The sequence below is a fragment of the Neomonachus schauinslandi genome, chromosome 3 (assembly GCF_002201575.2).
Source record: "Neomonachus schauinslandi chromosome 3, ASM220157v2, whole genome shotgun sequence".
NCBI classification, from domain to species: Eukaryota; Metazoa; Chordata; class Mammalia; order Carnivora; family Phocidae; genus Neomonachus; species Neomonachus schauinslandi.
The window spans coordinates 61,757,182-61,901,162 of record NC_058405.1 but is presented as its reverse complement, the minus strand read 5'-3'; the positions used below and the strand labels follow the sequence as shown (position 1 = coordinate 61,901,162).

Here is a 143,981-nt window from a genome sequence, read left to right as displayed (position 1 = left end):
TAGCCTGTTCTCTGTGTGTGTGTGTCAAATGAATAAATAAAATCTTTAAAAAAAAAAAAACAACTTAGTGGCTTAAAACACTTTATTCTCTCTCACAGTTCTGTGGTTCAGTGGGCACAGCTGGGCGGTTCCCACTTAGGGTCTGTCATGTGGCTGCAGTCAATAGCAACTGATCTGGATCAGATGTCCCAGATGTTTTTCTCATTCACATATCTAACGGCACAGCCCGGATGGCTGGAAAAAGCAGGGCCTGGCTGAATAATATTCTCTCTCTCTCGCTCGCTCTCGCTATCTCTCCACATGGCCTCTGAAGCGTAGCAGAATATGCCACCCTAAAATATACCACTTTGGTAATAAAGATCATTTTGAGCTGTGGACATTTAAGATGCAAATACAAGGGGCGCCTGGGTGGCTCAGTCATTAGGCGTCTGCCTTCAGCTCAGGTCATGATCCAGGGTCCTGGGATCGAGCCCCCTCCCTGCTCAGCGGGAAGCCTGCTTCTCCCTCTCCCTCTGCCTGCCACTCCCCTTGCTTGTGCTCTCTCTCTCTAATAAATAAATAAAATCTTTAAAAAAATTTAAGATGCAAATACAAGTCGAGTTCTCTGCCCTCCCCCTATTTGCCTAAAAGCAGGACATAAATTTGTGAAGGTGTCTCCCTCCCTTCTCTATCAGGAAAGACAAGTTAAGCACTGGATACAACTCCAGACCCTCGTCAGCCCAGAGATGGCACTAAAGGAATCGACATAACCAACTTTCCTAACTAGCCCTTAGTTTACATCAGTTCCCCCATATATTTGCCTTTTTACAGTTTGCTGTCCTAGAAGCTGAAAATCCTTTGCCTTGGTCTTGTCACTTCCCTGAAAATTTACCACTGTTTTGTTCAGATGCTATATAAGCCCAAATTCTAACCACCCCTTTGAATTACTCATCTCTGAAAGCTCTCATGTGTCTGTGTGGTATATGCGTTAATAAACTTCTATTTGTTTTTCTCTTGTTAACCTGTCCTTTGTTCTGTCTAATTTACAGGGTCCCAGCCATTGAACCTAAGATGGGTAGAAGGAAAAGAGCCCTTTTTCCTCCCCTGCACCTCTCTATCTGGCTAGCTTGGGCTTCTTTACAGTGTGGCATCTTAAGAGTATTTGAATTTTTCACATAGATACCAGCTTACCTTATAGACTTATAGTGAGTGTTCCATGAGGTCCAGGCTAACGCTGCACAGCTTTTTAGGACCCAGCATTGGAAATCACAGAGTATCACTTCCGTGGCATTCCACTGGTGAAAAATGAGCCACAAGGCCAGCCCAGATCTAAGGAAGGGAACTATACCTCCCCTGGAATACTAGGAGGAGTGGGTCATTGGGACGACCTTTGGAGACTTGCTACCAACTCCTAGCAAACTTAATTTAATTAAGTCCGTTTACTGTATCAGCCACTCTGTTGTCCTGTTTTGTCTTTTTTTTTTAAATTTCCAACCATCTTGATGATAGTTTAAGAACTTCATATTTCAGTTTATATAAAATATTATAAAGAACTATCACATACCTTATTTAATTTGATCACTGTGATAACAACTGAGATAGGCAGGGCAAGGATTTTTATTTTTATTTTTTATTTCTTGAAGATTTTATTTATTTATTTGAGAAAGAGAGAGTGCACACAGAGGTAGAGGGAGAAGCAAACTCCCTGCTGAGCAGGGAGCCTGATGCAGGGCTCAATCCCAGGACCCTGAGATCATGACCTGAGCTGAAGGCAGATGCTTAACCAACTGAGCCACCCAGGAGCCCCAGGGCAAGGATTTTTATCCCCATTGTACTAATAAGAAAAATGAGCCTCAGAGAAGTTCGCTGAGTCACCCGAAGTCACATGACTAGTAAGTGCCAGCCCACAGCCTGCTGACTCCCAACCAGGGCTTTTCACTGGTTCTCATGCCTGCTCAATGGCATGTTTGTGTTTCATTGGCATCATTCCAGCCTGAATGTCGAAGTTCACTTGACAACATGCTTCTGAGATTAGTATGGTAAGACAAATTAAGAAAAGGAAAGAAAGCTTTAGGGAGCTATCCACTAGAGAGATCTTAATGAGACTGTATCTCAGATGAAGATTATAGGTATTTATTGTACTATTTAAAAGAAAGGGCTTCCTCAAACTGATTTTGATTTTGTAAAATATGAGATAACCCTTTTGAATAAAGTAGCAATAAATTTAGGGGTGCTTGGGTGGCTCAGTTGGTTAAGTGTCTGCCTTCAGCTCAGGTCATGATCTCAGCAACCTGGGATCAGGCACCCCCTCCTTCTCCCTCTGACCCTACCCCCGTTCGTGCTCTCTCCCTCTTTCTCTCTCTCTATCAAATAAATAAATAAAATCTTTTTTAAAAAAGTAGCAATTAGGGGCTCCTGGGTGGCTCAGTCGTTAGGTGTCTGTCTTTGGCTCAGGTCATGATCCCAGGGTCCTGGGATTGAGCCCCACATCGGACTCCCTGCTCGGCAGGAAGCCTGTTTCTCCCTCTCCCACTCCCCCTGCTTGTGTTCCTGCTCTCGCTATCTCTCTGTCAAATAAATAAATAAACTCTTTTTAAAAAAAAGTAGCAATTAATTTGCCATCATGCAATAATGTTAGAGATGATGCCAAGGTAACCGAAAACAATACAGACAAGTCATGAATGTTCAAAGGATCATGAAGAAAATATTCAGGTCTCAAATATTTATTTTTGTTTATTTATTTATTATTTATTTAGAGAGCAGGGGGAGGGGCAGAGGGAGCGGGAGCAGACTCCCCACTGAACGGAGAGCCAGACACAGGGCTTGATCCCAGGACCCTGAGATCATGACCTGAGCCAAAATCAAGAGTCGGGTGCTTAACCACTGAGTCACCCAGGCACCCCAGGTCTCAAATATTTATATTGATGACATTGTTTAGCATTCGTTCACAATGCCAAGCAGATGTCAAAGTCAACAAAAAAAGAAAGATAAGCTGCTACATGTTAGAGAGTCAACTACATGGGTCTCCTTACCACCTTGATACCTGGAGAAACACTGAGACAGGGCCCAGTACTATAAGGAGACAAAACTATTGGAAGTTTGCCATGTGACATAGACCACCCACAAAATTCATGTAATTAAAGAAAAATAAACTCTAACATATGTTTTTTAAACTATTTATAATTTTTCCAAGAAATTGGAAACAAAGAAATGAAGAATAAAACAATCACACTAAAACTCTATAGCTCAGGGGGCACCTGGCTGACTCAGTTGGTAGAGCACACAAGTCCTGATCTTGGGGTTGTAAGTTCGAGCCCCACATTGGGTGTCGAGATTACTTAAAAATAAAATCTTAAAAAACAACAACTCTGTAGCAGGTCTAATAGACACAGCAGAATGTGGTTGTTTTGGGATAGACCGAGTGATGGACCAGGCTCTGCCCAAGAAATCTTGGGCAAGTTTTCTTACCCTCTTTGGGTCTCAGATGCCTTATGTGTGGAAAGGGAATAATAATGGCACCTATCTTCAAGGTGGCTATGAGGATTAAGTGGGTTAAGATGTGTATAAGTGCTTAGAACAGTGCCTAGCACATAGTAAGCCCTATAGAAGTGTTCGCTACTCTTATAGTAAAAATTGAAAGGTGAGTGGTAATATCCTTTGAAAGTTTAAAAATCACAGAAGCTGTACAGAAGACAATTTTGTTTTTGTAGTGTTTAAATAATTGTAGACATACAGAAAAGTTGCAAAAGTAGTACAAATATTTCCCAGATTACCCAAATGTTAACATTTTATCACATTTGTTTTTATCATTTTCATTCTCTTACCTGTTATTTTTTCACAAAACACTTGAAAATAAGTTGCAGAAATCATTCCCTTTACCTCTAAATAATATGGGGTATATTTCCTTAAAAAGGGACATTCTCTTACATAAGTACGGTGCAATTATAAAATTAGGAAATTAACATCAATATAATACTATAATTCAATCTACAGACCTTATTCAAGTTCCACCAACTGTCACAGTGATGTGCTTTATAGCAAAAGCTAAAGAAACTCTTCCTCGTCCAGGACCTGATCAGAGATCACAGGTTGCTTTTAATTCCATGCCTCTTCATCTGCTTTAGCTCAGTTGAGTTCCTCAGTCCATCTTTGTCCTTCATGACCTTCGGGTTTTTTTTGTTTTTTTTAAGTTGAAGTATAGTTGACACACAATGTTACATTAGTTTCAGGTGTTTGACCTTGAGGTTTTTGAAGAGTTCAGGCCAGTTATTTTGTAGCACACCCTCACTTTTTTTCCCTGTTTCCTAGTGATTAGATTGAAGTTATTGGTTTTTTTACCGGGAGAACCACAGAAGTGAAGGTGTATTCTTCACTGTGCTCCATATCCAAAGGCATTGGTGTTCATCTGTCCCATTATTAGTAGTGTCAAAAACGAACTGCTAGACAAGCAAAATAAGTCAATCAGAGAAAGACAATTATATGATCTCGCTGATATGCAGAATTTAAGAAACAAGGCAGAGGATCATAGGGGAAGAGTGGAAACAATGAAACAAGATGAAACCCGAGAGGGAGACAAACCATAAGAGACTCTTAATCTCAGGAAACAAACTGGGGGTTGCTGGAGGGGAGGGGGATGGGAGGGATGGGGTGGCTGGGTGATGGACATTGGGAAGGGTATGTGATATAATGAGCACTGGGTGTTATATAAGACTGATGAATCACAGACCTGTCCCCCTGAAACAAATAATACATTATATGTTAATTAATTGAATTTAAATTTAAAAAAAGAAAAAAATGAACAGCTAGATTAAGAGGTACATCGGGCAAGGTCTAGAAGGGTTCTAGGCACAGGAGCTTCTGTCCCATTGACTTGGGCTTACCCATCCTCCTGGCACATAGATGTATTTGCCAAGTTTGAAGCTTCTGCAGAAAACCGTTTTGGTTGAGGATGTTAAACTATCTAGAAGGCTAGGAAGCACTGTCCTTTATAAGGATGTCTTCTGATTTCAAATGTAGCACTCCTAGAGAACACCAAAGCCAATTTTTTCAGCAGTTACTACGTCTGGACCTAACAGTGATCTTTCGTCAGTCAACTCTTACTAGATAGTCCGGAAGAGTGTATTGTTATTGTTAAGAATTTTTTAAAAAGATTTATTAATTTATTTGAGAGAGAGCACGAGCGCACACAGAGGGGCAGAGGGAGAGAGGCAGACACCCCACTGAGTGCAGAGCCCGACACAGGGCTCAACCCCAGGACCCTGAGAACATAACCTGAGCCAAAATCATGAGTCAGAGCTTAACCAACTGAGCCACCCAGGCACCCTTGTTGTTAAAAATTTTGATATATTTCTACATGCAGGGGCTGAAGAAAATGAAAGAAGTTTAAAAATTAAGGAGAACATTGTTTCTAGCCAATTCATGGTGCTGCAGATCTCTGGAATCTATGATTCAAAGACAGAAATCTAAAAGTAAAAATATTACTGATGTCACATTCAGTTGTATTTAAAGCAGCATATACATTTAGTATTGGATGTTGAGAAGAGTTTTTCAAATATTCTGAATTATAACACATCTTCGGACAAGGCCAGCCTGAGAGTTTAGGAAGGGTCATATCCTGAGCTATAGACAGGCATTCGTGGTTCTCTGCAATAGGATGGGCAGACAGGAAGGTCCAGGGTTGAGAACTGCACCTTGCTCAGGTGTCACAGTGATGCACAAGGGAAAGGATTGGCCCAGCTACCAGAATGCAGTATTTGAAGCCTTTGCTGACAGCTATCTAGAGTACAGTATAATTATATTTATTGGCCTAACACACATGCACACACACATCCAGTTATATATATATATATATATATATATATATATTACTCTGATTCCAAAGCACTCTATGAATAAATGATCATTTAAAATTTTTTCACTGAGTTAGAAGTGGGATTCAACGACTAGTGGCTTACTAAGCTGAAAAATGATGTTGGATGTACATTAATAATTATATAAAAATATTAAAAACAGGCAAAATTACACACAGTTACAGAATAGCAGCAAATATGTTAAAATAGCAGGTTAGCTTAATGGTAAAAGCAATTTCACTTCATCTTAACGCACTTCCCGTAATATTGAATCTACCCCACATTCATTTTGTACATTATTTAAACTACTATGCTGATTCGAAGAAACACCTTAGATCTAAGTAAACAATACATCTAGGGAAAAGTTAGAAATATTCCGCCAATCTGCCATTTGCCGCTGATCTATTCATACTAGTGGACACAACAGGGCAAATAGAGATGCCACGTCTCTCTGATGGCAGGTCAGTGGAGCACAAATGTCACCGCCCAGGTGAGTTTTGCAGGTTCTGTGGCTGCTTGCTTGTGCATTCATTGAAGTGTTTGCTGCTTGTTTTATTCCATTTTCCATCACACTTGCTCTGTCTATATTCACTTCATATACAACCACGTTTAATTTATATAATGAATTACTTTTCAGTCGCTAGCATCACCTGTATATGTGATTCATTTTCCAATAAATATGTTGCTTTGTTGTTTACTATATACCAGTATTTACTGATACCAATACATTTATTTTTAGCTATAGATTTTATATATATGTATATTTTAAAGGTTTTATTTATTTATTTATTTATTTTAGAAAGAGAGAGTATGAGCTGGGGAAGGAGGGGCAGAGGGAGAGGGAGAAGCAGACCCCCTGCTAAGCAGGGAGCCCGATGTAGGGCTTGATCCCAGGACCCTGGGATCATGACCTGAGCCAAAGGCAGATGCTTAACTGACTGAGCCACCCAGGCGCCCTAAGCCTCATTTCTTTTCAAATCTTTTTAAAGATTTACTTATGAGATAGAGAGAGATAGAGAGAGAGAGAGAGCAGGGGGAGGGGCAAAGGGAGAGGGAGCAGACTTCCCCTCTGAGCGAGGAGCTGGACACAGGGCTTGATCCTAGGACCCAGAGATCATGACCTGAGCTGAAATCAAGAGTCGGATGCTCAACCAAATGAACCACCCAGGCGCTCCCATAGATTTTATATTTTATCTTCAGATTTGGTTGACATTACTGAATATCCAGATTTTATGATTTCATATGTAAATAAAAGGAAGTTATTTTATGTGCAAAATAATTCCTTCCCTAAAATCAACTCTAAATTAACTTTCAGTGCTTTTGTGTAAAAGAGTGCATAAACTTTTTCCAACAAAACTGGGAGGTACCATATATACCTGCAACACAAAAATTAATTAGTGATAATGGGGCTCATGGGTGGCTCAGTCAGTTAAGTGTCTGACTCCTGATTTTGGCTCAGGGCATGATCTCAGTCGTGAGATCGAGCTCTACTTTGGACTTCATGCTTTGCATGGAGCCTGCTTAAGATTTTCTCTCTCCCTCTAACCCTCCCTCCCCATTCGTACACTCTCTCTCTCTCTCAGAAAAAAAAAATTAAATAAATAACTAATTAGTGACAGTAACAACACTAACTGCCACTCTTGAGTACTAAACAATCTATAGCGGCTATCTCATTTACTTTTCTGAATGACATCAGGATTATCCAATGCAAGGTCATTGCATGTCACGGTGGATGGATGACAGCATGTAAGAAGTCCAGGAACAGTCAATAGTTGGAAATCCAACTAGGCAGCCTGCCAGTGGCCTTGGTACGCTGAGGTTTGTTCTTTGTGAAATATGCCTGCAGCGTAAGTCCCCTTATCCAGCACTTTTAGCTAGTCATTTCTTTTTTTTTTTTAAAGATTTCATTTATTTTTATTTGAGAGAGAGAGAATGAGAGACAGAGAGCACGAGAGGGAAGAGGGCAGAGGGAGAAGCAGACCCCCTGCTGAGCAGGGAGCCCGATGTGGGACGCGATCCCGGGACTCCAGGATCATGACCTGAGCCGAAGGCAGTCGCTTAACCAACTGAGCCACCCAGGCGCCCCTTAGCTAGTCATTTCAATTTACTTGTGACCTCACCAGCAAAAGTATCAAATTATCATGCGTGTTCTTCCCCAGGCAATGCACTGGCTGAAGGAGGCACAGAGCAGAGGAATGAGGCTAGGCTAGCTGGGCTCACTTGGGGCCTAGTCTGGCACCAGGTTTCCTGATTTGGATGGGGGGTGGGGGTGTGTGGCAGAATGTCAGAGGTAATATTTCCCTCCCTTTTTCACAGGTGTCTCCACACCATCCACAACTGGAAATGTTTATCTTCCTCCATAGATATAGATGTATTTCCAGCTAATCTAGGCTATAAACCTAGTCCAACAAGAGTATCAAACAGCCTAAAATAGATGTAGATACCTGGAATTAGCATAAATATGTAACATGTATTATGTGAAAATACAGTTTCGGTCCCCTTGGAATACAGAGATGAGTAAGACTTCATCCCTGCTTCTGGGGGGCTGGTGATCTGGTCGGGGTCACAGGTTAACAGGTGATGCAACAAGATATACAAGGCAATGTGGTCGAAGTGGCATGGTCACAGGCTCCTGTGGGGGCGCAGGTGGAGGAGCCTCCTGGATCCTAGGGTAGGCTCTGCACTAGGTCCCCAGCGCCCAGAGCCAAAGGGCAGCCTCAGGTGGGGGCGGGGGCGGGGGGGAAGAAGGCCTGCAGCAGCGGCCCATCTCTGGGCCGGAAGAGGAAGTGGCTTTGTGCCCTTCAGATCAGACCGTCTAGGTGCTCGCTTCTCTGCGTCAATGTTAAATGACTCATTCTCGGTAGATTTATATGTAAAATGGCTCTGGATTTTAAGTTTCTCAAAGAGCAGGATCACATCATTCTAACGTGTGTTGCACAGCCAAAGACACAGCAAATGATTTCTGGAGCTGATAGAGATGTTTCCAGGCAAAACTGTCCTCAGCCCAAATTCTCAAGTATCTGAAAGTTCCCTGGTCGCCCCACCCCCACCCCCTGCCTTTTCATACTCATGCTCTGCCCCTGGGGCCTGCCTCTTTGCCCTGGCCAGATCTTCTCTTGAAATTAGGCTTCTCCTCCCCTCACCTGCCTGTCAAACTGCCTCTCTCTCATCTATTCACCAGGAGGACGGCTGGATAATTCAACTAATTTACGCTAATGTGTGCGAAAGCCCAAATTGCTGGCTTATTTAACACTTATTTAACAAGCCATTGCAAGAAAATCTGATTTTTAAAAGAAGAGCTTTTAAATTCCAATAAGCAAAGACTGTAGCTCCAGTTGAGATTGTTTTGTTTTTGCTTTCCTGGCCCTCTCAAATGATGCCCTGGGGAAACTGCTTCTCTGCCTGAGTCAACGTGCTTTGCCCCTGGGATGTATTTGTAAGGCTCAAGTGCCCTCTGGAGGCAGAAATAATCCCATGTTACATAAAACACTTATACCATGATATGGGGGGGTGGTATGTGGTGCTCCTGTAGTGTGTGTGGGGGGTGTATGTGTGTGGTATGTATTATGTGGGGGGTTTGGGGGTATATGTATGGTGTGTGTGTGTGTAATAGGGTATGTGTGGTGTAGTGTGTGGTCTGTGTGTGTGTGTATGTGGTATGTAGGGTATGTGTGTGTGGTGTGTGTGTATGTGGTATGTAGTATATTTGTGGTGTGGTGTGCAGTATGTGTGTGTATGTGTGGTGTGTGTGTATGTGGTATGCAGTATATGTATGGTATAGTGTGTGTGTGGTGTGTGGTCTGTGTGTGTGTCTGTGGTGTGTGTGTATGTGGTATGTAGCATATGTGTAGCGTAGTGTGTGTGTGGTGTGTGTGTATGTGGTATGTAGTGTATGTGTGGTGTAGTGTGTGTGTGTGGTGTGTGGTCTGTGTGTGTGTGTGTGTGTCTGTGGTGTGTGTATGTAGTATGTAGGGTATGTGTGGTGTGATGTGTGGTATGTGTGTGTGTGCATGTGCATTCCTGCCAAAAGACAACAAATGATTGGGGGTTCCCTCATTCCTCCGCCTCTCATTCTAGACCCCCAGTCCAAGCCACCATTGTCCTAGGCTTTGACTATTTCAATGGTCAACTAACTGGCCCCCTTCCTGTCATTCCCACTCTCTTGCAATTTCTTCCCTACCCAACCACCAAAGCTCTCATTAATAACTTAATTCAGACCATCTTTTTTACCTGCTTAAAATCCTAAACTGGTTCCCCATTGCACTTCGAATTCTTCCCCCCAGAGAGTAAGATTTCATTTTATTGTTACATCAATCTCACAAATCAACACAGCCAGAAACACTGAGCAGGTAAAGCGCAGTGCAGAGGCCTGGCAACTGGAGAGAGGAATCCAGTCTGTCTCCAGGTCCCCAGCCTGGAAAGGTAATGCTATTATACAAGAGCAAGGGCAGCCGACAAACAAAGCAATCCACTCTGTAGACATTCTGAGCCGAGGAATAGAAAAACTTCCCAGGTGGGTTCTGTGCTGGACAAGGAAATGGACCTAGATGCCCTACATGCCCAGAGCTTGCCTATGGCTCCCACCTCCATGACACAGGTAGGATTATTCTCCCCTTTTTAAGATGAGGAATTTGGGGCTTAAAGAAGTCCACCATCACAAAGCCATCAAATGGTAGAGCCGGTCTTCAAGGACAGGACAGTCTGGCTCCAGAGTCCATGCTTTCAACCTCCTCTCTGTGCTACCTTTCCACCTGTCCACATTCATATCACAAAGAACATCTACTCACCAGCTCCCTACCACCCTCTGAATGAACTCAACACTCTTAGCAGGGCCTGTGGGACCCTGGAGGCCAGCCCTGCTCCTTGCTAGCCTCTTCTCCTATTACCCTTACCTTCTGTCCTGCACTGAACCATGGGGACTCCTAGACTGTCAAGTTTCTTTCTCCTTTCTTCTTGTGCAATTGCACGGTTTCCTCCTTTCCAACTCCCACTCACAACTCCTTCTCATACTTCAAGACTCAGCCATTACCTCCTCCAGCCCTTCCTGGTTCCTTGGGCTTAGTCTTGTGCCCTTTCCCTTTTGCTCCCCAGCATCCTGAACATGCTGCTGCAATACTCAGTGAACTCCTTCCCTTGCTGCAGTCCCAGCTATTTGAGTGATGAGGCTTTGCATTTCATCTCCAAAATTCCAGTATTTAGCACAAAGCTTGGAAAGGAGATGTTGACTAACTGCTTTGAATGATGGATATTCATTTGGGGATTGGCTGCATGCCATGTTTTAGTATTTTGCACACAGAGGGTAAAGAATCCTATTATAAAGAGAGGGTTAGAATGTGGCATGTGAAGTCTTCATTGGTGAGATCACCTGGGCATTGGGGGTAGTGGGGATGGGGATGGTACACAGAGCACCAGTTGGTAGAACCATATCTTTCCCTCATTCGCACCCCAGAAGACTTATTCTAATCACCCAGCTAGAAAAATAGATGCTGGGATTTTCCCCTCAAGCCATCTGACTCCAGAGCCTGCAATAATCTCTAGGCTGTGTTGCCTCAAATATATTGGACCTTCCAAAGAATGGATGCATCCCTCTATTCGTATACCCTTTCAGTGGTTGTATCTGTGTTTTTCCAAAATAATCAATTTTCTAAAAACACTTTTTAAATGTTAATAAATGGCTAAATGTCTCATGATGGGTGCACAGAAAGATTAAGTAATTTATCCAAGTTCACACGCTAGTAATAATAGAGCAATTTGCCTCTAGATCCTGTTCTCTTAACCAATAGACTATCTTGTCTTAAAAACAACTTGGTCACTCAATTACTCATTTTACGAATATTTATTGAGTGCCACAGCATGCAAGCTATTGTTCTAGATCAGCAGTGTTTGATAAAACTTTTAGTGAGGGGTGCCTGGATGGCTCCGTCAGTTAAGCATTGGGCTCTTGATCTCAGATCAGGTCTTGATCTCAGGGTTGTGAATTCAAGCCCTATATTGGGCTCCTGGAGCCTACTTAAAAACAAACAAAAAAAAAACTTTCAGTGATATTGAAATGTTCCATATCTGTCCTGCCCCATATGGGAGCCACTAGCCACATGTGGGTATTAAGTACTTAAATGTGTCTAGGGCAGCTGAAGCAATGAATTTTTTTTATTTCATTGTAAGTTCAAGTTAAGCAGCCACATGTAGTGATGAGCTACCAAAATGGACAGTATCATTCCAGACGCTAGGGAAACATCAATTAAAAGCAAAGATCCTTGATCTTGCCGAGTTTACGTTTTGGGATGAAGATAAAGGTGAGGGGAAAAGAGAAAGACAGTATATAAGAGACGTAATACGTAAGTAAATTACATAGCTTGTGATATGCTACAGAAAATTAAAAAGTACAGCACAGTCAATAGGGGCTGACTTGCATTTTAAAATAGAGTGGTCACACCAAGCTTAGAACTTTCTCATCCTTTGGTTAGGATAATTCGATCTCATCAATTCCAACTCCAGTTTCTCTCCTTCTCTTCTCCCTTTCCTCTTCTGAGTTCAGCTCCTCAAAGCTGGGGCAGGAAGGGGATAGGAAAGGCAGGCTTGCCTTTTGCATCGGCCTTGCTCTGGGTGCATCTGATGCTGGTGGTCTCTGCCCAGATGAGGGCTCTTCAGAGACTGTGCTGTGGGGTTCTCTAGGGCATAGTGTGCAGGTTGCCTTGACCCCCTTCATGGTGGAGCGCCCCCTCAGACAAGGGCAGTGGTTTCTGCTGCAGTTAGCCTACTCCCAAGGCCCTTTTCAGGTGATAGATCGTCTCCTTTGGCTCCTTGGGCAGCCCCCAGGCTCCTCCCCTTCCTGTAACGATATTTTCCTTCATGTGGCGCCATGGGAATGGCTGAGAGCCCTGATGTCCTTCACCAGGCCACTGTACCTTCAAACCAGCTGGTTAAGCCTCTCCACCTTCAGAAATCTCTCTATGAGAAATAGGCATCAGTCCTTAAGACACACACCAAGCCCTCCGGAGAGCCCCTTATCATGCTTGACTCTGCTTGGACAGTTACTGCAACGTGGAGGATGCAGTCTTGGCAGCTCACAATCTGCCAGCTGGGGAGAGAGCCAAACATATTCCCTTCAGTTTAAAAAATAATTTTTATTATCGAAGTGTAGTTGACATACAATGTTATATTAGTTCCAGGCATACAACATAGAGATTTGGCAATGTTATACATCACACAACACCTACCATGGTAAGTGTGGTCACTATCTGTCACCATACAACGTTTTTACCACATTATTGGCTATATTTCCTATGCTGTACTTTTCATGTCCGTGACTTATTTATTTTATAATACTGGAAGTCTGTACCTCTCAATCCCCTTCCCCTATTTCTCCCACCTGTCCTCTTCAATCTTTTGGTGACCCAAATGATTTTGTGAAGGGGAGGATAGGCATCTCGACAAGAGCCCTGCACCCTCCCTGCCTTTTACAGTCTGCCTAGGTCCAACGCAAACATGTCCCTGCCACCTAATCAACTTCTCTCCCACTGCATTCTGTGGTGGTGGAGCCTGGATAAGGAGGGCTGGGCTCATGGATGAGAAGGCAGCAGGTTGTGCTGCCTCTGTTTAACCCTACGAGGAGGTGTGGTTATCCACTCGTGGCAGCTCTGTCTGGAATGTATGGGGCTTACCACCCCTTCCCTTAAGCTTTGAGTCTTAGTGCCAGTTTAGGAAGAGAAGAATCAGCCTCCTCTTACACTTTCTGGTGTTAAATCACAAGTGTAATCGTTAACAGGAGCATCTGGGTGGCTCGGTCGATTAAGTGCCTGACTCTTGATCTCAGCTCAGGTCTTGATCTCAGGGCTGTGAGTTCAAGCCCCATGTTGGGCTCCATGCTGGGTGTGGAGCCTACTTTTAAAAAAAGCTTAAAAAATAAAAACAAGTGCAATTTTTAAAAAAAGATTTTATTTATTTGACAGAGAGAGACACAGCAAGAGAGGGAACACAAGCAGGGGGAGTGGGAGAGGGAGAAGCAGGCTTCCCGCCGAGCAGGGAGCCTGAGGCAGGCCTCGATCCCAGGACCCTGGGATCATGACCTGACCTGAAGGCAGTCGCTTAATGACTGAGCCACCCAGGCGCCCCGAAATATGTAATTTTTAAAACACATTTGGTAATGTGGATAAACATGGAGATGCACAGGCCAGCTGCCCATGGATGTGTCTGGCCTATATACTATTTTCCAAACTATAGAATTAGCTGGCAACATTAAAAAAAATCTAATGATTCAAATTTTTTTTTCTTAAAGATTTTCATTTATTTAGTTGTCAGAGAGAGAGAGCACAAGCAGGGGGAACAGCAGCAGAGACAGAAGCAGGCTTCCCGCCGAGCAGGGAGCCCGAGGCGGGGCTCGATCCCAGGATCCTGGGACCATGACCTGAGCTGAAGGCAGACGCTTAACGACTGAGCCACCCAGGCGCCCCAACAAGTGCAATTTTAAACCATATATTAAATGATCGGTCTACACCACATCCTTAGGGGTACAATATAAATACTTCCTTTTTTGATTGTCTTGTTTGGTTCACTAAAAGAGATCCTCCCCAAGAGGATAAACTTCAAATCTCCCACTGACCACAGTGACCAAAATATATGAGAAGAAGAAAGATCTAAGAACTGTAGGGTTGAGATGGTCTAGCATCATAGTTCCAAGACAACTGTTCTGCCACCATTTGTGTCACCTGACCTGCTGCTTCATAGTGATCAAAGGAGGAACCGTTCCTCCTGATTTTATGGAGAAGCTATACATTAAGTATCCCCTCCCCCAAATAGCAATCGTTCAAGCTGAATTAAGGGCTCATTGACTCTGAAAATTTGAAGGGATATATCTGATTGGTGTCAGATGTGAACGTAAGAAATGAAAAGAACCTGAAGGAGAAAATTTATTCATGTATTTCTGATAAGTTTGCACTTCTAAGAAAATAGGACCCATTATAAATAGATTTTGCAGCTTCTAATGAGCACAAAAGAAAAAAGAAGGCAAAGAGAACTGGCCTTTACAATTCCTATTTTTTTTTTTTAAAGATTTTATTTATTTATTTGAGAGAGAGAATGAGAGACAGAGAGCACGAGAGGGAAGAGGGTCAGAGGGAGAAGCAAACCCCCTGCTGAGCAGGGAGCCCGATGTGGGACTCGATCCCGGGACTCCAGGATCATGACCTGAGCCAAAGGCAGTCGCTTAACCAACTGAGCCACCCAGGTGCCCTACAATTCCTATTTTAAAAAATATTTATAAAATGCTTGTAATGCTTACTATGATGAATTTGGTAAGTGTAAAAGATCTGCAAGGTTGGTAATGCTTTTATTTGTTTTACCATTGGACAGATTATTGTTCATTCTGGCTCTCAAGCCATATTTTATAATGATTTTCAAAAATGGTTTTGATCTTGCATCTAAAGGGAAGCAACATCCAAGAATGGGGATGTGGCTCTAAGAATTAGTAACGGAATACTTTCATATCTAAAGCAAATTAGCCTTTAGAAAACTATCTGTTACAAATAGGCCCAGTTGTGGGGAAAGACCATAGACACCCACAACGTTCATACCCGTGAATTGTAAGACAACGATGCAATCCAACAAATTTATTGCAGTGACTCATTCTTTTTTACGATTTTATTTATTTATTTATTTGAGAGAGAGAGCACATGTGTACCAGAGTGGTGGGGTTGGAGCGGGGAGGCGGAGAGGGGCAGTAGGCAAGGGAAAGAATCTCAAGCAGACTCCATAGTGAGCACAGAGCCCGAAGCAGGGCTCCATCTCATGACCCTGAGATTATGACCTGAGCTGAAATTAAGAGTCGGACACTTAGCCAACTGAGCTACCCAGGGACCCCTCACAATGATTCATTTTGATAGCACCTAAAACCCACCATGGGCAAAGCTGGGGCCAGGGGAGGAGTAAATCATAGTTCTTATGCCTTAGCAGGATATACAGTGTAGATTCTATGACAGGGGCCCTGAAGGCTCAGCAGGTGGCTCCTCCCCCCCACCCAGCGGAATCTTCCAGCACTCCTGCTTTATTAACCCCCCTCCCCCCACTCCGCAGAGCCAGACAGCTACAGTTCCCTAAATGAGTTGTACCTTTGCACATGCAGTCTTCTCTGTTTAAAAAAAAAGCCCAAATTGGAACCATTTGCCCCCCACGACAACAAACCCAGACTTAATTACAGTTTCAACTTATTCCAGGAATGTGACCTTTTAACAGTCAATATGAAATTTCCTGGTCATCACTAGTGAGGTTATCACCATGATAAACCCTGCTGTTCTCTTTCCCCATAACAGAAGCTGACCTGGCCTGAAACAATCCTTTCTTTTCTTTTGCAAATAACTTCTTGTTCCATCCTCCTTCCTCTGAAAACTTTCTATTTTGCACAGCTCCTCTCAGCTTCCCTCTACTTACCAGATGGAATGCTGCCCGATTCATGAATTACTTAATAAAGCCAATTAGATCTTCAAATTCACTTGGTCGAATTTTGTTTTGTAAACACCCCTGATGGGAATGCTCAGCCTGCCTGGAGTGGACATGTGTCGTGTTTTCTGGCGGCTTGGCGTTGTTTTAAAGCCCTGCCTACATTTAGGGAGTTTCCTACCCAGTGATTCCTTCAAGACAAGCCAGAAATCTCACGTTCCCAGCCCCCTCTGCAGATCAGGGCACAGGCACATGACTCAGGCTCCTTCCATCAGCTGCCTCTATGTGATTTATCAATTTGGAAATGAGCAACACAAGGCAGTGGACATGGTGTGGCAGGGACTTCTCAGGCAAGGCTGGTAACGAAGGTGCTCAGCTTTGAAAGAGCAGCAGTTACGATGCAGAGGCCCTGGTATGAAAGGGACAGTGGTACATACTATAACATCTAGAAGCTCTGAAGGAGTTGCAGCATGGTTTCCATGGCTCAACAGTTCTGCAGTGGGCTTTGGGACCGTTGCAAGAAATGTCTCAGGGTGCTCCATCTCCTCATTCAGATCACCCAGCATCCTTGTAATCTTTTGTTTTTGTGCACTTTGCTTCTGTTGATTGCAACTAAGAGTTCTCAGGCTTTCCTCCTCTTAAGAAAGGGCCACTTGTCTTAGAAAACCCACCCTGATATGGGGGTCTCCTGGGGGCCTCCCCTAAAACTCGCTTTTCTGTCCTTTATTCATTCCCTTCTCTGGGATGCCACACTAACCACACCCCTCTTGCTGCAGGTCCTCACCAAATTTTAGTTATTTGTTTCTTCCTACTTAGACTGAAGTTTCTCTGAGGCTAGCCATTGTGTCTTTCATTTCTGTATTTCCAGCATTTAGTGTGGGTTAATGCAGAGCCGAACAGTGCTAAATGAAAGTTTGTTATTGATAGGAAGCAGTGAACAGACATGTTTAGGAGAACTGCGGATCGTGAAAGGGCTTTTGAGGGGCCTGTGTCTAATACAGGTCTTGGTAGATAGCAGGGGGATTTCAACAGGCAGAAATGGTTGGGACTGTCCAATTGCAGTCCATATTGACATGCAATCTGCTTTTTATTTTTTATTTTACTATTTTTAAAGGATTTTATTTATTTGAGAGAGAGAGCACAAGCAGGTGGAGGGGCAGAGGGAGAGGGAGAAGCAGACTCCCTGCTGAGCAGGAAGCCCGACATGGGGACAGAGCCAAAGGCAGATGCTTAACTGACTAAGCCACCCAGGCACCCTGTAATCTGCTTTTTAAAAATGATTTTATCCCTAAGCCTCTTCCCATATGCTTAATAGGCTGTAGGGGATGTTCCTGATTACCTAACAAAACCTTGCTTCCCCCACATCCCCCCTCCAGGTCTGCAGTGGTGATGTCTCAGGAAAGGTGGGTCTCTCCTACAGTCCCAAGGGGATAAGTCATCATTGGTCAAAACTAGGGGTCGATAAACCACAACCTGCTAGCCAGATCTGGCCTGCCATTTCTTTTTGTAATGGCCACGAGCCATACAAAATGTTTTTTGTTTTTTTTTTAAAGTTTGAGAAGTCTGAAAAAATAAAAATTAAAATAATATTTTGTGACAGGTAAAAATTATATGAAATTCAAATTTCAACACTCATAGTTTTTTTCTTAAGATTTTATTTATTTATTCGACAGATAGAGAGCATAAGTAGGCAGAGTGGCAGGCAGAGGGAGAGGGAGAAGCAGGCTCTCTGCTGAGCAGGGAGCTGGACGTGGGGCTCGATCCCAGGACCCCTGGATTATGACCTGAGCCAAAGGCAGCCGCTTAACCGACTGAGCACACAGGCGCCCCGTCATAGGTAAAAGTTTTATTGGAAAACAGCCACCTTACCTCTTTACTGTGTCTATGGCTGCTTTTGTTTACAATAGCAGAGCTGAGATGTGACAGAGATTGCATGCCCTGCAAAATATTTACTAAAATATTTACTAGCTGGTTGGTCTTTTTCAGGAGTTTGCTGACCCCTGTTCTACACCAAATATGGTAACTCCATTCTCTTCCCAGTGTTTATGTTTGGGCAAGCATGAGACTCAGTTCTGGGCTAGTGAAATACAAGGGGAAGCTTGACAGGGGGCTTCTGGGAAAGATTTTTTTGTGTGTGATAACTTCTTTTCTGGCCTTGGATGTTACGTGTGAGGATGTGATAGAGCTGTGGCAGCCACTTTGTGATCATGAGGGAAAAGTCAAGAGAATCATAGAGAAGCTGACCCAGATACTTTTGGGCTGTTAAATTAACCAACCCTGGAACTTCCTATTTCTAGATTTCTTTTTATATTCAAAATAAATATATTAATAGTTGTGAATCCTGTTATTTGCAGCCAAATATATCCTAAAGCATATGATTTAAAATGATTTTTAAAATTATGTCATAGTATTTCCTCTTATTGATGATCCATTAAATTTTATCCATTTGTGGGCATTTCTTCTAAGTCTTTGCTATTATAAATTATGTCTCTAAAAAATATATATATTACAAATTCAAATCTAAGGCTCATGAAATATACATCTCAGGTGATTTTCTTTTTCTTTTTCTTTTTTCTTGCTTGTACCATTAAAAAGCTGTCAAGGAAAAGACAAAAGAAAACGCCCCCCTTTAAAACATTGTCTTAACAACTTTTTCATGGGATACAAAATTCTTCCTTATTCCACATAGACAACAAAAATCCAAATGCATGTTTATTTCAAATACAAACTCTACCAGATTCCAAAAAAGATTTGAGAGTTTTCAATAAAGGTTACATCAGCAGCCAACAATATTCAATGTGAGTTGTGTAATCAAAGCATTTTTTTCTTCTTTCTAATTAATTAAAATTACCCTTGAATCAGAGATGATTTATTTTTGAATTATTTACAACTCCAATTAACACTTTGTTAAGACACATCCACATGGTATTAGGGCCAAAATACTTCAAGTGGTGTAATTATTTCTCCTTTTGGTATCATTAACTAGTGCATTGTGAAATACTGTTGAAGTAGCAAAGTCTCCCTTTTTCATGTAAACCACTCTGTCCCCCCCCCCCCCCGCCTCTGACCTACGTCACACCTGCCCCTTCATCACATAGTCAGCTGCACTAATGTCCCTGGATTGCATAGTCCCAAGTGTAACAAACAACTGCCTGGAGCAGAGGGGTCAGTGCATTGACTCGCTTGCTGTTTGGAACCCAGATCTGAAATGCCTTTGGGTTAACCCACCTATATTGAGAGCAGTAATGCAGGATTCTAAAGTCCTGTTCTCCAGGCCATTGGATACCTGGGGAATCACCCTTAGAACAAAGTTTGAGTGGATGCCAAGCAGGTGATTTTCCAATTAGTTCTCTGAGCTTCTGTGAGATGTTAAGCTTTTCAACATCTTATGTTTCTCTATTCCTAATGCAAAGATAACAGAAAGAGCCACTCCTGGGAGGGATTTTAAGCTGGTGAGGTGAATTTATACAATGTGAAGGGAGGTCTATTTCAGGAGAAAGAACTGGTTCCCCTAACCCTCTTGCTTTTAAAAGGAAGCCTTCTGGGAGGTTAGGGACATGAACTTCAGAACTGAACAGAGCTCTGTGGAGTTCCAGCTCTTTCATGAGTACCTATATAACTTTGGGCAGGTGATTTGGCCTCTGAGCCTCCGATCCTTTACCAGCATCATTGGTGCCAGCCAGGGTGCAAGGCACCAGGATGCAGCAAGCAAGCCAACAGGACAGAGGCCAATGGAGGAGAGGTTTTGCAAAAAAGGTAACTTTGTAAATTAGGGGTTAAAATTTGCACAAATGTTTCCTGGTTATTTCTGAGTTTATGAATAAACTGAGGCTGAGGCTGTTGAGGAGAGGTGAGGGAGAGAAGAAATGTAGCAGGAGTGGTGAGAGTCTGGAGCAGCCCTTGTGAGATAGGAGAAGAGGCTCAAGGGCGACAACACAAAGAAGGAGGTGGCTGGCCGCTGAGCGAGGGCACAACCGTGAACTGGAGTAGTGTCTGCCCTCACGGGGGTGGGTGGCCCTAGCTGGCTCCCAGAGCGGCAGTGGCCCACGTGGTGGATTGCCCCAGCAGGATCACGGACAGCAGAGGCTGTGATGCCATTGCATGAAGGCTGGGGTTTGAAAAGGTTAAATGGCTCACTAAAGGTCACCCAGAGTTTTACACAAGCATCCTGGCTCCAACTCCAGTACTCCTTCCAGTCTGTGACCGCAGACTGGGTCTGTCCTTAACGAGGTCTCTTTTGAGCCTCATGTTTCTAGCTTGCTAAAGCCACTGGACCAGGGGATATTGAAAGTCCTGTAGTCGCTAGGATGTTGTAACCGTAGGTTCTGCTCCTGAGTCTGCTTCCCACCAGCTGGGTCACAAGTCACCTTGGGCAAGTATTTCAAGCTCCCTGGCTTGTTTCTGTAATTAAGTTTCAGAAACTTGACATTTAAAGTGCTGAATCTGTGAAAAGGCAGTTTTGTGCTGTTTTGATGAATGTCCCCATTTATCAGGAGCTTTTTAATAAAATGCCAGAGAGGCATAGAAATAGCCTATAACTCATTAGGAACTAAAAGATCAGAGAAGCCAGATTTAGAGCCAGTTTTCATCGGTGGGTGTAACCTTCTCGAATGTCATGATTTCCTTGAGGTAGGCAAAATGGGGAATGTTTGTTTTGTGGGGTTTTTTCCTGGCAATAAGCGAATGCATTTTTCATCACTACGTCTCCAGTACTTTTGTAGTCTTAACATAAAATTGAGGCCTTGAGTCCCGGCAAAGATTCATCAGCCTAAAGACTTCCGCGAGTCCTCCTGACACCCCCAACCCCCTGCCCTGAGTTCTAACTGGGGTCGAGCCTCTCAGGAGTCCTCCGGGAACCTGGAAGAAGGGAACCAGCTCGGAGGCCCGGCCTCCCCGCGCCCCCGCTCCCCCGCTCCCGGGCCGGGGGTGGCGGGGCCTGCGCTAGCCGAGCGCGCCGCCTCAGCCGCGGACTTCCGCTTCCCCCCGCGCCGGCCCCGCGCGGCCCGCCCCCCGCCACAGGGGTGCTCTCTGGGCCCCCGGGGCCGCCCTTTGAGCTCCCGCGCGGGAGGGCGGGGCGGAGGGCCGGCCAGCGGCCGACGTGGGTGTTAAGCGGCCGCCCAGGCCGCGGAGGCAGAGCCGAGAGCCCGCGGCGGAGCCCGAGCAGGACGCGCGGCCAGCTGGCGCGGCGGTGAGCGCAGCCCCAGCCGGCGGTCCGGGCTGCAGGGAGCCCGCACGGGGGGCTGGGGAGAGCGGGTTGCGAGCAGCCGGCCGGGGTTCTGGGGTCCGCGGCCCGGCACGCCGTACACGTGCCCAGGGAGCTGCGGGCGCCGCCGGCGGGGGGGCGCCAGAGGCTCGCGGGCTCCGCGGCCTCCTTCCCGTAGTGTTCACCTGCTGGGAAGGTTGTCCTCTTTGCCCCCTCGGAGTGTCATCAGGCCTCTGGGCACCGCGCCGCCGCTGCCCGGGCCCGGGGCGGGGGCGTTTATGAATGGGAGACTCTTGCAGGTTGTTGGGATAGAGTCAGAGAACGTTAAAGCCAGGAAGAGAAAGTTGGAAGCAGTCTCCCTAGTAGCGGCCCCTGTGCTCACCAGGATCCGGAGCCCCGGAGCAGGAGCGCCTGGCCGGTGTCTTAGCGGCCAGACGGGCTGGCATCGCCGCGCCTTGTGTCCCGGCTCTAGTAATCGGCGGGCGGGAGGGCGGCCGCCTGCTGCGCCAGCTTGAGCCTGAAGCTGGAATCTTCCCGCAGTTCGCGTTACCAGGTGGAGAATGCGGCCTCAGAACGTTCTCCCGGTCGAGAAATTCATTTCCCTAGCAAACAGAAGGCTGCGTGGTTCGCGAGGTTGTCTGTCTGTCCTGGAGTCGGACCCACGTGTACTTGCAAGAGGGGTAAAGGGTCACTAAAAGGGTTCAGCTTTTCAACTGGCTCAGGAATGAGTTTTTAACTCCTGCTGACCAGTCTTGCCTCCTCCAAGCCATATGTGTTTTTCAAGACTTGTTGAAGCCGCCTTCTTAACCTACACAATAATTTGAATCAGTTGCCCACACGTTCTGAGTTCCCATCACTGTGTAGTATTCTAATAATTCTATGAGAGTTACTTGTGGGATTTGATGTGTTTAAGTTTGGCTTACCTGAAGGGGTTAAATTCACACTGATGGCAGTACGATCTATGCCTTTCATATAAACTAAGAAAAAAATATCCACACCTAAAGAACGCGTGGAGAAGCCACATTGGTTGGGCCCTAGGTGACTCTACCCACTTGCCTTCATTTTTCCTTTAAAAGGCAAGGTTGGATGTTTCTTTTCTTTTTGGTCAGGTTGGAATGCTCTGGAATTAAGTATTGGTTGGTAGGCACAGACTCAGAAGGCAAGACTTGAGTTGAATCCACTGACTACTTGTATGACCTTGGAGAAGCTCTTGCCTTCTGGCCTCAGTTTTCCATCTGGAAAAGGAGGAGATTGGATTAGGACCCTCATATCCTTCTCTAGGTACAGGATGGCCACGACCTTATCAACTGTAGTTATTGATACTGCCTCCCCAGTCCTATCAGTAACATAAAATGCATGTCTTTTCTGTTTAACTTAGTTGCTTTTTCAAGTCCAGTACTGTGCTTTTGTGGTTGCTGGTTTTACAATTTTTTTGTAAAGAAAGCAAGATTCTTGGTGTCTGCTCATTCACAACATGCATCAAGTGGTTAAAAAAGCTTCTTAGTGGATAAAATTATTTTCTGCTGACGTTTAGGTTGACATTGGCATTCATTAGTGATCCAGCTGGCCCACCACCCTCTGAGAGGTGGCCTGACTCGGGGCACAAAGGTCTTTAGTGTGATGAATAAAATTTTTTCCTTGTTATTCACAGATAAGTCACTTACATAGTTTGAAAACCACACAGAATTGGTTATCTTGATATTCTGTGTTAATGAACCACCTTTCCTTTTTTAAAATCTATATACAGTCCATTCCTCTGTAATAGTTGATTTTTGTCTGAAGGTAGAGGAGTAGACTCTAGTTTTCCCAAACTTTTTAGGCTCTAGCCCAAACATGCTGAATCAAGATCACTAAGGAGAGAGGCCTGGTTATTTGAATATTTAACAGGTGCCTCAGTGATTCTTATCAAACAAAATTAGGACACAGTGGACCAGGTGTTGCTTCTCAAAATGTGATTGGTGACCAGTCATTATGAGCCTCATCTGGAAGCTTGTCATGACTGGCAGGGTTTCTGGTCCCACCTGAGGCCTAGCACATCAGAATCTGTATTTTAACAAGGTCCCCAGGTGTTTTGTGTACACGGTTATGGTTGAGAAGGTCTGGTGATGACTTTGATGACAGTTACTAATGTTTGGTGCTGTGCTCCATAGTTCTAAGAGCATCTGTCCCACGTGGCTATTTGTGATTGCCTTTGTCTTATGATAATACTTCTGTTATTCACCTTTTATATGTGGGACTCCAGTTTTAGGGGCCCCAGGGCCCACCCTGCTGGTGACAGAGCAGGCACTCAGACCCACACATGTGTCACTTTGCAGAGCACCTAATCCATTCCTTTCCAGACCTACTGTTTTGTGACCTCCTCTTAGGGACTCAGCCCAGGCTGCTGTCTGAATTTAGAACTGAGCCTAGTTGACGGATAGTTCCACTCAGGCCTCTGAAAAACTAGTTTGATATGGCTTGGGTGTCGTGGTATTTGGCATTCCTTTGTAAGCTTTTCAGAAAAGTCGTTGAAATGCTCCCTACAAGGGCTGTAGCTTTCATACTCAGGGAAGGTTTTTGACTTGTGAGTTTTTTATGGGGAGATGGTGGGTGGGGAGAAGGGGAGGCCAATCGCTAAGCTGCATTGACACCTTGACCGCTCCCCCCCCTTTTTTTTTTTTTGGAGAACCGATCTCCCAGCTCCCAGAGGTCAAGGTCCCAGTAACCAGGCAGCAGTTCTAGAGAAAGGAAAGCTGCAGAGGCCTCACTGATGGTGAGCTCTTGTCTCCTTTCAGGGACATGAGACACCCGTCATAAGCTCAGAGAGTTGCCTTCCACGGAGACCAGCAGAGGAGTGGGCGAACATGAAGTCCAGTCCTGCTATCCAAGCTGCCATTGACCTCACAGCGGGAGCTGCAGGTAATTCCAGGGGAAACCCCATCCTGTATTCTTCAAGTACCTGCTACAAGTGAGATCCAGTGAAAGGATGGTGAAAATATCACCTTTGTCACTCCAGAAGCAACATGCTTTCACCTTGGAGTGAATATGTGTAATGGAAGTATAATACTGTCTTCCAAGAACAGCAGAAGGTAGAGTAGTTCCCTTATAGTAAAACTTAATGAGTCAGGGTGCAGGGTGGGAATGTCCTCAGTTTACAGCTGAAAAACCGCACAGCGCAGAGCTGAAGTCCCTTGTCCATTGTCACACAGCTGGGATGTGCAGGTGACGTGGGATTTTACTCCAAGCCTGGCAGTCTTCAGAGCCCTTGTAGTCCAGAATCACACTGTGCCATCTCTCCAGGGAAGTCCTATTTACTGTCCTTATCACTGCCAAGGCAAGAAAGGAGGACAGCCTTTAGTAAATGAGGCTGATACTTGATGGTTTCTAAAGCCCTAAAAGGGAAGGAGAGGCTCTGGGATTTGCCAGGGAATGGTGGGCTGGGCAGGGGCCGAGCCCCAGGGCAGACTGCAGCCTCACAGGCCACAAGTAAATCCTCCTGGGCAGTGCTTGCAACACACAGGTCACTCTTTGGAAAGATTACCTTTACTCAGCCTGAGGTCAGGAATTGGAAGTGTATGGGTGGTTGACTTGGTTCTCTAGGTTCCTGTGTTATTTTAGCGCCAGAGGAGTGCTGGAATGCTCCTGTTGCCCACATGAAAACCCTGGTTTACCCTTGCCCCGTACACTGATTCTTATAATGGGTTGCAGCTCCTGGGAGTGGAGAGGCCAGAGGGGTGAGTTGCCCATTGTCCTCTTATCCAGTGGGACCTCTTATCCAGATCAGGTGCAGCCACAGGGCCACCACCTGTCATCCTGTCATTCCCTTAATGGTGAAAAAGAAGTTGCAGTTTAGAGAACAAAGTATTTTCTCATGAACCAAAGGTCGACCAGGTAGGCTAATGAGAAAGGCTGCAGACGGGGCATTACAGATTGATAAGAAGTGCAGGCACCAGCTCCCAGGTGAGAGACCACAGGGGTGTCCTGGCATAGGAGGAGGGAAAACTAAGGGCTGCCTAGGTATTTCCCCACTGGCTTCTTGCCTGCTGAGTGCCCTGGGTCAGTCCCATCCCAGCTGCAGCCCCTAGGCCCCATGAACCACCCCCATGCCACATTGGGATGACACTGACCATGGGAACGGTGGACCCATTTGCTTGCCTCTGCAGTCCTGCGAATGCTCTGTGCTCCGTGTTTGTCTCTCCCATAGGATGGTATTTAACCATAGGAAAGAATCTCAGCTTTTGGAATTAAATGTCCATCAGTCAGTCTGCCAAAGATGTAGACTCTGTTGTGATAGAATTTTCTTTTTCCTCGAAAGGTATTTCTGTGTGGACAGGTATTTGGATGCCACATATGTGCTTTACAGTGAATTTTATTTTTTTTTAAAGATTTTATTTATTTGAGAGAGAGAATGAGATAGAGAGAGAGAGCATGAGAGGGGGGAGGGTCAGAGGGAGAAGCAGACTCCCCACCGAGCAGGGAGCCCGATGCGGGACTCGATCCCGGGACTCCAGGATCATGACCTGAGCCGAAGGCAGTTGCTTAACCAACTGAGCCACCCAGGCGCCCTGAATTTTAAAGATACAAATTGCAATTGTATTGTTGGGAGTCTGGTGTGTAGGGCATTTGCTGGTGGACATGCTTTTTTACAATAGTATTCACATGTTTTGGGCCCATCTACATATGGCATTTAATTCTCTTGATAACTAGTTAGGATTTCTTCCTGCACTGGTCACAGAGGGTCACCCCTCACTGATGTAGCATTGCCCTGCAGCGTCTAACTTTGGGGGATAACAGGCTCCTTTGCAGGGGTCCGTGCTTTAAGCCAGGCAAGGGGCTCCTCGGCTGGCAGAGGAGCCTCCTGTTAGTGACCTGAGAACTTCTCGGAGGTGCATGGAATGCAAACAGGAAGCCATAGCTCCACTTTGGATGGGTCTCAGTCTCCCAATGATGGAGCTAGAAGGGCCTTCAGAGACCTTTGGCTCTAACGCTCACTGTATATGTAGAAAGGAGACCCAGAGAGGGCGAGTGGATTTGCCCATGATTGCACGGCTAGATGGTGTCAAGACAGGGCTAGGCCATTGGTTACTTGGTTCCTTGACTGGCCCTGTTGTTGTCTCTGTTTTAATACTCCATAATGGGCCAACAGCACTCCTGGGGGTGGAGGTTAGTCTCAAGCCTCTGTTGCCACTGTCCGGATCGGGACATTGGGCCATCAAGGCCTGAGGTGATCTAGGTGTAGCACACATGTGTTCTTTTCCATGTTCCTCCTTTTCTTTGAAACAAACCTCCCCATCCAACAGGTTTGTGGTCCAGTTCATCTACTATAAAGTTCTGGGAAGCTGTCACTGCTTGTCTGCTAGTATAGGAGAAATTCCAGGAAAGAAATTCCAGAAATTCCAAGCAGCTAGGATGGGGGAGATTTTGCAGAAGATAGGTCATTGTATAATGTTGAAATGAGGCAGTGTGGAGCTCAGAAGATAAACTGCCTTCATGAGGAACCTTGGTCTCTCTTTAAGATACAGTAGTTTGACCACTATAACCCACTCCCTGCTTTGACTGCTCGGTTGCTCTATGCCTTAACTAGCCTAGCTTCTCAATGTGACCTAGACCATTTACCTTTATCCTCTCATGCCAAAATTCGTGTTTCTCTTGGCCATCTGGATGTCGTCTTTGGAAAAACGTCTATTCAGGTCATCTGCCCATTTTTTAATTAGAATGTTTGGGTTTTTTGGGGGGTTTTTTTGGTGTTGAGTTACAGAAGTTCTTTATATATTTTGAATATTAACCCCTTATCAGATACATCATTTGCAAATATCCTCTTTCATTCAGTAGGTTGTCTTTTTGTTTTGTTGATGGTTTCCTTCACTGTGCAAAAGCTTTTTATTTTAGTGTAGTCCCAATAGTTTATTTTTGTGTTTGTTTCCCTCACTTTAGGAGACCTATCTAGAAAATTGTTTCTAGGCCAGTGTCAAAGGGTTTACTGCCTATATGTTCTTCTAGCAGTTTTATGGTTTCAGATCTCACCTTTAGGTCTTCAATCCATTTTGAATTTATTTTTGTGTACGGTGAAAGAAAGTAGCCCAGTTTCATTCTTTTGCATGTAGCTGTCCAGTTTTCCCAGCACCATTGATAGAGGAGACTGTCTTTTCCCCATTGCATATGGCTGCCTTCTTTGTTGTGGAGTAATTGACTCTATAAGTGTGGGTCTATTTCTGGGCTCTTTATTCTGTTCTTTTGATCGGTGTCTCTTTTTGTGGCAGTACCATACTGTTTTGATTATGACAGCTTTGTAGTATCTTTTTTTTTAAAGGAAAAGGTTTAATATAAAAATTCAAGATTAACATCAATATAAATGATAAAATTACCCTTCTCTTGATAAGAGTCCAACTTTTGCCTTTTTCTTTTTAACTTCTCCTGCCATGTTCTTCCCTGTGTTTTTCTGTTACTTTCACCCCACCTCTTCCTGTCTATGGTTATATTGATCGATTCGCTCCCTCTCCCCAGTAGTTTATACTTGATCTTAGCCAAAATGCTGAGAAGTGATCCTCAGTAGTTTAGAAAGTATACTCCTACACAAATTATGATGATTAGCATTAATTTTAACACACCCTTTAACTTTACGAACATCTAGGTAGTATCTGTAACCTTCCTTTCGTCTATTCCCCAGGTACACTGTTAGCTGTTCATCTTCCTGGGTAGAAATGTGGCATTTTATTTTCTTGTTTTCCTTGTGGATTTTTTGGTTTGGGAGAAAGATAATCTATATGGTGTCTATGTGTTTATAGTCACCCTAGATTGCTAAAGTATATCCTCCAGTAATTCTTTCAAAGGGGGTATGCAAGAAATAAACTGTGAGTTCTTTGGTATCAAAAAATGTCTTTGTTTTACCTTCAAAATAAAATGCCGCTTTGGCTGGATGTAGGATTCTAGGTTTAAAACCTTTGCCTGCAGAACTTTTATGATACCTACCCCATTTACTTCTAGCATCCAGAGTATCCAATAAGTCTGCTGTCAGTCTGATTCTTATTCCTCTGTAGGTTCTCTCTCCTCTTTCTGGAAGACTTTGATTTTTTTTTTATCCTTGGAATTCCCAGATTTCTAGGAGTAAGTCTCTTTTCATCAGTCTTATTAGGTACTTGGTAAGCACTGATAATCTCAAGACCTGAATCTTTCTTTCGCTCTGGAAAGTTTTCTTCAATCATTTCCTTAATTATTTCCTCTGCTCCATTCCCTTGATTATCTTTTTCTGGAATTCCTGTCAAATGGATGTTGGAGTTTCTGGGTCTATCCTCTGTCTCTGGATCTTTCTTTATTATTTGTTTGGCCAATTGCATTGTATCCTTAGAGCATTCTTCAAGTTGATCTTCTAGATCATACCTTGTCTCTTCAAGTATGTCTCTTCTGCTATTCAGAGCATCTGTTGAGTTCTTTATTTATTTCCAAGACTTCTGGATGGTAATTTTTAATATTTCTAATCTCCTCTTGTATCTCTCTGAAGTTATTAATTACACTTCTTCTAAAGTTCTGTTTCTTACGTTGTCTGTTTCTTTAGATGTTGGCTCCTCTGTTTGCAGAGTTTTGTGTCTGTTTTTCTTAAAAATGTGGTGATTCCTGATGAACTACTGAAATTTGTATATAAATGCCTTTTCTGCTTACCAGAACTTACCTCTAGTGACTTTGAGGGATAGGCCAAACAGAAGGTCAGACAGACTATCCCAACTCCTTGATTTATGAGCATAGCTGTTTCTTCTTTATTCTGGGGTTTTTGTTCCATCCAAAGTTTCACCAATTTTTTCTTCTCAGAGTCCCAAGCCACATAATTACAGGCAATTTCTTTAAGTCCACTTGAGACCTCTCTTTTCTCAGTCTGGGAGGCAGTCTTTACATGTTCTATTTCGGAGTCCTCTCCTTCCTCCCACGATAAAACTACTTCCATTTCCCACTCTGAACTTTCTTCATCCTCTGGCTCAGAATCTTGCGCCTCTTCCCTCTTCTAGCTCTGAGGCCTTTTCCTCTTGAGGGTTTGTTTTTCCTTCCACTCTGAAGATTTCTTCCTCCTGAAGAAAGGAGGAAGAAATCTTCCTCTCTTAAGTTCTTCACCTTCTCTGGCTCAACAACCTTTACCTCTTTAACAAATAGCTCAAACCATCACTGGTTTCCTCCCCAGTTCCATGCTTTGAATCTACTAGTTTTATCTACTTTTTCTTGAATTTATATCTTCCTCCTTTCTTTTTTCATTTTGTGGGAGTGTATCTTTCAGTAATTCTTTCATAAATGATTTCTGGCTGCTAAATTTGATGAGGTTTTGCATATTTGAAAAGGTCCTTCATGCTTAATGCTTAAATGCTAATTTAACTTGGTATAGAAATTTAGGTTCAAAATCATTTTCCCTTAGAATGTTAAAGACATTATTCCATGGCTTACTAATGTTCAGTGTTGCTGATGAAAAGTCTGCTGCCAACCCGAGTATTGCTCCTTCATCCTCTCTGGAGGTTTGTAGAATGCTCGCTTTATTCTTTAAATTCAGGGGGATTTTTTCCTCTCTTCTTTCTTTGACCAGTTCATCCTCTGCAATCTCTCTGTTCTCTCCTGTTACTTCTATAGGATGCTGCATCTCTGCATCCATCAGTTGTATTGCTTATGGCTTCCTCCACACTTCCCATGACTTTGTGATTTTGTGATTCATCATGGGACAATTCCTTACTTTGGTTTGTATTGTACCCTTTAGCTTCATCTAATTTGCTAGTTATTTCTTTTCTTTTAAAAGTCAAATTTTCAATATCCTCAACTATTTTAGAGTGTGCTGCTTCTGTTTCTTTAATCCTATTTTTTGTGTGACTAAATCTTTTATTTATTGCCACTCCTACTGGAGTTCTTTGGATTTTTCATTACTTCTAAAATTTGCTTCAGGTCATTTTTTTTTTTTTTTTTTTTTAAAGATTTTAGATTATTTACTTGAGAGAGAGAATGAGCACAAGTGAGTACAAACAGCAGCGGAGAGGCAAGAGGGGTGGAGGGAGAGGGAGAAGAAGCCCCACTGAGCAGGGAGCCCTACTCGGGGCTCTATCCCAGGACCCTGAGATCACGACCTGAGCTGAAGACAGATGGTTAACTGACTGAGCCACTCAGGCGCCCCTCCTTCAAGTCATTTTTAAGAAATTTCCTTATCTCTTTAACCACTAAGTCCAGATTTTCCATCAAGCCTAACTTCATCACGGTAACTATTGACATGTCTTTGCCTTTTAAATATAATACCTGAGCCATCTTCTGGTCAGTTTCCAGCAACTGAATTCTTTCCCTATGGTGATATTTTCTTATTTCTTTGCAAAAGTCTAGTAATTTTTTTCTTATTAAAGATTTTATTTTTAAGTAATCTTTACACCCAATGTGGGGCTTGAACTCGCAACCCTGAGGTCAAGAGTTGCATGCTCTTCTGACAGCCAGCCAGGCATGCCAAGTCTAGCAGTTTCTGACTGTACACAAGACATTGTGGATATGTATTCAAAACGGGAGTGTTTTATTTTCCTGAGGAATTTTTGTTTTTGCAGGTCTGCTAGACTCTCCCAAACTAAAAAATCTTAAAAAAAAACAAAAAACAAAAAAACCACACACACACACACACACATAAATAATCCAGTGAGGGTGATTCACCTGGAAGGAAGTTCTCTGCAGAGCAGGATTTCGTCTTCTGCACAGCAGTGTCTCAGTGCCTGGACAAGGGATCCGGCCTGAGGACACACACACATGCAAAGAGCTTTGTAGTATATCTAGAAATCTGGGAGTGTAATAGCTCCAGCTTTGTTGTTTTTTCTCAAGATTACTCAGGGACGTTTGTGGTTCCATACAAATTTTAGGATTATTCTGGTTCTGTGAAAAATGCTGGTGGCATTTTGGTAGGGATTGCATTGAATCTGTTGATTTGCTTTGGGTACATGGACATTTTAACAATGTTTGTTCTTCCAATCCACGAGCATAGTACATTTTTCCATTTGTGTTGTCTTCAGTTTCTTCCTCATTGCTGTATAGTTTTCAGAGTACAAGTCTTTTACCTCCTTGGTTAAGTTTATTCCTAAGTATTTTATTCTTTTTGGTGCAATTATAAGTGGGATTGTTTTCTTAATTTCTCTTTCTGCTACTTTGTTATTAGTGTATAAGAAATGCAACAGATTTCTGTATATTTTGTATCCTACAAATTTACTTCATTTATCAGTTTTAATATTTTTTTTGGTGAAGTCTTTAAGGTTTTCTTTATTTTAAGTAGCCTCCACTCCCACTGTGGAGCATAATGCAGTGCTTGAACTCATGACCCTGAGATGAGATCAAGAGTTGGACGCTTAACCAACTGAGCTACCCAGGTGCCTCTAAGGTTTTCTATATGTACTATCATGTCCTGTGCAGTTAGTGACCGCATATCTTCTTCCTTACCAATTTGAATGCCTTTTATTTCTCATGTGATTGCTGTGGCTAGGACTTCTATTACTATGTTAACTAAGCACTGAGTGTGGACATCTCTGTCTTGTTCCTGATCATAGAGGAAAAGCGGTCAGCTTTTCACCATTGAAGATGATGTTAGCTCTGGGTTTTTCATAGATGGCCTTTATTATGTTGAGGTATGTTCTCTCTAAATCTACTTTGTTGAGAGTTTTTTTCGTGAATGGATGTTGTGTTTTGTCAAATGCTTCTCTGCATTTATTGAGATGATCATATGGTTTTTATCCTCTTGCTAATATGTATGGTGCATCCCATTGATTGATTTCAGAATATTGAAACCACCCTTGCATCCCTGGAATAAAGCCTACTTGATCTTGCTGAAGGATTATTTTTTCTGTATTGTTGAATGCTGTTAGCTTATATTTTGTTGAGGGGGATTTTTGCATCTATGTTTGTCAGGGGCATTAGCTTGTTGTTTTCTTTTTTGTAGTGTCTTTGTCTGCTTTTGATGTCAGGTAGTGCTGGCCTCCTAGAATGAATTTGGAAGTTTTCCTTTTCTATTTTTTGGAATATTTTGAGAAGGATAGGTATTCACCTTTGGATTCACCAAAATTCACCTTTGGATCCCTCTGGTCCTGGAATTTTGTTTGTTGGGAGGTTTTTTTTTTAATTACTGATTCAATGTCATTACTAGTAATTGGTCTGTTCAAACTTTTTCTTTTTTTTTTTTTTTTAAGATTTTATTTATTTACTTAGCACAAGCAGGGCTATCAGCAGGCAGAGGGAGAGGGAGAAGCAGGCTCCCTGCTGAGGGGCTCGATCCCAAGACCCTGGGATCATGACCTGAGTCACCCAGGTGCCCCTCTGTTCAAATTTTCTATTTGTGATTCTAGATATTTCTAGGCATTTATCCATTCCTTGGAGGTTGTCTAATTTGTTGTGATGTAATTTTTCATAATCTTATAATCCTTTGTATTTTTGTGATGTCCGCTTTTTCTTTTTTTATCTTTTATGGTTTTTTGTCTTTCATATGTCTGCTTTGATCTTTATTTCCTTCTACCTTTGGGCTTTGTTTTTTTTTTATAGCTCTATTTGGTATAAGGTTAAGTGGTTTGAGATTTTTCTTGTTTCTTAAGTTAGGCCTATATTGCTATAAATTTTCCTCTTGGAGATATAGCAAAAGTAGTTCTAAGATTTTGGGGCATTGTGTTTTGTTTTCATTTGTCTCCATGAATTTTTTGATTTCCCCTTTGATTTCTTGGTTGACCCATTTAGTGTTTCGTAGCATGTTATTTAACTTCCATGTATTTATGTTCTTTATGGTTTTTTTCTTGTGATTGATTTGTTTCATACTGTTGTCAAAAAGATGCTTCATATGATTTCAGTCTTCTTATATTAACTGAGATTTTTTTTGTGGCCTAACATATAGTATATTCTGGAGAATGTTCCATGTGCATTTGACATGAACGTGTAATCTGTTTTTGGATGGAATGTTCTATATGTATCTGTTATGTTCATCTGGTCTAATGTGTTGTTCAAATCCACTGTTTCCTTGTTAATTTTCTGTCTGGGTGATCTTTGATGTATGTGGGGTATTAAAGTCCCCTACTATTACTGTATTACTGTCAATTTTTCCCTTGGTGTCTGTTAATTGCTTTATGTATTTAGGTGCTCCTATGTTGGTGCATAGATATTTATAATATCCTCTTGTTTTCTGCTTGGATTGATCCCTTTATCATTATGTAGTGCCCTTCTTTGTCTCTTGCTAAAGTGTTTATTTTATGGTCTATTTTATGTAAGTATTGCCACCCCAGCTTTTTTTTTTTCCTTTGCATGTTAAATGTTTCTCCAGCCCTTCACTTTCAGTGCATGTGTGTTTAGATCTGAAGTGAATCTCTTGTGGGCAGCATATAGATAGGTTTTGCTTTCCTTTTTTTTTTTAATCCATTCAGTCACTGTGTCTTTTTCCTTTTTTTTTCTTTTCTTTTTCCTTTTCTTTCTCTTCTTTTTTCCCCCTTTTTTTTCTTTTCTTTTTAAATGCCATGCCCCATGTGAGGCTTGAACTCATGACCTGTAGATCAAGGGTTGTATTTTCTACTGACTGAGCCGGCCAGGCACCCCCCCCACCCCTTTATCTTTTGATTGGCGCATTTAGTCCATCAAGGGCCTTTTTTGATTGGAATATTTTGAAAATGATATGCCTCCCTGTGCTGTTAAACAGAACATTTATTGAGTGCCTCCATCGGGTTTGAGGTTCTCCATTTTGCATGGGTGGACAAGGTGATCCTGGACTTTCTGGTGAAGGGTCTGCTGCTTGGTCATTAGCTGTGCCCTCCCCATTTTCACCACTGACACTATCCCTGCCCTGATAGATTTCCTTAACACCTTGTCATTTTCTGACATAACTGTTTTGAGCATAGAAAACCCAAAACACTGGTCTTGGTAAAATGTAGAGTGCATCATGGTCTGAGCCCCTCTCCTGAAGAATAAAGTGCAGGGCCTTTTGGGACACCTATGAAAGACTGCAGAACGATTTCCATTTTTCGCTCAAGGAGAATGAGATGATCAGAGGTCTGTGCTCTAAGCAGGTGGAGAAATTCATAGTTACTCATAGCTTCATGGATACTTGATGTGTATCTGAGGACCTGCTAGGTCTCAGTGGCTGGTGCTGGTGTTCAGAATCGTCATCACCCACTTAAGGGGGGCCTGGACAGTATTGTCTATGATAAATTACATGGGAGTCAGTTACCTCCATAGATGAAAGGAGAGAATTGTAGTTAGCATTTGAAAATGCACTAGCCTCCTACCTTCTCTCTGTTGGAAATGTAACTGTTACAGCTATGCAACAAAGGCATATATTAACAACCGGTGATATCTGAACTATTCAAGATGATTGGGTTAAAATATGGAAAAGTTCCAGTTAAAATTGTAATGCTCTGAATGAAATGCTTTATTCAGTTTATCTGCATCTAGGTTACCTAAATTATGTACTCTCTTAAAAAATGTTGACATTCACCTCTTCTTTTGGAATGATTATTTTTATATAATGAGGGTCCTATTTTATTCCTATAAGTACCTGAGAGAGAATAACTATAATGTAGTAACATCTTATTGAATTATATTCCACTAATTCAGAACTGGGGATAATTTGGCAAGACAAAGTGGAAATGTATCATTACTTTCCTAGAAGAAATGAACTCTCCTAGAAGAAAGTAGGGATAGGATCCCAAATATACTTGTGATTGCTTAAAAGAAGAACTCAGTTTTCAGACTCCTTGAAAATGTCTGTTAATCTGCCAGTAATTATGTGGGAGTTACTCAAAACAGCCCCTCTTCTGTCTCTACTCTGCACGATTTAGTCAGAATAACTGTGTAATGTCAAAGTTATGAAATCGCATTTCTTAAATATTTATGTAAGCCTTCAACTTTTTTTTTTTTTTAAAGATTTTATTTGAGTGAGAGAGACAGGGTGTGAGCGGGACAGGACCAGGGGGTGAAGGACAAGCAGACTCCATGCTGCGCACAGAGCCCGACACAGGGCTCGATCTCACGACCTGGCGATCATGACCTGAGCCCAAATCAAGAGTCTGACGCTTGACCGACTGAGCCACCCAGGGGCCCCAGCCTTCTCTTCAATTTTGATGAATCTTTAAAAACCTAATCCAATGGTTAGATTTCCTGACACAGGCAGGGGACGTCTGAGATACAGTAATCTCTGAGGCCCAGGAAAGGTGGATGCGTTAACCAGTGGCATTTCCCAAATGCTGACGGAGTCCAGGGTCTGGGGATATGACAGGGTGGTTACAGTTCATTCTTTTCCTTATGTTCAGACTTTTTATGGGTCATCTACAGCAGTTCAGATTTTGCTGTTTTGTAAACTCTTGACAATATAAAAGCATAAAAATACATGATTGATGCTAAGCAAAGGTACGTTTCAGTGCCTTCTCTATTCAAATACAAATCATTAATTGGTAGAGTCCCAATGAAGATTTTCCGAAGGGTCAAATTTTGGCTCTTTAGGGATTAGCCAGGCTCTTTGTCGTGTTTATCTGTTGCCTCTTTCCCTGTTTTTCTGATAGTCATCTATACTGCTGGGCATTAGGCAGAGAGGAGGGATTCACTCCTGCCAGACTTCTCCCCCTCCTTTTGATATGGCTGCACAAACACAGAGTACCTGCTCTTCATGAGCCAATTCATGCAGCAGCTGTTATCTTAAGCCTCCTCATCCATTTTTATTTAATCCTCATGCTAACCGGATGAGGAACCGAGGCTCCAAAGTTAATATCGCTTGTCCAGAATCTCACAGCAGAGCCAGGCTTCAAGCCCGGGTCCATCTGACCCCATTGCCGACACGCCACACCTTTGCGTCCTGTGGTTTTGACTGTTGACCACATGTCTGTCTCTCCCACCAAGGGCGGGCTCCTTCAGGGCCGGAGCTGGGTGCCGGGCATGCTGGAGACGCTCTGTTGTTGATCGGACTGGGCTTGAAGGTTTGGGAGGGAGAGAGGTTGAAGTGAACTGCAACAGAAGCAAGCCCTGGGGGAGGCTGCTTATCTCTCATTTCCGCGGGTGTTTGATGCTGCGTTCTCAAACAGTACACTGGTGCTGGAGAAGACTTCTGTCCTGGTTTTAGGGGGCACAGCATGTGTACTGACCGGGCAGCCCTTTGACACCTTGAAAGTGAAGATGCAGACATTCCCCGACCTATACCGGGGCCTCACCGACTGCTGCCTGAAGACCTACTCCCAGGTGGGCTTCCGCGGCTTCTACAAGGGGACCAGCCCAGCACTGATCGCCAACATCGCCGAGAACTCTGTCCTCTTCATGTGCTACGGCTTCTGCCAACAGGTGGTGCGGAAAGTGGTTGGACTGGAAAAGCAGGCCAGGCTGAGGTGAGTGGTGGGCACTAACGCTTTTTCCGTTTGTTTCAAAAGACAACACTGTTGCATAGTCAAGATTTTTACGATATTCTCCCCCTTTATGGGAAGAATGTTTTCCTTTTTTAAAATAACCACTTTCTGTCTGATCGTGAAGTCGTATACTGTCATCATATAAAACTTGGCAAACAGGTATTCTGCAGAAGGATTGCCTGTAATGCACCATGGAGAATGAGCCACCCTTACGTGTTGGTATTCTCCAGGAAGATGCTTCTCAGATATTACTTCTCCTGTGGGCACAAGGGCTGGACTGGAGCCGTAGATGCAACTCGTGCGCCGAGTTTCGGGTTCCACTTCATCAGCAAAATGCAGAGAATCGGAAGAAGCTGCCTGAGCCAGATAGGTTTGAGAGAAACTTAGAATTTTAGGAAGAGTTGGAAGCATCTGTGAAGATGGAGATGAACCTACTCATTGGTCAAGTCTGCCCAAACATTAGACTTTGGCTTGTGCTTGGTCATCCCTTGGATGTTTATTTACACAGAGACTATAAAGAATTCGGGAACCACTGGGATGTGTAGCCTTTCCTTTTTTCAACATTGATTTATTTTAAATCATTTAAAATTGTATCAGCTTCATGGTTGCAAAGGGCAGATAGCCATATGGGTCGTTTGGAATTGGAATCCCTATTGTAACTCAGGAACCACCTGACTAAAGTAGGCCCCTTTTGTACAGCAATGTTCTCTGGAGGTACCTAGCAGTCTCAAAGATGTGCCCTTTTATAGGCAAGAGTTTTGTCTTCATGGATGGAACTTATTTTTTAGAGGCTTGGGACTGGATGAAGTCACCCAGGGAGATAGCATCTGTAGAGAGCTGCACACTGATTCTAGGACCTTCCAGCCCGGAAGGGTCACAAAGAAGAGGAGGAAGTAAATAAGCAGGAGACAAACTAGGAGAATGTGGGATCTCATGATAGAGACTGACAGAACACTGTAGCGACTGTCGCTCTCCCCCCGGGGGGGAGACTTTGGGAGGAGACCAGAGGTTTAGGTCCCCGGCAGCATTCCTAGAGGAGGATGCCTCGTGGAGAAGACAGAGACAGCAAGCAGCCACGTGAGGTCCTGGAGGAAGTCCTGCAGCCAAGAAGCCATCCTGTTTCATGTGGCCTCCCCGCACCTTCCTCGTTTTCGGTCTTGATGAGGTGGCAGGGGGCTGCATCTTCCTCCAGTGGAGCGGTGTTTGCTGATTACCTGGCAGGGAAATGCTACCTTAGAGTTTACAGAGCTGGGACACCCATGGCTTTCCTGTTTTGTTTAGCCCTCATCATGGTCCTGGGAGAACAGCAAAGCCTGTGCTGTTCTCTGTTTTAGAGAGGGGGACTCGGACCTGCAGATACTGGCTTAGGATCCTATTATTTGAGTTCACAGCCGAGAGTAGGACCCACAGCCATGTCTTCCGAGTCCCCGTCCAGTACTCTTTCCGTAAGACCAGAGTCGGGGCTCTGGACTATGTGGTGGGGGTCGGGTCTAGAGGAAAGCGTGGTAAGTAGAGGCAATGAAAGGAAAGCAGTGCTTGGAAGAACCTGCCGGGAATTTCAGCAGTAATACCGTAAATATTTGCCTGTCCTTGGTTTGAACACCACCCCGAGTAGGGTTCTTCTTTGACCTTTGGCCACGTGAGGTCTTAACACAGCAGGAGTGTTCAGGTACATGTTTGTTGAATGGGTGACAAGCAGTCGATTCTTCAAATCGTATCCTATGCCTCCTGCGTTTCAGTTCCAGGTCCAAACACCTCTACTGCAGGTGCAGCCTGGGGCCCCGCACACCTCATCGAGTGCCCTGGTAGAGGGGATTATTTATGAGAGAGCCAAAGTCCACTGCAAGTCTGATTTGGCCTTGTTGCACCAGAACAACATGCTTGTATTCATTCAGGCGGCCGACTCGTTACTGCATCTTAGGTTGAATAGATGTCCACATCGAGTGATGTCACCTTTGTTCAGCAAAGTTGGCAACTCTGGTTACTGACCCTAACTGTTGCTGGTCAGCGAGTTGATGGAGAGTCCCTGAGGGAGACAGAGTACAGATCTGCAGGCTGGCCGAAAGACCGCAGAAACCACTTTAAGCTTTGGTTTTGACAAACCACTACGTAGGTGTGAACTGTGTTGGACAGTTTCCATACACTAGAAGCTAAGTGCAAGTACAGTCGTATGTCTGGCTCTCGCCAGGTAACGGTCTGATACCTGATTCTCTAAAATGAAAAGCAAGTCCAGACTGCAAGCAGGCTCATCCCCCTGGAAGAAAGCCTCGCTCCCAGCCAACTCTTCTGGGACCTGAGTGTAGCAGGCCAAGGAGGCCTGGGCCCCTGCCTGCATCTGTCCGGTGGCACCGAGACCAGGTCACCAGGGAATAGAAGGTTGGGGCTTAGATTGGAGATGGCCCCTGATTTTATGCTCCTGTCTGACCTCAGTTTGTGTGACTGTTTAACGGAACTCTGCGACAGCTGAATATGCCAGGTCTATTAGGCTTTTGCTCACGGTTTGGGGAAAACCTGTGAGGGGATCCCACTACCCAGGGCAGCCAGGTGAGGGGGTTACCTCATGGGGCTGTGGCGGCCTGGTGGTTAGGTGACGGTGGGCTGCTGGCATTGAACGGGTGAGAGTCAGGGAGCCAGTCATCCTGTGAGCAGCTGGGTCCTTCCTGCCCCACCCCAGGTGCCTGCCAAGCTCCTGTGACAGAACACTGTCTGGGTTGGAAGGGATCTTATTTTCCGACCCTCGTGAACACTCAGAGAATTCCTGACAACTGATTTCTCAGACTTTCCCCTGTATTTTTGAACTCTGATGGGCCCTTACTTTCACAGCCCTGCTGGTGGCTGGTGGTACCAGACCCTTCTGAGGTGAGATGAATACTTCAGGTTTTTGTGTTTATGTGCATTTGTTCCTCCATTTAGATTTCCGACGTAGCCATTTTACCTCCAGCCATCGAGCTTGCTGACGGGCACTGCCTTCACCACCCCCTCAGCATCGCGCACTCCTGGTGCCCTCTGTGGCTGAGGTCAGGAGGTCGTCAGCAGAGCTGGGAATTCTTTCTGCAATGAGCAGCTTTTTGGTTAAAAATTTATCTGGGGCTTTCATCTACAACAACAGTTATGTTATACATGTGGTTGCTCCAGGTTGGATTTGGGGCACGCACGGATGGCTCCAGAACCTTGTTTTATGAAGCTTAGTGGCAGATACACTCAAGTATTGACGATTTGTGTCTTTGGGGTGGTGGGAGTTTGGATAATTTTTTCCTCCATCTCTCTTTTTTTTGTTTTGTTTTGTATATCCCTATGTCTTAGTTCAGGCTGCTCTAACAAAATACTGTCAGCTGGGTGGCCTAACGTTTGTTTCTCACAGTTTGGGAAACTGGAAAGTCCGAGGTCATGGTGCTGGTTGTTGGTGTCTGGTGAGGGCCCATTTGCTGGCTTACATAGGGACACCTCCTTGCTGTGTCCTCAAAGGGTGGAGAGAGATCGATGGTCTCTTAAGACAGTAATCCCATCATGGGGGAGTTCTACCCTCACGACCTCATCTAAACCTAATTACTTCCTACAGGTCCCCTCCAAATACCATCATTTTTTTGGGGGGGACTAAGGCTTCAGCATAGAGCTTTAGGGATGGGGGATACACTCTGTGCATAGCACTCTGACTAATAAAAGGGGCATGGATTTTGCTGTCAGGCAGACCCGGGTTTGAATCCTAACTACCACATAGTAGTGGTATGACTGGGTGCATTATGTATTCTATGTATTGTTTTTCCACATGAAAAATGGGGTGTTGGTGTTGGCCTCACACAGCTTTGGGATCCTTAGATGAAACAGTGTGTGCAAGTTCCCAGTGGGCACTCAGAAAAGTGTTCCTCTCCTTTGATCCTTGCTCTCCCTTACCAGCCGAGTGCTTTGCGTGGTGAGTGAATGAATGTGTAACCGGCCTCCTGTGCTGGTTCCCTTCCAGTGACCTGCAGAACGCGGCCGCGGGTTCCTTCGCCTCTGCCTTTGCTGCCCTGGTGCTCTGCCCCACCGAGCTTGTCAAGTGCCGGCTGCAGACCATGTATGAGATGGAGTCATCAGGAAAGATAGCCAGAAGCCAAAAGTAAGCACTGCTTGGGCACAAACGTTGGGGCTCTGTTGCCTTGGTGCACTGAGTATTTGTCAATTTTATATTATACTTAAAACTACGTGGCAGAGAAGGAGATTTATCTACTCCAAAATACTGTGTTTTTAGAACTCTTTCCCCTACCAGGCAGAGGATAGCTTTCTGCATGAACTTTCTGATGGTTGGATCCACCCCCGCTCACACAACAGAACACTGTATGCGGATATTCAATACCTGGGAAGCGGAGGGGGAGGGGGCGCGGGGGGCGGGGGGGAGCCTCCTATCACTCTTGGCTCGTTGAATGTGTGAGGCATGGTCCCCAGCTGTGTTGGAGGCACATAGCAGACAGCTTTGGAGCCGTGTCTGAGAGCTGGGCCTTCATAAGTGCCAATTTGGGTTCCAAGATGAATATTTGATGCCCGTTCCCAGATTTCATGTGGGCTGATCAGCCCAGATCCCAGGGTCACTTCCTTACCTCCCTCCCCGATCCTTCACATGTCCCCACAGAGGACCCAGGTTCTGAGAAAACTCCTGAGCCCTCGTGAGCTACTCTGTAACCATCAAAACACTCTCCCCCTCAGCCTTGAAAACAGATCCTAGTTACATGAGAGTGTGTCATATGCAGTATGATTTATTTGGATTGTGAAGCAATTTATTGTCTTTATTACTCTCAATACTTGCTTATTTATCTTAACATCTGGCCGACTAAAGCTCTTTGTCACTGTGGTTAACTCAAAGTCTGTAAATCTGATGGGAAAAATCAGATAAATTGACCATTTACAGAATTAGTCTCCTCCCGGTAAGGATGGGGTCTCTAATAGAGTTCTGTATCCTGCACCCTTGAGATTCATTACAACCAGTTTGAATCTATTATTTATAGTCTAGAGGTCCAAAAGCATAAGTCTTTAAAACTTTTTATTGAAATACAATGTACACACAGAAATCGTAAGTGGGGGTTCTAATAGTCATTAAACACTTTTGTAACCAGTGCCCAGATTAAGAGGTAGAACATGAACAGCACCCACAAAGTTGCTCTCATGTTCCTTAGAAGTAGGTGATGGGTATTAAAAAGGGCACGTGTTATACACAAACAGTGAATCATGGAACACTACATCAAAAACTGATGATGTAATGTATGGTGATTAACATAATAAAAGAAAAAAGGTAGTTTAAGGTATTTTTAAAAATTTTTTAATTTAAATTCAATTTAGTTAACATATAATGTATTATTAGTTCCAGGGGTAGAATTTAGTGATTCATCACTTACATACAACACCCAGTGCTCATTACATCAAGCACCCTCTTTAATGCCCATCACCCAGTTACCCCATCCCCCTACCCACCTCCCCTCCAGCAACCTTCAGTTTGTTTCCTAAGGTACTTTCACAGAAAGTAATTGTTGGCTCCAAAAACTTAAGCAAATGGACACCTTGCACAAAAGTAAATAATGGTTGACTATCTTTTAGGTGTGGCTGTGCCCACCCAGGGGTATATGGTAGCCTGGGGATAAGACTTGGGTCAGAAGGTAGGCTAATCGTGTTAAGTTGATTACTGTGTTACATTCCCATTATAGAATGGGAGCTGAGTTGCAAGAAGGACCTGGATAATGAGTGATGTGTGATGAAGCTTTCTGAAATGCTTTTGATTACCTGGGAGTTTGATTCTTCACTGGTCCAAGTGAGGTCACCTGCTGAGAGCAAAGTGAGGAGCAAGGGGTTCTCTAAACCACAATAAGGATGTGGTTTCTGGTGCTGTTTGTTTTTCTGACAGATAAAGCCTGCCATGGTGCACACCATCAGGAAGATGGGTCTACACAGAAAGTGTCCTGCATTCCAGCTGCTACAGGGCACTGATCATCCTGAAATAAAAATTCTTGCATACCTACTTTCTAAGAACTAAATTCTCGGTGCTTCTTGCCCTGTAGAATTTCTAAGAATTTCCTTTGTCTTGCCTTCAAGTAACATCTACTCCCTTGCTCATTCCCTGCACTAACACAAAACAAAATAAACCCTAAGCATGTGAACAGATTCCTTCAATACACACCAGTTCAAAAGAAAGATTGAGGAGGGTAGGCATTGAGGGAGGTAGAGGACTGAGCAAATACAAGGCCATTTTTTATTCTTGCTGAGCTTGGACAGCTCCTTCTTGTAATTTCTCTTATTCGTTGTTGGAAGGAAGTGGGTATTGGCTCTTTTACATCTTGGATAATGACATCTAGAATGTATGAATGCACTTTTTTTTTTTTTTCAAATGAACTGACAAAGGAATTTGTTTATTGAGGGCAAGAGGATGCAAGCAATATAAAAATCAAGAGCTTGTCTGGCTTTCCCTGACTTTTCTTTCTCTGCTTGTCAGATGGGGGTTGGATTTTATTTGTACATTTTCTGAGGGTCCCGATCTGCTCATGGAATCCTTTATACAGGGGGAAGCTGTGGGGCAGATTCCTGAAGACCCCTTCTCCCCCTGCCTTCGGGAGAACTGTCATCAGGCAGGAGTGTTGCTCGGTGCCACCTACTTCTTTCCCTTCTGTTTCATGTGTACCACAAAACAGACATTGCCTGCAGTGGTGAGCCGAGCAGTTAGCGAAAAGCAGCTCTGGGAGTCTGCTCTGCCATGTCGGCACTGGTCCAGGTCCTTCATTGTTTTGTCCACAGCCAGAGGAGGGCTTTCTGATTTTCCAAAAAGTCCAGGGACCTCCTTTTCCAGGAGTATTCCCAGGGCCTCCTTTGCTGAGTGGCACACTTGGGAAATGCGAACATGGTTCCATTTGAGATGGGGTTCTGGCGTGGTCTGCTGAAATCTTGGCCGGGGGCGCGGCAGGCACACGCAGCTCTGTATGAATGTGCACTTTAATAATGTGTCATCGCTGTCGGATAGTTCAGGTGAGAACAGCTGTCCTAAAATAATTGTATCTGTGCTTCTCTGAGATTTCTTCCCTGCAGAAGCCTCTTATTCTCAGAATTCGGGTCGCTCAGTTTCTAGAATCAGCTGTTCCCTGCCTGCCCAGGGCTGAGCCAGGCCTGCCACCAGGCTGGGAGCGCTGGCCTCACTGCCCCCCCCATTCCCCCCTCCCCTCACCGCCCTAAGCGCAGCTCCCTGTCTGTTTGCAGCACCGTCTGGTCTGTGGTGAAGAGCGTCCTCAGGAAGGACGGCCCCTTGGGCTTCTACCACGGCCTCTCCAGCACCTTACTCCGAGAGGTGCCCGGCTATTTCTTCTTCTTTGGCGGTTATGAACTGAGCAGGTCGTTTTTTGCCTCAGGGAGATCGAAGGATGAACTAGGTAAGCGTGCGCTGGGGTTTCTGGAGGCTGGAAAGGACCTTGGCATCTTCCTCAGGGTGCACTCATGTCCTCACCATGGGGCTGAAGCAGTGCATCCCAAACTTCTTCACTAGAATAACATTTTAGGGGAGAATGCAGAAATTACTTTCCTGTGGGAAATCTCCAATAACAGGGTAAATCGCCTGTAGAGCATTTTGCAATAAGCTTAAAACTTGGTAATAAATCTTGAGAGTGTTTCCAGAGCACTGAAAACTGTCGTTCTTTCTAGCTTGTCCTGTGTAGCTGCTTGGCACGGCCATGTCCATATTTGGCTTGCATGAATGATTGCTTTTTTCTTCTCAAACCCATCTCTTCAGTGTTTTGGACTTATTCTGGGGTTAGGCAAGCTCCCAGGCTTAAGTATCGTGTTTAATAAGACAACTTTGGTTTTCACGGTAAAGGAAGAATCAGGGCTGTGGGGCATTAAAATAATGAAAAACTTCAGACTGAGAGGGTTGGAAAAAATGTGACCTGTGTTTCATTGGGCACTGTTCTCCTTCCCCATGGCGGGGGGCGGGGGGGCACTGCCATGTTGCTGGGGGCCTGCTGGTTCTGTGTGGGCCAGCCCTCTGGAGGGCAGGCCAGGTGAGCCACAGCGTCACAGTGACCAGCACCAATGCGGTCCTACCGTGATGAGGGCAGCCCCAGAGTGCCACATAGGTCCTTGTGCCCGTGAGCAGGGACCCCGGAGTGGGCTTGATCCCTGAGGTCATGACCTGAGCTGAAGGCAGATGCCTTACTGACTGAGCCACCCAGGCGCCCCAAGCATCAGCATTTTTATTCCCGTCTACCTGCAGCCTCTCCTACACTGACTTCTGGAAATGCTGTTCTTGAGACAAAAACCGCTGTTTGCTCATGTCCTTGTCCAGGCCCTGTCCCTCTGATGTTAAGCGGTGGAGTTGGTGGAATCTGCCTCTGGCTTGCTGTTTACCCAGTGGATTGCGTCAAATCCAGAATTCAAGTTCTTTCTATGTCTGGAAAACAGGCAGGATTTATCGGAACCTTCATAAGCATTGTGAAAAATGAAGGTGAGTCTGCTCATTGCAGAAACGGAGTGGCTGTGTACAGACTGGTCATTTCACTGTAAGCCTCGTTGAGGTTGATCACGTGTGCGTGGTTGCTCTCTCCCCCCCCCCCCACCCCCCCCCCCCCGGTCTCCTGTCCCTTTTCTAGCACAGTTTCCCGCTTCCAAACCCCTTCTTTAGCTTCCTTCCATTCTCAAGAACGTTTGATGTTGTTGTTCCTCACTCCTGGGCCAGGATTCTTTGTTCTAAATAGGCTGGAGGGAACTTTAAAAATATAGACTGCCTAAGGGGACAAATGCTTTGAAGTCAGCTCCACTTGTTTTATATAATATGGATAGTATCAGAAAATGATCTCTAACAGAGCCACCAAGGGATTTAAAAGAACGTGCAAGTCCTTAATGCTAAGACTTCCTGAAGGTGATTGGCTCTGAATTTTGAGAGTTATGCAGGAGGATAAAGATTTTCTAGGTGATGTTTGTATAACGCCAGGATCGTGCCACTGGTGAGTAAAGACCTGTCCTTCCAGCATCCACTGTACATCTTTCACCTTGGGATGTGAACTTCTCGGGCTTGATTTTGAGAGCGAGCACAGTTGCAGGGTGTGGAAACCGTTTAGTTCATACCCCAAAGTTGCGTGACACTTCATAGTTTCACAGAGTACTTAGGCCTCCCTCGTCCACTTGGATCTTCATAACCACCTTGGGCAGTGCCAACAGTAGACACAGGATTCTGACTCTGCTTTTGGCCCGATGCCTCGTGGTCCTTGCCTTCCCAGGTGACCCTGCAAGGCTGCCGCCCCCTGTGGTCCTGGGGTTGCTTCTGTCTGCCCAGGTGAGGCCTCTGTTCTGCCCAGTCCACTTACCAGGAGTGAGCTGGGCCTGGGATTAGTGTGTGGTACCTGAGCATCACCCAGCCTTGCTGGAAGACCTGATGCCTGTCCTCGTTTCCATTTGTTCCCATTCATCCAGGGAAACCTGGAAAAAGTCCTCCCAGCACTTGTTGGCGTTCAGTGCGTTGTCTGGATTTGTAGGTGTCCAGCCCTGTGCTCTGAGGCTTCACGGGGTCTCTCTGAGGAGGGGCGTCTCAGTCTTTGATCACTTTTTGTCTTCTAGGAATAACGGCCTTATATTCTGGACTGAAACCTACTATGATTCGAGCATTCCCTGCCAATGGGGCGCTCTTTTTGGCCTATGAATATAGCAGGAAGCTGATGATGAGCCAGTTTGAAGCCTATTGAAGTGTCCTGGTGAACCGAGATCCAAGTCTAGGCGTTTGACGACTACAGTTCATCTCAGGGTTTCGTGGAGTACAAGACCAATGTGGAATTATTTTGGTTTTGTAGGAATTTTTTGTTTTGTTTGGTCTTCCCTTATTCTACCCTAAATCTTAAACTTTGTGGAAAGGGCCTCTATTTTATATCCTAAAATTTCTGCCCATATTTGTACTGAAGTAGAGAAGTTGCTGCTCTTGTCCTTGGTGGGACATTAAGGGTGAGCTGCCGGCCCTGCGCACAGTCTGAAAGGCTAAATATAGTTTTGTCGGGGCTTTGGCATAAACCTGTATGTGTCCATGCAGATTGGGTGGTCACCTGTTGAATTCTCAGATCTCACCAGAAAACCTCAGAGGTAACCATGTTTCATGAAGCTGGCTATGAACGATTCCTTATTCTAGATGTAGGCTCTCTTTTAAAATCTTAGTACCTGCACTACACTAAGTGGCTAAAGTTAAGTTTTTCTGTGGTGCTTGAAAACTAAAATATCCATGTAGATTTTGTAGAGGAGAACATACCTGCATACTGGTGTGGCTTCCACGTGAACGATTTAAGTTAGGAGTAAGCCTCTTGGATTTTCCCAAGATGTTCTACTGTTAAAATAGTGCCATTCATTTCCTTGGTGGGATCGTCTTCTGCACCTGATGCACTGTCAGGTGCAGTGGGAGTAGCACGCCCCTCACCTGCGCCAGCTTCCCTTCTCTCCCGAAGAACTCCCCCTCTGCTGGGCTTTAGCTTGAGGGAGAGGCTGAGGGGAGGGGGGCTCTGCTGCTGTGCTTTGTGAAGACCCGTGACTGACAACAGCCCTTAGCTGCTTCTGTCTCTGGGTCCTGGCCCGGGTGGGATTCCAGAGTATTTCTTTGGACCACTCACTTATTGCCTCCACCGTTCAGAAACCCTTCCCGGGAGCAGAGTGCCAAAGCCAAGAGAAGCCCTTATTCCCTGTCTGGTACCTGAAGGACAGTGCTCGTGGGCACAGTCCTCACTCTGCTGGAACTGGACAGAACCTAGTGCTTGTCCTCCACAGTGGGTGATGTCGGGGCTGACCTTTAAGTTTATCTTGGGATCCATGACTGCCATGTTTCTTACAGTGTTGGAGCCTTTTACATTTGGTACTGGCAGTCCCTGGCTTTTCATGATTGTATAAAGGGGCAGACTTTATAAAGTGATGAAACAAGCAAAGTAATTTTATTAAGCTATGCCATATGTATGCACTAACCACCACCATAAAACCCCAGGTCACCTGGTGTAAGAGGGTCCTTTCTTATCCCCACTTAGGCAAGCCCCCTCCTTCCGTGCTGCTCCAAGACCAGCACGGGCTCTCTCAGAAACAGGTGTTCTTAAGCAGCCTGTTAGGCTAGAAGCGAGCAGGCTGACCCTGCTAATGTCTGTCCCGTGTGCGTGTCTGTCCTTGTTGGCACACTGTAAGCCTTGCGTGAACCCTCCGGTTTCCTGAAGCTTTTTGTTCTCTGCAGAGCCTCTCTGCTAACTCTAGCCATGCGCCAGAAGCAAGAGGGTCAGGGAAGCGAGCTGCTGACCCCCAGGGGCTGCTGCAGACATTTGGGGAGGGGGGTGCTCGGGGTTGTGCCTCAGGGACTCCAGAGCAATGGCTGGTCTGCCATCTGCTTTTTCTTTGAAAGAAAATCATGTTTTCTACCTTTTCTCTCTGTTCTTAAATGGTCAGTAGCTACTGAGTGGTGCTTCATCTGGACAGGCCTGGACTGAAGCAAAAGAGAAAATGGGGGCTGGCTTCCAGCAGGAAGTGAACTACTTCAGAATCCATGAGCCCAGTCGAGTTAGGCCCGTCGGCAGTGGACCTTCTCACACGTTGTCCTTTAAAGATTTAACTGTCTGCAATAGCAACAGTCCGAGGCAAGTAAAAGTAGGAGTAAGGAATGAAACCTAAATCAGGGGAGTTTTTTTTTTCATTCTATCTGCTTAATTCGTGGTTTGGTATTTGGACACAGTTGGTACCATTTCAGCTCTGTACTCCAGACAAAAACAGTAACTTGAAATCATGTTTAAAGCAATTGTGTTCTATCATCATTAAATTATTTACCTAATATTTGAGTATATGATGAGTTGTTTTAAGTACTTTACATGCTAAGAGCCATTCTTGTGAGGAATGTTTGAGTTATGTAGAGTAATATTTCAAGGTGGTGGTTTTATTGCAATGAGGATTGTGTTTTGTCGGCAATATTCCTGATGTAAAATAATTTCACTCTAACTGACAAACATATGTGTTCTTTATATACACTGCAGTTGTGAAAGTTGGCCCGCTAGCATTATTCTCTGCCTGGTTATGCGTGTGATGAGACTGATGTGGCAGGATGCTATTCTACTTTTAAAAATAGTTAAACTTCCTATTAAATTTTGGGTAATTCTATTCCAGGGTAGTCAGTTCTATTTGATAAAACCACTATCATTCAGATGTATTATGGTGTAAAATTCTCAAGTTGTTCAAGGAAGTATTTACATCAGGTTCTAAGGAGGCAGCCCCCATAAATTCTCTTTATATGAGCAAAAAGCACAAGGGTGGAAACTCATAATGGCCAGGAATTTTGATGCATCGTGGAGGGTTAGGGAAGAGAAACCTTAACTATAATCTTCTTTTAAAAAGCAAGTCTTAAAAATTGGGGTTTCCTTCCTTCCTTATTGCCAGCTAAGTATCCCCCCGCCCCCCATACCTAAGCCTGCCCCCTGGTGTGCACCTAAGCTCTGTGACTTACGGCTGCGTGCATTTTCAAGGGAACAGTACATGCTGTTCAGCCACAACACGTGTTCCTGTAACACAGATTACAGCAAGTAATGTAGTCTGATCTTTTCCTAAAAAGCCTTTAGATGGGCTGTTGCACTGGCAGCTGGGACCCTTTGAGGGCTATTTGGAGGGGAAAAGAGCACCTGTATCCAGGCCATGTCCATAAGTAAGGACAAGTAAGATACAATGACGTGAAGGTACTTAGAATAAAATAGCATCCAGTACCAAAGAGAATAGGATTCCCTATGGACATAGGACTAACCAGTGTTTATAATGAAAAGATGATCTTTCTTCACAGAGTTCCCTACATTTAAATTAATTTGGCTGGGAGCAGGGTCAGGGAGGGGAGAGGGTTGGATTTTTAAATAATCTAGATTTCTCTAGGCAGACATTTCCTTTGACTTCACTGTGATGCTACAAAAAAAGATAAAGAATCTACAGTAATGTCTGCTTATGTTTACCAAGATTCTCTTGTCCTCCCCCAGGACAGTGTGTGTGATGAAGCTTGAACACAAGCACCAGTGGGAAGCAGTTCTCTGGGCTTAAAACAGGCTTTGGTGCCAATGTGATGTTTATTAAATAGCTTATAAATCAAGTAGAGGAAGAAAATAGAAATGACCTTTCTAATCTGAAATTACAAATGTGAAAGTAGGGAATACTTATCCAAAAATACATAATAAGCCTCACACAATATGGTGAGGAATCATTTTAAATGTTATTTTCAAGCTCTTAAATTTGGAACACAGTACCCAGAAACATAACTGCTTCAGAAAATAAAAAGCACCACTGACATTTTACTTTGTATATATTTAAGGTTTCTCAAAAACGTATGTACATAAATGTAAATATAAGCATACCAGCAAGGAAGTAGGTTTAGAAGACATAAATATGTGGCAGGGATTGTGAAGAACATGATTCTGTCCTAGAAAGGGAACTACACTTGATCAGGTATCAGCTACGACTTCATCAAAATACACCTCGACTGCAAACTCTGGACGGTAAATTTTCCATGTTTTTTGTTTATGGGGATTATCCAATTCATTTCTTGGAAGATAAAGCCTAGAAAAGAAGAAACATTGTTTCAAGCATGGAAGGTCAACCGAGGTTGGTCTCAGCCCCTCTCCTGCATCTCTGTTAGCTTCCCGGGAGCCAAGTCCCCCCCAACCTTGACTAGCGAACAGAATCTTAATCATCAATAACATGTCACTGATTCTTCTCACATTGCCTTTTATGGAATTAGAGACATTTGACTTTAGTAAAACAAATTGCCATATGAAATCAGACTGGATGTGTATTAAAACCAAGTACTAAAATACCAAGTGTCTCTTAAATGAGAACATTGGCATATTTGGCTAATTAACCACCTTGTAACGAATAAAACCGCTGTACCTAGTAGTAGGGAAACCTAGTAATCTATAAAAGTGAGGAGAAAAGTGATCTAATGTGTTGCCTCTCCAACACGATCATGGTGTTGTAAAGGAAAAATTGTGCCCCTTAGCAAGAACTACCCTGGAGCAGTAGCACCAAATGAAGTTCTACCCAGCTGTCTCCTGAGGGACTTTCTTCGTGTTATGAGTCAAAGTTTGTTTACACCCAGGGAAAAATTTTCCATCAAAAACCCAAAGTTCACTCCATTAAATATGTGTATTAGAAGTATGTAGACCAGATGTTCCATTTACTGTTGCCTTACTGGACTTGAGGTATGATGAGATGTTCAGATTTGAAGAAAAGGCTAGGATTATATGTAATGAGAACTGTCAGTTCATGCCATGTACAATCATAACTAAACTACTTCAAAACTTTTAAAAATATTTTTCCCTTTTTGTATTGGATGATGGTATGATGATATCAATACATCTCAGATTCTCAGCACTGAACAAATACTCCTTAAAGTACTAGAGAACTAGAATTCTAGAGAACTTCTAGACTCAGAAATGAATTTCCAGATAGGGAAGAAGTTTCCTTGGAATAGTAATCTTCAGTTAATTACTTTTTAAAAAAACTTTTTGCAATTTGGTCACTAGAAAATCATTATAAAAAAAAATGGAGACAATGATTTTTTTTAAAGCTGTCTTCATTGATGCTTACTGTGTCTTATAACTTCTGCCCTAGATCTAAGTATGTCAGTCACCTTAAGCTAGCTGAAGCCTTCCTCGAGGATGCCTTCCTTTTTGGCATAGAATTTGGTGGGTGGTCATCAGTAAATTAAAACATATGGAGGACTTGCCATAGGGTAACTGAGCAGACTCACACTAAAAACTTATGGGATTTATTACCACACTCAAGATCTGATTAGAATATGTTTTAACTTATGTGACATAGTCCTATGGCATGAACTTTTAGGATAATGCCACAGTGGTTCTCAAGAATAGCCCTATATTTCACATAACCTGATTAAGAGGTGGAAGGCAATGAAGAATGGGGGACTTGAGGATTTCTTGGTTTCTATAAATTGAGGTTAGGAGTGCCTCTCTGCCTTACACAGACCTTGGAGATTAAGCCGTTTCTACTGGATTATATCAGAGCCATACCTGTTATTTTGTATAAAAGATGTGTGGAACCAAAAGAAAAATGGGCAGTTGTCATAGTATTTAGGAAGATCCTAAAATTAAAAAAAAAAGTTATTTTTCATAATAAAAATACTAAAAACTAATTCCAAAGGGATTAAATTTCTTTCTATATTTGTCAAACAATTGGAGCCATTAAACACCCAGCACTTAAGAGTCTATATAACCTTTCACGACACAAAGGAGGAGGCTTTAAGAAATGGCTGTGTCTTTCTCTTGTTTCTATCCAAATTTCAGGAAATGTCATTTTTTCTATATTTATAAACCCAGACACTAGTCCTCTAATCTAGTTTCCATAGTGCTGACCAGAGCCCGATGCCAGTTTATGTCCAAAGACATTGTCCATTTCTACAAGCAGTTACGTGGATAATCAACTGTCAGTAGTAAGAATACCTACACGTGAAAGTGTTTCCGTCTCATGGCCCTTGAAAAATCACAAAGTTACCAACACTACCTGGGCCAGTACTTCCTGTACCAGTGCTTCTGCGCAGAGACCACTGATTGAGAGTTCAGACCGGCTTCAGGAATCAAAGGGTAGCCGTCTGGTAAGGGGACGATCCAGGTCACTTGCTTCCACCCAGATACCATTTCTCTATCAAACAGATCCTCCCACAACAGGGAGCAAGCAGGGGGTGAAGGAGAGCACAGGATACACACTCTAAATTGATCAAGATTGTTCATTGTTAGCAGTTCTGCTTGATGATTTTAATAGGAAAACAGAACTACTGAGTCTTAGAAATTTGTTTCCTACAGAATAACACTTGTACACTTTGTGACTGCTCAGAAATTACTCATGATATTCAGAGTAATGACCAAAGTAAATATCCTCATTTTTCATAAGGTAAATATTGGATTAAAAATACTATTTAAAATGAATTATATATCCATTCAAAGGAAAGTCAAATCTCCCTCATTTTAAAGTACTTTATAAATTATGGGGAGCAATGTGTTTTAAAGATACAAAACAAAAATGTGATCACTACTCTGCAGTAAACATACTTTGGTATTTTTTATTTGAAAATATATGCAAGTTGTACATCGTAAGTTTTTGATGTAGTGTTCAATGATTCATTAGTTGCATATAACACCCAGTGCTCATCACAACACGTGCCCTCTTAATGCCCATCACCTGGCTGTCCCCTCCCCCAGCCCCCCTCCCCTCTGAAAACCTTAGTTTGTTTCCCGGAGTCCAGAGTCTCTCATGGTTCCTCTCCCTCTCTGATTTGCAAGTTGTATAGAATTTAGAAAAAATAACTGAGCAAAAATCTCTTTACCTATGTTCCCTTTAAAAATTTTGTTACAGACCTGACTTGTTTTTCTCCCCCTTCCTGGCTAGGGGTTGACATCTCCTATCCTATTCCTTGCCAGGAATTGTAGTAAAGGAAAGCCAGAATCTAAGAATCATTCAAAAGGCCAGACAAGAACACTGGCGTAGATTGTTTCTTGATTACTCACCGAAGAAGAGAGAAACTGCACTTTCACATCATCATACAGAGGTGGGCAGTTGGATAGATGAATTATTATGCTGTCTGCTTCAACATCATGAAGAATCTGTGAATGAGCCCATGGAATTCAGAACTATAACCCCAGTCAGTGGGTGAATAAGAGTGAAGTTCAGTTTGCTTATCGAGCCTTCCTGGATTTATCAAGCACACTTGGTCTCATAGTGTAGTCATTACACATCTAAATAAATGTGAATTCTATACAGTTGCAATACTGTTTACATTTTTAAAAGGCCGACATGTTTGTGGAGATTATGGTACTGCACTGTTGAAAAGTGAAATACTCAGTTTTCTATTAGAATTTAAACATTACTGTTGAATGTGTGTCATTCGATTTTCATAAGCTAGGACACACTAAGAAGCTCAGTTTTAAAGCTGGCATTCACATTCAAAAAACAATACGTAATTGGTCACGTTTTATCAAAAAGGTGTTTGCTGATGGGATCATAGGCCTTGTCCATAGCCGACTACTGGATGGAGTGATCAAAGATCGGCCAAGTTTCTGGAATGAAGGACTTTGAAGCTATACTGAGTATTTCTTTGTTACTGATTTACCCTTGTATAATAGTGGCACCCGCAATGAGAAAGGTCTGTGCTAGTCCTTGTGCAAAATACAAAAAGAAGGTGCAGACTCAGGTGATGCTTCAGGGAGCTATAGACATAAGAAACAGTAGTAGAATGGCATAGATTACATGTCAGGCTGGATAATGAAGACTGTGTGTGGTTGTGTGCTCTGGGGAGGTTAATGAGAAGCACAGAGTAAGAAAGCTTCATAGAGGGGCGCCTGGGTGGCTCAGTCATTAAGCGTCTGCCTTCGGCTCAGGTCGTGATCCCAGGGTCCTGGGATGGAGCCCCATGCCCTGTGTCAGGCTCCCTGCTCAGCAGGAGGCCTGCTTCTCCCTCGCCCACTCCCCCTGCTTGTGTTACCTCTCTCGCTGTGTGTCACATAAATAAAATCGTGTAAAAAAAAAAATGCTTCACAGAGGAATGAAATGGAGTTGGGATTGGAAGGATCTGTATACATGAGGAGCACTGAAAAGAGAATCCTGTGCAGACAGGGTGGTGTGGGGGAGGGAGAGGAAAGACCACCAAACCTATGAAATAGAAATGAGAGTGTTGTGTTCCAAGGGCCAGAGGGTACCCAATCTACTTGGAATGGATTCTGCGGGTCAAGTTACTGATAGAAATAAGCTCAGGTCTCACGTATGATAGGGAAATATATTAAAGGTTCAAGAGCCAGGAAATAAGAAAAGTTGTTGAAGCATGTGTGTGTATGTTGGGGGGGTCATGTCCTATGTGATAACGTGGCCTATAGTTATCATTTAGTGATTATAGCTCACAAGGCAACTTCACATATATTATCTAATCGAATCCTCACAACACTTGAGATGTGATTTTTATTCTACAGATATACTGAGCCAAAGATATTAACTGGCTTTGACTACAAGCACATAGTGCGTTCTTCTCCTCTACTTACAGCTTTTCACAGTAGGAGCAGAGAAATACCTGCATATTGCAGATCTCTCTACACTGTATTATATGAGGAGAAGGAAAAGGTAGGGAGACCACTGTAGAGATCTGGGCATGAGCAAATGAGGTGCTGGACTAGGCGGTGGCAATGGGAACAGAAAGGAATGGAGAGAATGAAGAGAGATTTCAAAGGTATAATCAACAGGAATTGGTGACTGGATGTGGGCCCACGGCGAAGAGAGAATCAAAGATACTACATTTTAAGGCCTGAGTGAGAGAATTCTGGTGTCATTTGCAGAGGCAGAGGAAAAGCTCATCTGACAAATTTGGATTGACAAATGTGGTTACATTGTTGGGGCAGAGGCAAATGTGCTTACGTTGTTGTAGCTCCTGCACCTACCACATGGTGGATGCTCATAAACATGTGCAGAGTGGATGAAAGAAAAAAAAAAAAAGTTTAAAGCAGGGGAATGGATGAGCAGAACCAAGAGTAGAGTATGTGCAGAAATAAGAACAGAAAGTCGAGGATCAGGTCTGGGTGAGTGCCTTCCGTGGGGCAAAGGGGAAGGAGTGGTGTTGGAAAAGTAATAGGAGAAGAAAGACAAAACCCTGAGAGAGAATTTTGAGGGTTTATATTTCTTAGACCCAGGAAGGTTTCTTATTGCTTTAGAAAAGGTAGGTAGTCTAAGGCACTTCTTCAGCATTTAAGAAAACACACTATCAGGTCCCATTGCTTTGGGCAAAGAGATATATATGTTCCTCATCTGACCACTCTTGCGTTACTTCTCACAGTGCACTCCCATAGGACATCTGAGGTAGAGTCACTTGGGACATTGCTAACTCTAGAGATTCCTGGACCCCATTCCAGATTTCTTGAATCATACTTTTGGGGTACAGTCTAGGTATCTGCATCTTTACAGGCTTCTAGGTGATTCCCATGCACACTAAAATTTCAGAATCAGTGCCATATTATAAAATGACCAAGAAGACAATATGGCTAAAAAATGACCAGATAACATGAATTTAAAATTCTGATAGATTCCTGGGAACATGCTTGGCATGTATGGAAAAGTGAAAGGCAAAGCAACACTCTGAACTGAAAATATATTCTGGAAAATGCCCTAAAAAAACTATCTTGAATACAACATGCTGGTTTGACGTTGAGATTTGAAACAAACACCAGAATTTTCAGTTTACATGCTCTTACCCAACAGTTTTTGGAAGCAGAACAGAAAAAGACGATCTTGTGCTGCATTATTATTTGTACTTTTAGATCATTTCCATTGCCTTTTCCAACACCTGAAGGAAATAAAGTTAGGCTCATTAGAGCAAAGAGCAAAATGTCTCACCAATTAACATTATGGATTAAAGAGAAAATTATGACAGCTAACAGTGTGTCAATATTGAATCATTTGGGTCTTGCTTGGATTCCGTCTTCAAAAAACAAAGTTTTGAGCCCAACTTTGTCTCCTAAAGCACAATTTATAAGGCTGGAGGGGGAAAAAAGACATATAGTTCAGCTCCTAGGACTTAGAATTTCATCTCTTCACCTTTCTAGAAAAAAAAATTAGGGTAGGTAACTTGCAACCTTTCCTGCTAATGTGTTGCTTGCTTCAGACATCCGATGTTTCTTAAATAGTCTAAATTCCTCTTGCCCTCATCTAACTCCAGTTCCTCGGGCAGTCTCTAAGAAAATATTGGACAGCTGTATCCAAACATTTCTGTGGCATTCAGGACACATCTATAGACAAATGGTTTCTTGCTCTTTATTCCATTCAAATGACCCCCTTCTTTTAGTAGTTCTTAAAGGGCTGGTTTCTCAAACCTTCAATTAATTCTTACAGCTTTTCTTTTAACCATGAATGTCACAAATATGCACAGAAGTAAAGGTACAGAATTAAAAACATATTCTAACAAAGTCATATTAATCGTTCTTGATATTCATATTTGCATTGTTTTCACTAATACCATATTATTAATTTATATTAAGCACCATCATTTCTTAGGCTTACTTCCCCCATCCCATTCCAGTTGCAGAACTCCTTTCCACTGATGTCCACCAGAAATCAGTGAAATGTAGAACTAAATTCAAATACTTATCACATGACAGGAAAGGGCATTGATTTATAAGCTTAATTCCCTGACATTTAAAACTTTTAAAATAAAGCATATTTACACAATATAAAAGGTAAAAAAGACATGAGGTGAAGAGTTGGTCTCACCCAACCCCACCTGTTTATTTCTCCAGCTCCAAATGGATAACTAATATTTTTATGCACATATAATCAAATATGAAGTCTCCCAGAGATTTTTATATATGTATGCACAAATATGAATACATATTATTTCCCACTTGTTTTACAGAAATTGTGGAATACCCTAACACTGTCCTGTACCTTGCATTTTTTAAGTACATGTCAAAATTTTTATTTAACTCATTAATTAAAAAACAGTAAAATATTACAGCTGATTCAAAGTAAACTACAAGCCACTGAGAAAAACAGTATGGAGTTTCCTCACAAAATTAGAAATAGAATTACCATATGGTCCAGTAATTTTGCTACTAGGTATTTACCCAAAGAATATTAAAACACTAATTTGAAGAGATATATACACCCTTATGTTTACTGCAGCATTATTTATAATAGCCAATATATGGAGGCATTCCAAATGTGTATTGATAGATGAATAGATAAGGAAGATGTAGTGAAGATGTGTATACACACACACACACAATGGAATATTGCTCAGCTGTAAAAAAAAATATATATGAAATCTTGCCATTTGCAACAATGTGGATGGACCTAGAGGGTATAACGCTAAGTGAAATAAGTCAGAGAGAGAGACAAATATATGATTCCACTCATATGTGGAATTTTTTTAAAAAATGAAAAAAACCCCCAAAAATCAGACTCTTAAATACAGAGAACAAACTGGTGGTTGCCAAAAGGGAGGTGGGTGGCGGGATGGGTGAGATAAAGGGGAATAAAGAGTACACATTTTTTTAAAGATTTTTATGTATTTATTTGAGAGAGAGAGAGAAAGCACAAGCAGGGGGAGGGGCAGAGGGAGAAGTAGGCTCCCCGCAGGACTCTGGGATCACAACCTGAGCCAAAGGCAGACACTTAGACTGAGCCCCCCAGGCGCCCCATGAGAGTACAGTTATCTGGATGAACACTGAGTAATGTATAAAATTATTGAATCATTATATTGTAACCTGAAGCTAATATAAACTAATGTATGTTAGTTATACTTCAATTAGAAAAAGTACTGCACATCTATAGGGGGATAAAGGCTGATGACATGAGTTTACAAATAGATACAAAATGGCTCAATAATCGCTTTCCACTAGACACAACTAATTTGTATTTTTATGTATAAAAATTTATAGTATTATTAGTTTTCTACAACTTAATGAGTTATAAAGAGCTTAAAGACCATGAGAGGTAGAGATAATCCTGGAAGGGTGCACAAAACAAAATACTGCTCATTTCAAAGTCTTTCACCCTTTTTTCTGACAGTTTCCCCATCCCCCTTCTGTTTTGATCATAACAACCTCAAAGGAAGATTATTCTTATTCCAAAAGAAGGCTTGTGTCTCTAACACTGAGTCAGGAAGAAATAGGAAATCTGAACAGACCAATTACTAGAAATGAAACTGAATTGGTAATCAAACAACTCCCAACAAACTAAAGCTCAGGACCAGATGGAATCACAGGTGAATTCTACTAAACATCTAAAGAAGAGTTAATACCTATTCTCCTCAAACTATCCCAAAAAAATAGAAGGGGAAGGAAAACGTCCAAATATATTCTACAAGGCCAGCATTACCCATACCAAAACCAGATTAAAGTCACTCCAAAAAAAACCCCCAAAAAACAAAACTATAGGCCAGTATTTCCAATGAACATAGGTATAAAAATCCTCAACCAAATATTAGCAAACTACATTCAACAATACATTAAAAGGATCATTTACCACGATCAGTGGTAATTTATTTTGGGGATGCAAGGATGGTTCAATACTTTCAAATCAGTCAACATGGTACACCACATTAGCAAAAGGAGGATAAAAACTACATGATGGCTCTTTTTTGCTGCTGGGGAGATGGCAGAGTAGGAGGATCCTGAGCTCACCTGTCCCACAGACACACCAAGATAACAGCCACATCAGTGGAACTAACTCTGAAAAGGACCCAAAGACTGGCAGAACAGACTTTCCACAGTAGAATGGAGACCAGATCGAAAAGGGTAGGTGAGATGGAGACAGAGCTGAGAACCAAACCCTCGGTAAGACTAACCACAAACAGGAGGGAACCCTGAGCATGGAGAAGCAAGAGGCTCAGACCCCACAGCAGGCACAGGAGACCTGCACTGACAAGACAAATCCCCATAACATTCAGCTTTGAAAACTAGTGGGGCTTAATAGGTTTTTAGGACCAGCAGGGCTCAACTCCAGATACTTTATTTATTTGAGTATAATTAACTTAAGTGCTATATTAGTTTCAGGTGTACAATATAACAATCCAACAATTCTATACACTACTCAGTGCTCATCAAGGTCAGTGTACTATTAATCCTCTTTATCTGTTTCACCAATCCCTTACCCCACTTTCCCTCTGGCAACCACCAGTTTGTTCTCTGTATTTAAGAGTCTAATTTTTTGTCTTTTTCTTTGTTCTGTTTCTTAAATTACCGATATGAATGAAATCATATGGTATTTGTCTTTCTCTGATTGACTTACTGCACTTAACAATATACCCTCTAGGTCCATTCATGCTGTTCAAATGGCAAGATTTCATTCTTTTTTATGGTTGAATAATATTCCATTATACATACACGCACATATATATGCCAACTCTTCTTTATCCATTTACCTATTGATGGACACTTGAGTTGCTTCCATATATTGGCTATAGTAAATAATGCTGCAATAAACAAAGGGGTATCTATCTATCATCTATCTATATCTATCTACATATCTATCTATCTTTTCAAGTTAATGTTTTCATATTCTTTGGGTAAATACCCAGTAGTGGAATTACTGGATCATATGGTAATTCTATTTTTAATTTTGTGAGGAAACTCTCTACTGCAGGCAGTCCACAGTGCCTGCACCAATTTGCATTCCCACCAACAATGTACAAGGGTTTCTTTTTCTCCAATTCCTCAACACTTGTTTCTTGTATTCTTTATCCTAGCTATTCTGACAGGTGTAAAGTGATAGGTCATTATGGTTTTGATTCATATTTCCTTGATGATTAGTGATGTTGAGAATCTTCTCATATGTCTGTTGCCCATGTATATGCCTTTTTGTGAAAAATGTCTATTCAGGTCTTCTGCCCATTTTTTAATCTGATAGTTTTTTGGTGTTGAGTTGTATATGTTCTTTATATATTTTGGATATTAACCCTTTATCAGATATATCATTTACAAATATCCTCTCCCATTTAGTAGGTTGTATTTTTATTTGGTTCATGGTTTCCCTCATTGTGCAAAAGCTTTTTATTTTGGTGTGGTCCCAATAGTTTAATTTTGCTTTTTTTCCCCTCACCTTAGGAGATATATGTAGAAAGATGTTGCTATGGCCATGTTAAAGAAATTATGGTGTCTGGTCTCTTCTATCAATTTTATGGTTTTAGGTCTTACATTTAGGTCTTTAATCCACTCTGAGTTTGTGTGTAGAGTATAAGAAGTCCAGTTTCACTCCTTTGCATGTAGCTGCTCAGTTTTCCCAACATCACTTGTTAAAGAGACTATCTTTTTCCCATCGTATATTCTTGCCTCCTTTGTCATAGATTAATTGGCCATAAAAGCGTTGGTTCATTTTTGGGCTCATTATTCCAGTCCACTGATGTGTCTATTTTTGTGGTTACTACAACTTTGTAGTATATTTTGAAATCTGGGATTGTGATACCTCCAGCTTTGTTGTTATTTGTCAAGATTGCTTTGGCTATTTGGGGTCTTCTGTGGTTCCACACAAATTTTAGGATTATTCGTTCTATTTCTCCAAAAAATATTGTTGGTATTTTGATAGGGATTGCATTAAATCTGTGGATTGCTTTGGGTAGTATGAACATTTTAACAATTTAAAATTTTAACAATGGGATTGTTTTCTTAACTTCTCTTTCTGCTACTTCATTATTAGTGTATAGAAAGACAACAGATTTCTGTATGTTAATTTGGTGTCCTGTGACTTTACTGAATTATCAGTTATGGATGTTTTTGGTAAGGGATTTTTTTTTTAAGATTTTATTTTATTTATTTGAGAGAGAGAGAGGGAGTGCAGGGGGGCAGGAGCAGGGGGGGGAGGGGGGGGGGGGGGGAGAAGGAGGGAGAAGGAAAGGGAGAGAATCCCAAGCATATTCACACTGAGTGCAGAGCCCAACTCAGTGCTCGATCCCACAACCCTGAGATCATGACCTGAGCCTAAACCAAGAGTTGGATGCTTAACTGACTGAGCCACCCAGGTGCCCTGATGAAAGGTTTTCTATATATCATATCATAGCATCTGTCAATAGTGACAGTTTTACTTTTTCCTTACCAATTTGAATGCCTTTTATTTCTTTTTCTTGTCTGATTGTTATGGCCAAGACTTACAGCACTATGTTGAATAAAAGTAGTGAGAGTAGACATTCTTGTCTTATTCCTGATCTTAGAGGAAAAGTTCTCAGTTTTTCACCATTGAGGATGATGTTAGCTGTGAATTTTTTATGCATGGCCTTTATTATGTTAAGGTATGTTCTCTCCAATCTTCCTTTTTGAGAATTTTTATCATGAATGAATGTTGTACTTTGTCAAATGCTTTTTCTGCATCTACTGAAATGGTCATATGGTTTTTATCCTTTCTCTTGATTTATCATATTGATTGATTTGAAAATACTGAGCCACCCTTACATCCTTGGCATAAATTCCACTGGATCATGGTGAATTTTTTTTAACATATTGTTGGGTTCAATTTGCTAATATTTTTTGAGGATTTTTACATCTATGTTCATCAGAGATATTGGCCTGTAGTTTTCTTTTTTGGTAGTGTCTTTTTTTTTTTTTAAGATTTTATTTATCTGTTTGAGAGAACGCGTGCATGAGAGTGGGGAGAGTGGCAGAGGGAGAGAGAGGCAAGCTCCCTGCTGAGCAGGGACCCAGATGCAGGGCTTGACTCCAGGACCTCAGAATCTTGACCTGACCCAAAGGCAGACACTTAACTGATTGAGCCACCCAGGTGCCCTATATTTTGGTAGTATCTTATCTCATTTTGGTATCAAGAAAATGCTGGCCTCTTACAAAGATTTTGAAAGCTTTCCCTCCTCTTCTATTTTTTGAAATAGTTTGAGGAGAATAGGTATTAACCCTTTAACTGTTTGGTAGAATTCACCTGTGAAGCCATGTGGTCCTGGACTTTTGTTGGTTGGGAGTTATTTGATTACTGACTCAATTTCATTGCTAGTAATTGGCCCTTTCAAATTTTCTATTTCTTCCTGATTCAATTTTGGAAAACTACAGGTTGTGTAACATCGGTCTTAGCAACATTTTTCTAGTTATGTCTCCTCCAGTATGGGAAACAAAAGGAACAATAAGCCATTGGGACTATTCCAAAATAAGCTTTTGCACAGTGAAGGTTGAAACCCACTAACAAGTTGAAAAGGCAACCTCCTGAATAGAAGATATTTTTCAAATGATATATCTGATAAGGAGTTAATATCCAAAATATATAAAGAACTTATAAAACTCAACACCAAAAAAACAATCCAATTTAAAGGTCCTCTGCCCTGAATAAACATTTTCCAAAGAGGACATACAGATGGCTGACACATGAAAAGATGCTCAACATCACTAATCATGAGAGGAACATAAATCAAAACCATAATAATATATCACTTGACACCTGTCAGAATGGCAAAAATCAAAAACACAAGAAAAAACAAGTGTTGGCAAGGATGTGGAGAATGAGGAACACTTGCGCACTGTTGGTTAGAATGTAAATTGGAGTAGCTCCTGTGAAAAGCAGTATTGAGGTTCCTTAAGAAATGAAAAATAGAAATACCATATGATCCAGTAAATTAAACTACTGGGTATTTACCCAAAGAGGACAAAAACAGTAACTTGAAAAAGATATCCGCACCTCTATGTTTATTGCAGCATTATTTACAATAGTCAAAACTTGGAAGCGACTCAAGTGTCCATTGATAGATGAATAAAGAGGTGGTACACACACACACACACACACACACAGGAATATTATTCACCCATGGAAGAATGTGATTTTGCCATTTGTGACAGTGTGGATGGACCTACAGTGTATTATGCTAAATGAAATAAGCCAGACAAAAAAGGACAAATACCATGTGGTTTTGCTTATATGTGGAATCTAAAAAATAAAACAAAAAAATGAACAAACAAAAAGTAGAACCAGAACTGTAAATACAGAGAACAAACTGATGGTTACCAGAGGGAAGGCAGGTGGGGAGATGCACAAACTAGGTGAAGGAGAGCGGGAGATACAGGCTTCCAGTCATGGAATGAATAAGTCATGGGGATAAAAGGTGCAGCATAGGAAATATAGTGAGTGATACTGTAATAGTGTTGTATGGTGATGGACGGTAGCTACACTTGTGAGCATAACATAACGTATGGACTTGTCGAATCACTAGGTTATGTATCTAAAATGAATGTAATATTTTGTGTCAAGTATACTTCAATAAAGAAATAGTTTATAAAAATAAGGGGGAGACAACATGTAGAAGTCCAAGAATTGTTACTATAAAAGAATGGCAACCAAAAAAAAAAAAAATGAAGAAGAAAGCCACTGTTGCTGGCACTGATTTATGGATGGGCAGAGAGGTGGGGGATAAAATCAGAGAAATGGATGATGAGGGATAGACAGGGTGTGGTGAGACATGCCAGAGACATTTTAGTTCAAGTCAACTCAACAGAGATTTACTGAGCTCCAACTATGTGTCATGATCTAGGGGATTCAAAGATGAATGAATAATGGTCTCTGTCCTCATGCAATTCGCAATATAGAGTATATCACCTGACATAGACTAAGTAAATATAGTGTTATAAATACTACACCTCAATATAAGCAAATGGGTGATTACAGGTTGCGTTCTCCCAGAAGTAGACCCTGAGCCAACCCTTTGGGTGCTAGTGATTTATAAATGAAGTGCTCCTAGGAAGAATTCATAAGATCCAAGGAAGGGTGGGATTCAGCAGATTCAGCTTGATCCATGGAGAATTCTTGAGCGTAAATTATCCTGCAGAATTTGTCACACTTTGAAGCATTGGAGTTGTTTTTGTACAGCTGCTAGTCATTGTCTATGGGCTGCCCAACAGGGTGGTGTCACTCTCAGGGATTTTGGGTTCCATATAAGTGAGTTGGCTCCAGTGGTAATTCTCCAAAGATTATAGCAAAGGGGGTGGAGGCTGGGGGGTGGGATCACAGAGCTGGTGGAAGGGATCCAAGGGGATCTTGATGGGGCACCAAGAGTCTCCAACCCCAAGGGCTAACAGAACGTCTCAGCCTAGAGGGTACAGCTTGATGGACAAGCTAAAAAGGGGATAAGTGGATAATAAGTAAAATTAAAAAAGAAAGAAAGAAAGGAAATGGCTGGTGTCATTAGCTTTGGCCTGATTATTTACCTGGGTGCAAAAAGAATGGTAACTTACCATGCAACCCTTCTTAAATTGGCTCTGCAAGCCTGGGCCCACATGGTACTGAACAACTGCTAAGATTGCAACTTTGTCTGAAGTCTTCATGAGGAATCTCAAACTGGACTCTTATAATCTATTTTATGTTAGCCCGAGACTAGCAAACCAAACCCATGAAACTCTCTCCCAGTTTTCCCCTACAGTACTCGTCCATTTGGGTTAGCTCCTCTGTTCTCCACATCTGCACCTTACAGTCTTAACTAAACAATGTTTCTACAGAGTTTATATAAAATTTAAAATATTAACAGAGAAGTCACAGTCTTAGGATATAATATCAGACTGAGAAACATATGAAATTCTAGAACTTATTAAAAAAACATTTTAAAGCTTAGAATTTTGAGAAACAATTCCCATTCTCACTCTTCATGTTAGAAAAATATATTAAAATTCCACTGGACCAAATGCCTATTTGCCTGTCTGGAACAGTTAAATACTCACAGGGGTTTGTATAGATACTGTTGGTCCCATTGTTCACAAAGAGGAAATTGAACAGAGTATACACTCAGATACAGTATTGGCTCTCATGCCACTGAGTTGGTTTTATGGTTGGGTTTATATTTCTTGGTGGGAGAAACTGCTCCAGTGGCTGACTGTGTTTTTCCTGGTCTACAATAAAGTGGTCTACTCTTTTTGCAGGACCCCACTGAATGTGGAAAGGGAACAGGGCAAAACATTGCTGACCACTACCTTCTGACACCTGTTGGACAAGCCTGGCTCTGCCCTGGAGAAGTGTGACAGCAGCTAGAATTCTGAGTGAGGTCAGCCATTAGGACCCACGACAACCCTGTCCCTGCTAATTCACACACAGCTGATGATACAGTCATAATGGACTCTCTAGAGGACTTTGCAGTCTGCAAAGCCTTTTCACAAACAGTTGCTTACTTATACACACAGGCAGCCTTCGGCCAGAACAGACTGTATTTCAAGGGTCTGACTGCACAGTGCTTGTTTGGAAACCTAGACCAAAATTTCCCACAGAAACAATGCCCCTGGGTTGACATTTGTTTTCACAAGCCAGAAACCTATGCAATCTGTTTGTGGTAATCCATTAAAATTCCTCACCACCACCTATTGTGTGTGTGGTGGGGAAGAAGGGATATAAAAATAATTTGAAAAAGGCATTTCATATTTTAATTTTTTGATTATGCAGTTTATATATATATGTGTGTGTGTATATATATATATACATATATTTATTTATTTATTTAAAGGATTCTTCTATTTCTGAATAATTGGATGACATGTTAAAAAAATATATCTAGATCTTATTTTGTGTGACTCCCCAGAAGGCTAAAAACACTAGGCTGTCTGGATGGATACCAATGTCCTGGCACCATACCACCCACGAGAGACCCGGCACCTCTGCATGGTCCACAGTCTGACTTTGGGGAGTCAGAGCATCACTCCCTGCTGTGCCTCTGGCAGTGAGAGTGAGGCCCCAGCCCATCCCCATTGAGGTGGCCCTGCTCTGCCGCCTCCCCTGTGAGCTCTGCAGGAAGGGAGGTGGGTGATGGAGAATTAGAGACTTGAGGATGGTTCCATCTCTCTCCCTCCTCCTCCCCTCCCCTTCCATTTCCTTTCTCAAGTCCCAGAGATGGATGATCTAATTTTCCTGCCTCCCTGGGTGATGGTGGATCCCAGTCTCTCTCCTGACATTCTCGAAGCAGATGAACAGTCAGCTCTTTTAAAGTTTATAAGGATTTTTACTCCTGGTAATAACTAGTAAGAGCTAGGAGGCTGAAAGACACCCCCCCCCCCCCCCCCCGAGTCCAGATTTCTCCCAACCCCCTTTCTGTGTTCACGTAGATTCTGGTAGGGAAGACTGGGTGCTGTCCCCTAGGAAGCTGTCTTTGACCCCTCAGCTGGGCAGGGGCCAGTCTGTCTGGGCCCCAACACTGTGGTCAGCTCTTTATCTATGCGCACTCATTCCTCCCCTTCTTAAGGGCAGAGAAACACTAGCAAGGGGCTGGCCCAAAGCAGGCACTTGGTAGTTATTCGTAAAAAAAGAATTTGTGGCAGAAAATTCATTTGCTGTTTGGGTATTTAAGACATCTTTGTGTATTTAAGACGTCTTAAGACATCTTGAGTTGCTAGGGGTGAGGGGACTAAGGGTGGAGGAGGGAGTGGAGAGGAAGAGACCAGGGTGATGAGAGGAAAAAAGGGTTTCTGAAAGGGGCATGTGAGAAAATGATACAGGGCTGCCAAGATGAACCCTGAACTAGAGGTGGACATGAGGAAGAGGTGGTCTCCCGGGCGCATGAGCCCCTTCCTCTCTTTTCCATCAGAGGTGCTATTCTGAAAAGCCCACCTTGGGCTGAGGCCAAGGCAGCAAGGGAAGGGGATGGAGCCCCCCAGACTGGTGAAGAGAGGACATCTAAGGGCTGCTGGGCTCTTCCAGGGGGAGGGGTTCACACATGAGGATGCATAAAAGGACAGCCATGAGTTGGGATTGTCGGTAGAGACAGGAGCAACCGTCCCATACCTGAAGAGTCAGAACATTGACCTCCTGCCCAATTCTCCAATTACACATAAAGCACTTACCATGAATTGAATAAATAATGATTTTTTTAATCTTGAGTGTTTTTCTTGGAGGGAGAGTCATGTTGTAGATATTTTTCACATCTGCAAAATATCCAACATATCTATTCTGCAAAACAACAGAAGCCTCAATTTAAGTGGAGATGAAAAGTCTTCACTCAGCATTCCTCATTTTTTTTTTTCACATAGAATTTAGGGAGAATCATTAATTAAACATTTATTGAGTGCCATTATATAACTAGGCATGTTTATGTTTGTTGCCTCATGACTGAATATCTCCCTTAGAAGAAAAATACTGAACTCAGGGGCGCCTGGGTGGCTCAGTTGTTGGGCGTCTGCCTTCGGCTCAAGTCATGGTCCCAGGGTCCTGGGATCAAGCTTGGTGTCGGACTCCCTGCTCGGCGGGAAGCCTGCTTCTCCCTCTGCCCCTCGCCCCTGCTTGTGTTTCCTCTCTTTCTGTGTCTCTCTGTCAAATGAATAAATAAAATCTTTAAAAAAAAAAAATACTGAACTCAGTGCTGTGGGGAAGGAACAAGAAGGGGGCCAGGTGTTGTTTATAGGCTACTTTCGATTGAGAGGGCACCTAACCAGAACCAACGGAAAGAGCTACAACATTACATCAAGATGTAGTTAATGTAACTGTGGAAAAGCTCAGTCTGAGGGTGGAGGCTTAGCTGTGATTAGGTTAAAGGAAGATTTGTGGTTTGGCAGAGAGTAGCCTCCTAGTCATGAAAGGACTCGAGAAGACCTCCACACACCACTAGGTAGATAAATATGCTCTTATCCCTGTGGCCAGCTTGACTGTATTCTCTTTTCATTTCCCCAATTCTATTTTGGCAAGGAAGTCCTTCTCCTGTAGCAAGCTGCTTAGAAGGGCTCTCCTTGACTTTAAGGTTTTTTTTTTAAGTTTTAGGTAATCTCTATACCCACCTGGGGCTTGAACTTACAACCCTGAGATCAAGAGTCTCATGCTCTACCAACTGAGCCAGCCAGGCGACCCTCTCCTTGATTCTTCAGGAAGTGGAAGAGTTCTGGGGGTGCATGGGTGGCACAGTTGGTTAAGCATCTGACTCTTGGTTTTGGCTCAGGTTGTGATCTCAGGGTCATGCGATCGAAACTTTCTTTGGGTGTTCAGCACAGGGAGTCTGCTTAAGACTCTCTCTCCTTCTCCCTCTGCACAACCCCCCCCCCCCCCGTGCACTCTCTCTCTCAAATAAATAAATCTTAAAAAAAAAAAGAAGTGGAAGAGTTCTGGTACTGAATCAACTGGACTTTTTTCCCCCACCCAATGGGAAGTGTTAATAAAATTAACTGCCATACTTTCTATTTGAAAGGGCCAGTCAAAAGAAAGGCTCATGCAAGTTCTTAACTTGGGGATGGATGAAATGTGGTCCACAGAGCAGGCTACAAAGCACAATCAAAATATGACAGTATCTGCGATTTACCACCCCCCATGGAGGGAACTCTGTCCTGGGGCCTTGCCAACCCAGCACTCACACCTGAGGCCAAGTCCTTGTCTTGTTAGTCCAGTGAATCGGAAGAGAGTCCTTTGTAGCCTATGATGTACCAGTATGTACCAGTTCTGGGCTGGAGTTAGAGAAACTGCAGGGTGCAGAAGTGGTGGGGGGAGGGCAGATGTGCAGGGAGAATCCTTGAAGGAGTTCCATCTAACAGCCCCTCGGCTCCTGCCACAAGATTCTCTACTTTCCACTGAAGTCTTGTAACCCACCAGGGCCCTCAAGCTGCTTCTGCCCCCACTCTTCCTTCTCCTACAGCCTCAGACAACAAGGCTTTGGAGCAGAAGTTCGTACAACGAACGTGTGTCTAGTAAGCATTCCCTACACACAAAGGGGATACTGTGTGAGACACTTTGGGAGGCAAATGGTGCTAAGATGGGTAAGACATGGACCTTGGCTGCAAAAGGGGTAGAGAAGTCACCACTTCAAACAGCTAGAGAATTGTGAGAAGTAACTTAGTCCCCCCGAAAAACACGAAGTGCTGTAAGAACTGAAAAAGCGAGAGACACTCTATGTTCAGAGGGAAAGTGGCTCCTGGAGAGGGGCCTCCATGAGCAGCGGACAGGGTGGGAAACCCTAAACAGTCCAAATGTGTTGGTGTGTGGGACATGGGAGGCACATAGTGCAAGAAATGGTTGGAAAAGTCACGCTGTAGAAGACCTTGAGGGCCACCGGCTGTCAGAAACCAGTACGGGTCTTGAGCATGGAAAGGGCATGATTCCCTGACTAGGCTTCAGTAAGTTCGTTTATGACTTTTAGCCTATGTTCTTTGACTTTTTTTTCCTTCCTTTTTCGCTTGGGGGTGGCAGAAAAGTATCAGTGGATAAGGCTGCGTTCTTTTGTCCCAAACTAAACATCTAGCGTCAGCAGTTACCATGTGCTGCTAACAAAGGCCAAGGGTATCTAACTGGCTCCCAGCACTTAACTCCACAAACTTTCAGTCACAGCCACATCCATGTCTACTTAAGGGTTCCTAACCAGCTCTTACTTCAGCTTGAGGAGCAATACAGAAAAGGCAATGTAGAGAAGCTGTGCACAGGATGGGAAATAATGGGCTTCAGAGTCTGACAGAGCTGGATTTGAGTTCTTGGTTCAACAAGTTAGTTTCCCTGAACCTCACTTTCCCAACCTGTAAAATGGGAACTGTAATGGTGTCCACTCTGAGATTTTGAGAATATTAAATGAGATAATGAATATAATATCCCTAGCATGGTTTTTACAACAAAGTCTAGAATGTTGTGAACTCTATAAGATAAATATTCCAGTTTCTGGAATAACAAATTACAAGGAATAAAAGAGAGAGGTGGGAAACCTATCAACTAAAAGAGACTGAAGAGACCTAGCAACCAAATGAAATGTTTCGCCCTTGTTTGGATCCTGATTGAAACAAACTAAATTTTAGAAACATTTAAGGTAATGATGGAAATTGGATATTATTAAGATACCATTAAGGTATAATATTTTTATTTTTATTTATTTTTTAAAGATTTATTTATTTGTTTTAGAGGGAGGGAGGGGCAGAAGGAGAGGGAGAGAGAGAATCTCAAGCAGACTCCCCATTGAATGTAAAGCCCATTGCAGGGCTCGATCTCATGACCCTGAGATTATGACCCTGAGCTGAAATCAAGAGTCAGACGCTTAACCGACTGAGCCACCCAGGTGCCCCTTAAGATATAATATTTTTAAATATGATCAATGGTTTTAAGGTGTCCTCCTCCCCCACCAAGAGTCTATGTGAGATGTCACACTAAAATCCTTGTGAGATAAAATCATCTGTTGACTGGGATTTCCTCCACACTAGATGGTTCTGTGGAGAAGGGGTGTATGTGTATGAGGAGAATAGGGAGGGAATGAATGAAACATGATAAAATGATGGTTGAAGTGGTGTGAGGACTATAAGGGGACTCATTATAGGATTGTCTCAACTTTTTATGTTTGAAATTATTCATAAAACATTTTTAAAAGGATAAAATAGGGTAACTGCATGTATTTCACATGGATTTTCTGAGTATTAAATGAGATAATATATGTCAAAGTACAACAGTGTCTGGAATAGAATAGGTTTTTGAAAGATTTTAATTTCCCTTTTTTCTTTCAAAATACAGCAGCCCCCTCCTCTGTCTCTTTCTCTGACTCTGTCTCTCTCTCTCTCACACACACACGTGATGTCCTACAAGAGGTGAACTGTCCTAGTAGGGGCTTGTGAAAGACTCAGTTCCTCTCAGAGGGGAGTCAAAGGCCAGTGACTTTCCATAATCTTCGAGTCTGGAATCTTAGAAATTAGACCTTCCTACTTTGGGAAGGGAATCAACTCTTGAACTCTGTAAGCAGTGACCAATGTAAAACGGACAGCAGGATGCCCGGGGGGACTCAGAGGCGTGGCTCTTGGGTCCTGGGAGGGATCCAGCCAGTCACAGGCACCAGAGTGGAGCTGCCCCTTCACCAGAGGTCGAGAGTCCAAAATGAAACCAAATAATAGATGCCAAACTCCCCAAAGAACCCCCTTTTAAGAAAGACAACTTACCTGAGAAGGAGTTTCAACTCCCTGAAATTTAGTGCTGGTGCTTTTATCTGTTCGCCGTTCTCCAAAATAATAAAGGCTCTCCTACGGAAAAGGGGGCAATGCAATCATGGTTCATCTGCACTTTCTTTTTCCTGTGTAAGGCATTCTTAAAGGTTCTAAGGGCACATTATTTCCTTAAGTCCGCGGCCTTTGGGCAGAGGCTGCTCAAACTAAAATTAACAGCAAAAAAAGTCATTTCAAGGCTTTTTACACACACACACACACACACACACAACTGAAACCAAAGTTTCACAAAACAATACTGACCTTTTGATATTTTCTATTCTAATCTAGTACATTTTATTTTAAAAAACGCTAGTCACAACCCAATAAGTTGACTTTACAACTCACTGATAGATTGGACCCAGTTTGAAAAACACTGTATGAGAACATCCATTTTCCTAACCTGTGTGTTAAAAATTAGGAACAAAGCAGATGGTGGCACCAGAGGGTGGGGCACTGTAGACAACCCGAAGCTTCTCTTCTCAGACTGCAGGCCAAGTAGGGAGCAGAGCTGCTGGGCACGTCCGTTCAGTGGGAGCTTCTCAGCTCGATCATGGCAGAAAGAAGACTGAGAACCCCACTTTAAGAACTGGAAATAGCCTACCCTGTCTCTGCAGAAATTTTCAGAGAGCACAGCCTCCAACAGACCCCATAGATATTGACTACAAAAGGTTAATAACATCCAGTAACTTTGTTATGCATTGGAAAATGTACCTTTTATCTACCTAGTGCTTCTAAGGATGTTGGAGGTCCTTTGGAGAACTTACCAAACCAGTCTTGATATTATTCTTGTGAGGAAGGAGACCGTCCCCTATCTGGGGGCCTAAGAATGGGGCTGGGATGAAATGAGGTGTAAGAAGCATTATGACTGTGGAGTTGTTTTCCACTTGGACAGCTTGACCTTACCCCATTATAATCCTGTCCCTATTAGGCTCTATCTTCATTTAAAATGTTGGTATTACTGTAGACATCATGGATTTTTTTTGCATTAATTTTGATTTAAAAAAATACTGCATTAGATTATTTCTCTTAATTACTGAAAATTTTGGCATTCCCTTAAATTTTGTGCCTAAGGTGAGTGTCTCATGGACCTCACCCTAGTCCTGGCCTAGAGTAAGAAGCACCTAGGTTACTAACCAGTGCAAATTAAACAAGGAAATATGGTAGATTAACTAACTAGAATTTAAATAAAACTTTGAAAAAAAATAATGTATCAAAACCAGGCTTTCTAATAAGTGCATCTCCAATTACAACTTTTCTAAGTACCATGACTCAGAGAATCATCTTAACATCCTACCAGTGAGGTTTCAGAACTATCAAATTCAATCAGCACAAGATCGTCTGTAGTAACGTCTTTCATACCTCTGCAGTTATAAATATTTCACTGGCAATAAGGTAGGCACAAATCATAGTTCCAGTTCTTCCTGGAAAAGAAAAGAAGTTAGTCCATGAACCACTGTTCATGGCAGTACTTGGTATAAAGATGCTGTCAGAAATATTCAATGAGGGGCGCCTGGGTGTCTCAGTCGGTTAAGCGGCTGCCTTCGGCTCAGGTCATGATCCTGGGGTCCTGGGATCAAGCCCCACGTCCAGCTGCCTGCTCAGCGGAGAGCCTGCTTCTCCCTCTCCCTCTGCCTGCCACTCTGCCTACTTGTGCTCTCTATCTCTCTGTCAAATAAATAAATAAAATCTTAAAAAAAAAAAAAGAAATCTTCAAAGAGCTCATTTTGCATCGATTTTCTTTCACTCTGGAAGTGCTTGTTCAAAAGATTTTAATTCAGGACTAGCCAAAGCTGTTTCACTGCTCTGAGGTTGTACCTGGAATTCTGCCCTGTGGGCACGAAGACACAGGCGCACGTGTATATTGTTCTTGAATCACTACTGCTGGGGACCGCAGGAAGGAGGCGGTGAGGTCTACTCTAGGACTTTAGAGCGCAAGAGCTACTTACCAGTTAAGAACTAATTACACACCCTGTTTTACTAACTAACATAAATAAAAGTACCTATAAAAGATAAAATATGATCAGAACCCAAAACATGACACAGCATTTATAACACCCATTTTTCTTCTATTTTTGAGTCTTAGTGTGTTACAAAACATACATGAAGGTAAAGAGAACAGTATAACGAACCCCATATATGCTTCCCAGAGTATATTATATTGCTGTACTTGTTTCTCTCCTCTTCCCTCCCTCCGTTTTTCTTCCTGTCTTCTTCTACAGCATTTCATTTTTTAAACTTTTTTTTTTTGAGTAGGTTCCACACCCAGCACAGAGCCCAGTGCAGGACTTGAACCCATGACCCTGAGATCAAGATCTGAGCTGAGACCAAGAGTTGGACACTTAACCAACTGAGCCACCCAGGTGCCCCCTATAGCATTTTAAAAGCAAACCCTTGATTTCATGTCATTTCATCCTCAAAGTTTATGTCTTATTCTAATTTGTATTTTTGCCCTGCTATACAAAATTTGATTTAAAAAATATGGTGCTTCTTTTATTTCTACAGTTACCTGTAGCTTTTGTCTTAGCCTGTGTATGCTGAACTTACTTGGTGTAATTTCAAGCTTACCCTTTTAACTTCAGATACATTCTATCTTCTATGCTATCCCCTTTTTTTTTCAACAAACAACTAAACTTATTTTGCAACCCATAGTTTGAAAAACATTCTAAGCCAAGTACTTCCAAAAAAGACTTTTTACCACCTCAATCTGTGATATATAAAGGCTTCTTGCTAATGGAAATCATGACTATTAACAACCCAGCTCTCAGTGGTATAGACTGTTAACATTTCAATTCTGTCTGGAGGACATCTCTGGGTCTCTATAACTGGTACTTTCCCATCTGAAAAACATTTTTGCAGGTTTTCTGTCCTTGTGACTATATACAATCACAGACACAGTAGATGTCCTATCATCCAGTCAAGTCAGGTACAGCAGGGAATTATAAAAATGATAATACTTACCTTCAGTATTTTATCTTAAAACATAAATGTATACTTATTCACTAAATTTCTGATATTAGACAAAGGTTTTAACTTTTTAAGTGTGAGTCTCCCAGTTGGAGTTCTTTCTTAGAAAGGCCAGGTCCGTGGTATAAACCACTGCATCATCTATAATTTCTAGTTTCAGATTTTTTTTTTTTTAGAGCAATCTAGATGCAGAAACCTCTTAGATTTTACTACTGGGATTTTTCTCCCAGTGTTTTATATTAGTCTTCCTTGCATTTAATTCAGCTGCAATTTTGGTTGTAGCCACTCAACTTCTTTGAATCTTCTTGAAACATTCAACTAAGGGCTCATAAAATTTTAACATTCTGTTCACTCTGACATTTTACAAATCTATATAATATTTGATTATTTGACAGACACTGGTGGAAGCAGAAACACATAGGCACACTAAATTGAAGCTTACTAGCTGCAAGTTTTCAACATGCCAATGGACACCACAGGTGTGTTTATAGAGGGAATAGAGAACATCAGAATATTCACCCAGTTGGTTAGATGGAAGTCTGTAAGAGACCTTTTGTTATCCTGAAGTCAGAAGAAGCATCTTGCATCTCTAAATAAAATATAGTTCTGGATTTCATAATTATAACTAACACTTGGATAATACTTTGCAGATCTCATAGAATCTTTACAACAACTTCGTGAGGTAAATACCCTGCATAAAGAGGGAGAAACTGAGGTTCTATGGATTTAAGCAACTTTCACATCATCAAAGACATCTTTTTTTTTTTTTTAAGATTTTATTTATTTATTTGAGAGAGAGGATGAGAGGAGAGAGAGAGCACATGAGAGGGGGGAGGGTCAGAGGGAGAAGCAGACTCCCCGCCGAGCAGGGAGCCCGACACGGGACTCAATCCCGGGACTCCAGGATCATGACCTGAGCCGAAGGCAGTTGCTCAACCAACTGAGCCACCCAGGTGCCCCATCAAAGACATCTTAATGCCAGTTTATATGATCTTTTATATCAATCCTTAAACTTTATTATTTCTCAGGTGTGTCTATCATCCTCCCCACAATGCACAATCTATAGTCCAATTCTTGAATCTGTAAGCAGAGACTTAGGTAATTTTCCTGACATGAGAGTGGTAGTGTGTATACATGTGTGAGTGTGCATGAATGTTTGTCCCTTAGAGTTGCTTAAAGCACCTTAAATGTAACTAAAAGAGGGGAATTCCAGTCCAAGATGGTGACATAGGAAGATCCCAAACTCACCTCCTCCATGGAAACAACCCAATTCACACCTTCTTTGGCTCCAGACAACCTGCCAGAGAACCCCTGCATGGAGCACCCCAGGGTACTGACTTGCACCCTCTTCAGCTTCAACTGTCCTCTCAGGGCACCCTCTGGAGATCCCCAGGACTGCCCTGGTCTGCACACTCACTTCAGCTATAGCTGCCTGTTAGGGCATCCCCTGTGAAAACACCCCAGGACCCCCTGGCCTGCATGCCACCTTAAGTCCACCCACCCAACCAGGGTGCCCCTTATATGAAGTGCCCCGGGACCTTCAGCCTCTTCCTCAGCTCCAGCCACCCCATCAGGGCACCTTCTGTGGGGACAGTGCCAGGATCCCTCTAATTGCACCTACTTCAGCTTCAGCCATTCTGCAAAGCACCCTCTGCATGGAGAGCCCAGGGACTCCCTGGACGGTACTCATTTCAGCTTCAGCCATTCTGACAGGATGTCCTCTGTGCAGAGAGCCCAGGGGCCACCCTGGCCAGTGCCTACTACAGCTCTGGCCATCCTACCAGGAAAACCCAGCATGGAGTGTTCTGGGACCCACAGCCCAGGCCATCCACAGCTCCAGTCAGCCAAAGTCACCAGGTACACACTGTCTACACAGGGGATGACCACACACAAGACAATTCCTTCAAAGTTTAGAAGAAGTAGCTGATCTGCCTAATTCATGAAAACAAACACAGAAAGTCAAGTACAATAAGGAGACAGAGGAATATGCTCTACACAAAAGAGTAAGAAAAAACCTCAGAAAAAGAACTAAATGAAACAGAGATAAACAATATACCTGATAGAGAGTTTAAAGTCATGATCATAAAGATGCTTACTGGACTGGAGAGAAGAATGGAAGAACTCAGTGAGAACTTCAACAAACGGATAGAAAACATAAAAAAATACCAACTAGAGTTGAAGAACACAGTAACTGAAATGAAAACACACTAGAGGGAATCAACAGATTAGCAGATGCAGGAGAACAAATCATCAACTGAAAAGACATGGTAATGGAAAACACACAAGCTGAACAGCAAATAAAAGAACTAAAAAAAAAAGAGTAGGTTAAGGGATCCCTTCGACAACATCAAGAAAACAAATATTCCCATTATAGGGGTCCTAGGAAGAGAACAGAAAGGGGCAGAAAACTTATTTGAAGAAATAATAGGTGAAAACTTCCCTAACCTGAGGAAGGAAACAGACAACTAGGTTCGGGAAGCACAGAGAGTTCCAAACAAGATGAGCCCAAGGTGGTCCAAATCAAAATACATAATAATTAAAATGTCAAAGGTTAAAGATAGAGAATTTAAAAGTGGCAAGAAAGAAGCAAAAAGTTACATACAAGGAAACCCCCCTAAGACTATTGGCTGATTTTTCAGCAGGTCAGAAAGGAATGGCATGATACATTCAAAGAGCGGAGTGGAAAAAAACCTACAACCAAGAATATTCTACCCAGCAAGGCTATCACTCAGAGTTGAAGGAGAAATAGAGTTTCTCAGGCAAAGGTAAAGGAGTTCATCACCACTAAACCAGCCTTACAAGACATATTAAAGGGACTTCTTTAAGTGGAAAAGAAAAAAGCAATAATTAGAAGAAAACTATAAAAAGATGTAAATATGATAACATATACATAAAACATGGAAGGGGAGTGAAAACGTTCTTTTAGAATGTGTTTGAACTTAAGTGACCATCAGCTTAATACAGACTGTTACATACTTGGGATGTTATATACAAACCTCATGGCAACCAGGACCCCCCAAAACCTATAACAGATACACAAAAAATAAAGAGAAAGAAAGCTAAGCATAACACCAAAAAGTCATAATCACAAGGAAAGAGAACAAGAGAAGAAGAAAGGAACAGAGAAGTACTACAAAGATCAACCAGAAAATAATTTTTAAAATGGCAATAAGTTCACACCTATCAATAATTATTTAAAATTTTTTTAAAGATTTTATTTATTTATTTGAGAGAAAGAGTGAGAGAGAGAAAGCACATGAACAGGGGGAAAGGGAGAATCAGGCTCCCCACTGAGCAGGGAACCTGATGTGGGGCTCGATCCCAGGACCCTGAGATCATGACCTGAGCCGAAGGCAGACGCTTAACTGACTGAGCCACCCAGGCGCCCCTCAATAATTATTTTAAATATAAATGACTTAAATACTCCAATCAAAGACATAGGGTGACAGAATGAAAAAATAAGATCCATATCTATGCTTCCTACAAGAGACTCAGTTCGGACCTACATAGACATAAATTGGAAATCAAAGGATGGTAAAAGGTATTTCATGCAAATGGAAATTGAAAAAAACAACAACAACGCTGGAGTGGTAATACTTAAATCAGACAAAAGAGACATTAAAACAAACACTGTAACAAGACACACAAAAAAGGGCATTATTTAAGGATAAAAGGATCAATCCAACAAGAGCATATAACAATTGTAAATATCTATGCACCCAATATTGGAGCACCTGAATAGATAAACCAAATATAAACAGACATAAAGGGATAAACTAACAGTAATACAATACTAGTAGGAGACTTTTACACCCCAATTACATCAAAGGTGAGATTATCCAGGCAGAAAATGCATTAGAAAACTATCTTTGAATGACATATTAGACCAAATGGACACAACAGATATATATATAGACCATTCCATCCAAAAATCAACAGAATACATATTCTTTTCAAATACATATGGAAAATTCTCCAGGAAGACCACAAAATAAACCTCATTAAATTTAAGAAGACTGAAATCACATCATGCATCCTTGGACCACATTGTTACAAAACTAGAAATCAATCACAAGAAAAAGTGGAAAAAAACCAAACATATAGAGGCTAAATAACATGTTAGTAAACAACCAATGGGTCAATGAAGAAATCAAAAGGGAAATAAAAAAATTCATGGAGAGAGCAAAAGCTGTCTGAGGGAAGTTTATAGTAATACAAACACCTCCAGAAATAAGAAAAATCTAAAATAAACAACCTAACCTATGCCTTAAAAGAGTTAGAAAAAGAACAAACAAGCTTAAAGCTAGTAGAAGAAAGGAGGTAATAAAGATTAGAGCAAAAATAAATAGACACTAAAAATAAATAGAAAAGATCAATGAAACAGAGCTGGTTCTTTGAAAGGATAAACAAAATTGAGAAAACTTTAGCTAGACATATCAAGAAAAAAGAGATAGGACCCAAATAAATAAAATCAGAAGCAAAAGAGAAGTAACAACCAACACCACAGAGATACAAAGGATTATAAGAGAGTACTACAAAAAAATTATATGCCAACAAATTAATCAGTCTAGAAGAAATGGAAAAAATCCTAGAAACATACAATCTTCCAAAACTGAATGAGGAAGAAACAGAAAATCTGAACAGACCAATTATAAACAACAAAATTGAATTGGAAATCAAAAACTACCACCAAACTAAAGTTCAGAACCAGATGGATTCACAGGTGAATTCCACTAGCCATTTAAAGAAGAGTTAATACCTATTATCCTCGATCTATTAAAAAAAATAGTAGAGGAAGGAAACCTTCCAAATATATACTTCAAGGCAAGCATTACCCTGATACCAAAACCAGACAAACACTACAAAAAAAAAAAAAGAAAGAAAAGAAAACTACAGGCCAATATCTCTGATGAACTTGGATGCAAAGATCTTCAACAAAATATTAGCAAACCATATTCAACAATATATCAAAAAGATAATTCACCACAATCAAGTTGGATTTATTCTGGGGATGCAAGGATGGTTCAATACTTGCAAATCAACCAACATGATACACTACATCAGCAAAGAATGAAAATCATATGATCATCTCAATAGATGTAGAAAAAGCATTTGACAAAATTTAACATTCATTCATGATAAAAAATCTCAACAAAGTGGGTTTAGAGGAAACATACCTCAACATAATAAAGGCCATATCTGAACAACTCACAGCTGACATCATACTTAACAGTAAAAAAACTGAGAGTTTTTCTTCTAATAGGAACAAGACAAGGATGTCCACTCTTGCCACTTTTGTTCAGCATAGTACTGGAAGTCCTAGCCATAGCAATCAGACAGAATAGAGATAAAAGTTATCCAAATTGTTAAGAATGAAGTAAAACCGGGGCGCCTGGGTGGCTCAGTTGGTTAAGCGACTGCCTTCGGCTCAGGTCATGATCCTGGAGTCCCTGGATCGAGTCCCGCATCAGGCTCCCTGCTCGGCGGGGAGTCTGCTTCTCCCTCTGACCCTCCCCCCTCTCATGTGCTCTCTCTCATTCTCTCTCTCTCAAATAAATAAATAAAACCTTAAAAAAAAAAATCTTTAAAAAAAAAAAAAAAGAATGAAGTAAAACCGTCATTATTTGTAGATGACATGATACTATGTACAGAAAATCCTGAAGATTTCAAACTATTAGAGCTGGGGCACCTGGGTTGCTCAGCTGGTTAAGCAACCAACTCTTGATTTTGGCTCAGGTAATGGTCCTGGGGTTGTGAGACTGAGCCCTGCATGAGCTCCAAGCTTAGCGCAGAGTCGGCTTCAGATTCTTTCCTTCCCTCTACCCTTCTTCTCACTGCATGCAAGCGCTCGTGCTCTCTATTTCTGTCTCTCTCTCTCTCTCTAAACAAATAAAATCTTTAAAAAAAAACTATTAGAACTGATAAATTCAGTAAGGTCATGGGATACAAAATTAATACACAGAAATCGGTTGTGCTCGTATACAACAATAACAAAGTAGCAGAAAGAGAAATTAAGAAAACAATTTTATTTATAATTGCATCAAAAATAATAAAAAACCTAGGAATAAACTTTTTTTTTTTTTAAAGATTTTGTTTATTTATTTGACAGAGAGAGAGATAGCGAGAGCAGGAACACAAGCAGAGGGAGTGGGAGAGGGAGAAGCAGGCTTCCCGCCGAGCAGGGAGCCCGATGTGGGCCTCGATCCCAGGACCCTGGGATCATGACCTGAGCCGAAGGCAGATGCTTAATGACTGAGCCACCCAGGCACCCACCTAGGAATAAACTTAACCAAGGAGGTGAAAGATCTATACTCTGAAAACTATAAAATACTGATGAAAGAAATTGAAGACACCACAAATGGAAAGATATTCTATACTCATAGATTGGAAGAACTAATATTGTTAAAATGTCCATAGTATCCAAAGGAACCTACAGATTTAATGCAATCCCTATCCAAATACTAACAACATTTTTCACAGAACTAGAACAAAGAATTCTAAACTTGTATGGAACCAAATAACCTTAAATAGTCAAAGCAATCTTGAGAAAGGACAAAGCTGGAGTTATCACAATTTCAGATTTCAAGATATACTACAAAACTGTAACAATCAAGATAGTATGGTGGGCACCTGGGTGGCTCAGTTGGTTAAGCAACTGCCTTCAGCTCAGGTCATGATCCTGGAGTCCGGGGATCGAGTCCCGCATCGGGCTCCCTGCTCAGCGGGGAGTCTGCTTCTCCCTCTGACCCTCCCCCCTTCATGCTTTATCTCATTCTCTCTCTCTCAAATAAATAAATAAAATCTTTAAAAAACTTTATAAATCGGGGCGCCTGGGTGGCTCAGTTGGTTAAGCGACTGCCTTCGGCTCAGGTCATGATCCTGGAGTCCCCGGATCGAGTCCTGCATGGGGCTCCCTGCTTAGCGGGGAGTCTGCTTCTCCCTCTGACCCTCCCCCCCTCATGCTTTATCTCATTCTCTCTCTCTCAAATAAATAAATAAAATCTTTAAAAAAAAAAAAAAGATAGTATGGTACTGGCACAAAAGTGGAGACATAGATCAATAGAACAGATTAGAGAGCCCAGAAATAAACCCATGCTTATTGGTCAATTAATTAATGACAAAGGAGATAAAAATTATACAATGGGGAAAAGGCAATCTCTTCAATAAATGGTGCTGGGAAAACTGGATAGCTACATGCAAAAGAATGAAACTGAACCACTTACACCATACACAAAAATAAACTCAAAATGGATTAAAGACCTAAATGTGAGACCTGAAACCATAAAACTCCTAGAAGAAAACCTAGACAGTAAGCCCTTTGACATTACCCTTAGCAATATTTTTCTACATCTGTCTCCTAGGCAAGGGAAACAAAAGCAAAAATAAATTATTGGGACTAAACCAAAATAAAAAGGTTTTCCATAGTGAAGGAAACCATTAACAAATTGAAAACACAACCTACTGAACAGGAGAAGATACTTGCAAATGATATATCTGATAAGGAATTAATATCCAAAATACATTAAGAACTTACACAACTCAACACCAAAAAACCCCAAACAATCCAATGAAACAATGAGTAGAGGACCTGAATAGACATTTTTCCAAGACAACATACCAGATGGCCAACAGACAAATGAAAAGATGCTCAACATCACTAATCATCAAGGAGATGCAAATCAAAACTGCAATGAGATATCACCTGACACCTGTCAGAATGGCTAGAATAAAAAAGACAAGAAAATATATAACAAGTGTTGGCAAGAATGTGGAGAAAAAGGAATCCTTGTGCACTCTTGGTGAGAATGTAAGTTGGTGCATCCACTGTAAAAAACAGTATGGATGTTCCTCAAAAAATTAAAAATAGAATTATCATATGATCCAGTAATTCAAAATTTGAAAAAGTATCTGCTCCCCTGTGTTTATTGCAACATTATTTCCAAAAGCCAAGATATGGAAGCAACTCAAGTGTCCATCCATAGATAAATGGAAAAAGAGGTGGTAGTTACCTATGGAATTAAAAACAAATAGATTCAACCATATATGAACTGGCTTGCTGGTTCCCCTGGCTGATTTTGGCCATGCTGGCTAAAGGGAGAGAAAAGTGCAACCCAGATGATGCCCTTCGGTTTTTTTGTCCTTCCTCTAAGTAAAAGGAGAAAGGGCCCAAACATTCCTAAAGGTGAGCTTTGAGGGAGCCAAAAATGCTAAAAGTTCGCATTGTTCTTTCCTCCAAGTTGGAAGAAAAATGGTTAAATCAGTGCCCAGGGGAAGCAAATCTTTAGATAAACCAGAGGGGGAAAAAATTAAAGGGGAAAAACACTCTAAACCATTACTGAGCAATCATCTAGACTGGTGCTTCTCAAACTTCAATAATATACAGGGCATCTGAGAATCTTATTAAAGTGTGGATTCTAATTTAGTAGGTCTGAGGTGGATATGAAGATTTTGCTAGTCCCTGGGCCACAATTTGATTCTAGATCACAATCTCTGAACAAATTCAAAAATCAATAATATAAACATAGCTAAAACTCCTAAACACTGGGGAATTAAAAATAAAAATAATAATTAAACATTTAAATTTAATAAAATTAATAAAAAATAAAAATAAATAATTTTTAAATAATCTAGATGTTTAAAAACCACTTCTACATTATCTCTGCATTTAAAAACCAGAAGATTTTTAGGAGAATTAGTAGAATCATGAATTATTTAAAACTAAAAAACAAAAAAAAGCAGTACCTATAAAGCAACTGGAAGTCAGCTAAAGCAGTATTAACAGGAAAAGACACAGACTTTAAATGCATAGATCATACGGTTAAAAAGTTAAAAAAAAATTTAGGATTTTATCCATTAATTTGAGAGAGAGAGCACGCATGAGTGGGGGGAGGGGCAGAGGAAGAGGGAGAAGCAGGCTCCCTGCTGAGCAGGGGTCTGGACTCAGGGCTCCATCCCAGGACCCAAAGATCATGATCTGAGCCAAAGGCAGATGCCTAACCAACTGAGCCCCCCAGGTGCCCCCCAAAATTAAAATTTATTTAGCCAAGTTTTCAATTCAAGGAAGTAAAAGCAAATAAATATACTAAAATCAAGTAAAAAGTGAAATATTAAAACAGAAATGAAACAGAAAACAAAATAGACATGATTGATAACATTAAACACCAGTGCTTTTTTCCTCAAGAAACGAAGACACAAATCTCTTATAAAAGTGATTTTTAGGGGCGCCTGTGTGGCTTAGTTGGTTAAGTGTCTGCCTTTGGCTCAGGTCATGATCTCAGGGTCCTGGGATTGAGCCCCACATTGGGTTCCCTGCTCAGCGGGGAGCCTGCTTCTCCCTTTCCCTCTGCCATTCACCTGCTTGTACTCTCCCACTCTCTGTCAAATAAATAAAATCTTTAAAACAAAACAAAAACAAAACAAAACAAAAAAGCACCCGATTTTTAGAAAAGGAGAGGAGGGACAAATATTAGAAATAAAACAGGGGTCAAAATTACTATATAGCAGAAATTCAAAAACACTGTTAGAATAACTTTAATAAGTCAATCATTTAAAAAACTTAAATGAAAACAGGGGCACCTGAGTGATTCAGCTGGTGGAGCATATAACTCTTGATTTTGGCTCAGGTCATGATCTCAGGGTTGTGAAATGGAGACCCAGGTTAGGCTCCTTGCTCAGCGGGGAGTCTGCTGGAGATTCTCTCTCCCTCTCGGTCTGCCCCACCCCCCCACCCCCATGCTCTCTCCCGCTCTCTAAAATAAACCTTAAAAAAAACTTAAATGAAAATATCAATTAAAAAAATTGATTCAAAAAGGGAAAACCTGAATAAAACAACATCGCATTAAAAATTATATTTACAGTCTTTTTTTACCACCTCCCTCCAAAAGAACAAGATGACATTGTTACCAAATCTATAAGAAATATTTTCTTTTATAAATTCTTTTAGATAATGGTAAAAAAGAGAAAAATTTACAGCTCATTTACTAGCACTAATATAATAGATTCCCAAATTGCAAAAATATAATAAAAGATAACTTTATACCAATGTCACTTAGGAATATAGATGTTAAAACTTAAAGTATTTGCAAAGTGAATCCAGCAGTAGAAAAAATACATATCAATACCAAGTTCCATTTATCTCAGAAATGCAAGAATAATCTTATATCAGAAACCTGTATTAATGTAATATATCATATATACAGATTAAGAGAGACATACCTTGTAATCATCTCAATAAGTGCAGGAAAAAAACCATTTACTAAAATTCAGTATATATTCACAGTTTTAAGAGCCAAGTAAAACTAGGAACTTCTTTTTTTACTTATTTATTTTTTTTAGAGAGAGAGAGAGAAGGCACATGTGAGTGGGATGCAGAGGGGCAGAGGGAGAGAGAGAGAATCTTAAGTGGACTCCACACCCAGCTCAAAGCCTGACAGAGGGGTTCAAGCCCACAAACTTGAGATCATGACTTGCGCCAAAATCAAGAGTTGGACATTTAGCTCACTGAGCCACCCAGGCGCCCTGGAAACCTTTTTAACTTGATGAAGGGAATCTACCAAAATACCTACCAGATGTAAGTGTCCTCCATTTTTTCAAAAGTTTGCATTATGCCACTTCACTTTTATGAAAAACCCATGTCAGCACCTGTTTTTGCTAAGTGAAAGCAATCTGAAGAGGATTTTCACTTTTATGAAGAGAAGGAATAAAGCAAGAATACGGTTCAGCATTTATTTTGCAGTGAGTACTTACGGAGGCAGCACACACTCGGAGCAGTGCGAGTGATACCGGCAAGCTCCCACCCTGGGAAATACACTCAGCATCTAAGTATCAAGCCACTGTAGCTTTGAACTGTGTCTGTGAGCATCTGTGGTTTACCTTGATTTATTTTGTGCATCCATTAGCAAGATGTGTCCTAAGATACCGGAAAAGGCTAAGATGGGTTATTTTTTCAGGTCTGGGAATGCTCTAAACATTTTCCATATAAATTAATGGTAATTGCTTCTTTATTTCACACCATTCTGGCTTATGCAAATTTTCATAGGAATGCTCTACTTTCAGATAGCAGGAAACCTGTACATCATGTTAATGTTGAAATGTTGTTAGCACTCCCTTTAAAGCCAGGAACTAAATAAAATGTCTGTTATTCTCTGTTCCTATTTAACACCGTACTATAGGGCTTAGCCAGTGCAGTAAGAAAAAGAAATCAAATGTATAGGGAAAAAAACAGAAGAAACAAAACTTTCCTTACTTGCAGATTAGAAAAATCCAAGTAAATCTACAGGCTAGAACCTAAAATTAATGAGAGTTCAGGTACATTGCTCGATACAAAGCCAACATAAAAAAATCAATAGCTAAATGGAGGATGCAAGTTGAAATCTTTAGCATAATTGCTACAGGGGAGGAAGGAATTATATTGTAAAATTTCAATCAAACCAAAATAAAATGTCAGTAAGGATACAGAAGATTTGAATAAAACAATTTACAAATGACCTAACAGATACAGAGCACTGTTCACAACAATGCTTAATACACTTCCAATTGCACGGAAAAGATTTCATAAAATTGACTGAACTGTGGACCACAAGGCAAGTATAAACAAATTTCTAAGAACTAAAAAAAAATAGGTAATATATTCTCTGACCACAATGCAATACAAGCAGAAATCAACTCCTAAAAGATAATTACAAAATACTCATATGTTTAGAAATAAGAAAGTATACTTCTACATAATACCTGGGTCAAAGAAATAAGCACAATGGAAAATAGAAAACATTTTGAACTAAATATTGATAAAAATACTACATATAAAAATTTGTGGGATGAAGCTAAAAAATTCTTAGAGGGAAAATATAGCCTGAAATACCAAATAGAAAAGAAAAAGTTGAAAATCTATGAGTTAATCATTCCTTTAAAGAAGTTTTTTTAAAAAAAGAACAAATTAAACCAAAGAAAGTGGAAGAAAGGAAACACTAAATATAATAGTAATTAATGAACTAGGAAACAAACAAGAGAAACAATCAAGCCAAAAAAAACTTGGTACTTTAAAATGACTAATAAAATTGATAAATCTCTGATGAGACTAATCAAAAGAAAACAATAATGTAAGAATGAAAAAGGGACCACCATGATAGACATTAGAATACAATGATATTTTGAACAATGTGATGCCAAGACATTTGAAAATTTAGATAAAATGGACAAGTGCTTGGAAAAATACACCCTACCAAAAATGGGTAGAGTAAATAAAAACTGTAAATAATTCTATATCTAATAAAGAAACTGAACCACAATTTAAAAACTTCCCCACAAAGAAAATGTGGCCAAATCCCCACACTGAGGCCAATGTGGCTTCACTAGAGAACTCCACATTATATTTAAGGAAAAACATGTCAACTTATACAAGCTCATTGAGAAAATTTTAAAAAAGAGGAAACATAACCCAATTCTGCTTTATGAAGCCAAAATTTGAAAAGAGTATTATGAGAAAAGAAAAATTATAACCAATCATACTTATGACATGGATACAAAAATTCTTAAGGTTAAATTTTAATTAATTAAAATTAAATATCCAGCAATTTATGAAAAATAATAGAGCACAGCAAAATTGTGTCTATTCTAGGAATATAAGGATAATTCACCAATGCAATCAATCATATTAATAGAATAAAGGTAAAAATTATATCATCTTAAGGACTCAAAAACCTTCTGATAAAATTTAACATCCCATGATGATAAAAACTTAGCATTAATTAAAGAAATTTCTTAATCTGATAGTATCTAAAACACACAAGGGGTGCCTGGGTGGCTCAGTCAGTTGAGTGTCCAACTCTTTCTGCTCAAGTCATGATCTCAGGGTCGTGAGACTGAGCCCTGCATGGGGCTCTGCAGAGTCTGCTTGTCCCTCTCCTTCCCCCTCTAACCACCCCCCCCATTTGTGTGTATGCTCTCTTTGGCAAATAAACAAATAAATAAAACACACACATACACACACCCTAAAGTAATTGGTGAGAGACTTGAAAGCTTTTCTTTTTAAAGCAGGAACAGAACAAGGATGACTGCTATCACCATTTCTAATTCAACACTGGACCAAAGGTTTGAGCCAGTGCTAGGAAAAAAAAAAAATTGAAGCGGAAGAAATGCAATTGATTATTTTCACATGATGTAAGCATGTACCATAACATCCAAAAGAATTTACACATAAATTAGACTAAGAAAGTTTGGTGAGGTTGCTAATTGCAAGGTTAATAAAATGAATTGCATGCCAGAGCAACAATAAACATTTAGAAAATAAAAATTTTCAAGGGATATCATTTATAATAGTATCAAAAATATTTAGGAATAAATGTAACCAAAAATATATAAGCTTCCTTTTTTTTAAGTTTATTTTTTAGTAATCTCTATACCCAACATGGGGCTTGAAAAGAACCCCACAAACATAGTGATTCAAAGGGACACATGCACCCCAATGTTTATAGCAGCAATGTCCACAATAGTCAAAATATGGAAAGAGCCCAGATGTCCATCAACAGATGAATGGATAAAGACGATGTGGTATATATACACAATGGAATATTACTTAGTCATCAAAAAGTATGAAATCTTGCCATTTGCAACAATGTGGATGGAACTAGAGGGTATCATGCCAAGTGAAATAAGTCAATCAGAGAAGACAAATACCATATGATTTCACTCATATGTGGAATTGAAGAAACAAAGCAGATAAACATATGGGAAGGAAAAAAAAAAAGAGAGAGGAAAGCAAACCATGAGACTCTTTTTTTTTTTTTTTTAAAGATTTTATTTATTTATTTGACAGAGAGAGAGAGTGAGAGCAGAAACACAAGCAGGGGCAGTGGGGGAGGGAGAAGCAGGCTTCCTGCAGAACAGGGAGCCCAGTCTGGGGCTCAATCCCAGCACCCTGCTGAAGGCAGACACTTAATGACTGAACCACCCAGGTGCCCCCCATAAGAGACTCTTAAGAATAGAGAACTGAGGGGCGCCTGGGTGGCTCAGTTGGTTAAGCGACTGCCTTCGGCTCAGGTCATGATCCTGGAGTCCCGGGATCGAGTCCCGCATCGGGCTCCCTGCTCGGCAGGGAGTCTGCTTCTCCCTCTGACCCTCCTCCCTCTCCTGCTCTCTGTCTCTCATTCTCTCTCTCTCAAATAAATAAATAAAATCTTTAAAAAAAAAAAGAATAGAGAACTGAGGGTTGATGGAGGGAGGTAGGTGGGGGATGGGCTAAATGGGTGATGGGTATTAAGGAGGGTACTTGTTATGATGAACACTGGGAGTTATATGTAAGCGATGAGTCACAAAATTCTACTCCTAAAGCCAATATTACACTATATGTTAACTAACTAGAATTTAAATAAAATTTTGAGAAAAAACAAAAACCCAAATAATTGTGAAAAAGAACAAGACCAGAGGGCTCCTTTGACTGGAAATCAGGACTTATTAGAAAACTATGGTAAATAAGATAGTTGTGTGACAGGCACTCAGATAGATGAAAGATCAATGAACAGAATAGAAAGTTCAGAAACTGAACCATGCCCCTTGGCAGTAAAGAAATAAAAGTCTTTCCAATCAGTGTTCTGAAACAATTAGATAACCATACGGAAAAAGATGAAACTTGACCCTTGCATCACACACACACAAAAATCAATTCCAAATGGATATCATGGGAGAATGTCTTCTTAAACTCAGGGAAAGATTTCTTAATCAAGTTACAAAAACACTAACCTTATAAAGAGAAAGAATGATATACACTATGTTAGAGCTAAGAATGTCTGTTAACCAAAAGATACTCATAAAACACAACAAGGCAAAATACAGAGCAGAAAATGTTTCTTGCAATACATATAACAAATAACAGAGTTGAAATCCAGAATATGTAAAGAACTCCCACAACTCGATTGGGAAAAAACCCCAAAAATTCAGGAGAAAAAATGGGTCAGGAGAAAAATGGGCAAGGAAATTAAAGAGTTACTTCATAACAAAGGATCTCCAAGTGGCTAATAAACCTGTGATGAAAACTTTCCCAATTTTATTAGTAATAATAGAAATGCAAATTAAATCCATGATGAGATTCAACTATACACCCACACACACCCAGTGGCTAAAAATAAAAAGACTAAGAATTCTAATTGTTGGTAAAGATATGGAACACATGGAAATTTCAAACGATGCCAATGGAGTGTAAATTGGTACAACTGTTTTTGGACATCATCTATTCAAGTTTGAGATTCATTATCCTAAACACGAACATTATATTCCAAGGTACATACTCAATAGAAATGTGAGAACATGTGCAACAAGGAACATATATTTATAATAGAAACATTATCTATAGTAGTAAAAACTGGAAACAATCCAAATGTATATTAAAAACCAGCTTCCATTTGTAGCAGCAATATGTCTAGGAATGAATTTAACAAAGATATGCAAGACCATATGAAACATTGCGTGTCAACTATACTAAAAAAAATATGCACGACATTATGAAGGAAAGTATAAATTCTTATTGAAAAACAACAAAACACTTCCAAGAAAGATGGCAGAGTAGGATGATCCTAGGTTCAATTTGTCCCACAGATACACCTAGGTAACATTCACATCAGTGCAAATAAACCAGAAAATGACCTGAATACTGGTAGAGCAGACTCTTCACAGCTAAATGTAGAGAACAGTCCACATTGAAGAGGCTACAAAGGGAAGAGATGCAGTTGGGAGCCAAACTGACCCTCAGGACTGTCTGTGGGAGGATAGGACACCACTGGTGTGGACAGGACAGAGAAGGAGACCCCACAACAGGCACCCCAGGCATGGGGGATCTACACTGGGAAGATGAATCCCCATAACATTTGGCTTTGAAAACCAGAGGAGCCTAACTTCACTAATTCTTACAATCAGTGGGCTTAACTTCTGGAACTTTAAAAATCAGCTGGCCAGGCTCAGGGAAACCCTGAGGACTATAAGAAACTGAGTTCTCACCCTTAAAGAGACAGCACAACAGCCCAGCTGAGATACAGCATGGAAGCAGCAGTTTGAAAAACACTTGAGATATATGGGAGGGAGATTTGTTTACTAATCTTAGAGCCTGTGCTGGAGGGGCAGGGCTCTTCAGGAGGCTTTTCCAAGAACAAAAGAGCTGGCAGGTACTGTTTTGCTCCCCAGCCCCCCAGTCCAGATATACAACATCTGGGGAACCAGTGTAACACAAACACTCTCCATTTTGCTTACTAACAGTGCACCCCGCCCCGGAGCTCTTCTGCAGATCCACCCCTCCAGCCTGCCTTGAAAGGAAGTTTTGGGAGGCTATAGGTCCCCTCTAGCAGAGGGCTGACATGGACCTTGCTAGCATCACACGCCCCACCCTGCATTCTTCTGCAGACCCACCTCCTCCAACACACACTTGTTGGATGTCCATCCAAAGTGGTGTCACAGGGGCACCTGGGTGCCTCAGTCAGTTAAGCGTCTGCCTTAGGCTCAGGTCATGATCCCAGGGTCCTGGGATCAAGCCCTGTATCAGGCATCAGGCTCTCTGCTCAGCAGGGAGCCCGATGCGGGACTCGATCCCGGGACTCCAGGATCATGACCTGAGCCGAAGGCAGTCGCTTAACCAACTGAGCCACCCAGGCGCCCTGAAATAAATAAAATCTTAAGAAAAAAAAAAACTAAACAAACTAAAAACAACGTGGTGCCACAGCCATGGCAGTGGGCAAGCAGCCCTGACGGGGGCCAGCACCACTCCAAAGTGACTCCTGCCCCAGAGAGAGGGAAAGCAGACCCCATACACCAGCAGTTTGACTTAGCCCCAGCAGTGGGCTGGGGGCAGACAAGGGGTCTGACTTTTAGTACTGTCCACCAATACAAGCTTTTCAGGGGAAAACACAGGGTAAGTGCCTGCATTTTGGTGCTACTGCATCTCTGGTAAATGCCTGGTCTGACTAAAATCAAGTCCAAGGAGGCTCCAGACAGGCCCACTAACAACACAGGGACCCAAATCTGCCCACAACAGGCACAGGGACCCAAATCTGCCCACAACAGGTCACTTGTAGATGACCGGACTGAAGGAAAAAGTGGCAAAGACACAACCATAGGGCACACACAACACACATGGGAGACACCCCTGAAGTACCAGGTTCTGGTAAATAGGGGACATAGCACTTCAGGGTACTACAGGACCTCTTCTTCATAAGGCCACTACTTTCAAGAGCAAGAGACATAGCTAACTTTCTTAACACATAGAAACAGACAGATAAGAAGAAGAGACAGAAGAATATGTCCCAAATGAAAGAACAGGACAAAATCACAGCAAGAGAGCTAAATGAAACAGAGATAAGTAACATGTCCAATAGAAAATTTAAAGTAATGGCCATAAAGATACTGGACTTGCGAACAGAGTGTAGGAACTCAGTGAGACCCTCAACAAAGAGATAGGAAGCATAAAAAAGAACCAACCAGAGACGAGGAACTCAATAACTGAAATTAAAAATACATTAGATGGAATAAATAATATACTAGAGGAAGCAGAAGAATGGATCAGCAACCTGGAGGACTGAGTAATGGAAAGCAATCAAGCTGAACAGAATGAAGAAAAAGGACTAGTTAAAAAATGAGAGTATATTAAGGGAACTCAGCAATACCATCAAGCATAATAACATTCACATTATAGGGATGCCAGAAAGAAGAGAGAGAAAGGGGGGCAGAAAATTTGATGAAATAATAGCTGAGAAATTCCCTGATTCTGAAAAGGACACAGAAATCCAGGTCCAGGAGGCACAGAGAACCCCCAGAAAACTCAATCCAAGGATATCTATACCAAGATATACAATAATTAAAATGGCAAAAAGTAGTGATAAAGAGAGAATTTTAAAAGCAGCAAGAAAAAAGGAAACAGTTACATACAAGAGAACCCCCCCCCCCCCAAATATCAGCTGGTTTTTCAGCAGAAATGTTGCAGGACAGAAGAGAGTGGCATGATATATTTAAAGTGCTGGAAGGAAAAGACCCACAGCCAAGAATACTCTATCCAGTAAGGCTATCATTCAGACTAGAAGGAGAGATGAAGAGTTTTCCAGACAAATAAAAGATAAAGGAATTCATGACCAGTAAACCAGCCCTACAAGAAATGCTAAATGGAGGCGCCTGGGTGGCTCAGTCGGTTAAGCGACTGCCTTCGGCTCAGGTCATGATCCCAGAGTCCTGGGATCAAGTCCCACATCGGGCTCCCTGCTCTGCGGGGAGCCTGCTTCTCCCTCTCCCCCTCCCCCTGCTGGTGTTCCCTCTCTCGCTGTGTCTCTCTCTGTCAAATAAATAAATAAAATCTTTAAAAAAAAAAAAAGAAATGCTAAAGGGTACTCTTTGAGTGGAAAGGAAAGACCATAAGTAGGAGTAAGAAAAGTGGGAAGCACAAAAGCAGTAAAAAATAAGTGCATCTATAAAAATCACTCAAAGGATTCACAAAATAAAAGAATGTAGAGTATGATACAGTGTACCTAAATCATGAGAAGGGAGAGGAGTAAAAATTTAGTGCTTTTAGAATGACAAACTTAAGTGACCATAAACTTAATATAGACTGCTATATGCATAAAATGTTATATATGAATATAATGATAACCACAAATCAAAAACCAATAACAGATATGCAAAAAAATAAAGAGAAAGGAATCCAAGTATATCACTAAAGCAAGCAAACTAACCATGAGAGAAGAGAGTAACAGAATAAGGGAAAAGAGAACTTCAAAAACAACCAAAAAAAAAAAAAAAACCCCAAGTAACAAAATGGCAATAAATACACATCTATCAATAATTACTTTCAATTTAAATGGACTAAATGCTCTAATCAAAAGACATAGGGTGACAAAATGGATAAAAAAGCAAGGCCCATCTAGGTACTGCTTACAAGAGACTCACGTCAGAACTAAAAACATATGCACAATGAAAGTAAAGGGATGGGGAGGAGTCCAAGATGGCGGAGGAGTAGGAGACCTTAGTTTCATCTGGTCCCAGGAATTCAGTTAGATAGCTATCAAATCATTCTGAACACCTGGGAACTCAACCAGAGATCTAAAAAAAGAACAGCTGCAACTCTACAAACAGAAAAGCAACCACTTTCTGCAAGGTAGAACGTACAGAGAAGTGAATCCGAGGCAATAGATGGGAAGATAAACCGTGGGTGGGGGGAGCCTCTGTCAGCCATCAACCAGAAAGTGATATAGCAGCAGAGTGCAAAATCAGAACTTTTAGAAGTCTGCTCTGGTGAGGGACGCCCTGGCCTGAAAGGGACTCAAGTGGCTAAGTGGGGGCGGAACTCTAGGTGGGACAGTGAGGTCTCAGGACCCTCGGGGTCACAGGAAGACCGGGGGAGCCTGAGTGCCACAGAGCTCCCAGGCATCAGAGCGGGGAAGCTGGCTGCAATCAGCAAGCCCATGAGTGGACTCTCAGCCCCGGGATTGCCATAAACCACCAACAGAGGCACGGTCCAGTGACTGCTCTCTGAGCAGGGGCCCAAGATGTGGCAGAATCAGTGAAACCCTGGGAGGAGTGGCACAGGTGTGAGCCACAGGAATCTGCAAGGTTTGGAGACTCAAAACAGCAGCCTATGCCTGAGATAGAAATGCTCAGTCACGGGCTGGGCGAACATGGAGTGCAGACAGAGGCCAGGGAGACAGGAGTGATTGACTGCTTTTCCCTGAGGGTGCACTGAGTGGTGGGGCCATGAGCTCTTGGCTCTGGGCTGGAGATTGGGAGGCTGCCATTTTCATTCTCATCCTCTAAAGCTGCAGAGAGCCTTGAGGGAACAAAAGCCATAAAGAGCAAACTGGAGCAGATTATTTAGCCTGGCCCCCTAGCAATCCCTGGGGCAAAGACACTTGAGAATCTAAGCATCAAGCCCCTCCCCTAGAAGATCAGCAAGAACATCCAGCCAAGACCAAGTTCACCTATCAATGAGAACTGCAAAACTCCAGCGCTAGGGCAATACCATGACCAAGTAGGATTTATTCATGGGCTGCAAGGTTGGTTCAACATCCGCAAATCAATCAATGTGATATACTACATTAATAAAAGAAAGGACAAGAACCATATGATCCTCTCAATAAATGCAGAAAAAGCATTTGATAAAGTACAGCATCCTTTCTTGATTAAACCTCTTCAGAGTATAGGGATAGAGGGAACATACCTCAGTATAATAAAAGCCATCTACAAAAATCCCACATTGAACATCATTCTCAATGGAGAAAAACTGAGAGCTTTTCCCCTAAGATCAGGAACACAGCAGAGATATCCACTATCACCACTGCTGTTCAACATAGTACTAGAAGTCCTACCCTCAGCAATCAGACAACAAAAAGAAATCAAAGGCATCCGAATCGGCAAAGAAGAAGTCAAACTCTCATTCTTTGCATATGACATGATACTCTATGTGAAAAACCCAAAAGACTCTACCCCAAAATTGCTAGAACTCATACAGGAATTCAGCAATGTGGCAGGATATAAAATCAATGCACAGAAATCAGTTGCAATTCTATACACAAACAATGAGACAGAAGAAAGAGAAATTAAGGAGTTGATCCCATTTACAATTGCCTCTCAAACCATAAGATACCCAGGAATAAACCTCACCAAAGAGGCAAAGGATCTGTACTCAGAAAACTATAGAACACTCATGAAAGAAATTGAGGAAGACACAAAGAAATGGAAAAACATTCCATACTCATGGATTGGAAGAACAAATATTGTTAAAATGTCTATGCCACCTAGAGCAATCTACACATTCAATGCAATCCTTATCAAAATACCATCAACTTTTTCCACAGAGCTGGAACAAACAATCCTAAAATGTATATGGAACCAGAAAAGACCCCAAATAGCCAAAGGAATGTTCAAAAAGAAAACCAAAACTGGTGGCATCACAATTCCGGACTTTAAGGTCTATTACAAAGCTGTAATCATCAAGAAAGTATGGTACTGACACAAAAACAAACACATAGATCAATGGAACAGAACAGAGAACCCAGAAATGGACCCTCAACTCTATGGTCAACTAATCTTCGACAAAGCAGGTTGGGAAAATTGGACAGCCACATGCAGAAGAATGAAACTGGACTATTATACCATACACAAAAATAGACTCAAAATGGATGAAAGATCTAAATGTGAGACAGGAATCCATCAAAATCCTAGAGAAGAACACAGGCAGCAACCTCTTTGACCTCAGCCATAGCAACTTTCTTGCTAGACACATCTCCAAAGGCAAGGGAAACAAAGGCAAAAATGAAATATTGGGTCTTTTTCAAAATAAAAAGCTTTTGCACAGCAAAGGAAACAGTAGACAAAACCAAAAGACAACTGAGAGAATGGGAAAAGATCCTTGCAAATGACATGTCAGATAAAGGGCTAGTGTCCAAAATCTATAAAGAACTTATCAAACTCAACACCCAAAGAACAAACAATCCAATCAAGAAATGGGCAGAAGACATGAAAAGACACTTCTCCAAAGACAACGTACAAATGGCCAATAGACACATGAAAAAATGCTCAACATCACTCGGCATCAGGGAAATACAAATCAAGACCACAATGAGATACCACCTCACCAGTCAGAATGGCTAAAATTAACGTCAGGAAACAAGAGATGTTGGCAAGGTTGTGGAGAAAGGGGAACCCTCTTACACTGTTGGTGGGAATGCAAGCTGGTACAGCCATTCTGAAAAACAGTATGGAGCTTCCTCAAAAAGTTGAAAATAGAGCTATCCTACAACCCAGCAATTGCACTACTGGGTATTTACCCCAAAGATACAAATTAGTGATCTGAAGGGGCACCTGCACTCAATGGTTATAGCAGTAATGTCCACAATAGCCAAACTATGGAAAGAGCCCAGATGAATGGATAAAGAAGATGTGGTATATATATACGATGGAATATTACTCAACCATTAAAAAATGAAATCTTGCCATTTGCAACGACATGGATGGAACTAGAGGGTATTATGCTAAGTGAAATAAGTCAATCAGAAAAAGACAACTATCATATGATCTTGCTGATATGTGGAATTTAAGAAATAAGACAGGGGATCATAGGAGAAGAGAGGAAAAAATAAAACAAGATGAAACCAGAGAGGGAGACAAACCATAAGAGACTCTTTTTTTTTTATCATAGGAAACAAAATGAGGGTTGCTGGAGGGGAGCGAGGTGGGGGATGGGGTAACTGGGTGATAGACATTAAGGAGGGCACATGATGTAATGAGCACTGGGTATTATATAAGACTGATGAATCACTGATCTCTACCTCTGAAACCAATAGTACATTATATGTTAATTGACTTTAAATGAAAAATCAAATAAAAAATCACTAAAATTTTTCTGCATGCATACAAAAAAAATATTATGGAAAGAAGATCCAGGTGGATAAGTGATTAAAAAACACACACAACTACAATATGTGAAGAACTTACTAAGTATACTACTATGCACTTTATGTACAATTATAAAATTTATTCCTCAAAACAAAAAAAAGAAAAAAGAAAGTGAAGGGACAGAAAAGCATTTATCATGCAAATGGAAGTGAAAAGAAAGCTGGGGTAGCAATACTTATATTGGACAAAATAGCCTTTAAAACAAAAACTGTGGGGCGCCTGGGTGGCTCAGTTGGTTAAGCGACTGCCTTCGGCTCAGGTCATGATCCTGGAGTCCCTGGATCGAGTCCCGCATCGGGCTCCCTGCTTGGCAGGGAGTCTGCTTCTCCCTCTGACCCTCCTCCCTCTCATACTCTCTGTCTCTCATTCTCTCTGTCTCAAATAAATAAATAAAATCTTAAAAAAAAAAAACTGTAACAAGAGACAAAGAAGGGCACTACATAATCATAAAGGGAAAAATCCAACACGAAGATAGAACAATTGTAAATATTTATGCATCCAACATGGGAGCACCCAAATACATAAAGCAGTTAATAACAAACATAAAGAAAGTAATCAATAGTAATATCAATAATAGGAGGGGACTTTACCACCCCACTTACATCAATGGACAGATAATCCAAACAGAAAATCAGGGAGGGAAGAATGGCTTTGGACACATTGGACCAGATGGATCTAACAGATATATTTAGAACATTCTACCCTAAAACAGTGGAAAACACATTATTTTCAAGTGCACATGGAACATTCTCTGGATAGATCTCATGGTAGGCCACAAAACAAGTCTCAATAAATTTTAAAAGACTGAAGTCATAGCATGCATCTTTTCTGACCATGTTATGAAACTAAAAATCGACTACAAGAAGAAATCTGGAAAGAGCACAAATACATGGAAGTTAAATAACATGCTACTAAACAATGAATGGGTCAACCAAAAATCAAAGAGGAATCAAGAAATACATGGAGAAAAACCAAAATGAAACAGTATGGAGATTCCTCAGAATTCCTTAAAATTCTGTAGGTTCCTTAAAAGTAAAATTACCATGTGATCCAGTAATTTTGTTACTTGGCATTTACCGAAAGAACATGAATACACTAATTTAAAAAATATATGCACCCCTATGGTCATTGCAGCATTATTTGCAATAGCCAAGGTATGCAAGTAATCCAAGTCCCCATCAAAGGAAGAGGTGATATATATCTATATATATATATCTATATATGCGCGTGTGTGTGTATACACACACACACACAATGGAATATTAGCCATAAAAAGGATGAGATTTTTACCATTTGTGACAACATGGATGGACCTAGAGGGTGCTTTGCAAAGTGAAATAAGTCAGAGAAAGATAAATACCATATTATTTCAGTTATATGTGGATTCTAAAAAACAAAAGGCAGAAACAGACATATAAATACAGAAAGCAAAGTGGTTGGTGCCAAAGGGAAGCAGGTGAGGCTTTGGATAAAATGGGTGAAGGGGAGTAGGAGATACAGGCTTCCAGTTACAGAATAAGTCAAGGGGATGAAAGGTACAGTACAGGGAACAGAGTCAATGGTATTGTAATTGAAGATAATGTAAAGCATTGCATAGTGACAGATGGTAGCTACACTTGTTGGGAGCATAATATAATGTATAGACTTGTCAAATTACTATGTTGCACATGTGAAACTAATGTAACATTGTGTATCAACTATGCTTTAATAAAAATTTTTTAAATAAAAAAATTTCAGTAGTGTGGCATAAAGAACTCAGAGACCATCTCAAACTTCTATTAAAACTTTGTACGTGACTGAGAAGGGATTATAAATCAACAGGGAATAAATGAGCTTGTGATAGATGGTGTTAGGACAATTGTATATCCATATGGAAAAAAAAAACCTCCCTCCCCAAATCCCAATTAAAGACCTAAATGTAAAAAACAAAACTTTAATATTTTATAAAGTATAATACCTTCACTACTTCAGTATGCAGGCTGGATTTCTTAAACATGACAAAAAGCACAAACCACACACATACACACACAGAAAGACTAATAAATTTCACTCCATTCAAAATTATAAATACTCCTATATGACAAAATAAATCATAATCAAGTTAAAAGACAACACGTAGGAGTTGATAGTTGTAATATAAACTACTAACAGAAACAACAGCATGCATTTTTTATGGCTGAGTAAAATGTATGTACACACACACCCCACATCTCCTTCATCCATTCATCTATTGATGGACATTTGAGTTGCTTCTACAACTTGGCCATCGTAAATAACACTGCAATGAACATAGGGGTGCATAGATCTTTTCAAATTAGTGTTTTCATTCTAACATTGCATGTCAACTATACTAAAAAAAACAACACCCAGTTTAAAGTAGTCCCAAAAATCAATAATAAAATAATGTGCAGGCACCAACCAGCAAGAAGAGAGCAAAACCAGTATGAATGAAAACTTGAAAAAAGAGGCTACTCTGGTGCGTACCAGCTGGCTGAATACCAGCCTGCCGAACAATCCTAAAGGAAAGTCAAGGCAAGACATGCAAATACAGGATAATTGAAGTCCCTTCTCAGAAAAAATTTAAAAAAGAAATTAGAGATGAAGGTTAGCCTTCAAGCAGGGAATTAGCTTTAATTAAAAGGAAACTAAAGTTAATTGCTTGGATTATAATACTTTAGGTTGAGCCATGTAAAATGACCATATTTGTAAATAAAAGATAGTCAAAAACTGGCAATTCCTATGGTTCCATTTCTATAGCCTTCATTTATAGACGGTATTGCAAATTGCATGTCCAGAATATTTCAACCTGTAGAGCTAAAGATAGAAACTACCTACTAATTCATGGACTTGAAACTACTTTTCAGGTAACACTAAAACTTGATTTTACTCGATTATATATGGTAAAGTATTGTGTTTTCCTGGAATGCAATAAAAAACTGTTTTATAACCCACCAAAAATGTAATTCTTGGTCAAAAACTGTGAAATATGCTTAGATGATTATTAAAAGCCTAAAGCTGAATGAGAGAAAAATCTAACTCAATTTAAATTGAATGAGTTTACACTTTTTTTTTTTTTCATTTGACCTCACAAAAATCAACTTCATTGTATCTGTACACTATAAAAATTCCACTATAGTTTTTGGGTTTTGCAATAGCAACGCTGTTGGCTCCTTAACTTTAAAAGGTTCTCACAAAGTTTAAGAACAATCTTAAATAAAAGTGCTCTGACAGTTTTTAAAATTAGACATTTTTATTTCATAGATATTTTGACAAATCAAAAATGAAGAAACTCAAGTAGTCAATAAACAGGAAACAATATGCTCAACCTTCCTTAGTTTTGTTATTCCTATTTTCTTCCCTTTAGTATTTACCTTCCACCCTCCCTCCTTACTCTTTCCTTCCCTTCTTTCAGTCTTGAAGCTAACATCAAAAAATATTAACAACTATTTTTTTAAAGATTTATTCATTTATTTGAGAGATGAGAGAGAGAGAGAGAGAGCAGGGTGGGGTCAGAGGTGCAGAGGAAGAGAGAAACTCAAGCTGACTCTGCGCTGAGCACAGAGCCTGGTGGGGGACTCCATCTCATGACCCTGAGATCACAACCTGAGCTGAAACCAGGAGTCAGATACTTAACCACTGCGCCACCTAGGTGCCCCCCGCCAAAGAAAATTTTAACAACCATTAATACTAATAGCAGTATGCATCTTGTTCTTGTACTTTAATGTATTAATATTTATTTAGAAAAAGAGAAATTAAAAAAATATTTTTACCTTTGCCTCCCTTACAGTGAATCACTACGATGTTTTCGTCATCTTGAGCCATCCACTTATCTACTTCCTTGGTGAATGCCACCATCTCACTGATTTTAAATGTAAAATTTTTAGTTGAATTAAAATGCATCCAAAAAATCAAGGCCAGTATATTTAGCTTTCTTTTGACAGCCATCTTGGCATAAAACTTACCTTAGAGTGGGGACGTTGTGATCATCGATCATGATTCGCTGGACCCTATAATGGAAGTACTTAGGATCATAAGCTCCTTCACCTAAAATAAATGATACATAGGTCATATATCTATGCCTAATAAACATAGTAAATGATAAAGTTATGAAGAAGTTATACTTTTTTCTTATAAATTCCTTATCCACCTTTGAAAGGAGCTTTCTGACTGGTTCTTGCTGCTTTAAGAATATTAAGGGTCTGAAAAATTTGGTAGTGGTTTGTCCATCTTGCATAACGTAAACCCAACTTATTTGGGTTTAACAGGTCTTACTTTTAATTTTCTAGCGGGCTACTCATCATATTATCATAGGGTAGACAGACACGACAGAGCAGAAGTAAATGTGGCCAACCAGAACGCTTGCCTCCTGAAAATGTCCGTTTAATATACAGGAAGAGGAAAAGACAAAACAGAGTCGTAAGTGGGGATATAATCTTTTTTCTACAGGGTTTTGCTTTTTAGCATATTTCCCCTTGTTTATTGACTATTTGGATTTTTTTCATTTGGGTTTTGCTCTCCTCACACCCCACTCCTAGTGAATTGTCTTCAAAACACAAGCCGGCAGGAAAAACAGAAGTATTTTCCTAAACCTAATACCACTAGAGTAGATTCAACCAAATTGGCTATGCCCCAACTTAAGCCTCCTGCCTCCCTCACAGGGCATTTATATTATTGAGATATTTTTTTCCCACAAAACAGAACCAGTGCAAGATAGAGATTTTTAAACTCACTTCCCATCACCCACCAAATACTTATGATTAAATGAAATGTAAAGACTGAATCATCCTGTTTTAAATCAATAGTAGCAAAATATCTGGCCATGCACGTACTGCATAGATTGTAGACTTGATAGTGGTCTTGATGTTTGGTATCTAGGAACCGTGCAACTTCCTAGAAAAAATAGACGCATATCTTACATAAATCCACATGGCATATATAAGCCATTCCTTAGGAGTAAGCCAAAATGGTCATTACCTTTTATTCAACTGTCCCTCACTTACCACCTTTTAGGGGAGATTTAGGGAATATAAGAGTATGTACATTCCAAGTCCTATCTCATCCATTGATGGTTTTCAAATAGCCCACAATGTTGTGCTTGACTACTCTGATTAACCTCTACTATAAATACACATTGCTTAAAGCTACCAGAGACAGTTAACTAGCCTTAAGTAAATTTGTGAAAATTATGATTTCACAGTAATATATGATTCTTATCTAGATCTATTTTCTGAATAGATAGGTTTTTATTTATATTTTTTAATTTTTAAAAAAGATTTACTTATTTTAGAAAAGAGAGAGAGAGCGTGAGTAGGGGGAAGAGGAGAGGGAGTGAGAATCTTCAGCAGACTCCCCCTGAGCGTGGAGCCTGAGGTGGGGCTCCATTTCACAACCCTGAGATCATGACCTAAGCCAAAACTAAGAATCGCAGGCTCAACCGAGCCACCCAGGCACCCCAATAGATAGGTTTTTTAGATAATGATCTGGATATTATAGTCTACCTATGCAATATTTAAATGAATAAATAATGCAAAAATGTGTATGATTGTGTGTGTATATATGCATAATAGAAAAAGATAAACACATTAAATTTTAGTTAAGTGGTGGCAATATGGAGACTTTTTTGGATTATCTTTGCATGTTTTCTAAAATGAATACATATGTGTGTATGTGCATATACGTATATATATATATACACACACACACAAATATGCATATATGCATAACTTCTCAAATAAGTAATAGTGATCTAAAATACAGTTACAATCACCATACTAATACAATATTTCCAACAAATTTATCCATTTGAAACTCACACACACGTGCATGTGTCTGTTTACAACAAAATGACTATAAAAAATTGATGGGTATAGTACCCTGAGCAATGTTTACTAGCTTCATATTGAGAAAAAGAAAAGATATCAAAATGATCACTTGATTAAATAGTCAGGAGGAAATAGTAAGTCAAAAAGATAAATACTCTGAGTCTGCATAAGGCTGGAATGGAGGAATAAATAGACTCGTACACATCAAGATTTCATGAGATCCTTTGCACATTTTAGTCCAGATGGATTGAGGGATCAGATATAAAAAACTCACAAATATCTCTAAGAAGTTTAAGTGAACATCAATTCTTTTGGATTAAAGAAATCAAATCAATGGAAGATCAACAGATTTAGTTTTGACTTTATAAAAATTTGAAATTTCCTTTTTAAAAAATGCCACAGTACAACAAACAAATAACAGGGGAGAATAATTTTCAGTAAAATTGAGTGAATGGGGACTATGTCTAGTATTATCTATAAACTAGTTATGCTAGTATAAACTAGTAACTCATAACAATTTAAATAGTACTCCCTCAGCCAATAGATAAGTGGGCCTAGGACATAAATAAATTCATAAAAGAGAAAATCTAATTGCATAACAACCTATATAGATAAATGTTCAGCCTCACCAATAGAGAAGTCTAAACAACAATAAAATCCCATTTTCACCCATGAAATTAGCCCTCTCCTTTTCAAATGAGAAAATCCAATGCTCACAAAGATGGCATGAAAATAAAACTTTTGATTTATTGCTGACATAATCCCTTGGATTTGGCAATACATATTGAGAACCCTAAAAATAGTCATACTATTTTTCCATGTCATACCAGGTAGTTTTACTCCTAGAAATCTATTCAGAAAAGGCTTTATGCCTTTGAGCCTCTGATGCTGCATTATTAATATTGATGACACCTAAATATCCAACATTCAAGGTTGACTATAGCACTAATGAAATATCACACAACCATTAGAATACTGTCTTGCCCTTCATTCTCTCAATAAGTAAACATTTCACAGTGGTTAATTTATGTGCAGCCTTCTTTAGTATACCCACACTTAAGGATAGTCAGTATTTGCTTTTTTATGAAAAAATATACCTGGATGGTTATGCTTCAGAGATTTAAAAAATCACCTCCTATTTCTCTATATGTAAATATACCAGGATGGTTAAGTTTCAGGGATTTAAAAAATCACCTCATATTTCTTTATATGTCTAAAAAAAATGTCTCAAGGATTTGAATTTTCTCCAAGAGTCCATCCTTGACTCAATACAAAGATAACTTACTGCTGTGTTTTCTGATCTATATAGCTTACCCGAAGACTACAAATCTCTCTTAAACTAACTAGCTGAACAGAGACAAAAAGCATCTAAAAGGAAGTTCAACTCTGCCAAGAAACTACATTTTTGGAGACCAGATGGATAGTTTTTGTCCTCAACCAGAATAAAGAATATGCAATTGTACCAAAGTCAAAAATTAAAAGATAACTAAGATTTTTAGGACTGTAGGTAATGTAGATCTCCTTTTTCTCAATAGCCTTAAGTTTACAATTCCTGAAACTCTTTCTTGGGATGTGAAAGTTAAAAATGCTGTCTACTCTTTGAAAGCCTTTTTGCAACAACCTCCACCTTTGTCCTAAATATGCCAACCCCTTCTGTGTGTTCACAAAATGTTAACTAAACAGAATAGTTTACACCAGAAGTGATTGTCCATCTTAGCATATTCCTTGATTTGGAGATGAAGGTCCATCCTCTTTCCTTGCATGTGGTGGCAGCACTGGCTAAACTTGTTGACACTTCCACCTTAGTGCTTGCTTCTTTATTTCCACATATGTCCAATCTTGCTACTTCTAGGCAACACTTGACATTTATATTAGCAAATTTACCACATATGAAATCCTACTGTTTGTTTGCTCTACATATTACTATCCACTGTTGTTCAAAATCTAATCCTGTAAATTTATTCCCTCCTTAGAGTGAAGGGGAACAACATGACCACTTAGCATTCTCTCAGGAATTAATCATGCCCATATCTGAATCTTGCACCCTTTAGTCAAACTCAATTTAAATTAGTTTGTAGATGGCTTTCATCAAAAAAACAACAAAGGCATACTCTGTGCAGGATATGTTGTTATCACTGAACATGCAAGCACCAACACAGCTCCATTGCCTAATTCTCAGTCTGCCAGGTAGCTGAACTAATAGCTCAGACATGAGCCTGCCCTCTGGCAAAAGATGAAGGTAAATATTCATATGGATAGTAGATATGATTTGGGGGTGGTTTATGATTCATGAATTTTATGAAAACTGATGATTTATCACCTCTTCTTCTAATATGTTTATTAAAAATGGTAAAAAGATCATGGTTTATTAGAACTTTGTCAATATCCCAAGGAGATAAGTGTTAAGAACTGAAAAAAACCACTTCAGTGGTCTAGAGAACACTCTAGAAGCCAAGAATAATATCTTTGCTTTGACATACACGTTAAATGAAGTTTGTGGCTTTTTAACACCCTAGCCAATATTAAGTGTTGTTAAATTTATATTTATCACCACCAAACCTACAGATAAAAATGAATCAATTTAGACAAGTTGTAATTAACTCACAGTTCTGAGCTCAACCTACTGAAAAGTAATACTGGCAAAAGATGATCTATCCCTAGAGTTGGATTCTGGTAATTTGAGGATGGCTGTCCAGAAGTGCCATAATCCATCCAATGGACCCTGGTCAAATTACTCCATTACTATTCCCATTATGGAATCAATAAAGTAGTTTCCACATTAAATAGAGGTTTGGAAAACTGTTCAAAATTTGTCAAGGGAGTAGTAGAATCTTGTCTTACTTATAAATAGCATACCCTAGATAAGATATGGTTCACACTCTCCTCCTTAAGACCTTTTTGAACATTTACAAATTGATTTTGACTGCCCAAGTCTCAAGACTATGAATATATACTAGTTACTGTTTGTCATTTTTTTTTTTGCTTGCATAGAAAAGTTTCCCTGCCTTAGAATAAGGTAGAATGACTTCATGAATGATCCAAATACTTTATCCTTCCCTATTGGGCTCTATCACATGAATTGATTTAGTCAACGGAATGACATAAAGCAGGCAATTGCAAAAACGCTTATAAGATTCCACTCTAGCTCTTGCCTTTTGCCATCACATAAGAACACACCCAGGCTAGCCTAATAAAGGATGAAAAGATGTGGAGCAGATAGGAGTTACTCCAGATACCCCAGGTAAGGTCATTATAGAGCAGTTGATAAGGAAAACTGAGATTCCATTCCACAGTGGTGATGTAGGAAGACCCTAAACTCACCTTCTCCAAGGCCACACCAAATCTACAAATATTAATAGAATAGTTCCTCCTGAAGAACTGAGGGATGACTGAACAGCTTCTGCATAACAAAAGATAAAGAAACCACATAGAGAACAGCAAGAGAGAGGCAGACACAGTAATTAAGGGAACCCCCACCCCTGACACTGTGAACTACAATGGGGAGGCACGGTACTGAGAGTCCAGGAAGAGATTCATCTGCCTTGGGGCAAGAAAATAAGCCATGGTTTAAAAGGGCAACTAGGATATTAAAAAAAAAAATCTAGCCCTAGAACTCTACCAAATGGTGGGGAAGCTCCTAGAAATCCCTCCAGATTGGATAGGCTGTTCAGTTTATGCTCCTCCTCCACTTAGATAGTGGTCAGCTGTCCTACCAGGGTACTCTCTATGTGGACAGCGAACGACCTGACCCAGACACACTTCAGCTGTGGCCATCCCACCAGGGCAGCCCCCGTGTGGAGTGCTCCAGGACCCACAGATCACACAAGCTACAACTCTATCCAGCCCCTCCAATTTACCAGGCACACACAGTGTACACAGGGGATGACCATACACAAGACCATTCTTTCAAGTTTAGGATAAGTAGCTGCTCTAATTCATAGTAACAAATACAGAAAATCAAGCAAAGTGGGGAGACAGAGGACTATGCTTCAAATAACAGAACAAGACAAAAACCTCAGAAAAAGACTAAATGAAACAGAGATAAGCAATATGCCTGATAAAGAGTTTAAAGTTATGATCATAAAAATGCTCATTGGACTGGAGATAAAAGTGGAAGACCTCAGGGATAACTTCAACAAAGAGATGAAAAAAAAAAAAAAAGGAACAAATCAGAGTTGAAGAATATGATAACTGAAATGAAAAATTAACTAGATAGCATCAACAGTAGGTTAGCAAATGCAGAACAGATCAGTGATCTAGAAGATAGAGAAATGGAAAGCACCCAAGCTGAACACCAAAAAGAAAAAAGAATTTTTAAAAATGAGAATAGGTTAAGGAATCTCTTGGACAATATCAAGCAAGCAAGAATTCACATTATAGGGGTCCCAGAAGGAAAAGAGAAAGGAGTAGAAAACATATTTGAAGAAATAATACCTGAAAACTTCCCTAACCTGGGGAAGAAGTAACATCCAGGTTCAGGAAGCACAGAGTTCCAAGCAAGACGAACCCAAGCAGGGCCACACCATAACACAGAATACTTAAAATGTCAAATGTTAAAGAGAATATTAAAGGCTGCCAGAGAGAAGCAAAAATTTATATACAAGGGAAACCCTATAAGGTTATTAGCTGAATTTTCAGCAGAAACTGCAGCCCAGAAGACAGTGGCATGACATATTCAAAGTGCTGCTAGGAAAAAAACCTGCAACCAAGAATACTCTACCCAGCAAGGTTTTTATTTAGAATTGAAGGAGAGATAGAGTTTCATAGACTAACAAAAGCTAAAAGAGTTCATCACCACTCAACTAGCCTGACAAGAAATGTTAAAGGGACTTCTTAAAGTGAAAGAGAGAAGGCCTTAATTAGAAGAAAATTATAAATAAAAAGATGTAAAATATGACAACATATACATAAAACATGGAGGAAGGATTTAAAAAGTTCTTTTAGAATGTGTTTGAACTTAAATGACCATCAACTTAATATAGACTGATGTACACTTAGAATGCCATATATAAACCTCATGGTAAACACAAACCCAAAACTTAAAATAGATGTTGGTTGTGATCTGTCCTCTTTCATTCATTTTATTTATTTATTTGGGTCCTTTCTCTTTTCTTTTTGCTAAGTCTGGCCAGGGGTTTGTCAATCTTGTTAATTCTTTCAAAAAACCAGCTCCTAGTTTCGTTGATCTGTTCTACTATTTTTCTGGTTTCTATTTCATTGATTTCTGCTCTGATCTTTATTATTTCTCTTCTCCTCCTGGGTTTAGGCTTTATTTGCTGGTCTTTCTCCAGCTCCTTTAGGTGTAGGGTTAAGTTGTGTATTTGAGACCTTTCTTGTTTCTTGAAAAAGGCTTGTATTGCTATACAATGGAATATAATGCAGCCATCAAAAGGAATGAGATCTTGCCATTTGCAACGACATGGATGGAGCTGGAGGGTGTTATGCTGAGCGAAATAAGTCAATCAGAGAAAGACATGCATCATATGACCTCACTGATATGAAGAATTCTTAATCTCAGGAAACAAACTAAGGGTTACTGGAGTGGTGGGGGGTGGGAGGGATAGGGTGGCTGGGTGATAGACATTGGGGAGGGTATGTGCTATGGTAAGCACTGTGAATTGTGCAAGACTGTTGAATCACAGATCTGTACCTCTGAAACAAATAATACAATATATGTTAAAAAAAAAAAAAAAGAAGATAGCAGGAGGGAAAGAACGAAGGGGGGGAAATTGGAGGGGGAGACGAACCATGAGAGACGATGGACTCTGAAAAACAAACTGAGGGGTCTAGAGGGGAGGGGGTGGGAGGATGGGTTAGCCTGGTGATGGGTATTAAAGAGGGCATGTTCTGCATGGAGCACTGGGTGTTATACGCAAACAATGAATCATGGAACACTATATCAAAAACTAATGATGTAATGTATGGTGATTAACATAACAAAATTAAAAAAAAAAACCTATAATAGATATACAAAAAAAGAAAAAAAGCCAAGCATAACACTCCAGAAAGTTATAATCACAAGGAAAGAGAACAGGAGAAGAAATAACAGAGAAGAACCACAAAAACAACCAGAAAACAATCAAAATGACAATAAGTACATACTGAAAATAATTACTTAAATATAAGTGCTCTAAAAGCTCCAATCAAAAGGCATAGGGTGGCAGAATGGATAAAAACCAAAACCCATCTATATGTTGCCTACAAGACACTCACTTCAGATATAAGGACACACTCAGACTGAAAGTGAATGGATGGAAAAGATATTTCATGCAAAAGGAAGTGGGAGAAAAAAAAAACCCCAAGGTAACAGTAGTTATATCACACAAGGTAGACCTTAAAGACTTACAAGAGAAAAAGAAGAGCATTGCATAACGATCAAGGAGTCAATTGAACAAGATGATATAACAATTATAAATATCTATGCACCCAACAATGGAGTACCTAAATACTTACAGCAAATATTAATAGCCATAAAGGAAGAAAGAATAATACAATAATAGTAGGGGACTTTAACACAACACTTACATTAATAGTAGATCATACATGCAGAATATCAATAAGGAAACAGTGTCTTTTAACAACACAGTAGGTCAGATGGACCTAACAGATAAATACAGAACATGCCACACAAAAACAACAGAATACACATTCTTTTTATATGCACATGGAATGTTTTCCAGGATAGATCACATAGTAGGCCAAAAAACAAGTCTCAATAAATTTAAAAAGGTTGAATCATATCACGTATATTTTCTTATCACAATGGGGTGAAATAGAAATCAATCACAGGAAAAAAAAAGGAAAACAAAACAGGTGGAGGCTAAACAACATGCTACTAAACAACAAATGAGTCAACAAGGAAAATGAAGAGCAAATTAAAAAATCTATGGAGACAAATGAAAATGAAAACACAATAGTCTAAAATCTTTGAGACCCAGAGAGTCCTAAGAGGGATATTTATAGAGATACCAGCCGACCTGAAGAAATAAGAAAAACCTCTGTCTAAACTTACACCTTAAAAAAACTAGAAAAAGAAAAATAAAGCCCAAAATTAGAAGATGGAAAGATTTAATAAAAATCAGAGCATAAATGAATGAAATAGAGTCTTTAAGAATAGAAAAGACCAATGAAACAAAGAACTGGTTCTTTCAAAACGTAAAAAAGTCAATAAATCTTTAGCCAGACTGATCAAGAAAAAAAAAAAAGGAACCAAATGAAACCAGAAACAAAAGAGGTAACAAAGAACACCATAGAGATACAAAGGATTATAATAGAATACTACAAAAAATTATATGCCAACAAATTGGATAACCTAGAAAATACAGATGAACTCCTAGAAACATACAATCTTCCTAAACTGAATCAGGAAGAAATACAAATCTGAAAACCAAATTACTGCTCACAGAATTGAATTGTTAATCAAAAAACTCCCAACAAATTCCAGGACCAGACAGATTCAAAGGTGAATTTACCAAATATTTAAAGAGTAATACCTAATATCTTCAATCTATTCCAAAAAGATAACAAAAGTAGTATAGCTTTAAAATACAGTCTCTGATCCTATACACCAACAACAAGACAGAAGAAAGAGAAATTAAGGAGTTGATCCCATTTACAATTGCACCCAAAACCGTAAGATACCTAGGAATAAATCTAACCAAAGAGGCAAAGGATCTGTACTCAGAAAACTATAAAATACTCATGAAAGAAATTGAGGAAGACACAAAGAAATGGAAAAACGTTCCATGCTCATGGATTGGAAGAACAAATACTGTGAAGATGTCAATGCTACCTAGAGCTATCTACACATTCAATGCAATCCCCATCAAAATACCATCTACTTTTTTTCAAAGAAATGGAACAAATAATCCTAAAATTTGTATGGAACCAGAAAAGACTCCGAATAGCCAGAGGAATGTTGAAAAAGAAAAGCAAAGCTGGCGGCATCACAATTCTGGACTTCCAGCTCTATTACAAAGCTGTCATCATCAAGACAGCATGGTACTGGCACAAAAACAGACACATAGATCAATGGAACAGAATAGAGAGCCCAGATATGGACCCTGAACTCTATGGTCAACTAATCTTTGACAAAGCAGGAAAGAATGTCCAATTGAAAAAAGACAGTCTCTTCAACAAATGGTGTTGGGAAAATTGGACAGCCACATGCAGAAGAATGAAACTGGACCATTTCCTTACCCCACACACAAAAATAGACTCCAAATGGTTGAAAGACCTCAATGTGAGACAGGAGTCCATCCAAATCCTAAAGGAGAACACAGGCAGCAACCTCTTCGACCTCAGCCGCAGCAACTTCTTCCTAGAAACATCGCCAAAGGCAAGGGAAGCAAGGGCAAAAATGAACTATTGGGACTTCATCAAGATAAAAAGCTTTTGCAAAGCAAAGGAAACAGTCAACAAAACCAAAAGACAACCGACAGAATGGGAGAAGATATTTGCAAATGACATATCAGATAAAGGGCTAGTATCCAAAATCTATAAAGAACTTATCAAACTCAACACCCAAAGAACAAAGAATCCAATCAAGAAATGGGCAGAAGACATGAACAGACATTTTTCCAAAGAAGACATCCAAATGGCCAACAGACACATGAAAAAGTGCTCAACATCACTTGGCAACAGGGAAATCCAAATCAAAACCTCAATGAGATACCACCTCACATCAGTCAGAATGGCTAAAATTAACAAGTCAGGAAGTGACAGATGTTGGCGGGGATGCAGAGAAAGGGGAACCCTCCTACACTGTTGGTAGGAACGCAAGCTGGTGCAGCCATTCTGGAAAACAGTATGGAGGTTCCTCAAAAAGTTGAAAATAGAGCTACCATATGATCCAGCAATTGCACTACTGGGTATTTACCCCAAAGATACAAATGTAGGGATCCGAAGGGGTACGTGCTCCCCGATGTTTATAGCAGCAATGTCCACAATAGCCAAACTGTGGAAAGAGCCAAGATGTCCATCGACAGGTGAATGGATAAAGAAGATGTGGTATATATATACAATGGAATATTATGCAGCCATCAAAAGGAATGAGATCTTGCCATTTGCAACGACGTGGATGGAACTGGAGGGTATTATGCTGAGCGAAATAAGTCAAACAGAGAAAAACATGTATCATATGACCTCACTGATATGAGGAATTTTTAATCTCAGGAAACAAACTGAGGGTTGCTGGAGAGGGGGTTGGGGTGGGAGGGATGGGGTGACTGGGTGATAGACACTGGGGAGCGTATGTGCTCTGGTAAGCACTGTGAATTGTGCAAGACTGTTGAATCTCAGATCTGTACCTCTGAAACAAATAATACAATATATGTTAAGAAAAAAAAAAAAGAAGAAGATAGCAGGAGGGGGAGAATGAAGGGGGGAAATAGAAGGGGGAGATGAACCATGAGAGACGATGGACTCTGAAAAAGAAACTGATGGTTCTAGAGGGGAGGGGGGTGGTAGGATGGGTTAGCCTGGTGATGGATATTAAAGAGGGCACGTTCTGCATGGAGCACTGGGGTTATGCACAAACAATGAATCATGGAACACTACATCTAAAACTAATGATGTAATGTATGGTGATTAACATAACAATAAAAAATTTAAAAAAAATACAGTCTCTGAGGCCAGCATTACCCTGATACCAAAACAGACAAACACACTACAAAAAACAAAACTACAGAATATTATCACTGAAGAACATAGAAGCAAAAATTCTCAACAAAATATTAGCAAACAACACTCAACAATACATTAAAAGGAACATTCACCATGATCAAGTGGGATTTATTCCAGGTTGCAAGAATGGCTAAATATTTGTAAGGCAATCACCCCAAGTCAACAAAATGAAGTATAAAAACCATATGATCATCTTAACAGATGCAGAAAAAGTTCATGACAAAATTCAACATCCATTCATGATAAAGCTCTCCAAAAAAATGGGTTTAGAAAGAACATACCTCAACATAGTAAAGGTCATATATGACAAACTCAGAGCTAACATCACACTTAATGGTGAAAAACTGAGAACTTTCCCTCTAAGATCAGAAACAAGACAAGGATGTCCACTTTTACCACTTTTATTCAACATACTCATGGAAGCTCTAACCACAGCAATCAGACAAGAAAAAAAAGGCATCAAATTGGTAAGGAAGAAGTTACTATCACTATTTGCAGATTACATGATACTATACAGAGAAAACCCTAAAACCCCAATCAAAAAACTATTAGAATATATGAATTCAATAAAGTTGCAGGATACAAAATACACTGAAATTGATTGGGTTTTTTGTACACTAATAATGAAGTAGTAGAAAGAGAAAACAATTCTATCTATAATTGCACAAAAAAGAATAAAATACCTAGAAATGAACTTAACAAAGGAGGTGAAAGATCAGTGCTCTAAAAACTATAAAATGCTGGGGGCGCCTGGGTGGCTCAGTTGGTTAAGCGACTGCCTTCGGCTCAGGTCATGGTCCTGGAGTCCCGGGATCGAGTCCCACATCGGGCTCCCTGATCAGCGGGGGGTCTGCTTCTCCCTCTGACCCTCTTCCCTCTCGTGCTCTCTGTCTCTCATTCTCTCTCTCAAATAAATAAATAAAATCTTTAAAAAAAAAACTATAAAATGCTGATGAAAGAAATTGAAGACAAACCAGATTACAAGATATACTACAAAGCTGTAGTAATCAAAATAGTATAGTACTGGCACATAAATGGACACATAGAACAGATTAGAGAGCCCAGAAATAAACCCACACTTATAGGGATAGGATAAAGGAGGCAAGACTATATACTGGGGAAAAGACAGTCTCTTCAATAAGTGATGCTGAGAAAACTGGACAGCTACATGTAAAACAATGAAATGACCAGTTTCTTACACAATACTCAAAAATAAACACACTGGATTAAAGACCTAAATGTGAGACAGAAAACATAGGCAGTAAGCTGTTTGACATCAGCCATAGCAACATCTTTCTAGATATGTGTCCTCAGGCAAGGGAAACAAAAGTAAATATAAACTATTGGGACTACTCCAAAATAAGACATTTTTGTATGGTGAAGGAAACCACTGACAAAACCAAAAAGCCACCTTGTGAATGGAAGAAGATATTTGCAAATGATATATCTGATAAGGGATTAATACTCAAAATATATAAAGGACTTTTACAACTCAATACAAAAAAAAAAAAAGATTCAATTAAAAATGGGCAGAAAACCTGAATAGACATTTTTCCAAAGAAGACATAGAGATGGCCAACAGACACATGAAAAGATGAAAAAGAAATGCAAATCAAAACCACAATGAGCTATCACTTTATACCCATCAGAATGGCTAAAATCAAAGACAAGAAATAAGTATTGGTGAGGATGTGGAGAAAAAGAAACACTTGTGCACTGGTGGTAGGAATGCAAATTGGTGCAACCACTGTGGAAAAGAGTACAGAGGTTTCTCAAAAGAATTAAAAATAGAGTTACCATATGATCCAGCAATTTCACTACTGGGTTACCTAAAGAAAACAGAAATACTCATTCACAAAGGTATCTGTACCTCTATGTTTATTGCATTATTTACAATAGCCAAGATATGGAAACAATCCAAGTGTCCATCAACAGATGAATGGCTAAAGAAGAGGTGGTATATATATACAAAGAATATTACTGAGCCATAAAAAAGAATGAGATCCTGCCATTTGCAACAACATGGATGAACCTAGAAGGTATTATACTTAGTGAAGTAAGTCAGACTGAGAAAGACAAATACCATATGATTTTACTTATGTTTTGAATCTAATAAACAAAATGAACAAACAAAAAGCAGAGCCAGACCCATAAATACACAGAACAAACTGATGTTTCCCAAGGGGGAGAGGGGCGCAGGGATAGACAAAATACATGAAGGGGAATGGGAGATACAGGCTTCCATTTATGGAATGAGTTAGTCATGGGGATAATAGGTACAGCATAGGGAATATAGCCAATGGTATTATACTAGTATTTTATGGTGACAGAAATTTAACTACACTTGTAGTGATCATAGTATGACGTATAGATTTGCCAAATCACATGTTGTATACCTGAAACTAAAGTAACATTGTATGTGTCAACTACACTTCAGTAAAAAAAAAAAAAAAAAAAAAAACAGTGAAGGTCAATATCTCTCATCAACATATACAAGAAGTTGTAAATAAAATATTAGCAAATAGAAAGTAGTGATATATAAATAACACATTAAGACCAAAGGGGGTTTATTTCAGGAATAAAAAAGGTTGACTTCACATTTGAAAATAACAGGAAAACCTTTGATTATCTCCATACACACAGAAAAAATATCTGATAAATTCACCAATTCATGATTCAACTCCTACTAAACTAGAAATAAATAAAAGTTTCTTAATCTGGTAAAGAATAGCTACAAAAAGCCTCTAGAAAACACATTCTAATAGTAGAATTTCTAATTCTTTCCATTTAAGTTTGGGAACAAGCAAAGAGTGTTCTTACTACTATTCAACTTTACAGTGGAGGTCCTAGACAATTCAATAAAGAAAAAAAAATGTATACAAAGTTAAGAAAGTAGTAACTACATGATTATATACATAAAAAGCCCAAGGAATATACAACTTATTAAAATGAATTTATGAAATAATTTTTTTGTGATCATTTATTCATTCCAGTGTTTTATTTTTAATTCCAGTATCGTTAATATAGTATTATATTAGTTTCAGGTGTACAAAATAGTGGTTCAACAGTTCCATATATTACTCAGTGCTCATCAAGATGAGTGTACTCTTAATATTCTTTCTTCTTCATCTGTTTCACCCATCCCCCCACTCACCTCCCCTCTGGTAACAATCTGTGTATTCTCTATAAGTAAGAGTCTGTTTTTTTTATTTGACTTTTTTTCCCTTTGTTCATTTGTTTTGCTCCTTAAATTCTACATAACTAAAATCATATGGTAATTGTCTTTCTCTGACTGGCTTATTTTGCTTCACATTATAGTCTCTAGATCCATTCATGTTGCAAATGGCAAGATTTCATTTTTTATGGTTGACTAATATTCCTTTGGAAAAATATATATAACATCGTTTTTATCCATCTATTGATGGATGCTTGAATTGCTTCCATAGTTTGGCCATTGCAAATAATCCTGCAATAAACATAAAGGATGCATATATCATTTTGAATTCGTGTCTTTGTTTTCTTTGGGTAAATACCCAGTAGTGTGATTCCTGGATCACAGAATATGTCTATTGTTTTATTTTTTGAGGAACTTCCACACTGTTTTCCACAGTGGTTGCACCCAGTTTGCATTCCCACCAGCAGTACACAAGGGTTCCTTTTTGTTTCATCCTCACCAACACCTGTTGTTTCTTGTATTGTTGATTTTAGCCATTCTGACAGCTATGAGGTGATATCTTATTGTGGTTTTGATTTGCATTTCCCTGATGATGAGTGATGTTGAGCATCTTTTGATGTGTCTGTTTAATGTATGGATTTATGAAGTGTACTGAATATATATACAAAAATCAATTATATTCCCATATATCAGCAGCCAATAAGAAAATATTAAAATACCATTTAAAATAATATCAAAGATACTTCTGGGGAAGATGGCAGATTAGGAGGACCTTAAGCTCATTTCCTCACACAGATAAAACTAAGTAATGCATCAGTGTAAATAACACAAAAAATGACATGGAGACTGGCAGAACAAATGCCACAACTAAATGTAGAGAAGAGGCCACATCAAAGAGGGTAGTAAGGGCAGAGACATGATCTGGAGCTAAAGAGACCCATACAACTGCCTGCAGGAGGGAGGGTGCTGCAGGCATGGAAAGGGGAGAGAAACAAACCCTCACATCAGGGAGCCCATATAGGGAAGACAAACTCCCATAATATTTGGCTTTGAAAACCAGAGGAGCCAAATTTTGTGAGTTCTTACAACCAGTGGGGCTTAAGACCTGGCATTTCAAAATTCAGCAGGTTCAGCTTTAGGAGAGTCATTGGATGAGAGGAATCTGGGTCCCTGCCCTTAAAGAGATAGCAAAAAAAAAAAAAAAAAACAGTCCTGCTGAGATAAAGCACAGGAGCAGAAAGTTTGTAAAATGTCTGGGGTATATGGAAGAGAGAGTTGTTTATTCATCTCAGAGCAAGCCCCAGTGGGACAGAGATTGCTATGAGACTCCTCCAGCAACAAAAGAGCTGGCAGGTGCCATTCCCTGCCCCCTTCCCCCATCATAAACAAATGGCCACCTGCAGGACCAACACAGCTCTGATACTACCTAACTTGCTAACACCACTGTCCCCTCAGAACCCCAGGCACACTGTCCCCTCCAATATGCTCTTTGCCAGAGTCCATCCAGATTGGTGCCACAAGCCTGGAAGTATGCAAACAACTCCAACAGGCACGAGTATCACTCCAAAGTAACTCCTGCCCTGGGGAGAGGGAAAGATAACCATAGACAAGACTCAAACAGCAGACCTAGCAGTAGGCTGGAGGCAGACAGCTGGTCTCATTGCTGACCTGGTCCATCAACGAAAGCACTTCAGGGGACAAACAGCCAAAGCACCCTAGTTTGGTGCTACTGCATCTCTGGCAAATGTCTGGTCTGACTTAACTCAAGCCCAAGGTGGCCCCAGACTGGTGACTAACACCACAGAGAACAAACACTGTCCACAACAGGCAAAGAGAACCACTGCAGATGACTGAAGGAAAAAGTGGCCAAGACACATTAGCAGGGTGCACACAACACACATAGGAGACACTCCTGAAGTACCAAGTTCTGGTGAACAGGGGACACTAAACTGCAGGGCACTAAAGAACCTTTTCTTCAAAAGGCCATTATTTTCAAGAGCAGAACATGTAGCTGCTCTGTAACATACAGAAACAGAGTAGGACAAAATGAGGAGACAGAGGAATATGTCCCAAATGAAAGAACAGGACAAAATCACAGCAAGATGCCTAAACAAAATGGAGATAAGTAATATGCTCAATGCAGAATTTAAAGTAATGGTCATAAAGATACTCAGTAAACTTGAGAAAAGAGTGGAGGACATCAGTGAGACTCTTAAAACAAGAGGTAAAATAAACCCATCAGAGATGAAGCACACAATAAATGGAATTAAAAATACACTAGATGGAATAAAGAGTAGGCTAGAGGAAGAAGAAGAAGAAATCAGCTACCTGGAGGACAGAGTAATTCAAAGTAATCAAGCTGAACAGGTAAGAGGAAAAAATTATGCAAAGTGAGAATAAACATAGGGAACTCAGTGATTCCATCAAGCATAATAACATTCACATTACAGGGATTGCAGAAGGAGAAGAGAGGGGAAAGGGGGTAGAAAACTTATTTGAAGAAATTACACTGAAAAGCTTTCAAATCTGTGGAGGAAACAGAAACCCAGATCCAGGAGGCATAGAGATCCCCCCAACAAAATCAACCCAAGGAGGTCCACCCCAAGACACATAGTAATTAAAACGGCAAACAATGCAACTGTAGAAAGAGAAATTAGAGAAACGATTCCATTTACAATAGCACCAAAACCGTAAGATACCTCGGAATAAACCTAACCAAAGAGGTAAAGGATCTATACTCTAGGAACCCCAGAACACTCATGAAAGACATTGAAGAAGACACAAAAAGATGGAAAAACATTCCATGCTCATGGATCAGAAGAATAAACATTGTTAAAATGTCTATGCTACCCAGAGCAATCTATACCTTCAACGCCATCCCAATCAAAATACCAATGGCATTTTTCAAAGTGCTGGAACAAACAATCCTAAAATTTGTATGGAATCTGAAAAGACCCTGAATCGGCCAAGGAAATGCTGAAAAAGAAAAACAAAGCTGGGGGCATCACGTTGCTCGATTTCAAGCTATATTACAAAGCAGTGATCACCAAGACAGCATGGTACTGGCACAAAAACAGACATATAGACCAATGGAACAGAATAGAGAGCCCAGATATGGACCTTCAACTCTATGGTCAAATAATCTTCGACAAAGCAGGAAAAAATATGCAATGGAAAAAAGACAGTCTCTTCAATAAATGGTGCTGGGAAAATTGAACAGCTATATACAGAAGAATGAAACCCGACCATTCTCTAACACCATTCACAAAGATAAACTCAAAGTGGATGAATGACCTCAATGTGAGACAGGAATCCATCAAAATCCTAGAGGAGAACATAGGCAGTAACCTCTTCGACATCGACCACAGTAACTTCTTTCAAGATACATCTCCAAAGGCTAGTGAAGCAAAAGCAAAAATGAACTTTTGGGACTTCATCAAGATGAAAAGCTTCTGCACAGCAAAGGAAACAGTCAACAAAACAAAGAGGCAACCCACGGAATGGGAGAAGATGTTTGCAAATGACACTAAAGACAAAGGGCTGATTTCCAAAATCTATAAAGAACTTCTCAAACTCAACACCCAAAAAACAAATAAGTCAAAAAATGGGCGGAAGACATGAACAGACACTTCTCAAAAGAAGACAAACAAATGACTAACAGACACATGAAAAAATGTTCATCATCATTAGCCATCAGGGAAGTTCAAATCAAAACCACATTGAGATACCACTTACACCAGTTAGAATGGCAAAAATTGACAAGGCAAGAAACAACAAATGTTGGAGAGATTGTGGAGAAAAAGGAACCGTCTTACACTGTGGTGGGAATGCAAGTTGGTACAGCCACTTTGGAAAACAGTGTGGAGGTGCCTCAAAAAATTAAAAATAGAGCTACCCTATGACCCAGCAATTGCACTACTGGGTATTTAACCCAAAGACACAGATGTAGTGAAAAGAAGGGCCATATGCACCCCAATGTTCACAGCAGCAATGTCCACAATAGCCAAACTGTGGAAACAGCTGAGATGCCCTTTAACAGACGAATGGATAAAGAAGATGTGGTCCATATATACAAAGGAATATTACTCAGCCATCAGACAGGATGAATACCCAACTCAACATGGATGGGACTGGAAGAGATTATGCTAAGTGAAATGGGTCAAGCAGAGAAAGTCAATTATCATATGGTTTCACTTATTTATGGAACATAAGGAATAGCATGGCGGATATTAGGAGAAGGTAGGGAAAAATGAAGGGGAGGGATATCGGAGGGGGAGACGAACCATGAGAGAGTATGGGCTCTGAGAAACAAACTGAGGGTTTTAGAGGGGAGGGGGTTGGGGGGATGGGTTAGCCCAGTGATGGGTATTAAGGAGGGCACGTACTGCATGGAGCACTGGGTGTTATACGAAACCAATGAATCATGGTTCACTACATCAAAAAATAATGATATATTGTATGGTGACTAACATAACATAATAAAATTAAATTAAATTTAAAAACTAATAATAAAAAATAGAATAGCAAAAAGTAGTGATAACGAGAGAATTTTAAAAGTAGCAAGAGAAAAGAAAGCAATTATATATAAGGGAAACCCCATTGGGTTATGAGTTGACTTTTTAGCAGAAACTCTGCAGACCAGAAGGGAATGGCATGATATATTCAAAGTGCTGGAAGGAAAAAATCTGCAGCCAAGAATACTCTATCCAGCAAGGTTATCCAGCAAGGAGGGATAGAGTTTCCAAGACAAACAAAAATTAAAGAAATTCATCACCACTAAATGAACCCTACAAAAAAATGCAAAAGAGGACTCTTGTAGAAGACCATAAATAGAAGTAAGAAAAGTAGGAAGCACAAAAGCAATTACAGTAAGCATATCTATAAAAATCAGTGAGGATACTCAGAAAATAAAAGTAAATTATGACACTATATACCTAAAATGTGGTGTGGAGAGGTGTAAAGAATGCTTTCAAACTTAAGTGACCATCAACTCAATATGGTCTGTTATATGCAGAAGATGATACAGATAAACCTAACGGCAACCACAAATCAAAAACTGGTAATAGATATGCAAAGAATAAAGAGAAAGGAATCCAAATATATCACTAAAGAAAGCCAACTAATTGTGAGAGAAGAGAGCAAGGGAAGAAAGGAACAGAGAAGAACTACAAAAACAACCATAAAACAAGTAACAAAATGACAAATACATATCCATCAATAATTACTTTGAATGTAAATGGACTAACTGTTTCAATCAAAAGATATAAGGTGATGGAATGGAAAAAAAAAAAAAACAAACCCAAGACCCATCTATATGCTGCCTACAAGAGACTCACTGCAAACCTAAAGACACATGCACATTGAAAGTGAAGGGATGGAGAATGCATGCAAATGGATGTCAAAAGAAATCTGGGGTAGCAATACTTATGTCAAACAAAATAGAGTTTAAAACAAAGACTGTAACAAGAGACAAAGAAGGGCACTATATAATCATAAATGGAGCAATCCAACAAGAATATATAATAATTGTAAATATTTATGCACCAACATGGGAGCACCTAAACACATAAAGCAGCTAATAACAAACATAAAGGAAGTAACAAACATAAAGGAAGTATAGTAATACAATAGTAGTAGGGGACTTTAACACCCCACTTACAATGGACAGGTCATCCAAACAGAAAATCATCAAGGAAACAATGGCTTTGAATAACACATGGGACCATATGGAATTAACAGATACATTCAGAACATTCCATCCTGAAACAGCAGAATACGCATTCTTTTCAAGTGCACATGGAACATTCTCCAGAACAGAGAACAAATTAGGTCACAAAACAAGTCTCAATAAATTCACAAAGATCCAAGTCATACCATGCATCTTTTCTGACTACAACTATGAAACTAGAAATCAACAACAAGAAGAAATCTGGAAAGATAACAAATACATGGAGATTACAAAACATGCTACTGAACGATGAATGGGTCAATCAAGAAATCAAAGAGGAAATCAAAAGATACATGGAATCAAATGAATATGAAACACAATAGTCCAAAATCTTTGGGATGCAGCAAAAAGCTCTCCTAAAAGGGAATTTTATAGCAATACAGGCCCACGTCAAGTAGAAAAGTCTCAATACACAGTTTAACCACACCTAAAGGAGCTAGAAAAAGAAGATCAAACAAATAAAGGAAATAAAGATCATACTCAATGGTGAAAGACTGGGAGACTTTAACTATGAATGAAGAGACTTCTAACGAAAATAATCAAATAGATGAACCTCATCTGTCTCAAGCTGAGAAAGATTCACCTTCTGAAGGCAGTGAAAATACAGGCCTTGGAAGCAGCAATTCTAACTGCCAGGAGACAAAAGAATGAGTAGGATCCAATACCAGTAGAACTGGGGACATTCTGAGAATCATCTATAGAAAAAAATGACAATGCTACAGAAGTCTTAGATGCAATATTTACATACAGTTCTAGTTTTACACTGTATGAAATTTTAATGTAATAAAGTGGACAAAATTAGTTCTATAAGATAAGCAGATTGTAAAATAAAGTACTTTATGGGATAAATCCTAAAAGAGTTGTTCATAGAGAACTGTGAATTATCAGCTGTTCTGGGTCTTGCTTAGTACTGATTTTGGGGGCGGGGCGGGGCCTCTGGTTAAATTAGTTGTTTGTGTATAGTTTTTTTTTAATTTAGAATTAGAGTTCTTAACTTTTAAAAAGATTTTATTTATTTGAGAGAGGGAGAGAGAGAGAGAGAGTGTGCATATGCATGAGTGGTGGGAGGGGCAGAGGGAGGAGGAGAGAATCCTCAAGCCAATTCCTCAATAAGCCCAGAGTCTGACCCAGGGCTCAATCCCAGGACCCTGAGATCATGACCTGAGCCAACCAAGAGTAAGACATTTAACCAACTGAGTCACCCAAGTGCCCCTAGAATTAGAGTTTTGTTTTTGTTTTTTTAAGATTTTTTATTTATTTATTTGACAGCGAGAGAGAGAGACAGCGAGAGAAGGAACACAAGCAGGGGGAGCGGGAGAGGGAGAAACAGGCCTCCCGCGGAGCAGGGAGCCGATGCAGGGCTCGATCCCAGGATCCTGGGATCATGACCTGAGCCAAAGGCAGACGCTTAATGACTGAGCCACCCAGGCGCCCCTAGAATTAGAGTTTTTAAATGGAAGTAACAATTACGATTTTTAAACCTTTGGAGACTATCACATTTAGTTTGTAGATATGCAAGAAAGCTTTTTGTCTTGTCTTTTTCTGACAGCCTAGCAGTTTTCAGATTTTGGTCAGAGTTTCAACATTTTACCATATGAATTATATGGTTTCGTTTTAGTTCCATATTACTTATAAATATACATTACCTATATTTATCTCTTACAAACAGGAAAATATAAAATTTAGCTGCTTTGAATAATAGTTTATATGTAATATAGTATATACCATAAAATAATATATATAATATAGCATGCAATATAATACATATTATATAAAATAATATATAACACACATGTTATATGATTATATAGAAACTAGTATATGTAATATACATATTTATATATATAGTTTATATATATAAACTAATTTATAATTTATAAATTTATAGAATTTGTAACATAATTACATAATGTATAAACTAAAAATATACACTTATATAAACTATATACTGTATATATTAAACAAATTTGATTATAGGTACATGTTAATATATACATGTTATAATTATAGTATATATATAACTATAACTATAGTTATATAACTATATATAAATATACATGTATTATTCTAAAGGGAAAAGGTTATATTTTTCTGTTTCTTTTATAAAAGTTGAATTTATATATGTCTATAATTGAAATGTATATTTATATATAATACATAACATATACTAAATATATTGTATTAACTCCATAATTTATATATGTAATTATATATCCTATATTGTGTAGTATAATATATAATATATAAATACACATATATTATTCTAAGGGGAAAATTTTATATTTTTGTGTTTCTAAGAGATAAGTATACATAAATATATATGCAATATATATTTATAAATAGAATAAAATATACTATATAATTTATATGTAATTGTATATTATATAAAAGTATATATTATGCAATATATATTTAAACATGTACTATTCTAAGAGGGAAATATACTAATATAGTAATATCAATTTATTATATAACTATTATTTAATATATGATATATACTGTAGTACAGTATATATAATATACATTATATATAATTGTATACATATTATTCCATGGGGGGAAATGTTTTATTTTTCTGTTTGTATAAGAGATGAAAACAGTGGATACTTTTTTTCAATTGGTAATGATTGAGTTAATCTTTCTCAAGGCAGTTTCTTTCTGAGTACATATATTCCTTGACTTACCACAGGGTTAGGTCCCAACAAACCCACTTTAGGTTGAAAATATTAAAAGTCAAAAATGCATTTAATACTCCTAACCTACCCAACATCCTAGCTTAGCCTAGCCTACCTTAATTGTGCTCAAAACACTTACATTGGCCTACAGTTGGACAAAATCATCTAATAGGAAGCCTATTTTGTAATAAAGTGTTGAATGTCTCATGTAATGTATTGAATACTGTACTGAGTGGGAAAAACCAGAGTGGCTGTAAAGACACAATGGTTGTCAGGGTATCAACTGTTCACCCGCACGATCAGGGGGCTGACTGGGAACTGCAGCTGATGAAAATATCGCACCACAGATCACTAGCCTGGGAAAAGATCAAAATTCAAACTTCAAAGTATGAGGTTTATTGAATGCTTATCACTTTCATACTGTTGTAAAGTCGAGCATTTTTTATTTTTTAAATTTAAGTTAGTTAACATATGTGTAGTATTGGTTTTAGGAGTAGAATTTAGTGATCCATCACTTATATATAACACCCAGTGCTTATCCCAACAAGAGGCCTCTTTAATGCTCATCACCCATTTAGCCCATCCCCCACCCCACAACCCCTCCAGCAACCCTCAGTTTGTTCTTTTAACTATAGTCTCTTATGGTTTACCTTTCTCTGTTTTTATCTTATTTTTCCTTCCCTTTCCCTATGTTCATCTGCTTTGTTTCTTAAATTCCAAATATAAGTGAAATCATATATTTGTCTTTCTCTGACTTATTTCACTTAGCATAATACACTCTAGTTCTATCCACGTTGTTGCAAATGGCAAGATTTCATTATTTTTGATGACTGAGTAATATTCCAGTGTGTGTGTGTGTGTGTGTGTGTGTGTGTGTGTGTGTATCTCACATCTTCTTTATCCATTCATCAGTCAATGGGCCAAATCATGGAAAGAATCCAAAAGCCAAAACTTTTTAATTGGAGACTGTCTGTAATTCAAAATCTGGTCCTTCTGAAGTCTTAGAAACTAAGCTGAAATACCAGGTTAAGCACAGTCCAAGAAATCTGTTCAAACTAAAATTCTTCTGTCTACTTTTGTGGTGCTTGAGAAAAAGACTTCATGATTTATGAGAAAATGTGTTTTATCTTGGAAATTATGTTCAAACATTAGCATCCTATTTTGTGGAATGAATAACTTATTAAGTGGCCATGAGATCATCTCAAAAGAACCAAGCAGGTTCACAGGTCTTCTTGCTTTTCTGAACATTTGTGAATATTACACATTTCTTTCTAATATATTCTAGAGTATGCAATGGTCAATAGAATGAAATATACATTGTACTGGAAGAATTAATGTATCACTTTAGTGACATACTTGAACTAAATGACTAAAGGTTTAGGGGTGCATAGAAACCACAATAATTTGTGTAACATTTTGAAGTGCATTAAATATTTTTTCACATGACTCTTCAACAGCCAGTATTCTTTCTTTGTTATCAACACAAAGCATAATGACTACTCAAAATGCAATATTTTTAATTCACATATTGTAAGTCATGTGACTTATACAACCTCCCTGTCAAAATTACTGGCTGCCAAATATATCTGTTTCTTCAGGTGTATCTTTTGATTTTTTAAAAAATTTCTGTAAAATAGATGTTATAGAATGTAACACCTCTGATGTCTTTGTGAAGGGGTGTACAATTGTATGATTCCTGTATGTAAACGGAATGCTTGGGCTTTTCTTAAATAAAGATTTTATTTACTTATTTGAGAGAGAGAGAGTGTGAGTGTGCAAGCACTAGCAGGGGTAGGGGCAGAGGGAGAAGCAGACTCCCCACTGAACAGGGAGCCCAACACGGGGCTTGATCCCAGGACCCCGAGATCATGACTTGAGCTGACAGCAGCCGCTTAACCAACTGAGCCATCCAGGTGCCCCTGAATGCTTGGGCTTTTAATCAGAATTTTAGATAGCAGTAAATATTAAAGTTATAACAAGTAATATGTAAATGTTGTAAGAACTGTACAACACTGAATGAATCTCAGATTTTGGGCATAAAAAGTCAAAAAAGATGTATTATATGATTCCACTTATGTGAAATTCAAGAAAAAGTAAAACTAATCTGTGTAATAGATGTTAGAATAATGATTACCTCCAGTGTGTTGGGATATTGACTGAAAAAGAGCAAGAAATATTCTATATATTGATAGGGGTGTTGGTTACATACATATATACCTAAATATAACTTCATCAAGATCCAATTAAGATTAGTGCAATTTATAGTATTTGTTATGCTTCAACAAAAGCATAATTATATATGCATGTTTATATGTAGACTTAAATATAGACATATACATATATGTACATAATTACATCATATTGGTTTAATAGTATAAATTGCACTAATACACAATCACACACATGCAAACTTCTTAAATGATGGCTTTTAACTGGAATTTCATATTATATATTTTATGTTTGAATTAATTAATTTATTATGGTAAAAAAAATTAGATTTAGCCAGCTGGATTCAGTTTAGATGATCTCAGTTGTGTTGGCAACAACCAAAGCATCATAGTCAGGAGTCAGTGAAATATAGGTCTTCTTCTATCAGGCCTGATCAGGGAGTTGACCTTTGCCACATCAATGTCATAGAGCTTCTTCACAGCCTGTTTGATCTGGTGCTTGTTGGCTTTGACATCCACAGTGAACACAAGTGTGTTATTGTTTCTATTTTCTTCATGGCTGACTCAGTAGTCAGGGGGAATTGATGATGGCATAGTGGTCAACCTTGCTTGTTTCTCCTGGGGGCTTTCTTTTGAGGATATTTGGGCTGCCTTCAGAGACACAGTGTCTTGGGCTGTTGAAATGTAGGTGGCCTGTGGATCTTTTTTTGGTCAATGTGGATGCATTTCAGCACCACTTTCTTGGTCTTCAAAGCCTTTGCCTTGGCTTCAGCTTTGGGAGGGGCAAGGACTTCCTTCTTTGTCTTTGTTGCCATCTTCATGAAAGGGTGAAATAATTTAATCCACATTATCTAAAGCAGTATGCCTCCACTATAACTTAGGACCTCAACCTAAAAACATGTATTTTCTTTAAAGAATTCCCAACCTTCTCTCCTATGATAAGACTATAAAAATGGCCACAATTTGTTGCAATTCCTGCTATCAAGAGATGCAGTCTGTTCTATTCCTTGAATCTGGACTGAATTGTAATTTGCTTTGTACCACAGAATGAGGTAGAAGCCATATGATACTAGTTTTGAACCTGGACCATTAGGGGCTCTGTATTCTTTTGTTTGCTGCTTGTGGGATCTTTGCCACTGCCACCATGTGAACAAGCCTGAATTAGTCTGTTGGAGCATGAGACATCACATGGAGCCATCCAACCATGCCATTTATTTATTTTTTATTTTTTTAAAAAGATTTTGTTTATTTATTTAGAGCACATGTATGTGAGTGAGCAGGGGGAGGGGCAAAGGAAGAGGGAGAAAAACCTCAAGCAGACTTTGTGCTGAGTGTGTGGAGTCCAACACAGGGCTCAATCTCATGACCCTGAGATCATGACCTGAACCAAAACCAAGAGTCGGATGCTCAACCAACGGAGCCACCCAGGCACCCCTCCAACCATACCATTTTAGACTAGCCAATCCTCAGATGCCAAGTAGCTGCCCACAGATGTATGCATTAGCCCAGCTGTGATTAGTCAAATCTGTCCCTGATCAGCAGAACCACCCAGTTAAGCCCAACCCAAATTCATAAACCACATTATCATGAACTAAGTAAATGGTTGGTGCTATAAGTCACTAAGTTTTTCGGTGGTTCATTACACAGCAAAAACTAATTGCTATCGATCCATTATAATTCTTTACCCGAGAGAGTAAATTTTTGGAACACTGCCATCTCTGGGCCAATATTAAACTTATGACTCCACAGTCTATGTTTACTGAGAATTGTGAGCATTTGTTAAATAACCCTTACCTTAATGGGATTCCTATAGAAAGACTTCTTTCCTGAAGATGGGAATGACATAGCAATAATACGCTCTGGAAGTCAAAATAGTCACTATTATGAATGTCATTATAAATGTGAAACAATATATGAGAACTTATATATAAACAGACTCCTTTTTCATAGAAAAGAACTTTCTGGATTGAGAATGACGGGGGAAAAAAGCTACCTCTCAGGATAATCCAGATAACATATTAAATTATCTGATATAATGACGATTAAACTCACATAGTGTTCTTAAGACTCAACTGGTTCCAGCCATATGGGACAGATTTGTGTTGACCAGTGGTGAGAATTTATTTCCTATTTAAACACCAAAGAAAAATGAGAGATCTGGGCTCCAGCAATGGTAGAAACTCTCAGGGTGCCTTCCAGTGCTCCTGACTCAGAAAACTGAGACTCCTTATTCTCTAGGGTTTTAGGAAGAGAACAGGTCTCTTTGAAATCCTTGCAACCCAGAAAGACTAGTAGAACTCAAATTCCAAACCAAACAAAGGGAGCCAACTGGAAATCCATTCAATTTCCTGTACAGTAACCAAGCAGCCCTGATTTGAGAGGACAATGCAGATTTTCCATTGTCAGGGATAAACTACAAATATGTTGTGCTACCATATGGCTCATGTCTTCATGGATAAAGAATGCTTTGAAAGAACACGGATCAGAAAAAGCAAGAACAAAATTCACATAATTACTCACACACCAGAAAGATTTGAAGTTAATATAAGTAAATCAACAGTTAAACTTTACAAACCAGTAACATAAGTGAGGTCTAAGTCAAATCCATCCTTCTTGTATCGCCGTTTGTTTCCTGAAACCTAAGAGTTTAAAACAATCATTAATTTGTAAGATGAAAAATCGACACAAAAAAAGAATATTATAGAGATATCTATAACCCTTGTCAGTATTTCCTGAAACAAACATTTTCTGAATCATAAACATATTTTGCCTGCTTACCATCCTTCTGGCCAGCTTTTCAAGATGTCTCTTTTGATGAGCCAGATGAAAAACTCTTATCAGAATGATAAGTCGTAGAGGTCGAAATAAAATTGTCAATCTAACAGTAAAAAGATTCATTTTTGCTTTAGAAATAGGATTTTGTCAATATGGACCAAGCCTAGAGCTGTAGTTCTTAACCAGGGGTGATTTTGCACATACACAAACCCCCCACCAAGCCTCCTACCCACCCACCTATGGGATACTTGGCAATGTCTGGGGTTATTTTTGGTTGTCACACTGTGTATGAGGGTGTGCTACTTGTATCTAGTGGGTAGAAGCCAGGAATGCTACTAAACACCAATGCACAGGACAGCCCTTATAACAAAGAACTATCTGGTCCAAAGTACCAACAGTGCTGAGATTGAGAAACTCTGGTAGAGAGAAATAGTTATATGATAGAATTTGTGGACTGAACTTTTGTGATTTAAGATGAGGATTTTTCAATCATTTTCCCATCAAAAGTTTCTCCCATCAAAACAGTTCTTGTTCACCTTTGTGTTTCCCATCAGTAACAGAGGCTCACTACAGCTGCTAACACGAACCAGGCAGGCAGCAGATTGAGACACTTGCCGAGTGCGCTAGCTGGTGTCTCTCCTACCATCAGAAAAAAACATGATGGCAGAGAACTGATGGTTTGCATATGTGCTTCTCTAACTTGAGTGTGCATATGATTCAGTAGGTCTAGAGTGGGGCCTGAGGTGTTTTAGCTCTTGCATTTCTAGCAAGTTCTTAGGTGATACTGATGTTGCCAGTCATAGGACCATATTGGATCCAGTTATTTTAAAACAACTCCAAAAGCCTATCATATAATATCAAATTTTGTTGGAACCTGAATTAAGTCCTAAGCTGTTGGAGTACAGAAAAGAGCAAGCTGTTGGACTAATGAGTGAGCTACCCAACATCTATATCCCAAAATACATCTGTTCCTTTTCTTCATTGCCACAGTAGCAAGAGGAAAAGCAGCGGGAATCATCAGTCTCTCATACACATTTTAGTTTCCTGATACCTAAACAGTTCTAACTGCCTCAGCTTTCTTCATTTCAGCTGTACTGCAACATTCCACTTCCATGGTGCTACCTTTGTCACCTTGTTTTCTGTTCCATTTGCTCTTTCTTAGAGAACCATCACTGGAATCACCCAAATTTTGCATATGCTTAAACCAAAACTCTTGATTACAGGAAAAACCCAGGAATTTCATGTGTAAGGAACTTGTGATTGAAGCTCAATGGGAATTCAGTGGGAATTTTTTAAAATTTAAATTCACTTAGCCAGCATATAATACACCATTAGTTTTTGATGTAATGTTCAATGATTCATTAGCTGCATATAATACCCAGGGCTCATCACATCACATGCCCTCCTTAATGCCCATCAGGAGCATCACAATGCCTGACTTCAAGCTGTATTACAAAGTTGTGATCATCAAGACAGCATGGTAGTGGCACAAAAACAGACACATAGATCAATGGAACAGAATAGAGAGCCCAGAAATGGACCCTCAACTCTATGGTCAACTCATCTTTGACAAAGCAGGAAAGAATATCCAATGGAAAAAAGACCGTCTCTTCAATAAATGGTGCTGGGAAAATTGGACAACCACATGCAAAATGAAACTGGACCACCATACACAAAGATAAACTCAAAATGGATGAGAAACCTCAATGTGAGAGAGGAATCCATCAAAATCCTAGAGGAGAACACAGGCAGGAACCTCTTTGACCTCAGTGGGAATTTCAAAATGTAGAGAAGTTAAAGTGAGTACAAGAGGCAAAGTCCCAAGTTTCTTCTTTAGGGACTCCATGTTCTTTATTCAGGTAAAGGTACTTAATCTGTACACCCTTCACTCTTCCCTAAATACAATCATCCTTTAGTTTCCAAGTATGTGGAAATTTGTCTATTTCATTTTTTGCAGCTTATTTGGCTCAGAATCACCACATTCAGACTTAGAAAGATATGCAAAAGGAAAACTACAGAAAAGGCCCCCCAAAAAAACAAAAGAAAAAAATTAAAACTTTAAGGGAAATAAATATATATTTCTTACCTGGGGATAGTTTGAAGAGACGTAAAGTCATAAAACATATAAATCATATCAACCAGTAGAGTCACTACAATAATGACAGCATCTAAGTAGTTAAGTATATCAGAAAAGTATTGTTGTATCCTGTAGTATAAAACAAAAACTATTAGGGTATGCTCTCCCAAAGAATAAATAGGGATATTTTAAGAACACGAATTATTTGACTCATCCCATTAAGAATTCTACTTTAATGGATTCTTTAAAATGCATACTAGACTAGACTAAGGGGGAAAACATCCAAACTGTATCTTATTTTATACATACAAATGACAAAAGCATCAATATGGCAACTTAAGTACGGTAAGAGATAGAACCAAACCACTGAACAAGCAGCAAGCAATACCTTCATGTATCGGGTGAGAAAGGTGGGCTGTTTGGCAGTACTACTGAGCAATGGAAGCTAAATGTGTCACAGCTTTAGAGCAACTGGGCTGTGAGGAATGTGCAAGAGGAACACAAGGTCCAATAATTTGGCTTGCAAATTCTGGCTTTGCGCCTACAGTAGAATCACAGTAGGCTGGGATTTCCTCCTGTGAAAGCTGAACTTCCATCCACTTTGCCTTCCTCCCCAACACTGGCTCCTTCAGCCAGGAGCACTGGTGCTCCAAGGAACCCTTCTTCCAATTCTGGGGTAGCCCCTCTCAGGCTCTGTAACCTGGGGGTAAAAACAGTCCTTGGTTCTGAAGTATGAGGATAGAAGTTCAGCAGGAGAGGAGACAAGTAGTCTTCTGAAATGCTCTGGATGAAATGAGGCTGGGGAATTAGTCCCTGACTCCATCGCTGACATCTTCCAGGGCTTGGCTCACTTCATCCACATTTTCACAAAGCCAGCAAGCAGAGAAAATCAGCTGCTGCCTCACCACCAAGCTTCATTGATGGAATGAGCACGCTCAGATCTTTTATGTACTTTAACATAAATTTTTATTTTAACTGAGGTAGGGGGTTGTTCCTGATCTATTATCTAGTACTGATACACTGTCAGCTTTTATTTAGAGTCAACTCTTGGTGAGATTTATATTTATACCTCACCCACATTGTCCTCTTAATTATGTGCATGCAGACACAATGCTGCCTGGCCCCACTTTGCAAACCCTTTAAGCTTTACCTATTGAAGGATCTGTAATACACTGCTGGTAACTAGAGTGCCAGTTGCAACAATAATATTAAAGCCCAATCTAGTAGACATTGGAATTTGGATTGTTTTCTTGTTGACCATGCCTCCGAGGAGAATTATTTTGATAAAGAGGGACACATTTGTTGGGTTGACTTGGTAATTATTTGGGGATGCTTCTCATAGCAGTACAAAATAGCTTTACATGCTTTTAAAAAATTAATCAAACTTACCCTTCTACATATACTCGAAGAAGAACATCCACGAAAAAAAATAAAGCAATAGCTAAAGAAATTGAACGATACTCCAAAGGAATGAACATCGTGCTCTCAGTGACAAGTAGGTCTGTAATGATGAGGGACAGATCCACAAAAATCAGCAAAATTCCAAATATTCTACAACAAAAAAATAGAATAAAGATAAAGTGGTTTTCACTCCTCAAGTTAGGGTACCTTTAGGCCAATGATATGATACCAAGATGTCATATAGGATTAAATTGTCCACTGGTAGGGAATACTGTGTTGCCTTATAATCTCAAAACAATTACTAAGTTTTCACCCAATGGAAGCAGTTGTTAGAGAATTAAAATTCCCATACCACCATTTCAGGTCATCATGCCCTTTTATAAAAGACACATCAGATTAATACTCTAAGATAGCACAGGCAACCTGAATTAAAGTTACATGTCTCCACTTGTAAACTCTTCTTAAATCTGAGAATTTTTTAAGGGGCTTCTACCAATTTCTCATAATAAATAAAACCTCATTCATATTGATAACTTCTATAAATTTAGCAATGAAAACCAAGTGAGAGCATGACTAACATAAGCCCTTAAAAGACCACTTTGACTAGTAAGATGTTTTATCAGTAAGATTATATATTAATAGATGCTTCTAGCAAAGTGCTGGGCACATGAGAAGGAATTCAATTCCATAAATATATGCATGATTGAACTCTAAAGTACCTCCTAAGCCTTTCTTTCATATATTCTAAACACATTCTTCATAAACTGATTACACTACTTGTATAATCTTGGAAGATAAATTCATTAGTCTTCAAAATACTTTGAGTGACTCGAAAAGATGGCAGAGGAGTAGGGGAACCTATTTCAACCAGTCCCCTGATTTGGCTGGATATCTACCAGAACATTCTGAACACCCACGAAATCAGCCTGAGATGTAAGAAGATCTATCTGGATCTCTACAAACAGAATATCCCTGGTGGTTGGTTTCGAGGTATGAAGCGGGGAGCTGTGATTCCACGGGCAGATATTGGAAGATAAATGGAAGGAGGAGGGAGCCTCCAGGATCCTGCACCACTGGTGCCTGAAAGCCTCCTGCACTGGAGACCCGGCACAGACTCACAGACTGGTAGCGGCAGGGAAAGGACTTTAGAACAGCCCCCCGGACTGAAACCTGGAGCTGCGGGGGCATGCGTATGAACTGGCGGCAGCTGGTGGTTTTAGAAGCACAAAGGGCAGAGATGTGCCTGACCTGGAGGCAAGGACTGGGAGTGCTACTGTGGGGCACACAACCCAGGTTGCTATGGTTTTTAGGAACAGACAGAAATGGAGACAGCATAGCCTGGAGAGCTCACTGAAGAACAGACTGCAATCTCTCTGTTCTGAGGCAAAGGGTTGGAAATGGTCTCTTCTGCTCTGACTCTTGAAAGAGATGTAGAAATCTGCCAGAGAAAGCCACCAGAGAACAAAAGCCCCCCAAAACTAGTTTTCACTGAGCCCATCCCCTGCCACAGGGGGCAGGGCAACTCTGCCCAAACAAAATTGCCTGAGTAGCAGCATGGCAGGCCCCTCCCCCAGAAAATAGGCTGGAAGAACAAGAGGCCGACAACCCTAAGGTTGTGGAGAGAGAGAGAGAGGACTAGAAGATATATTTGAGCAAATCGTAACTGAGAACTTCCCTAATCTGGGGAATGAAACAAACATTTGTGTCCTAAAGGCAGAGAGGACCCCTCCCAAGATCAAGGAGAACAGACGAACACCCTGGCATGCAATAGTAAAACTTGCAAATCTTACAACCCAGGAAACCATCCTAAGGGCAATTAGGGGGAAGAGATTCCTTACGTACAGAGGGAGGAACATCAGAATAACGTCAGACCTATCCACAGAGACCTGGCAAGCCAGAAAGGCCTGGCAAGACATATTCAGGGTACTAAATGAGAAGAACATGCAGTCAAGAATACTTTATCCAGCAAGGCTGTCATTTAGAATGGATGGAGAGATACAGAGCTTCCAGGACCGGCAGAAACTGAAAGAATATGTGACCACTGAGAAGGCCCTGCAAGAAATATTAAGGGGGGGGGTTCTATAAAAGGAGAAAGACCCCAAGAGTGATATAGAACAGAAATTTACAGGGACAAGCTATAGAAACAAGGACTTCATAGGCAACATGATAACAATAAATTCATATCTTTTTTTTTTTAAAGATTTTATTTATTTATTTGAGAGAGAGAATGAGATAGAGAGAGCATGAGAGGGGGGAGGGTCAGAGGGAGAAGCAGACTCCCTGCTGAGCAGGGAGCCCGATGCGGGACTCGATCCCGGGACTCCAGGATCACGACCTGAGCCGAAGGCAGTCGCTTAACCAACTGAGCCACCCAGGCGCCCCCAATAAATTCATATCTTTCAATAATCACTCTCAATGTAAATGGTCTAAATGCTCCCATTAAATGGCACAGGGTTGCAGGTTGGATAAAAAGACAGGATCCATCCATATGCTTTCTACAAGAGACTCATTTTGAACCTAAAGATACATCCAGATTGAAAGTGAAGGGATGGAAAACCATCTTTCATGCCAACAGACCTCAAAAGAAAGCTGGAGTAGCAATTCTCATATGAGACAAATTAGATTTTAAGCTAAAGACTGTAGTTAGAGACACAGAAGGACACTATATCATTCTTAAAGGGTCTATCCAACAAGAAGATCTAACAATTGTAAATATCTATGCCCCCAACATGGGAGCAGCCAACTACATAAGCCAACTGTTAACCAAAATAAAGAGACATATTGATAATAATACATTAATAGTAGGAGACCTCAACACTCCACTCTCAGCAATGGACAGATCATCTAAGCAGAAAATCAACAAAAAAACCAAGAGCTTTGAATGACACACTGGACCAGTTGGACCTCATAGATATATACAGAACATTCCACCCTAAAACAACAGAATACTCATTCTTCTTGAATGCACATGGAACTTTCTCCAGAATAGACCACATACTGAGTCACAAATCAGGTCTCAACAGATACCAAAAGACTGAGATTTTCCCCTGCATATTCTTAGACCATAATGCTTTGAAACTAGAACTCAATCACAAGAAAAAATTTGGAAGAAATTCAAACACTTGGAAGCTAAAGACCACTCTGCTTAAAGAATGTTTGGGTCAACCAGAAAATCAAAGAAGAACTTAAACAATTCATGGAAACCAATGAGAACAAAAACACATTGGTCCAAAACCTATGGGATACTGCAAAGGTGATCCTCAGGGGGAAATACATAGCCATCCAAGCCTCACTCAAAAAAACAGAAAAATCCTGAATTCACCAATTAACTGCACACCTTAAAGTACTGGAGAAAAAACAACAAACGATGCCTAAGCCACACATTAGAAGAGAAATAATTAAGATTAGAGCAGAGATCAATGAATTAGAAACCAGAAACACAGTAGATCAGATCAATGAAACTAGAAGCTGGTTCTTTGAAAGAATTAATAAGATAGATAAACCACTGGCCAGACTTATCCAAAAGAAACGAGAAAGGATCCAAATTAATAAAATTATGAATGAAAGGGGAGAGATCACAACTAACACCAAGGAAATAGAAACAATTATTAGAAATTATTATCAACAACTCTATGCCAATAAATTAAGCAACCTGGAAGAAATGGATGCCTTCCTGGAAACCTATAAACTACCAAGACCGAAACAGGAAGAAACTGACAACCTGAATAGACCAACAACCAGTAATCAGATTGAAGCAGTGATCAAAAACCTCCCAAAAAAATGAGGGTCCAGGGCCTGATGGATTCCCTGGGGAATTCTACCAAACAGTCAAAGAAGAAATAATACCTATTCTCCTGAAGCTGTTTCAAGAAATAGAAACAGAAGGAAAGGTTGCAGACTCATTCTATGAGGCCAGCATTACCTTGATCCCCAAACCAGGCAAAGACCACATCAAAAAGGAGAACTTCAGACCAATACCCCTGATAAATACGGACACCAAAATTCTCATCAAAATCTTAGCTAATAGGATCCAACAACGCATTACAAGGATTATCCACCATGACCGAGTGGATTTATTCCTGGGATGCAAGGGTGGTTCAACATTCTCAATCAATGTAATAGAACACATTAATAAGAGACTAGAACCATATGATCCTCTGCAGAAAAAGCATTTGACAAAATACAGCATCCTTTCCGGATTAAAACTCTTCAGAGTATAGGGATAGAGAGAACATTCCTCAGTTTCTTAAAACCCATTTATGAAAAACCCACAGCAGATACCATTCTCAATGGGGAAAGCTGAGAGCCTTTCCCTTAAGATCAGGAACACGACAAGGATGCTCACTCACGCCACTATTGTTCAACATAGTACTAGAAGTCCTAGCAACAGCATCAGACAACAAAAAGAAATGAAAGGTATTCAAATTGGCAAAGAAGAAGTCAAACTCTCTTCGCAGATGACGTGATACTTTATGTGGAAAACCCAAAAGACTCCACCCCCAAATTACTAGAATTCATCCAGCAATTCAGTAATGTGGCAGGATACAAAGTCAATGCACAGAAATCAGTTGCTTTCTTATACACTAACAATGTAACTGTAGAAAGAGAAATTAGAGAAAGGATTCCATTTCCAATAGCACCAAAAACCATAAGATACCTTGGAATAAACCTAACCAAAGAGCTATACTCTAGGAACTACAGAACACTCATGAAAGAAATGGAAGAAGACACAAAAAGATGGAAAAATATTCCATGCTCATGGATAAGAATAAACATTGTTAAAATGTCTGTGCTGCCCAGAGCAATCTATACCTTCAACGCCATCCCAATCAAAATACCAATGGCATTTTTCAAAGTGCTGGAACAAACAATCCTAAAATTTGTATGGAATCTGAAAAGACCCTGAACTGCCAAGGAAATGCTGAAAAAGAAAAACAAAGCTGGGGGCATCATGTTGCCTGATTTCAAGCTGTATTACAAAGCAGTGATCACCAAGACAGCATGGTACTGGCACAAAAACAGACATATAGACCAATGGAACAGAATAGAGAGCCCAGATATGGACCCTCAACTCTATGGTCAAATAATCTTTGACAAAGCAGGAAAAAATATGCAATGGAAAAAAGACAGTCTCTTCAATAAATGGTGCTGGGAAAATTGAACAACTATATACAGAAGAATGAAACTCGACCATTCCCTTCCACCATACACAAAGATAAACTTAAAATGGATGAAAGACCTAAATGTGAGACAGGAATCCACCAAAATCCTAGAGGAGAACATAGGCAGTAACCTCTTCGACATTGGCCACAGCAACTTCTTTCAAGATACATCTCCAAAGGAAAGGGAAACAAAAGCAAAAATGAACTTTTGGGACTTCATCAAGATGAAAAGCTTCTGCACAGCAAAGGAAACAGTCAACAAAACAAAGAGGCAATCCACAGAATGGGAGAAGACATTTGCAAATGACACTACAGACAAAGGGCTGATTTCCAAGATCTATAAAGAACTTCTCAAACTCAACACCCAAAAAACAAACAAGTCAAAAAATGGGCGGAAGACATGAACAGACACTTCTCAAAAGAAGACAAACAAATGGCTAACAGACACATGAAAAAATGCTCATCATCATTAGCCATCAGGGAAGTTCAAATCAAAACCACATTGAGATACCACCTTATACCAGTTAGAATGGCAAAAATTGACAAGCAAGAAACAACAAATGTTGGAGAGATTGTGGAGAAAAGGGAACCATATTACACTGTTGGTGGGAATGCAAGTTGGTACAGCCACTTTGGAAAACAAGTGTGGAGGTGCCTCAAAAAATTAAAAATAGAGCTACCCTATGACCCAGCAATTGCACTACTGGGTATTTATTTATTTATTTATTTTTAAGATTTTATTTATTTATCTGAGACAGAGAGAATGAGAGAGACAGAGAGCACATGAGAGGGGGGAGGGTCAGAGGGAGAAGCAGGCTCCCTGCCGAGCAGGAAGCCCGATGTGGGACTCGATCCAGGGACTCCAGGATCATGACCTGAGCCGAAGGCAGTCGCTTAACCAACTGAGCCACCCAGGCACCCTGCACTACTGGGTATTTAACCCAAAGACACAGATGTAGTGAAAAGAAGGGCCATATGCACCCCAGTGTTCATAGCAGCAATGTCCACAATAGCCAAACTGTGGAAACAGCTGAGATGCCCTTCAACAGATGATTGGATAAAGAAGATGTGGTCCATATATACAAAGGAATATTACTCAGCCATCAGACAGGATGAATACCCAACTTTTACATCAACGTGGATGGGACTGGAGGAGATTATATGCTAAGTGAAATAAGTCAAGCAGAGTAAGTCAATTATATGGTTTCACTTATTTGTGGAACATAAGGAATAGCATGGAGGATATTAGAAGGAAGGGAAAAATGAAGGGGAGGGCGGGAAATCGGAGGGGGAGATGAACCATGAAAGACTATGGACTCTGAGAAACAAACTGAGGGTTTTAGAGGGGAGGGGTGTTGGGGGGATGGGTTAGCCCACTGATGGGTATTAAGGAGGGTATGTATTGCATGGAGCACTGAGTGTTATACGCAAACAATGAATCATGGTTCACTACATCAAAAACTAATGATGTACTGTATGGTGACTAACATAATTTAATAAAAAAATAAAAATTAAAAAAATACTTTCTTATAATGGCAATGCAAATTAAAATATTATGAATTTTAAATTCTAAATAATTTTTTGTACTATATGGTGACTGAACATAATAACAAAAAAAATTGAAATTTAAATTTTAAATAAATTTAAAAGGAAGCAAGTATTTTGTGTGACTCTGTATCATAGCTTGAAATCTTACTGTCATGTAGAGAAGAAGCCTAAGTAGAATGCTTCCAGAATTAAGGAGTACTTCTGGACAAATAAAGTGTTTAATAAAAACAGTTAAAGAATTTTAAAAAGCATACTTCATTAATTTTACTTTTACAGGTAGAAAAAACTTACTAATATGTTATTATCAGGCTTAGATACCATTTCTTTGCAATTCTTAATGTTCAGCTTAAATTAAAATTTCAAGACAAATTATGTTACATTAAATGGGGCACAAGGGCTATCTAGCAACATACTGACAGTGGAAATATTCCCCCCCCCAGGTTCTTTAACATTAAAAAATATTAAACAATATGTGTAATTATCTCCTTTTCTAGGGTCTCACATACCTGAACATGAGTGACGATGTAAGTGAGTATACAATTCTCTTAATCATGCTGCTGCAAAAAGAAGTAAAAATTAAATTCCAGAGTTTTCAAGTATATCACAGACTTCTTCTAATATAGAATATGAATTTAGCAAAAAAAAAAGGACTTCATAAATATAGTTTGAAAGAAAGTTCTTCAGAAGTTGCAAAACAAAATGCTTTTTACCAAGATTTTCAATGTCCTGCTTCATGATTTTTTTTTAACTTTCATACATAGAATAAATGCAAATAAAACTCTAAACTATGTTTAGTAATATTTCCATTGCCTGTAAAGCCCCAATCCCAAGTTTACAGTATTATTAAAGTTGGGATCATCAACTAAAGCAAGATAACATGGAGCCAGAAAGACATGGTAGAAGAGATCAATCAACGTTCTCTCTCTCTCATTAAGGAGCTGTGGGAGTCATCAAACCTTGGCCAGACCTGTTTCCATAGCAGTAAAATAAAGAACTTCAGGGATGGATAGAGAGTAAATGATACTCTTGTCTTATAATATTCATCTCTTGAAAAAAGACACCCAGGAACACAACACTTAATCATTAATGAGAGTCATATTGGGGTGGCAAGTGCACTTTGGAGATACAGAATTTTAGTAAGATACATTTCAAAGGAGAAACACCCTAGAGACTGAGCTCCTTCCATTAATAGGAGGAGAAGCCTGTTTGATGGAGCCTCCAGCTATGCCTCCTTTTATTCTATGCCTGGAGACAAGGTAACTACTGGGGAGCAAATTATTGCCATGCTGAAGCCTACAACACAGGACCCAAATTCCACCCCAAGTGGCATTAATGCCAAAGTAGTGCTTATAGCCTGCACCCAAGATTGGACTGGACAATGGAGTGAACAGATGAATAGAACTGGGCCCTGCCAAAATTGGCTACCAATGAATGCTATTAGGCTAACCTGAGATATAAGAGCTCCCCGCTCCCTACAAATTCTACCCCCCCCCCCCACCACCTGCACTCACCACGTCTGCCCAGGCTTAGGAAGCTGAGGCTAATGTGGACACATGACTGATTGGCCAAAAGAGGGGAATTGCCCTGAGGCTGCCATTTTTTAAAACACGCCCTTCTGATCCCACACAGACTGGATCTCTGGGTAGTGAAGAAATTTTATAATAAATCTGAATTTACTTGACAAAGTGACCATACAGAACCCATGCCTGACAGAATCATGAGGCACAAAGGGGAGGCTTTAACTCCCCTATCTTTTTCAAAACTACTCCAATAAATATACAGTTGAGATTAAAAAAAAAAAAATAGTGTGTTAAGAGTGCAGCTTCAAACAATGTGTGTGGAGTTTGCTGGGGAAGAACTGTGACTCAGTAATTCTATGTCCAGGAGAAGCATTATTCATATTTGAGAGGAACAGAAAAACACCCTCCAACATGCCATGACTCAAAACATGACAGACATGTGCCTCTCCTAAAAACAATTACTCAAAGAAGTGCCAACTGAGCAATGAATCAAAATGAAGAACTCAGGAATAAGGAAGATGCCTTATAAAGACAAGGTGTTAAGAAATCATAAATATTCAGAACTAAGTCTAAATAATCATTGTTAACATAGCATGCAATGTAAACAAATGATTCTAAAACCAAGGATAAATAACATCAAATTCTCCATAATAGTTTGGCTTTAATATTGCAGGTTTTCAGGGGACTTCTGGGAGATAGTGGAGTAGGAGGATCCTAAGTTCACCTTGGGCACACCAAGATAATAGCCATAATAGTGTAACTAACCCAGAAAATGACCCAAAGACTGGCAGAAGAGACCTTCCACAGTTCATCGTAGAGAGGATGCCACATTGAAAAGGGTAGGTGGGGTGGAGATGCAGTGGGGAACAAAACTCCTGCTGAGACTAACCGCAAACAAGAGGGACCCACAGGCATGGAAAAGGGAGAGGAGGAGACTCCACAGCAGGTACCCCAGACACAGGGACCCGCAATGGGAAGATGAGCCCCATAACATCTGGCTTTGAAAGCCAGTGGGGCTTAACTTAGTGAGTTTGTACAACCAGCAGGGCTTAACTCAGGGTACTTTAAAAATCAGTGGGCTTAGTTCTAAGAGAGCCAGAGGGCAATAGGAAACTGAGTCCCTGCCCTTAAGGAGCCAGAATAACCTACAATCCCACTGAGATAAGTATAGAAGCAGCAGTTTGACAAATACCTGGGATATAGTGGAGGAGATTTATTTATTAATCTCAGAGTATGTGCTGGAGAGCAGTGATCTTTAGAAGACTTCTCCAAGAACAAAAGAGCTGGTGGGACCATTTGCCCCCTCCCCAGCCTAGATATCTTAGCACTCGTGGGAACTAGTGAGAACACTTTACACCTACCTTGCTAACACCATGTACCCTGCCCCCATGTTCTCCTGTGGATCTGCCACATCCAACATGCCCCACTCAGAGGGGCTTCCTTCAAAGTGACACCTGCCCTGAGGAGAAGGGAAGATAACTATACGCACTAGTTCTGTTGCAGTCCCAGTAGCTGAACCTTATAACTGGCAGTGCAGAGTGCCCTGTCAATTGATGCATGTGCCACCTGAGCAGACAGACAGGGGGCAGGCATCTGAGCTGATTGCTGACCCCATCCACCAACAAAAACATCCCAGGGGGGCAGCACAGGGATACAAACCAATAGTTTGGGGTCACTGCAGTTCTGGCAGATGGACTGGGGACAGGTATCTAGTTAGTCTGCAGGCCCCACCCACCAACCAAAGCCTCTCAGGGTAGAACACGAGGAGAATGGCCTGAGTTCGGTGTGACTGCAGCCCCAGCAAACGAGTTAAGGGCAGGCATCTTGTCTGACTGCGGATACCACCCAGCTGCAAGTCTACAGCAGCCCCAGACTGGCCCCTCAACAGCAGAGTGACCAAACTCTGCCCACAACAGGCAAAGTAGGCCATTGTAGCCAACTGGACTGAAGGAAAATGAGGCTCAGCCTACAGCAGTAGAGTATATGGAAACCACATAGAAGAAACCCTTGAAGTGCCTGTTTCTGATAAACAGGCACCACAGAACTTCTTCTTAAGGCCACTACTTTCAAAGTCAGGAGACATAACTGACTTTCCTAATACAGAAAAATAAACACAGAGAGTTAGTTAAAGTGAGGAAACAGAGGAATGTGTCCTAAATGACAGGACAAAACCAGAGCAAAAGAGCTAAAATGAGACAGAGATAAGCAATATGCCTGATTAAAAAAACTCAAAGTAATGATCATAAAGATACTTACTGGATTTAAAAAAATAGTGGAGGACCTCAGGGAGACCTTCAAAAAAGAGCTATAAAATACAAAAAAGAACCAATCAGAGGTAAAGAACTCAATAACTGAAATTAAAAATATGCTAGAGGGAATAAATAGTAGATTAGAGGAGGCAGAAGAATCAATCAGCAAGCTGGAACATAGAGTAACAGAAAGCAACCAAGCTGAACAACAACACAAAAGAATAAAAAATGTGAATAGGTTAGGAACTCAGCAAAATCATCAAGCATAATAACACTCACATTATAGAGATCCCAAAAGGAGAAGAGAAAGAAAAGGGGGCAGAAAATTTGAAGAAATAGCAACTGAAAACTTCCCAAATCTGGGGATGGAAACAGACATCCAGATCCAGGAGGCACAGAGAGCCCCCAATAAAATCAATACATAGAGGTCTACACCAAGACACATAACATTTAAAGTGGCAAAAGGTAGTGATAAAGAGATTTTTTTAAAAGCAGCAAGTGAAAATAAAAAGTTACATAAAAGGGAAACCCCATAAGGCTATCAGATGATTTTTCAGTAGAAACTCTGTAAGCCAGAAGAAAGTGGCATAATATATTCAAAGTGCTGAAAGGAAAAAACCTGCACTCAAGAACACTCTACTCAGCAACGCTGTCATTCAGAATAGAAGGAGAGATGAATAGTTTCCCAAACAAAAGTGAAAGGAGTTCATTACTACTAAACCAGTCTTTGAAGAAAAGTTAAAGGAAATTCTTTCTGTGGAAAGAAAAGGCCATTATCAAGAGTAAGAAAATTATGAAAGGAAAACATTTCACATGTAAATACAAACATAGTAAGTAGTAAATTAATTACTTATAAAGCCAGTATGGAGGTTAAAGCAAAAAGTAGTAAAATCAATTATATCTATAAAAATCAGTCAAGGGATTCACAAAATAAAAGGATGTAAAATATGACATCACATATATAAAACGTGAGGGGGGTGTGTAAAAATATAGTGCTTTTAGAAAGGGTTCAAATTTAAGCAACCATCAATTTAATGTAGACTGCTATATGCATAAGATGTTATACATGAACCTAATGATAACCACAAATCAAAAACCTGTAATTATGCAAAAAATAAAGAGAAAGGAATCCAAACATATTATTAAATGAACCATCAAGCCACAAGGGAAGAGAGCAAGAGAAGAACTACAAAAACAACTATAAAACAAGTAAGAAAGGGGTGCCTGGGTGGCTCAGTCAGTTAAGCATCTGCCTTTGGCTCAGATCATGATCTCAGGGTCCTGGGATCGAGCCCCATGTCTGGCTCCCTGCTCAGCAGGGAGTCTGCTTCTCCCTCTCCCCTGCCCCTGCTCATGCTCTCTCTCACTACCTCTCTCGCTCTCTCTCAAATATGTAAATAAAATCTTTAAAAAAAATTTTAAAAAGCAACAAAATGGAAGTACATACCTAATAATAATTACTTAGAATGTAAATGGAATAACTGCTCCAATA

At 40.3% G+C, this 143,981-nt stretch overlaps 2 protein-coding genes across 2 annotated transcripts; one reads left to right on the top strand and one right to left on the bottom strand.

Moving 5' to 3' along the window:
* Positions 1 to 24,304: 24,304 nt before the first annotated feature.
* SLC25A15 (solute carrier family 25 member 15) lies at positions 24,305 to 48,532 on the top strand. Its single transcript, XM_021678314.1, has 6 exons — positions 24,305 to 24,360; positions 36,506 to 36,764; positions 40,741 to 40,878; positions 43,992 to 44,161; positions 45,070 to 45,228; positions 46,338 to 48,532. The coding sequence occupies exons 1-6, from the start codon at positions 24,306 to 24,308 to the stop codon at positions 46,460 to 46,462; spliced, it is 906 nt and encodes a 301-aa protein (XP_021533989.1). The 5' UTR covers position 24,305; the 3' UTR covers positions 46,463 to 48,532.
* Positions 48,533 to 50,197: 1,665 nt separating this feature from the next.
* On the bottom strand, positions 50,198 to 142,170 carry LOC110570219 (phosphatidylinositol 3,4,5-trisphosphate 3-phosphatase TPTE2-like). Its single transcript, XM_021678198.2, has 17 exons — positions 141,980 to 142,170; positions 139,227 to 139,277; positions 131,999 to 132,160; positions 130,619 to 130,738; positions 128,536 to 128,635; positions 128,333 to 128,396; positions 127,552 to 127,616; positions 101,335 to 101,395; positions 100,468 to 100,549; positions 100,276 to 100,364; positions 72,485 to 72,546; positions 71,081 to 71,161; positions 67,043 to 67,148; positions 56,000 to 56,091; positions 53,276 to 53,371; positions 51,785 to 51,855; positions 50,198 to 50,312 (listed from the first exon to the last, which is right to left on the bottom strand). The coding sequence occupies exons 1-17, from the start codon at positions 142,168 to 142,170 to the stop codon at positions 50,198 to 50,200; spliced, it is 1,608 nt and encodes a 535-aa protein (XP_021533873.2).
* Positions 142,171 to 143,981: the final 1,811 nt, after the last annotated feature.

Bases quoted from the DNA above. Each gene is read 5' to 3' on its own strand.
- SLC25A15 (XM_021678314.1), top strand. From the start codon at position 24,306: ATGAAGTCCAGTCCTGCTATCCAAGCTGCCATTGACCTCACAGCGGGA. The intron at 24,361-36,505 runs GTAATTCCAGGG...TCCTGGTTTTAG, and splicing joins CCTCACAGCGGGAGCTGCAG to GGGGCACAGCATGTGTACTG. The intron at 45,229-46,337 runs GTGAGTCTGCTC...TTTGTCTTCTAG, and splicing joins AAGCATTGTGAAAAATGAAG to GAATAACGGCCTTATATTCT.
- LOC110570219 (XM_021678198.2), bottom strand. From the start codon at position 142,170: ATGGCCTACTTTGCCTGTTGTGGGCAGAGTTTGGTCACTCTGCTGTTG. The intron at 100,550-101,334 runs GTACGTGCATGG...CATTTATTTTAG, and splicing joins TCAAGTCTACAATCTATGCA to GTGAAGGAGCTTATGATCCT. The intron at 71,162-72,484 runs GTATGAAAGACG...CCTTTTCCGTAG, and splicing joins AAATATTTATAACTGCAGAG to GAGAGCCTTTATTATTTTGG.